Source organism: Sphaerodactylus townsendi, linkage group LG08 (assembly GCF_021028975.2).
Source record: "Sphaerodactylus townsendi isolate TG3544 linkage group LG08, MPM_Stown_v2.3, whole genome shotgun sequence".
Classification (NCBI taxonomy): Eukaryota; Metazoa; Chordata; class Lepidosauria; order Squamata; family Sphaerodactylidae; genus Sphaerodactylus; species Sphaerodactylus townsendi.
The window spans coordinates 88,567,446-88,680,884 of NC_059432.1; the positions used below are offsets into that span (position 1 = coordinate 88,567,446).

At 41.5% G+C, this 113,439-nt stretch overlaps 2 protein-coding genes across 5 annotated transcripts; one reads left to right on the forward strand and one right to left on the reverse strand.

Annotated features, from left to right (window-relative positions):
• Window positions 1-12,929: 12,929 nt before the first annotated feature.
• Window positions 12,930-73,148, forward strand: ARHGEF26 (Rho guanine nucleotide exchange factor 26). 4 transcript variants are annotated; one of them, XM_048506567.1, is made up of 16 exons: window positions 12,930-13,159; window positions 14,939-16,043; window positions 19,836-19,875; window positions 22,921-23,066; window positions 28,710-28,766; window positions 33,012-33,172; window positions 43,384-43,536; window positions 44,755-44,884; window positions 48,179-48,253; window positions 49,991-50,080; window positions 53,582-53,736; window positions 60,794-61,003; window positions 68,980-69,047; window positions 69,989-70,093; window positions 70,570-72,236; window positions 72,368-73,148. In XM_048506567.1, exons 2-15 carry the CDS (start codon window positions 14,988-14,990, stop codon window positions 70,710-70,712), a joined length of 2,589 nt encoding a protein of 862 aa, XP_048362524.1. In that variant the 5' UTR covers window positions 12,930-13,159; window positions 14,939-14,987; the 3' UTR covers window positions 70,713-72,236; window positions 72,368-73,148. The 4 variants fall into 4 exon arrangements, with proteins under 4 accessions (XP_048362524.1, XP_048362522.1, XP_048362525.1 ...); XM_048506565.1 differs by having other exon boundaries at window positions 14,944-16,043; XM_048506568.1 differs by having other exon boundaries at window positions 14,944-16,043; window positions 70,570-72,219; window positions 72,374-73,148.
• A 6,893-nt stretch (window positions 73,149-80,041) lies between these two features.
• On the reverse strand, window positions 80,042-108,488 carry DHX36 (DEAH-box helicase 36). Its single transcript, XM_048506051.1, has 25 exons — window positions 108,193-108,488; window positions 105,400-105,518; window positions 104,094-104,310; window positions 102,953-102,991; window positions 101,476-101,646; window positions 101,284-101,363; window positions 100,176-100,250; window positions 99,839-100,005; window positions 98,902-98,983; window positions 97,902-98,042; window positions 97,385-97,487; window positions 95,094-95,181; window positions 93,677-93,732; window positions 93,233-93,297; window positions 91,549-91,692; window positions 90,236-90,353; window positions 89,070-89,168; window positions 86,929-87,102; window positions 86,572-86,658; window positions 85,662-85,745; window positions 85,377-85,476; window positions 85,198-85,288; window positions 83,989-84,109; window positions 82,384-82,536; window positions 80,042-81,114 (listed from the first exon to the last, which is right to left on the reverse strand). The coding sequence occupies exons 1-25, from the start codon at window positions 108,412-108,414 to the stop codon at window positions 80,929-80,931; spliced, it is 2,982 nt and encodes a 993-aa protein (XP_048362008.1). The 5' UTR covers window positions 108,415-108,488; the 3' UTR covers window positions 80,042-80,928.
• Window positions 108,489-113,439: the final 4,951 nt, after the last annotated feature.

Consider the following 113,439-nt stretch of genomic DNA (forward strand, 5'->3'; position numbering starts at 1 on the left):
TGCTTGCCACAGGCACTTCACCATCACAGTGTATTTAAAGCCAAGCCAAGCCAAGCCTGGAAAATGTTTAACAGAATCTTTGCAGCTCAATCAAAAGCTGACAGGGAGGCAGGGACAGTGCCGCTTGAGCACTTCTCCGGCCTCTCCAAAGGGCTTCCCTGTGGAGTAGGAAGCCCCTGAGGGTACAATAGAGATATGCCACGAAAATCGCAGCTTATCTCCTCCAGTTGCCCTGGCATTGTGAGGGGGGGGGCTCTAAATGCCAACTCAGATCAGTCCCATCGCCAGAATGCCTTTGGAATGCCAGCATAGCTCTGAGTCACATGAGCATGCCAAGGTGGGGGGAGAGAGCTGGGTGCTGCAGCCAGGCATCTCAAAGCCCCTTTGTAGCTGAGTGTCCCAGGACCCTGCACACCGAGGGATTAGAAACTGATGCTATCTTTTGGGGACATTGGCACTATTAAAAAAACGTTGGCACTATTCCCAGGGGATTCAATAAAATAAACGAGAGGTAACATGAAAATTTTTTTTGCTATAGTTTATTTTTGTTATATTTTGTTATATTTTGTTTTGTTAGACTGGTTATATTGAACAAAGAACTTTGACCCAAATGCATTGGCACTTTATTACTGAATAAATAAAGATATGATCTCTAGCATCTTTACTCTGCCAAAAAGACCAATCAGTAGGATCTGCATCAAATCATACCTGAACGCTCCCTTGAAGCTAAATGAACCAAACTCAGGCTATTGTGCTTTGGTCACATTGTGAAAAGACTCACTAGAAAACACAATCATGCTAGGAAAAGTTGAAGACAGCAGGAAAAGAGGAAGCTCCAAGATGAGATGGATTGATTCAACAAAGGAAGCCACAGCCCTCAATTTGTAAGGCCTGAGCAAGGTTGTTAACAATAGGATGTTTGGGAGATCTTTAATTCATAATTATCATAAATTGAAAATTACTTGATGGCACTTGACACACACACATTCAGCATCCTTGTGGAAGTATATGACTGCAAATATGTAAGAACAGAAAGAAATGTCACCAACCCTGAAAATGAGACTTTAAAAAGTAGCCCTTCTTTTTTTAATGTAACTTCCTAATATGGGAAGGATAGGAAAGAGAAAGAACAATATTGCTCAATGATAGTGGGTTTTTTTAAGCTGTATATTGATCAATGTATGTAGGCCAGGTCTGTGTACAGTGGAACCTCGGTTATCGACGACATCGGTTTTCATTGATTTCGTTTTTTGTCGATCGTTGCAAGCCATTTTTTTGTCTCAGTTTTCATCAGTTGCCTCAGATTTTGTTGGTGTGCCAACAAAATTCACTGCGATTTTTGCATAAATTTGCTGCGTCGTTTGCATTGCTCCTGCACCGATTGCGTAGCCTCAGTTTTCATCAGTTTCGGTTTTTGTCGGGTGTTCCCGAACGGATTACCAATGAAAACCAAGGTTCCACTGTATTTTTTATGTGGAGAAATTCCATTGAGTTCAATGTGATAAACTCCTATAAACAGAGGTGGAGCGAGGGGAAACTCTGCCCAGGGCGCACTCGCACTGCGCCCCTGCCGCACTGCCGCCTGCCCTGGAACACCCCCGAATTCCCTCTCCATCCCCCCTCCACGACCTGGCCATGCCTCCACTGTGTCTCCACCCAGGGCGTCATGCCCCACCATGCCTCATTGGCGCTACACCTCTGCCTATAAAAGTGTGTGTAATCCTAGTGACCGCACTTCTTTTCATCTTGGCAAGCAAAGCTGCTGAAATCTGTGTCAAAAATTGTAACCTGTTACATATCTGCGCTGCTGCCAGCAGTGGAATGGTGCCAAGATGGCTTGGAGATGTGTCAAAGACTGACTGTTGTCTTGACTGGATTGCATGTCATATTCCATATGAGTAAAGAGAAAGATGTACAGATGCAAATTGGCATCTACAAGCAGCTAGAAAAGTAACACGCAGCACAATCCAGAGGAGGGGGCAATGTGGCTCCACGAACTGGTGCCAGGCCATGCCAGCAAATTCGCCCACTCCACTGGCATAAGTGGCACCTACGCCAATGAGGAGAGCCAACATGGAAGTGTGTGGGTGCTGTGAAACTCCACAGTGCCTGATCTGGAAGAGCCTGCCACCTGAAGAGCTCTGGTGGCCTAAAGGAGGATGCCAGCAAAGCTGGGAGTGGTCTAAGGGCATTCCTTGGGGTAAAGCCACCAGGCTTTTAGCTCCCAGCACAGGCCTCCAATTTACACCATCCAACAGAGTGGTATATGTCTGTTTTCACCTATGGGGACTTTTTGGGAGGCTGGGGATTCTCTGGTTTTTGCTGCCTTCCCACGCTGCCAGGAAGCCCTCTGGAGGCAGCATGGCAGCACAGCAGCAGCACTTTCTCCAACTGCCACGGCCACTCAATTGAACTGTTAAACTTCTTTCTGGTACTGCCCCCCTTGGGCAGTTTGTAAGCAGGGAAATTGGGTGAGATTGAGAGAAAAAGTTGGCTGGATCCAGCCCTCTTACTGCTACTCTGAACTGGCTCATAACACTTTCCCTCCTGTTTACAAATGCAACAAGACAGCTGACTATTTATTTGCGGGTTTGGAAGGTTAAGTAATTTGTGTGTGTATAGTGTTGCCATAATGTTACAGTATATTATCTTCTTGTTAAGATAACAAAGTGCATTTTAAAAAAACACACAACTCCAGTCATTGTTTGAGTGAGCTTTAAACAGTCTTGGATCAATTCCAAAAACACAACTTAAGTACTTCCTATTATAATAATATTCTGGGCATGATACCGATGTTTATTAGCTTTGAATTGCTTTCAATCCCACTATATTATAAATTCTTTTAATAGACTCCCTACAAAAGGCATTCCCGATGCTCTTAAACAAACTTTCAGTTTTGGATGTGCTGTGAAAATGTCTATGGCCTCACTCGCTGTGTAAAGAATTATTTCCTTTTGTTCATGCTGAATCTACTACCTATCAGCTTCACTGAATGCCCTCAAGTTCTACAATTTTGAGAGAGGGTGCAAAATATATGTTTGTTTGTCAACTCTGTCCATGTTGTGCATAATTATATGTTTCCCATTAATTGTCTCTTTTCTAAACTGAAAAGTCCCAGACTCTTCAGCCTCTCCTCATAAGGAAGATGCTCCAACTCTCAATGATGTTTCAGTCCTTCTCCTCTGTACTTCTGTGCTGTTCTTTTTTGAGCTGCAGTAATCAGAATTGAACACAATATTCCAAATGAGGATGCACCATAGGATGCAAGGGAAGGGGAGTGAGGGGAGGGGAGTGAGTGAGGGGTGGCATGCAAGGGATGGGAGGGAAGGGGAGGGGGTCCGGCATCTGGACATGGACCACCCACCCTAGTAGAGAGAGGGGGAAAGAGAGGAGTGGCATGCAAGGGAAGGGGAGGGTGGGAGGAGAGTGAGTGAGGGGTGGCATGCAAGGGATGGGAGGGAAGGGGAGGGGGTCCGGCATCTGGACATGGACCACCCACCCTAGTAGAGGGAGGGGGAAAGAGAGAGGTGGCATGCAAGTGAAGGGGAGGGAGGGAGGAGAGTGAGTGAGGGGTGACATGCAAGGGGGGGAGGAAGGGGAGGGGGCATTATACAGGGGCATTATAACACATAATACAGGGGCATTATAATATTGACTGCTTTCTTTTTAGACTCTTTCTTAACAATCTCCTCCCACCAATGCAATCATTCTCTCCACTGGCGTGTCTGCCCTATGTGCCAGCAGGTTGGCAAACATGCTGGCATGGGCCCATCCGCTGCTTCCACAACTTCTTCCCCTCACCCCAGATTGGGCTGCTCACCTCAGCAAATTCAGATTCCATTGAAGTTGGGGGGATTTTGTCCCAGCATGCATCACTGTCCACTTACTAACACTGAAATTCATTTACCACATTGTCATCTATTTGTCATCCATTTGTGGAAATCCGCCTGGAGATCTTCATAGAGTTTCTTGGTTTTCACCATCTTGAATAATTATGTGTCATCTGCAAACTTGGCCACTACACTATTCATCCCTCATTCCAGATAATGTTAAATAGCACCAGCCACAATTCTTAAACAGTTCTGAATGAGTGCTGTGCTCATAGTTTTACTGAAAATGCTAAATATCTTCTTATTTTATTTCATGCATGCCTGTAAGCTCAAATGGTATTCTTTTAGGAAACCTTTTTTTTTAAAAAACCAGTTTTTTTGTTTGCATAGCATGGAAAAATAAAGCTTTTCAGGGTAAAACGGTTCTTTTTGTCCACCATTTTCTGCCACTTTAACTTGATTCTCCATGCCGCCTGCCATTTTCTGATTCTTTCCCACATTGCCATTGCAATTGGCATTGTGGCTGGGTGCCATTTCAGCAATTGAAGTATAAGAACTCAGTTATGCCTGCTGATTACTGCAACGTGTTGTTTTCCCTTTTTAAAATGTTCTGTAAGGTATCTTGGAAGTAATTAAGTTTCAAAGCTTAGAAGACTGGACATGAGAATCAGCATGGATTTTCATAGTGAGTCTTCGTAGCTTTGAAGGTACCTCACTGAATTGTTTTGAAAAGGGGAAAACAACACCTTGCCATAATTGGAAGGCACAACTGAGTTTATTGGTGTACTTCAATCACTGGAATGGCACCCAGTCTCAATGCCAGTGGAGGAAATGTCTGTGGGAAAGAATCAGAAAATGGAGGGTAGCATGGTGAATCAAACTGAAACAGCCGAAAATGGCAAATGCAAGCAGCTGAGAAAATGAAAGTGAAAGCTTTACGTATGGGTGGGAAAAATGAAATGTTTCCTGTTCTCCATACAAAAAGCAGGAAATGTTTTTTAAAAAGACTTTGGGGGAAAGTTGGTAGTTTAGTATTTTCAGAATAACTCATTTTGAGCACAAATAAAATGATTTCCAAACATTTTTTTGGGAAAACTGTGTAAAACTTCACTCCAAAATGCTTTTTGCCCCTTCCTGAAAACATTTTGTGCTGTGAATTGATGGACGGACGGACGGACGGACGGACAGAAGGTCTCTTGGCATTTCTGTGCATATCAAACTTAGTTTTATCATAAATAGAAGGATGGATATAAAGCAATCAAGAAATATGTGGTAGTGTTTTCATTTGTATGAAGCTTTTCAACTATACTTTTCTGAATACTTCAACAAAGAGATAGGGGATTCTTTTGAGACTTTAATTTAATTTGTATTTTTGCCTCTTAGGAAACAGCATCCTACATATTCAACCTGCAGTTGCTTGTGCCAAACTTGCCCAAAGCAAACTTGGGAGAGGATAAAGGGGTGGACTGGAGGTGATTCATGTCCATGCTCTATTGAAATTTGTGAAGTAGAACTGGAGTTTCTAAAGAAACTCATTCCAGTTGGTTTCTAACTGGCACATTTTTCATTTCCCAGAAAATCTTATGTATTGAATTACTGTTGAATTACTATTGCACACTGTAGACTGAGCTGGCTGTGGTCCCAAATTTCTGTGTGGAAGCTTTTATTGTGTGAGTTTGTTTTCAAGCTCAGATTCATGGCAAAGCAAGCTCACTTGTCACAGGTAATGAAAGCGGAGAACCCTTTAGCCAGGTACAAGGAAATTGGTGTCGAGTGCACCAAAGGATTTGGTTAGGTTGCACTTTTTAAAAAGCTGTTTCCTTTAACCTCAGTTTCAGAAACTGATGACCTAGATATTTCAGAATGAATTTAGGTGGCAAGAAACAAGAAGGTGCAAGCCAAGATTAACAATAATAAGCAGAAAGAATGTGCTACACATTCTGAAATAACGTCCTTGCGATGAAAACTCACCAATGAAACTGAATGCCACATTCAGATAAAGGAAGTTGATTGATACTCTTCCAGAGCTTAAAGGGAACCCAATTATGTCATTCTAACTTTTTCTTAGATTATGTTTTACATGTACAGTGTAACTTTTTAGGGTCTCTTCACACACTGCCATTTTTAGGTCTACACCTAAACATGTAAAGTGTGATTACAAAAAAACTCAGGTTGGCCAGTGTGGCATACAGGCGAAAGTACTGGCATAAAATATGGTTGTCTGTCCCTGTACATTCAATAGTAAACTTATTTTTTTTGCATTGTAATGTGTGATTTAAAAAAAAAAGGCCGAAGCTCTGATCACCCTAAAACCACTGCATCAGAATCTGTGACCCATGTGGTGTAGTGGTTAGAGTATCAGAGTAGGATCTAGGAAACCCAGGTTCTATCCACTTTCTACCATGAAGCATTTGAGTGACCTCCCTCAGCCTAGCAAGCTTCTATGACAGAGTTGGGATTCAAACTTGATTCTGCCAGAATTCAGGGGTAGGGAACCTGTGGCTCTCCAGATGTTCAGGAACTACAATTCCCATCAGCCCCTGCCAGCATGGCCAATTGGCCATGCTGATAGGGGCTGATGGGAATTGTAGTTCCTGAACATCTGGAGCCGCAGGTTCCCTACCCCTGTGCCAGATTCTACTGTGCCATTCTAAGCACTGCACTGGTTCATCATCATCTCTCTCAGCCCAGTATAACTCACAGTGCACTTAAGAGGATAAAATGAAAAAGGAAAGAATTATGAGTGCCACACTGACATACTTGGAAGAAAATTGGGAAAGAAAATGTCATAGAGACTGGTCATCTTTTTTACCACCTAATCAGCACCCTTTTGCACTTCCTCTGCCCCCAACCTGGTGTCTTAAAATACTGAGAAGGGAAAGGAGGCAAGTGTCAGCCAGACACACGAATGTTCAGAAAATGTAACACAATGTTCAGCTAGATTCAAGTCCTCTAGCAGTTTAGAGACCAACAAGACTTTCTGGGTACACACTTTCAAGAATCAAAGTTCCTTTGTCAGGTGAGTAGGAATGGAAATCTCTGAGTCATTAGATCCCAATCTGAAAGTGGAAGTTGCAAAGAAAGGAGTGCAGATGTAGAGGTAAAATGCAAAATGTAATCAGTTTGATTACAGTAGAAGAGAGATGTTAAGGAAGGCAGAAAATTAGCATCTGTCGTGAGATAAGAATCCTACTCCCTATTCAGCGGAGGCGGGGGTCTATTGTTCTAAATATATGAATGAACTCAGCAATCTCACATTGTAGTATTCCCTTGAAGCTTCTCTGTTTGGGGATAGTCACTCTTAGATCAGCGATGGAATGTTCTAGAACACTAACATGTGAATCTAGGTATTGTCGAAGACTTTCATGGCCGTAATCACTGGGGTGTTGTGTGGTTTCCGGGCTGTATGGCCGTGTTCTAGTAGCATTATCTCCTGACGTTTTGCCTGCATCTGTGGCATGATCCTCTGAAGATGCCAGTCACAGATGCAGGCGAAACGTCAGGAGAAAATGCTACTAGAACACAGCCATACAGCCCGGAAACCACACAACACCCCATGTGAATTTAGGTTTTGTACTACAGACTAACATGGCAACTGTCCCGCAACTAAATGCAAGATGTGCTGATCTTCCAACTCATCCAAGAGATCTCTTTACTCAACTCTTTTGAGTTGTGGTGATATTCATATGGATGCTCCCCCACAGTCACTCCAAAAATTCCCTCTTAAGCCAGAGAAAAATGGTGGTAACTTTTCTCCAGAGTAAGTTGAGAAGCCCTAGAACAGTGGTGGCGAACCTTTGGCACTCCAGATGTTGTGGACTACAATTACCCTTATCAATAAGCTCTCGCCAGCATGTATTAATTGGCCATGCTGGCAGAGGCTGATGGGAATTGTAGTCCACAACATCTGGAGTGCCAAAGGTTCACCACCACGGCCCTAGAAACACCACAAATCATGCTCAGAATGAGCATGACATCAGGTGGACATTCCCTTTTAATCCAGGAGTGTCCTGCTGTCCACGAAAGGGGAGAAAAAAATCACCCTGTGGAAACAGAGTACTCCTAGAAATTACATGGCCTTAATCTCTCTGCTGAGGAGGACAGGATTCAGTCCACAATATGAAGTTACCCATGCAAAGGAATCCACAGTATAAACACAGTCAAAGACAATTTGGCAAACCTTTTCTAGCAATTATGCTACATCTTTGCCAATAGATTATCTAGCGCTGTGAGAAGACCAGGAAGCTTGGCACACCGCAGCAGGCAGTAAGAATGAAGCTGATTTCAGTTGTTTTGAGATTGGCAGCGAAAGTGGCATGGAAAGAATTTTTATAGTCTGTGTGCCCTATATTAAAAGTGGCAGTCGGAAAGCAAACCGAACAGAACTAAGTGAGATACTGGAGTTGTTAGTGGTAAGTACGTAAATTAGTGGCTACATAAATGTGACTTCAGGAAATTGGAACAGTGTATCTGGATAGAGAAGAGAGTAGTTAAGTGTCCTCTGGAAAAATCATCTGAACCATTTCCCCATCACTTGAGAACCCTTTTGCTTCAAGTTTTTTCACAAATGGACTTGAGATTTCATGCCAGCGCAGTCATATGAACTAGCTTTACAAGTATCTTTGGTGCCTATGTGGGTTTGTTATGTTTTTTTATCAGTGTTTGATTCATTCCTTACTGCTTCTATTGTTGGAGCTTTTTATAGTGGTTCTACTCAAGTGACTGAACGCAAATGGCTGAGGAAATGCTCCCAGGTGTAATTGCTACTGCCCTGACCTGAATAGCCCAGACTATCTTGATCTTGGAAGGGGGTAAAAACTAAGGAGAGTTGACCTTGGTCAGTATTTATGGATGAAAAACCACCAAGGAATATTAGGCTCTTTAATTAGAAGATTGGAATAATCCCTACCTTACATCATTTGCAGGTGTGTTTTTTTAAAATTGAAATATGTGTATCTTGGTGTTTTGCTCCAGGACAAACCCTAGTGACAGATGCATTTACAGTAATAATAATAATAATAATAATAATAATAATAATAATAATAATAATAGTCATCTTTTCTTGGCATAGATAAAAATACAAAGGTTAGAAGAATGAGATAAAATAAATAAATTATATTCGGATGTTATGTCAGGATTGTTAGTTAAAAGATAGTTGGACAGAGCCTGGATCAAATCTGCTGGGCCTGTGCCAAAAATTTTGCTACGTCCAATTTACAGTAATCAAACAGCAAGCACACAAACAGCACTCCATGCTATTCATAATGCCACCTCAAATACATAATGCGTATGTAAATGCATGTGCATTGCCAAACACATCTTTCTTTCAGACATTTCAGCACTTTATATGGACAGAGAGAGTTAAACACATTCATGGAAGATATGCCCCATGATAGTGAGTAAAAGGAACTTCATTATTCACAGGCAGTAAACCTCTGGAACCAAGTTCTAAGAGCCAAGATTGGGAGAGAGCTTTATCCACTATGCCCTTGTTGTTGGTTGGTCATTATGTGAAAGGGGATGCTGAACTAGAGGGTTCACTGGTGTAATCCAGCAGGATTATTATAGGTTTAAAGAAAGAAAGAAAGAAAGAAAGAAAGAAAGAAAGAAAGAAAGAAAGAAAGAAAGAAAGAAAGAAAGAAAGAAAGAAAGAAAGAAAGAAAGAAAGAAAGAAAGAAAGAAATGTTAGTAGTAGATGGAGTGCTAGAAAGTGCTGTCAAGCCACAGCTGACTTATGGCAATTAAGTAGGGTTTTAAAGGCAAGAGATGTTCATTGTCTGCCTCTGTGTAGCAATCCTGGAATGGCTTGGGAACCTCTGATCCAAGTACTAACCGGGGCCAACCCTGCTTAGCTTCTGAGATCTGATAAGACTGGGCTGGCCTGACCAATGCATAGCAGGGCTACTAGCAGATAGACAGGGGAAAGAAACGCCTTTTGGGAAATACGGCAATATTTTCTTTGTTTCAGCTACCCCCACAATTAGTTCTCCGGTTGTGCCATTAAAGGTTATATGTATGTATGTAATTAGTTCTCTAAGTTTCTAAGATAAACATAATATCCTTTTGGTATTTTTTAAAAAAATCAAACCCTGATATGGTCTGTTCTTGTGTCTTGGGCTGGAAAAATCAACAGGCAAATCTTTTCACAGTATGAAGATACGAATTTTCACCTGTTCATGTTTGCGTACCAACATTGTTGTCAAAGGTACAGCAGAGAAAGGGTATGGTAAAATGTAAGTTGCCAGAACTTTTACAGCAAAGGTTTGTAATGCCCTTAAAAGCTGAATGGGAGGGAAGGCAGCTTGGTGTAGCTTAATCACATCAGGATTGGTACTTTCATGGCAGACCACCAAAAAAGACTCTACAGAGCAAGGCAGTGACAGGCCACGTCTGCTTCTCACTTCCCTTAAAAAGCCCCTGTCTGGGATCGCTATAGGGAAGCCGAGACTAGACAGCACATGTGTACATATGTTAAAGCTGCATGACACACAGAAATTCAACCCTTGAGGATTTTTCCATCATGAAGATGCAAATACGGCAATTTTTTGCTTTGGAACTTCTGAATTTTGTGCATCTGTTAAAGACCTATGGGTATTATGAAAGGGTCAGAGACAGGAAACTATATTTGATGCTCTGAAGCCTGCAGCTTTGAGATAGAGTAAGTTTGGATGGCTTTTAGGGAACATGTGTTAAACAGAAGTCTCTTGATCATTGTGTTTATTATCTAGATTATGTTTTCTTGTCTTGAAGTTACACTGTGTACTGAGGCTTTATGAAAATTACGAAATCCTCAAAGCCACAGTCCTTTGCACTTATGTAATTTACAAAGATTGCCAATTTTGCTTCTGTTTATTTCAGTTGCTATTATTACTGAAGAGTTATTTTCCTTAGCATTTGTCCCAAATTTCATTGTGAATTCTGAACAGTAACAGGAACCAGACATAGTAGACATAGGTTGAGCATCATAGATTAGAATCATCACTTTTAGACAGTAACAATAGAGATTTTGAAAAGCTTTCTTCTCTACTGTCTTTGGAGACTGAAAAATTGATTATTTGCCCTGACTTGGGTGCTGTTGGAAAGCACGTTTCCCCCTCTTCCTACATACATACAGCAACATGATACTTCTCTTCACCTTCCAGTTTTTCCCCATTTTTCCTGCTATCTTTCTCAAACCTGCTTTGCTGTGATCTTTTGGAAAAGATAACAGCAAAGCCAGGGTAGCACTAATATGGCCAGGAAAGTCTGGATCTTCCCAGTGTAACCTACATTACTGTCATTTTCTTTGTTACAATCCCTGAAGTCCAGCCTACATTATTATCATTTTCTTTGTCACAATCCCAGCAAAGGAGGCAGAGGTGGGATCCAGCAGGTTCTCACAGGTTCCTGAGAGTAGGTTACTAATTATTTGTGTGTGCCAAGAGGGGGTTACTAATTGGTGATTTTGCCACGTGATTTTTGCCTCAGTTACGCCCCTCCTCTCAGCAGTAGCGTGCAGAACTTGAAGCAATCTAGCAGGAGGTGCACCGGCGTGCGTGGCAGCCTGCGCCTGCATGCATTTGTTTCCCGCCCAAGGACCGGCGCAGTGGCTGCGTCCTTGCCACAGCCCCACCCAGGAATGCCCCACCCCCGGAATGCCCTGTCTAGCTCCATTGGCGCTATGTCACAGTTTGAATCCCACCACCATGGGAACCTGTTACTAAAATTTTTGGATCCCACCACTGAAAGGAGGGCTTTAAAAGAAAAACGGACAACTGATACATCATTCGACTGTTGTAACATTTTAATAATCTGTTTATCTGAAAGCCAGTGTAGTATAGTGGTTAAGAGTGGTGGATTCTAATCTGGAGAGTATGCAATGAAGCTGATGGGCAGTAGATTCACGAAGGACAAAAGGAAATGTTTCTTTACACAGTGAGTGATTAAAATGTGGGATTTGCTGCCAGAGAATGTGGTGATGGCCAGACATGGACATTAAAAGAGGATTAGACAAATTAATGGAGGATATGTCTATCAGTGGCTACTAACCATGCAGCCTAAAGGGAACCTCAAGGTTCAGAGGAACACCTTGGCCTCTACTGCCAACTGGTTGGCCACTGTAAAGGATTCAATGGTGTTGATGGTGAGGTAACCTTGAGTGCATTCCACAGCCCGGGCGATGGGCCAGATGCATCGGCGGAGACTTTATCTCTGCGCGGGAGATGAAGCCTCTGTTCCCATGGGAAGCGGGAAGGGGGGATGGGGTGACTGGTATTATAACCTGTGCTTCTGGCGGGAAGTGTCATTCCTGCCACTGCGTGTACTTGAGCTTTCTAAGATGTCTTAATAAATGGACTTTTACTCCCAAAGCCTTTTATTTCTGCGTCTATGGAATTCCTTACACCACTATGTGAGATAGGATGCAGGACTAAGTGGACCACTTAGTGATCCAGCAAAACAGTGGCAGATCTACATTTTGATGTAGTGGGTGTGGCTATTTAATCATCCTGAAGGTCCTGATCCAGTTGAAAACCCCTGTCATAACTGTCTTAAAAGGGCCACTCACTTGATTTCTGGCTAAGTATGAATATATCACACACACAAGTGGGAAAGCGGTAATTATTCTCCATTGCTTGTATAAACAATTGAGGGGGGATCCAAATATATTAATTAAACGACAGATGGGTGGAATTTGTTCTGTAAAGCTGCAAGTCTGATGCACGTTCACTTGAACTGAAAACCAACTGAATCAAAGAATGTACTAAGAGCCCTACAAGAACAGAATCGCTGGCCCATGATTTGGTGCAACACGTGTGGTGATTTTCAAAGCGAAAAGACCTGGCCGCGTTGATCCCACTCCCGACAGACGCCAGGCAAGCTGGGGACTCATCAGCGGTCCGCGGCAGAAGCGGATCTTTGCACGTGCGAAACGCCCCCTTTCCCGCGCGTTCCCGCACCCGTCCCGTCCAATCTCCGTCATCCAAAAGCGAAGCCCGGGCAGTCACGGCCACGCTGTCAGGCCAGGGACCCGCAGGGCGGCAGCCTCTCCTTGCGCGGGACTTAGGGGCGGCGCTTGGGCTCGGCGGAGGCGGCGCTAGGAGACCGAGGCCAGCGCAGCGCCGGACGCGGGGATTCGCGGAGGAGCCGCGAAGAGAGGTCCAGGGGCGACCGGGCGCCGTTACTCGCGAGGAGCCCCAACAGCGAGCGGGTGCGCCGTCGGGCGTGTCGCAGACCCGATTCTGGGGCCAGGAGCGCGCGGGAAACTACAGGTGGGGACGCCCCGAGCCGCCCTGCGGAGGCGCACGGCCAAGAGGCTGCCTTGACCCCTTTCTGCGCCCCGCTGCAATGAGGTGATTGGGGAGGAACCAGTGGGGGCTGCTTGGGAGGAAGGAGACTGAGGCGGGCGGCTTGGGGGTTCCTGCCTTTTGGTGAAACCTTGGAAGTTTGCCTTCGAGGGCAGTGAGGGTTACCTGGCGGAGGGCGGCGGGACTTTTTGCAACTCCTTCCTCCGCCTCGGGGGATCGGAGTCAGGGTGGGCATTCCTCTGCATCCCCCGCCCTCGAGCAAACCTGAATAGCTACAGAGAAAGGCCAAGAGAATGCTAATAAGGGGGGAACAATGAGAGAGTTGCCCGGTTATTGGCTGGGCATGGGGAGAGACGTGGGAATTGCAAGGGAGGAGTTCAGCCAAGGAAGAAAAATCCCCCCTGCCCCCTTCCCCCGAGGCTTTAAATGGATAACAGTAATTTGAAAAACAAAACAAAAAACCCCTCTCAGATAGGCTGTCATAGTACAGTTAAGGCGTAACAGATCTGAACCCCCCACTCCCATCCTCCAGGGCTTTATTATCTTTATGATGAGGATGACTTCTAGAAGAGGAGGCCTGGGGCTGGGAAGCCCCTGATCAGCAAACTTTTTTGGCGTGGTATGAGACAGTTTTACTGGACAGCTGGTGGAAGTAGATTCTCGACTCTGAAAATTGGCACCATCATAAATGTGTGACTGTTAAAAACACAGATAGATGCTGCCATGTCATCTGTGTCAGGGTTGTTTATCTGGGATCCCAGGAAATGGATTTCTTAAGTTCAGTGTTCTCAGGGGGACTTTGGACTTGCGGTTCCTGGAAGAGAAAGTGTGGCAGATTGTTTTTGAAACGGAAGAATGTGGAAAGCTTGTGATATGTGATATGACATGGCTATGTTCAAACAAGCAGACAAACAAAAACCCCACAGAAATCATGGGGGATGCAGGAAAGCCCTTGGTTGCGTGTATTTAAAGTGGTTCCTTGGGCCCTCATTTTGTTCCCAAAAGCAAATAATTCATTCACACCTTGCTTTAGTTGGAAACTGTTGGTGCACCTGGAAATGCGCTGAAAATATGTGTTGTTGGTATGGGTGCTGAGTGTCATCATATGTTAAAAGTCCAGATTTTTCAGTGTGGACAAATGGGCACAGTGGGATATGTATGCAGGGGGAAGATTTGTAACAGATTACATGATTGGTTGTAATTAACCTCATTGCACTCAGAATTAATATATCCTTCCGCACATGCAGAATAATGTACTTTCAATCCACTTTCAATGCACTTTGAAGCTGGATTTTACTGTGCGGAATAGCAAAATCCACTTGCAAACAATTGTGAAAGCGGAATGAATGTGCATTATTCTGCATGTGCAGAAGGGGCCTCTGTGTTGCAATAACAGTAGATAATACAAAGAATGCCTCACCTGTCTGTTGAAAAGTGTTGTGTTACTGGCACATACTCTTTCACCAGCTGAAGTTGATCCAGTCAAAAAAACACCTACCTGTATTGTCTCTCTTTTTCTGAGGCAGCCTTGGCAGCAGCCTTGTACTCTGAATTGTTCTTGGCAATTTTTTTCTTCTGTTATTTAATAGTTCTTAAAATATAACATTAAAAAATAACCCAAAAAGTTTCATGTTCTTTACGGTCACTGTGCACCCAGTCGATTTGAATTGTATTGGTTTTGTGGGGATAAGGACCAATCCTAAACAGGTCTGTTCCATTTTATTGAGGAAAGAGTATTTAGGATTGTAATATTAAATTTTCAGATTGTGAATTGCTTCTGAGTGATTTTTTTAAAAAACTTGCTCTTGTCTTCTTGTTGAAAAGGACAGATCGCATTCGTGTCTCAATGTTGGGTTGACTTCAGCACTTGGTTATGGATGGGCAAAATGAAGTGGATGTTTCTAACAATAACGTCACACCATTGTGGAGAAGGAGGACAGCACACCAAGTCAATATGCATGCAAAAAGCAAACCAAGACCCCAGCCCTACCAGAACTCAAGTGGGGTTCTCTTCACGGATTTCCCTGTGGAAGACAGGGATATGTTTACTTTAACTCAGTCTACTGAAAGAATACTTACTTCTCAGGGCAACAAAACTGTTGAGAAGAGTTCTTTGCATTTCAGCTGCAGCCTCAGTTCAGTGGCAAATGGGAAGGTTCGATTTCCAGAGAACAAATCTCTCTCCCCTAGGCTTTCTGACAGGATGTCCCAAGTCCTGCAAATGGTTTCAAACAATTCTATAAATCATACAGCTAGTGGTTCTATAAATTCAACTGGTAGCAAACTGGTTCATTCACCGAGGGTTGCTGATCAGTCATCGCTTAGCGAGAAGGAACAAACTGTTTCCACATCGAGTCTTGGATTTGCTCCCACAGAAAACGGGCGTTTACCAGACAACAGCACAAGCACTGCCTCAGTGTTTCAGCCAAGCCAGCCCCCTAAAACTCCAGAGAAGGCACCTGTTCACTTATCTCCTTCTTCTGAACAGCAGCGTCTACCTCATCAAAGTCTGCCATTGAACGAGAATGAGCTCTCAGAAGTCCAACCTGTGGTTTTGAGTACAAATAGTCCTGCTGCGTTGAAAGTGGGAAAGCAACAGATCATCCCTAAGAGTTTGGCTTCTGGAATAAAAGTAACCAACAAATACAGTGGCCAAAATGGGGAGCCAAACCGGAGGGCTCTTAAGGTTCGCAGCATGGTGGAGAATGTTAATGCGCCTTTGGTAAATGGTGGAGAAGCAGAAGGTGATGTGGACAGCCCAGGGATTCTGAGGCGTGGTTTGAGGTCCACTTCATATCGGCGAGCTGTTGTGAGTGGTGTTGAATTTGATAGTGCGGCCAACTTTAAGAAGAAAAACAGAATGTCCCAGCCAGTGCTGAAAGTAGTGGTTGAAGACAAGGAAAAATTTTCTAGTTTAGGAAGAATAAAAGTGAGTAAAAATTCTATTACTTTACCAACATAAACGCTGAATTTCTTAATTGTATAGTACAGTCTCATGAGATGGGCTAGGCAGAGATACTGACTTGCTCAAAGCCATCCCATGAGCTACCTGCCAAAGTAGTGATTCATACTTCAAGTGTGCGGTTTTGTTTGGTGTGATGAATGCTGACAAGTGAAAAAGGAAGGTGCACATCTAAAAGCACATACTAGACATAAAGGTGGAGACAAAGAAGTTTGGAAGTGTGCTCTTTGTGCAGAAGTACCTTTTTTCTATCTGATGGGTGTTCACACCTGTACTCTGGAGGAAGATGATGGAGGAGTTAGATGATGCCTCACCCTCACTGGCTCTGGCATGGTGATAGAGGAAATTCAGTTCAGCTCAGCTAGGAAATGATTCAGGAGAGTCAGGGTCAGAGGTGACTCGATCTGCCCAGGGCGCTTTCTCTGTCCCTTTGGGAATGGAACATGTTTATGAAAATGTAAGAGGAGAGATGTTAGTGGCTCTGGAATAGCGGTAGAGTGGATAGAAATAACCAGTATATGGCTGGATTGTGCTATGTTTTTACTCATAACGGCTGCCTGCTCCCCCACCCCACCCCATGTGTGGGTTTCTTTCAGATATGGTATATCGCCACCAGAGGTTTATGGGGGAAAATGGTGTCCGGGGACAACACCTGCCCACATGCCCCCACCCCCTGTGCTTGGGGGCAGGGCTCGGGGGTGGCTCGGATGGCCACCACAGCGGCAGGCTGACTCCTGGGCTGGCCTGCTGTTGCAGTGCCCATCGGAGCCCCCCGCCTCCCTGCAGGCCGCCTCCTGCCCTTCCCAGACTCTGGGGTGGGCAGAAGCCGGCATGAAAGGAGGTGGGGAGCAGGGCGCTGTGGCTGGTGGCCCAGATAGTGGCCTGCCGCCACAGTGCCCTTCCAAGCCACCCCTGATCCCCGCCCCCAAGGGTCTGGGGAGGGAAAGAGGTGCCACAGCAGCAGACTGGCTCCTGGCAGCAGGCCAGCTCTGTCTTTAGGTGCCTCCTGCGTGCCAACCCAGCTCTTCTGAGCCGTGTAGAGGTGGGGGCGATTTTGCGCCCCTTCTGTTGCACCTGGGGTCATTTGACACACACCCTTCCCTGTGGGCGATATGCCCCTGATTGCCACCAAATAGGAAACACATCTTAGTTTTTCCATTTTTCTGTGTTCCTTTTGGCCAACTAGAATCTGAAGGCTTTAATGCCCTAATTTGCTGCAATGATAGCAGCTTGGGAATGGAGAAGTCTGAGTCAAACTTTTACTTTTGCCCTTTTTTGGAAATAGTTTGGTGTTTTTTTTGTAAACCTTTTCCTTGAATTACAGTGTAAACTCAGATATGTTAGGACATCAGTTCCTTGGCCATTGATATTCACTGTCATTTGATTTTTGAAAATCTTATTATAAAAATGGATGGATTATGCATTCCTTTTCCCATGTCTGCCATTCAGATTGCAAAACTAGTAGGAACTCCTATTCAAAACTCACTATAGCTTCTTTGACATTCATTTTCAAATAGTAATAATATGCATCTTGTCTTATGCATTCACATGGTTTACATGCCTTCTAGATAAACCATGAATTGACCACAGCACACCAGCCCTTCGTGTTGCTGGAAATTTATATATAGTCCTTTCCAAAAGCATTATTTGTTAAACATCTTTATATCTTGATGTGAACTTTTTTTGTGGAATTATCAGTTTTAAATCAAATGACTGTACTTTTTGGAGTTCTTGTGTGCTGGATTGGAATTGGAAAGCATGTGTCTTCAGAAGGCAGCAGCCTTTCTTCCAGTATTGGGTAGAAAAATTATTTCTGTGCTTTGTGCACATCCAGTGTGGATCCCAGAAGATAGACTGGCCAGGCCTAGCAGGGGACGGATATCTTAACTGGGAACAAGGAGAGGTGCATCTCTGTCCTTTCAAAACAGAGCATCTCTTTCAAAACCACCCATTAGGCAAACCTCCCAAAAGACAAATTAAAAACTAATGATAGTTTTTTGCTTGTTGCTGTATATCTTTGCCTTGTCAGGTTTATTAACTGCATTCGGTTCGCCACAGTCCCTCTAGTTTGTGAACAAAGGAAACCAATGTTTCCCAAATGATTTTCCACCCACAAAATAAATGAGCTGCTGCAAAGGTGAGGTCTTTGTAAATGTAGCAAACATGACCTTTGCATGTCAGTCATCCTCAGGTAAGGGCAGCGAAGAACAGTGAGATATATAAACAGGATTTCTAGTCATTGTCTTGTGGCAATGCTTTTGCTAAAATGTAATTTCATTTTAAATCTTGAATTTATGAGTAATTTTAAGGGCACTAGCCCAATCCTATCTGTTTATTCTAAAGTAAGCTCCATTAGCCGTGTCCTAGATGGCCCAAGCTAGCCCAGTCTCATCGAATCTTGTAAGCTAAGCAGAGTTAGCTCCGGTTTTTACTTAAATGGAAAACCACCAAAGAAGTCTACAGTTGCTCCACAGAGGCAGGCAATGGCAAACCACTTCTGTTCACCTCTAGCCTTGAAAATGACAAACCACTTCTGTTCACCTCTAGCCATAAGTTGGCCAAGACTTGGCATTACTCCCCCCCCCCCACCACCACGATCTACAGTGTTCAGTAGTACTTACTCCCAGGTCATTAGAATTGTGTTCTTGATATATCTGTTATCAAGACAGAAGCAATAGAATTAAAAGTCTACAAAATTGTTTGAAACAGCCTAACAAATGTGAGTAATTTTGATGCATTCCAGGACTTGAATGGTTTTAATCATGGTGGGTTAAAAGCTCTTCAGGGTATGTTGAAATTGCATGTTCCATTGAGTTAGCCATGTTGGTCTGTTGCAACAGTAAGAAGGATTCCTGTTGCACCTGTAAAAGACAAGACAGAGGCAGGCAGCCTTTTAGCACACGGACCAAACAGCATCTGCCAGACCATCTAGAGAAGAGTTGCTTTTTTATACTCCGCTCTTCTGTACCAAAATGAGTCTCAAAGCAGCTTACAATCACCTTGTTGGGTTATTGCCAAAGGTTGCCTGCCACATGGACAAACAGATTTATGGAAACATTAAGTTGTCATAGGTTACAACCCACTAGACCAAAATGTATGGTAAAGACTAAAGATATTAGCTGTTGCAGCCTCCTAATACATATAGCAAAATAGACTGTCATGTGATTTTTTTCTCCCCATGATAGTTTTCTTTGCTTTACCCTTAGCATTAACTTGTATCAGCAAACTGTTGTATGTAAATGACCCGACTTAAACAGTTGAGAATCCGCTGCTCCAGATTAAGCTCTGTACAGGAAACAGAAGACAAGTCTGGCTTGTTTCTTATATGAATGCTTTGAGCTCTAAATATGATTCCAGACTAATGAAATCACTCGCATGTTACTGAACTCTGTTGAAATGAACTGTTCTCTCCCCCCTCCCTTTGAAAGAATTTATTCGTAAATAAAATGCACCCTGTGATTTAATCTGATGGGCATGTGCAAGTCCTTTATTTGCATAGCTGCTCCATTAATTTCAATAAAGGGAGCAGGTTGATGTGTGCATACTTTCTGAGTCTGGAAGACTCTGACCGGGCTGGATTTTTAGTAGAGTTAGAACTCCACTGAGGAGGCAGCTGCTAGTTTTGATCAGCTTGTTATCAAATCTTTATTAAGACTTGAGTCTTAGATTATGAAATGTTGTTTTCTTGATGATGTCACTTTCTGTTCCTTCTTATTTTGACTGGTGCCTTCCTTTTTCTCTCTCCTCATACGATCTTAGAAGAAAATGCTGAAAGGACAAGGGACGTTTGATGGCGAAGGTAAGAACTAGTTTTTGGATTGTGTTTTGTGATACTCGCAAAGAAAAGATGGCAGAAGAAAACGAAAGCAAATGAGTTGTACAATGCAGGCAAACTCTTGCACTGAGGTAGAGTTCATTGTTTCATTGCAAAAAAAATATTTCAGTTTAAGCTTGTAGGAGCAGGACTGAAGAAATCTGTTACGGGTCTATGTAAACCAACAGTTCCGAATACTTTCTTAGTATTGAGTCAAATTATGATTGTTTGTCAAATTTATAGAAATATATACATGTTTGGATATGCCAGATTGCATTATGTATTTATCTGTAATCTGTATCTGGTTGGGCTTATTTTCAAAGTACTAAACTCCAATATAGGTTATGTCCTCTTCTGGGCTCCCTACAGCTGCAGATATATTTATGTCTGCGAGCAAGATGGAAAGCTGGATCCTCTGTCTTTTGTTTCCATGGTGGCATCAGAAAGTGTAAAAATCTGTGTTTTGCTTTGCAGTTATTTTGCAGATGATGAAGTATGTAATGGTTGGGCTCTAGACAGTGCAGTCTTAAGCAGAATTGCACCCTTCTAAGCTCATTGAAGTCAGTTGAATTAGAAATGTTTGCTTTCTTATGGCCCCATCCAAAGGGGGACTGAATCCACCCATGGAAGTGGTACATGGCTGTGCCGGTGGAGAAATGGACTGCTGACATGCTATTGCTGTGGCCCTTCCTGGCATTGGGACACAGTGCAGGATGCAGTGCCAGTATCCCAGCGCCCCTACTGCTGCCAGCGTAGTGGAGGTGGGCCAGGTGTGTGGTCAGGGGAGGAGCCGACAAGTCCTGTCCATTCGTAGTGTTACACCAATGGCCAGGACTTGAAACTTAAAGACACCCCTTTGGGTGGAAAAAGTCTATCGAGCCCAATGGGGATTTTTTGGTAGCTGGAAGGCTTTTACGCTTTTGAAGCTTCCCCATGCCACCTGGAAGCCACTTTGGGAATGGCAGGGGCATAGCTGCAGTGCTGTGGCTGGCCATTTGTATTTGTAATTCAACTTATACCCCGCCCTATCCCTGAATGGGTCAGGGTGGCTAACAACATAATAAAAACAATATACGTTATAACAGAATAAATACAGTAAAATGCATTAACTGAAAAATAAGAATCAAATATTACATGGCGACTTACACACTTCAAACCTAACAATTTGCTAATAACAATAACAGCAGCACTACATCAATACATATTAATACTAACTCCATACTATCAATACATTTACAATAATGGATGGGCCCGCCCAGCTTTTAAGAGAAGATTTTTGGGGAGGAGATAATGTAGTTTATCTAGTTCTGTTGACTTTTGTAAGATAGCAATGACTTATGCAGTGCAAAGGTAGAAACGGTGCTACCGTCTAGCCCTTGTTCACAGAAAAATGTGAGTCTGAGGAGATAAGGCAGAATAGAAATGTTATAAATAAATTTTAATGCTATTTATTGCTTATATCAATAGAGTTTTTAAAATTGATGATACTTTTGTTAGCTGCTCTGGATCTTGATCTGGATTCAGTGAAAAGCTGCTTTGGACCCTCTTTGGTGAAAGGCCTAAGCCACATATTTGCTGTCATGCGCATGTAAAGGTCATGTGCATGCTTGTTTCCCTATTTATTTCATTCCATGTGTTCTGTATGCATTCCTTAGCATTTTGTAGAGCTGCTCATCATTTAATGGGAAAGGTCAGGTGAGGAAAAGTTTCATTGTGTATATAGGATTACTGGATTGAAGTGCTGAAAAAAAAGACGGAAGCAGTTTCCATTGTCCAGGGAAAGACAGTGCCTTCTCCACTGAGAAATAACTCTGCTTCTTTGGCCTTGTAGAATAGTGTGCTGGATCCTGGAAAGCATCCATTCTACTAACTGTGGGTCTTTCCTCCTCACAGGAAGACCTCTGGTGAAACAGAGCCTCTTTTAGCAATGGAGCATTCTTTGCACTGAAGGAATCACTACCATTAGTAGAATAGATTTATGGTATCCAGCCATAATACTTCAATCCTTTAAAAATAAAACCCAAAAGCTGCTTTGAATTTATGATCAAAATAAATAAAATCAGATAAACAGCAATATATGCTGGTTTAGCTGAATAAATTATTTCGTGTTTGTCTTTTTAGGAATTGAGAATTTTAATAAAGAATTCTAATTCTATAGCATGGGACTTTATTCTGATGATTTTCATGTATAAGAACACTGTCTCTATTTTATGTTACTGTGGTTTTGCAGGATATTAGTACAAGATTATCTGATTCCTGAATAATTAACTTTCCTTTATTAGGGTAATGTGTGCAGCACAGCATCATCATCATCATTAATTCATTCCTATACTATTTCTATACCACCTGTAGCCAAAGCTCTACGGATGGTTTACAACAAGCATAAAACAATCAAAATACAACAAATGTCAGTTAATATCTTTCAGAGTTTTTAAATTTTAAAGTTTAATATTTTTAAAAAATATATTAAGCTAATAAAAGCCATAGAACACATACATAAAAAGAAACATCATAAGCCAAGAAAGGGTAGATTCCCCTGGTTTATGTAGATTATGAAACTGAAAATATATTTGCTTATTTTGTAGGATTTATTGTTTCCCAGTAGTCACACAGAAGGGGAAGGACATTGCCCCTCAAAAAAACTTTAGTGACCTTTGGCTACATATTGTTTGCTATATTTTTATCTTCATAAGGACTAAAAACTTTTTAAAAATGCTGATTCAAGATGTAATTTTGTACTTGCTTGGAATGTACACTACAGTTTTTGGTTAAAATGAAGTCTTTCACTCTACCACTTTTTACACGCTCAAGTTGAAGGAAAATAAAATTGTTTCTCATTTTCTTTCTTCCACAAAGAACACAGGCTATATTGAGACTTGATGGAAGGCATCTTTTTTAGTGGTACAGTGATCCATTGTTACTGTAATATCCATCATGCTGTTGTATGTCCTAAACAAGTCTTTGTCCACTGAGAATATTTATAATGTTGTTATTTCTATACGACTGAAAATATTTTTCATGATATTGTAGAAAATGCTGTGTTGTATCAGAACTACAAAGAAAAAGCCCTAGATATAGATTCCGATGAAGAGGCAGAATCAAAAGAACAGAAGTCAGATGAAAAGATAGTTATTCACTACAAACCTCTGAGACCAACATGGAGTCAGTTGTCTGTGGTAAGTGCCATAAAGTAATATAGCCCAAAACCAATTTGGAATGCAGCCGTGCCTGTAAGCAAGTCTCTTATCTGCTAGTGTCCTTTTCAACTTGAAATTTCATGGCCTTTCATTTGCCCTCCAACTGCCTCCCAGGGTGAAATGTTTATGGACATGCAGATAATCTTCAGAGCTGCCAAATTTACATTGTTGACCTGGTTTGATTCATGCAAACAAGTTAACTGCATTACCTTCAGGGGCCATCACTTTTCAAATTCTTAAACTTTTTTTCAGTAAAGGGGTCATGAAGAGAAATTTTTATTTTAAAAAATCATAAAAATGGAGGAGATGAATAGCATTCCCGGGAATGTGCACTTCATTCTCCTCTCCTTTGTTTTCTAACCGGCTCTCTTCCTGGCACTTTCTGTTACATGTGCATGAATGAAACCATGCTTCATACAAATGGGTGTACCCTAATAAGCCACAGATTTGTAGCCAAGGTTTGAAGGTGACGTGTGAAACCCTTTTTTGTTTAATGATGACTGAAGTTTCTTATGCCATCTTCCTATGCTAAATGCTCTCAGCTGTTTAAGCTCAAGGTGGTTTAAAGAGGACATCATTCCCACATGATATCCCCTTCCTAACGTCATCCGAGAAGCATAGGCCCCTTCCGCACACGCAAAATAATGCGTTTTCAAACCACTTTCACAACTGTTTGTAAGTGGATTTTGCTATTCCACACAGCTTCAAAGAGCACAGAAAGCAGTTTGATAGAAAGTGACCATGTAGAAACAGCAACTATATTACTCAAGACATGCAAGAGTCGACCCAATATGATACAATAACATTTGTAAGATTCTTTGGTTCTGCTGAAGTTGGCTTACAGATAGTTAAGCGAATATCAAAGAGGTCAAGGTTCTATTTTTTTGATTGCATAATAAAGCCAGTTATGTATACAAGTACAATTTAATTAAAGATGTAAGAAGATTGTAATTGGTTGCCTATATTTAATGTTAACTCTTGCCGGTATCTTTTCATACTAATTTTTAAAATTATGATAGCGAGCGAAAGTGAAAGAACCATCTCTTCCCCTCCAGAAGCAAGATATGTTAGCATATTATTTATCTAATGAACCACATTTACAAAATTATGGCTTGATAGCCATAACATTATAACAATTTCAATTAGAATGAAGTTTAGGAAAAACATCTCTATTTCTGTGAGAATTTTGTGGGTCTGTTTGAGGCTATTCAGTGAGAAACAAGCAGAAACCTGCAAGGACTTGCAGGGTCATCTCATTTTCCCTTCCCTGAAAACCCCTGCTACCTCTTGACATTTCCTGCCTCCTGCATTCACACCCACGTGCCAACCTACCTTTACCTATATAGGAAAGCTACCCCCCATCTTCAGCTTTCCTCCTTTCCCGTTCTTGGCAGCCTCTACCAGGGAAACTGTGTCTTAGTTGGATGGTGACAGTCACCAGGCCAGTCCCAGTTATACAGTGGGAACCTGCAAGGACTTGTGAGGGTACTTGTTTTTCCTCTGTATCACCTTTATCATTACCACACAGAGGCCCTTTCTGCAAGGGCCAATAACAGTGCCCTAGGGACAGCAAAAATGCCGTCCCTAGGGAGCTGTTCGCATGGGGGGCACAGGTGCATCGCAGCAGCGCCGCCCTCGCTCCCCCCAGCGGCGCGAAGCAGCTGTTTCCCAACATTGCTCCCCAAGCGTGGTTTTCTGGAAACAGCGGCTGGAAGGCGCCATCCCCCCCTTTCCCGAATGACTTACCTTCTCTGTGACCTTCTGGCACGTCGCCCAGGCCTGGGGACATGCCCCCCTGCCCTGCGACTCCAGAGCTGTCACACAGGGCAGGGGGGCGTGTCCCCTGGCCTAGGCAACACGCCAGAGGGTCGCAGGGAAGGTACGTCATTCGGGCAACGGCGCAGCGCTGTGCCGTCTTCCCTGCCCCTACTGGGACCGTTCGTGCGAACAGTCCTGGGGGGGTTCTTCGGCATTGTATACGCCGATGCACCCCCAAGCGTGGCCGTGCAGAAACGGCCTAAGTGGAGTGGGAGCAGCCATAAGAAGGAAGTGGAGTTGGATCAGATAACATAGGCAGGACAGGGATCTAGCGAGGTGGACCATGGAGGGAATTGATCCAACTTGCGGGGAGGGGGGCTACAGGAAGAGGAAGTAAACATTTCTTCCTCCCCAGTAGCCCTTTCAGGTCCACAGTTTTTGACAACACTAATACAGAAGCACAAAAGAAAGTGGAAAATGAGCTGTGTTTTCTCCCCTTTCTGCCCTCTTGTGCTTTGCATTGAGGTTCTATCTTGATCCCTTCCATTATGAAAAGGAGATGCAGTGAAAATGGCCCTGGACTGGAGACTACAAATCAAGGGCCATAAAATAGTTGGACCGTTTCTTCACAAATGTTTGGATAAACTGGCTGTCAAGTACAGTTTGGATCTGAGAGAAATGTTAGGTAAACAGCCTACACGTCCTAAGCCAGACAAAAAGGCAGCGGACTTAAAACTGTACCACTGAATGTGCAGCGTTATCTGTCTAGTTTTAGATTAATTAGCCTAAGGTCTGAACACATGCAGGCCCATTTAGACAACGCTAGTCTTTTGAGACTGTTTTTGAAGTGGAGGTGATGCAGTTTTTGAGCCTGGATAGAAAAAGAAAAGTTGCTGGCTGAATGCTAAAGTCGACAAAGAGTCCAGATGGCTTTTGGCAGTAAGAAGACTGCCTAAGTGAAATAAATATTCTGGCTTTTTATCATAGGATGTAGTGGGGAAAAAAGTAGAGCACTAAAATCTCCATCAATGTCTGTATCTTTCTATACAAAATGAAGTTAAGTTAGGAAGTAGTAAGGAGATAGGATACCGTGGTATTCTTATTTTAGTAAGCGCACATTTTAAAAAACAAATTCTAAAAAGAAATGATGTATATTCTAGAAGAATTTTGTTTAGTTAGGAGGTGGCAGTAATCACAGTTCTGCTCAGTCTCAGGGATTAATGTATAGCAGTTTCTAGTTTGAACCCTGATCTTAAATGTTTGATAAGCTTATCTGTCTGAAATAATGCAAGGATGCAAAAAATAACATGCTTTGGAACATTGTATTGGTGCAATGGTCAAAGTATGTTAGATTATAAATTGTCACAGTTCACTCCTATAGGCAAGGACCTTGTCAAAGGCTGACTAAGGTTACTTATTACTGTTGATGTTGTAGTGAATGTTGTTCACCGCCCGGAGCCCTTCGGGGATCGGGCGGTATACAAATTAAATAAATAATAATAATAATAATAATAATAATAATAATAATAATAATAATAATAATAATAATAATTACTAGTGGGGCCCAGCCACGCGTTGCTGTGGCTTATTGTGGTGAAATGGGAAAGGAACAGTAGGAGCAAATCAATTGCAGAGGCCAGCAGTACGTGCTCATGGAAATGCGCAGGCTGATACTGTTGATGTCATTGATGTGTGTGACCACATCCTCACTCACTTCTGTTCCCTTGCATGGCACCCCTCCCCATACCTCCCTCCCCTTTCCCTTTGCTGGAGTGGGTGGGTCATATCCAGATGCTGGCCCCTCTCCCTCCCTTCCCTTGCATGCCACCCCTCACTCTCTCCCCTCCCTAACTTCTCTTCCCTTGCATGCCTCCCCCTCCGTCTCTTCTCTCTCCCACCCTCTCTTCCCTTGCATGCCACCCCTCACCCTCACTCTGTTCCATTTCCCTCTGCTAGGGTGGGTGGGTCATATCCAGATGCTGGGCCCGCTCCCTCCCCTCCCTTGCATGCCACCCCTCACTCTCTGTCCCTTCCCTCACTTTTCTTCCTTTGCATTCCTCCCCCCATCCCTTCCTTCTCCCTCCGCTGAATGTGTGTGAGAGTAGGTGTGTTGTGTGGTAGCAGTGGGTGAGGCACAGAGACTGAAAGGTACCTGCGTGTGAGGGGGGGAACCCCACCTGACGTCTCACATGGCAACGTGTGTATGTGTTTCACGTCGACTCAAGTTATTGCCTATGTACTATTTGCACTGCTCATATCTGGCCATCTGAACGAACATTCTAAAAGCACGAACATTCTAAGGGTGACAGTTACACACAGGCAGCTGCATGGCCTGGTGCACCAGGAAAAAGATGTTTTACCTGGCTCAGGTGTGTTGTCTGACAGTGGGAGGTACATAAGAACACAGTCGGGGGAATGAGTAAGTGTCTGTGAAATTTTCAGAGTGTTTGGGCCAGCAGGTGCGCAGTTATTCTCGAAGCAACATTTATATATATATAGGTAGAGTTTTCCCCACTGCACTTGGTGCGAGTTACTTTTGAGTAAATGTAGACTTGATCCACTGGAGTGTTTCTGTGGACAGAAGGATCTTCACATACGAAGTGTGACTTTTTCAACTCTGGCTACAGCCTGAAATGCCCCCTGAAATGCTACCGCTTGGGGAGAGGAAACTTCCAATGGGGAGAGGAAACTTCCAACATCAGTGTTTTGGGAAGCATTTGGGGCTGAAGTGGGAGGGGGAAGGCAAGAAAGTCACTCTTTGAGAGTGAGCATCCTTCCATCCAGAGCAGGGGTCTGCAGCCTGCGGCATGCTGGAAGGGGCTGATGGGAATTGTAGTTCCTGAACATCTGGAGAGCCGCAGGTTGCAGACCCATGATCCAGAGAAACATCCCAATTCAGCGGAGACGTAGTTAGGGTAGTGTTTCTCAGTATCTTGAAAATACAGAACTAGTAGAATTAGTTATTTTTTACTTTATTAAAAGTTTGCCTTTGTTTGGATCCTAGCCATCTTCTTAAGCTGGGTTCTTCTGCTCTAATGTTTAAGTTAGCATGACACCAACTTTTACTGGCATTGAAAATTAAAACCTATAGAATATTGCATTTAACTTCATGTATACTCATAGCTATTGAGAGAACCATAGCTACCTCCACAGTTGTTTGCAGGTGCTGATCACTTAAGACAGTGGTTCTCAACCTGGGGGTCATGACCCCTTTGGGTCGCCTAAGACCATCGGAAAATGGTCTTTTTATATTTTATATATACCAATTGTATGATTGGGGGTCACCACAACTTGAGGAGCTGTATTAAAGGATCCCGGCATTAAGAAGGTTGAGAACCACTGGCTTAAGAGGTAATGTACTGTCTCCTTGGTGGCACAGCATACCCCCCCCCCCCTTTTAAGCAGTGGCTTAATAAATGTTTCTCTCTGGGGTGCATAAAACATACAATGTTGCAACACATGTTCTGTGGTTCTCAGTGATCAAGAGCACAGTCTTTCAATATGGGGTTTGTGTGAGTACCTGCATCAGAGGATAGCAGTAGGGAGGATGTTGACGCAAACCAACATAAAGGCTCATCGGCACTGAGGAGACATTAGATGGGAAAAGTAAGAAGGGAGGGTTCCATAAGCAGGAGTTATTCTGAGACTCAGCGGCAAGTAAACCCTGCATGTAATTATTTTCTTGGGGTTCTGGTAATGTTAACAAGGTTTCAGGGGGCTGCTACGCTTAAAATGCCACCAAATTTGATAACAACCAATTTGTAGCTGTCTATTAGAATAGATAAATGGTTATTTGTATACTCTTCAGGGGGGGGGGAGTTTATTTTAAATAAAAATATATTCAGCACAAATCATTTCTTTCAGGTGAAGAGGAATAGTTTATCTCAGACAATCAGCCAAGAAGAAAGAAAAAGACAAGAGGTATTTGAATGAACTAAGCACATAATCATGAATTAGCACAATGGTTTAATATGCATTCAGCCTGAAGGTCAGCTTTATAGTTTCCTATTCCATTTCCTGTCCACTATATTATGGTCCACTATTTTTTCCACACTTCCTGGAGATATGAAACACGTTAAAATCTAAGTTGCTGAGGGATATGTCAACACGTTTGTATCTGGTATGCAAAAAGTATCTAATGATCAGAAGACCAGATAAAAAGGATGAGCTGGCTTAATTTGAGTTTTTCCCACATCACACAAATGCTTGAAAGTGTGGTATGCATAAAAACATCTTACACACAACCCCACCCTATTCCTGCAGTTCAAAATATTTTCTTCTGAACTAGTTTTGTGACTGCCATTCTCACATTCCGTTCTGTACACATTTTCAGATAGTAAAAGGATGTCTTCTGCTTTCTAAAATATAACATGAGGAGTGACCCTAAAAATCTCCTGTTTTCTCCTCCTCAACTCTCTCCTCTGTTCTGTAGAGGCCTCTGCTGAAGTGTGGTTGAATATGGAAAATCTCCTCCACCTATTTTGGCTTGAACAACACCTGAAGAGACCTTCCCCTCAGATCAATCAGTCCAGCTAATTCAGTGAAAGAGCATAAGGAAGGACCTAAAGATCCTTTCGTGAGTGTAAGTCATCAGATTTTTAAGTCAAATATAATCAGTGTTAAAGAACCCATGGAGACTCTGTAGCTGACAGAGAAGAGCCAGAACTTGGGGCAGTTCTTCTCAGCTGCAGTTCAAGCCAAAAGGAGAGGATCCTGCCAGAGGAGTAAGACAAAGAGTGAATGGTTCGCTGAAGTAGGGTGGTGCATAAGTTCAGGTTGCAAACAGTTAATTCCTGCTTTGAATGATCCTTAGCATTGAAAGCCCCTTCAGTGAAAACAGAAAACTCCCATAATTCTTCACTTGGAAGTCAGAAATGGTTCTGCCTTCCCAGTATTACCTCTTGTAGTTCCCACCTGTTCTCCTCACATTCAGTTGGGAAAGGGATAGCCCAGCTGGATAGGAGGTGTACATGACATGTGGCTTAGGATGAAAAAAAACAATGATAGTAGCTTTAGATGGAGAGAGTCTGGAAGAATTTGTGAGGAGGGATGTTGGGAACAGGCTGGCTGCTGAGAGTATCCTGGAAGGATATGGGTCTTGGGATATTTCTCTGTAAACCCTTCCTTATCTCTAGCTGGAGAACACAGAATAAGTACCAGAGGGAAATGAGAACAGTCTCCTATAGTATACCTGGAAAATATCTCCAACGTTATATTTCATAAAGAATGAACAATAACAGTAGTGTTTGGGATTAGTAAGTGCCACTTCACTTGTCCTGTTTTGTATGCCAGTAAAGGCTTGTTGTATTTGAGTGCCATTTCACTTGCAAGAGTGGACTGTTTTATGGCATAAAGGACATAATTATTAAGTGGGAATTAATAAGTATAGTTTATCACTTCAGCATTCCCAGTGGTGTGCTAAGCTGAGGAGAACTAAATAGACTGGCCTAAATATTAGGAGCATTTTTTTATGCTTCAAACGACTATCAAATTAAATGCACCTGAATCTCTCGGTGCCATATGCAAAGCTTCAGTACACATTTGGTCTCTAAAGAGTTCTACAGTGCATTCATAAGCTATCAAGCTTTAGACATCTGTCTGCATTGATGCCATGCAAATTAAATATAATTCTACTTCACACTGTTGCTCATGGGTTGTCACTTATCTTCACTAAGAAATAGTAATTGGTAAATATGTTCCCATTGTCCATCCCTGATTAGTCTCATTAGATTCTATAGTAATCTCTTTCTTGTTTTGTTTATTTTCAGCTGATCAAGTATTCTGAGAGCTGTTAACAGCTTATTTTCATTTCAGAGTAGATATAAGTGGCCAACCCATATTTCATTTTGACTGTCAAACTGGCATGCCTAGTCTTGATTTTCTCAGCTGGGAAGGAATCAATGAAGGCTCTCATCAGAACTGGGAACAAAGAATCTTTAAATAGTGTAGTGAAGACCAGGGCTTGGATGTCCTTTCTCTGAACAAAAAGAACAGATTGAAACAAATTACTCACGGAACTCTGCAACTCTATTTAGTCAAATCCTTTCCTCATGATTGCAGCCAAGGGGGCAAGAGTAGCAGAAATTTGAAGGCAAGAAGGTTTGTGGGAAACTAGCATCTTAGTGTTAAGACATCTTCCATCCCCTCCAGTCATTTATACAAAGAGGAACAATTTCCTTTCCTTGTCTTTGCTTCCGAAATGTTAATAATAGCAGTTTTTATCCAGTTTATGAGTGCAGTGTAATATATCTATTGCAGCTAAAATTACTAACCTGACACTATCATCCTTTGGTCACATCATGAGAAGACAAAACACAGTGTGTCATCATCTGCATTAGGCTGGCACAACTTTGAAAGAGGCAGCAGCAAGCAGATTGGGTGCTTACACCGTCTGAGAGGGCAAACACATTGGTGCAACCCCATGTCACCTCCTGTGCCCATCCCCCCCCCCATATGGATTGGGTTGCCCGAGAGCAATCATGTTTCTCCTTAATTTCCTTTTCTCCAAACCAAACATTTCCACATTCCTCAGCCTTTCCTTGTAGAGCTTGGTCTCCAAGCCCCTGATCATCCTCACCAGTCTCCTCTGCACCGGCTCCATTTTGTCCACATTCTTTTTGAAGTGAGACCATCAGAACTGTACACAATACTCCAGATGAGGCCTGACCAATACAGTATACAGCATGACTATGACACTTTGCTATTTGGATGTCATGCCTCTGTTGATATATCCTAAGATCACATTAGCTTTTTTTGTTGCTGCATCACACTGGCTGCTCATATTTAACTTAATGTACATCCGTACCCCAAGATCTTGTTCACATACACTGCTATCCCCCATCCAGTATGCATGTTCCTCATTTTTGTTACCCGGGTGTAGAACATAATACTTATTTTTGTTGAATTGCATCTTGTTCATATCTGCCCACTTTTCCAGTGGTAGCTTGCTACTTGAATCGCCTCTCACTATCAAGTACCCTAGCACCGCTTATGAACCGAGTAAAGAAAAAAAAAAGCAGAGAAGGAGGATGATAGGCTGTACAATGTAGGATTTGGCAGGCGTGGGTTTGTGTGGGTGGCTATATGTGCATTCTGGAGACGTATCCTTTTCCATTTAAGCCAGCTGACCTTTTCTAAAACATCTGGGACAACTACTTTCCATTGCATTCAAGGAGCTAAATCTTTCACTGTCAAGAAATTCTTGTGTCCCTAGAGAGTTTTTTCATTACTTGGGAGTTTGTTTATACAAGGTTTTCCAACAAACCCAATGGATTTCTGCCTTTTTTAAAAAATACTTTCATATTCTTTATGATAATGCTGTAGACTTTTCCTAGACTCCCATAAAGGGACACATTTTTTAGAGATATCACCTTTTTAAATATTTCCCAACACTGGAACAAACAACCATTTTTCATTTTTACAGCCGCTTAAATATGGAATGTTCCTTAAAATTCTTACCGGTTATATTCTCACCACACACATCTGAGACAGATTAGACTGCAGCCAGCCTGCAGTCACCCAACTGACTTCATGCCCTTTAGAAACTGGTTTCTGACATCCAAATCCCTGCACTGGCAAATGTGCCTATAGCAGTGGTGGCGAACCTTTGGCACTCCAGATGTTATGGACTACAATTCCATAACATCTGGAGTGCCAAAGGTTCGCCACCACGGGCCTATAGTGAACCAGGCAATATGAGTCAAACTCATGAATTATTTAATTACAAAAAATACTTCAAACACTTGGCCATGGCTCAGTGCAGTTTTGATGTGTATGGGTGCTAATTTTAAACATCTGCATCAGTCTTGCACTTTTTTTTTACCAAGGAACACTCTAAATCTGGAATGTGTGACATGGCCATGAAGTGGTGTGCCTTTTATGCACCCTAGTAAATACCTGGATAGGAGACTTTCTGGAAATCCTGTGTATACTTCCTTAAATTCCATGACGGAAAATGGTGGCATATAAATGAAATCATTAAAAAGTTCTGGAAACTTTGAATGCTCTTTAATAGAGCAGTCCCAGAACTCTATTCTGGGACTCTAACAGGTGCTTTCAAACTAGAATGTATTTTTCTGATGTCTGTTATGAATAGATGTTACTAGGATATAATTTGCTGCCTAAAGCCAAAACAATTGACTTCAGTGCATCTTTCTCACCATGCAGGCTATATTTGAAGTAATATCTTCAGAACATTCATACTTGCTCAGCCTGGATATTCTGATCCAGATGTTTAAAAACTCTAAAGAACTCAGTTCTACAATGACCAAAACAGAAAGCCATCACCTTTTTTCCAATATTGCTGACGTCTGTGAAGCGAGTAAGAAGTAAGTGTCAAAACAGAGATATTGTTTTTTCTTTTCTATGAAACCAACTGATTCATTTATGATAAATCTAATTTTAGTATAAGAGAAGAATGAACATTCTTTGTAAAGAAACATTATCTTTTGTGATAGCAACGGAGTTAGTGAACTGTAATCTGTAACATCAAGATCCACTTATCAGTTGAGTGTGCATAGGGAAAACATTCCCTGCTGTTCTTTCATATCTATACTCTCACCATCTCTTTTTGGTCAAATTATTTGAATTTCAGAGTTTTAATGACTTGACAGAGTAGAGTGGGAGGGCTGAATGGTGACAGGAAATGCTTGAGATATTCCCATTCCTGGTGGGGGGGGGGTCAAAGATATTCCATTCCTGGTGGGGTGGGGGGCAAAGGAAGAAAATGGGTCACAAGCTCGGGTGGGGGCAAGGTTGGCTCTATGGGTAGATGCTGCATCCTCATAGGAAAGGATCAAGTCCTCTGGGTGCAGGTGGAGCCTTGTTTACTGTTGTGATACTACCAAGCAAATAATACTGAAGTGTTTTTAAACTGTTTGTCTCATCAGCAGTGGGAGCTGCTACAGTGGAAACAGAAGGCAAAGTTCCAGATGATGCTGTGGTTTTTTTCCTCCTGTCACTATGAGCCTTTGTTTGCCATCTTCTAATCAGTTTTGTGCTTTTAAGTCTTGTGGATATCAGTGGAACTTATGCATGCTTAACTGAATGGTGGATTACAGTTGAAACAAAAAAAATGCAATTCTTAAAAATGTAATTTATATATTTTAATGGCCAATTCTTCTAGCCATGTTTTTAATCAGAAAAAAATGCCTTAAAAGAGTGCTGTCATAGATAATTTTTTAAAAAATTCAGTTCCATAAACAATTGAATTACTAATGTGTTGTTACAAATGATTAGGTTTTTAAAACAGTTTCCTGTCGACTGATAATGTAACACAACTTTTAAAGCTTTGACTGATTTCTTTAAGTAAAGCATTTCTGGTTTGAAATGTCCATATCTCTTCTGGGTCTAAACTAAACAAGTAGTCTCTTTCAATTTCTTAGAGATCTGTGGGAACAAAGTGCACCCAAATGAAACCCATGTTGTTAATTATTCAGTTGTAGCTGAAAACTGGTAATTGTGAAATTTTTATATTTTCCGATGTTCGTCTTTCAAAACAAGTTTGGGGAATAGTTTGTTCATTCTTCACATTGTGTTTTGTACCAGATATTTCCTTGTGTGTGTTGCTCTTCATGTAGTTTTGAAATATTTCTTGGACTGTGTTACAGAATTGGGAGAGACAGTGTTGGGTAGTGGTTAAGAGTGGCAGATTCTAATCTGGAGAAGTGGGTTCAATTCCCCACTCGTCCAGATAAAGCCAGTCACAGTTCTCTCAGAACTCTCTCAGACCACATAGAAGCAGGCAATGGCAAGCCACCTTCAAAAATCTCTTCCTTTGAAAATTAGCTGTGACTCGGCTGCACTTTCCAAAAACCACTACAGCCAGTCTTATTAGTATACAAATTTATTTATAGTATAAATCTCTCTTTTTCCATGCAACCAGTGGGGCGAATCTGAAGTGCCGTGGATACTTTGACCTTTATCTTTGTCCTCTATATTGGCATAAAGGTTCCAAAGCCAAGTTTACAGGGGTGGTGTTGGTATGGCATAAATATACTGATCTGTCTCTAAGTTACTTTGGCATAAAAACTTCATTTCTTTGAACTTCCAAAATGGCTTTAGGACTGAACCTAAAACAAAGTTTCTTTAGGTCTATTAAATTGTAATAATAAATTGTACCCTTCGGGGGTAGGGCGGTCTATTAAATTGAATAATAATAATAATAATAATAATAATAATAATAATAATAATAATAACAACAACAACAACAACAACAACAACAACAACAATAATAATAATAATAATAAATTATTATTAATTTATAATATGATAGAAAGAGAGGCAATTACATTTTTTCTTAACTTCGAGAGCTTATGTTACTTGAAAATAATGGGATAAATTGGACATCTCTGTTTACTTTGCCTTTTTGTATTCATTGTATCAAATTAATTTTCTGCTTTCATATGAGATTAAGAAATTGTAGTCCAAGCACAAAACATTTACTCCAGGGTATCCTTTAATGCCTTAAATAGAGTAAAAGAATTGCAAGCATGGCTCTAGGGTTGTTCTCTTGCCAGATACTCTTATAGGGAAGCAGCTTTCAAAATCTCCTTTACAAACAGAATAGTATAATTCATCTGGCAATTACTCTGGCAGATTGCCATCACAATGAATACGTTTTGTCATTTGTAGTTCTTGTGGCATTTTTTTCTTTTGGATCATCTCTTTCTTGGTTTTTACCCCAGAAGATACTAACTCTTGCCTGCTCTTTCCTAGTCACCGGTCAGCTCTGTTTGTTCCTTTTTCTTTAAGAACTTTTAGGAGGTAACTAAATATGGTATTTTATTTAAATTGACTTTACCAAAATAGATATGAATAAAACAAGAATTAACCAAATGGATACAGTTCCTCGAAGGACTATAATTTCATGCATTACTTTGATTTTTAAAATTAATATATTACTTTGAATTAAATGTATTGTGTGATTGAATTAATTTATCTAATAATGTATTACTTTTGATTTTTTCATTATCACGATATTGAAGTATAATACAAGTTTATATAAAAATGATATATCAACTTTGATCTTTATTACAGTTTTCTTCACAGTCTCTACTGTTCCCTTTATAGAAATACACCCCCTTCAGGACTTTTACACTGTCAGTCATCCGCACTGGGGCTGTTTTTGCCAAAGAACAGAATTCTGCTATACCAGCATAGAAGCCCAGGTCAAAATAGCCTTGCTCCTTTGCAAGCACTTTTGCAGGATAGAAAAGTCAAGAGAACCTGATACGGGTCTCTTACATAATGTGTAATTAGAGATTTAACGCTTATTATCGTGAACCTGGTTAAATTGATTGTTAACCTCAAGTGAGTTTCATTGGTATGCAGAGCTTTTAATCTTGGACTCTGTGAATATGGTCCAACCTTCTGGCCACTGGGAGATCCAAGACTGTGTTCAACTTTTGAAAAGAAATTCTTCAAAAGTAGTTGCAAATGAAGAAGTGGTTTTCAAATGAATTTCCAACTTTGGCTGCTGTTCAGAGTCCCTTTGAATGCATGAAAAGGGTTGTACTACACACTAAGGCTTTCTCATCGTTCTTTGTGTATTGGATTCTGCTTTTAATGTTCCACCAAGTATCAGAGGTGGCTAAAATGGCATTTGGCTACATCTGGAAAAGCTGGATTTCAAATTCCTGTGTGCCTAGTGCTTTCCACATATCCCCCTGGCTTAGTCAAGTATCTGCATCTACAGAGGGAGGGAAGATTTTGCTTGAAGTATTTGCAGAAAAATAAATTCCACGTGGCTGATTCCAGTGCTCATACCAAGCAAGCATTTTCACTTTTAAGCCATACAGTGTTCCTCGTCTTTTTCTTTCTACTTCATCAGTGGTGAGGCCCAGATTCTTTGGGCTCCCATTTTGTTTGCAGTTAAATTTCATTGATTTAAGACATCTGCAACCCTCAGTCCATTGCCTCAGTCAGTAGGCCTTGTTTAGTGAGGATCTATTTTCCTCATGGCACTTTTGAATGTTTCTATCACCACAGTATTACAAAAAGTGAAGGAGAGAGAATTGGTTGCTGTGGTGTTCTCGTGATTAACAATACAATGTACTAACTGGTCAGAACAAACCCTGGTTTATGTTTTGTAAAATCACATTTGCGTTCCAATCTGCAAGGTCAGTGTAAAATATCACAATAGTGCTGATATAATGTTGGTCTGATTTTATTAATCAGAGCTTCTTGTAATATACAAAGTACTTTGCAGTCTTTTATCTGCCCTCACGATGACTCTGTGATGAGAGCTTCTTTTTTTGTTCCAGGCTTACTGGTAGGGAATTCAGGTTGTACAGGATAAAGTTATTCAGTGTCACCTGGTAAATTTTTTCCTTTTAACAAATAAAGGCTGGATAAATGTGGGAATTAAATCCCACACTCAGCTGTACAGATATTGAACGTTACATGAGAAGTACTGCATGTGTGTACAGGGCAGGAGCAAGGGAGAACTACGTCGGGGACAAGAGTGCATCCTGCCATGCCCACCCCCGCTGCGGAATGCCCCCTCCATGCCCCCGCACAAGTGCACGCCTGGTGGGTTGTGCACCCCCCGTCCCCTTGGTGCTACGCCACTGTGCATGTATTAAAAAAAATCAAGTGTACACAGTTGCCCTGTACATATAAAACTGCCTTTGTGTATAGGGGATGTGCTCACAAGCTAGCAATGAAATAGAGGTGGGAACAGCCTGTTTGTGCCCCCTCTCCCTCTGTACAGACAGCAAGCAGACTGGATCACGTGTACAGGAGTAGATTATATATATGTTGACTGTGACTTGTGAACAGGATAACTGAAGTTATCCACGATCAGTTGAATCCAGGGTTGATCTAGAATTGAACGCAGGTCCTATGGTGTAGACTGGCATTCTGCAGTACTGCAAGCCAGGCTCTGCCCATGACCTGAATTGTCTCAGCGTTCCATTCTTCTGAGGTTGGTAAAATGAGTACTTAGCTTGCTGGGAGTAAAGTTTTGTTGAGTGGGGAAGGCAATGGTAAACCACTCTGTAAACCTTCTGCACATTCAGAATAATCCACTTTGAACCTACTTTCACAATTGTTTGCAAGTGGATTTTGCTATTTTGCACACCAACTGCAAAGTGCATTGAAAGTGGATTGAAAGTGCATTATTCTGCATGTGCGGAAGGGGCCAAAGTTTATCTAGTAAATGTTATGATTGTATGTCACCCATGGAACAGTAATGTCCCAGCACTGGCACAGGGAATTGTCTCTACCTTTACAGTTATGCTTACTTAGATCAAAATTAGTGAATTTTGTGATTCATGAGATTATTCTGACGAGAATTTGATATTTATTTATTGAGCAAAAAAGAATATCAAGCTGATAGTAGCAGCAGATGAAGTGGGGAAACCTCTGCTAGTTGGCTAACAGCAGCTATGATTTAGCTGCGTTTTTCTCCTTTGCTCATAGGTGCTTAAAACCTTGGTGTGCACAAAAGGTATTTCTGGTGTGTGGGGGGGGGGGAGGGGGAAAGACCCTGGTAGCTGGCTAGCAGCACCTGAATAAGCTCTGGCTGAGCTGGTTTTTCTTCTACTACTAAGTGGTTACAGCCTGGGTGTGCTCAAAGGCACACAACAAAGGGCTTTTGGTCTTTGGATTTTAGCCGACAGTTGGAGGAAAGAACAAGTAGCAGAGAGAAGAGGGAAAGACCTGCTCTTGACTCATTACCTTGCTGTTTCTTGGTTTCTACTGTATAGCCCCACTGGGTCCCCTTTGGGGAGAAAGTGGGATATAAATATTTAAATATAAATAAATATTATTGGCAGATAGTACCTAATCCGGATATTGATATTTTGATCATTATTGGATTGAATCCAGACATTTTTCCCCAGTTAATCTCATCTAATTTTCCACCTCACTGACACCCTGCCCCACATGGCTGTTGTCCATGTGGTTGCCATGATGCTTAGCATCACCTTTTGGGTGGCCAAGGGGGATTGTCTTCTCTTTTTTTCGACAGTGGAAAACCTTGCTGGATCAAACTCAATATTTTGGCATTTTAACTTTAGAATGATCACAGTGGGTAGCCGAGTAAGTCTGTCTGCAGCAGTAGAAAAGAGCAAGTGTCCAGTAGTACCTTGGACTTACAAAATTTCTGGCAGGGTATGACCTCTCGTGAGTCATAGCTCACTTCTTCATATACAGCAAGAGTGTGAGTTCATCTGTCCTTAGAAAAGAGTGAATTGAGACACCTGATAGCAATAGCAGTACCAGGTAAAAGACAATAGCAGATGTGATTGGATTAGGATGTGATATGGAGAGGGTTGTAGGCATGGAGAAATTGGCATTGGTAATGAGACAGGAATCCCAGATTTTTTTTTCAGTCCCTTAGATAATCCTTTTGTAAGTACAAGGTTATTTTAATATGGCATGGGTTCACATTTGATTCTTCTATCTGCCATGAAGTGATACAGTACAGTAATGAATTCTGTAACTTGACTAAAACAGTTACACTCTTCTTTGAAGGATGTGCCTGTTTAGGATTGCACCATTTGTCATTTAAACTTCTGTTTACCTTTTTTAGTAGAAACTTGCTGTACAGGATTACATTTTATTTGTTATCTGGAGTAAACAGAACAGTTACCTCATTGTGCTTTATCAGTTTTCCTCTGTACAGCTACAGCACAGAGCTAGAGAACGACTATTTTCTTCTTTAAATTGGCAGGAATTTGTTCTGCTGTATACAATCTACAAAGTTATTTTTGTCAACAAAAATGCTGATACTGGTAGCAAGCAAATTGTAAGGAAAGCTTTTTCACACTAGGAGTCATAGGGAGATAACACAGCTTAAATTAATTATTATGGTTAGCCAAGAAATATGCAGGATTTTTTTTAAAAGACCCCCTGCCTCCCCCTCAAACTGTTGGTCACATAAACTGCCCCATGCTATTTTGGTAACAGAGCAGTATGCGTCAGTATACTTATACCTAAATGCAAGATTGCCAGCTTTCTTCATAATCTCCAACTTTACCAGCCTAGAATTCCAATTGATGATGTCTTTAAGTTCTCAGAATTGAGAACCCTGATTGAAGTGACTAGAGAGAAGCATTCATCATCCTCATCACAGAAACTTTATTATCATTTGCTACAAACACTAAACAATCGATAAACAGAAGCATTCCTTTACTTTTCATGGATATTTCCCTGGTGGATATTTCCCTGGTCTGGAACACTGTGAAAAGACTACATGGATTATATGAACTTTTTCAGTGGAACAACTCATCAAAGATGAAAACATCACGGTGAAAACCGAGTTTCTGAGACATCAGCATGCTGGAATTTCAGGATTCTGACCCAGTTATCTTTTGCTAAGGACTGATGGTCAGTTTCAAAATCTCTGGTAGAGCTCACAAAGTCCTCATTTCATTTGCTGCAATGTATTGCTGTGAGAATTACTTTCCTAAAGCAGTCACCATTCAAACAAAAAAGAAAAGAACTTGACGTTCTAACCAGAGGCGTAGCAAGAGGTAAAAGTGCCCAGTGCACTGGTGCGTCCTCCACCCGTGCCCCGCCCCAGAATGCCCCCACCATGCCCCCAGAACGCCTTCGCCACACCCCCACATGGGTGCGTGCCCGGTGTGTCCTGCCCCTGTCCCCTTGGAGCTACGCCTCTGGTTCTAACTCCTACTGTAGTAGACCAAAAATATACTTACTTTTCTAGAAAATCTGATGGCTTTAGCATTATTTTTCCTGAAGCTTAGTGCAAACTGAATTCAACGTTCTTGCTTTAGAAAGAAATGGAAGCATATTTTATTTTTAGAGTAATTCTCTCTTTTAGAAAAGTTTTTAAATTCTTTGAAATGTCAGCTTTATGCAGTTTCAGCTACCTTCCAGTAAGTACACCTGTGGAAGTAATTTTGGCTTAATTTTCTGAAGTATGCCAGTTGATTAAAATGAGCACATACAGAAGCTCTCCCTCCTCTACTGAGTTAGGTAAATGAAGCTACAAGTGTAAAAAAGATATATTGACAGGAATCATTATGTTTTATCAAAATCTTTTCACTGAGGATTCGAACTAGAATATGGTACACAACAGGAAATAAAAAGCTGTTTCTCTGTTTTGTTATTTAAAAAATGTTTAGGTTTGTATGTTAATTTTGAAATTTAGCATAATATCAAATAAAAATGAATAAGTATTTGTTTGCATTTGTAAGCATTCATGAGTTTATATATCAATGTCAAATAAAATATGCAATTCATTAGTGATAATCAACATTTGTGATGGAGTACAGTGTGTGAAACCTTGCCAGGGTTGCTTGTGTTGACTGATTTTTTGGGGGGTTTATGTTTTGTTTTGTTTGCATAGCTGTTTCTCAGATTTCATATGTTTCAGTTTTATAAAATGCATTTGCCTCTATCCAGCAAGGGAACTCATAGTGCAAAAATAATTTTTCATGTAGCATTCTGTGGATTGTTGTTCTTGAGTTTAACTTTTAAAGAAACAGTAATTTTTGATACTTCTGTAAAGCGTCTTGATCCCAAATTAATGATGAGTACATATAGAGAAAGCAGAGACTATGTTGTTCTTCATGGATAGCTTGTATAACTGAACTCCTGGCTTGTGACCTTATGTATTTCTTTTTTTTTAATCTCTCAGTCCTGAAAGAACTCTCAATTTATCTTATAAACAAACAAAAAAGATGCTCAAACAGGTTTCTGGAGAACCAGTTTATACATTTTCTAAATCAATAAGTAATGCACATCTAAAATACAGCTTAAGTTAGGTTTATAGATTATCACCCAACTTTATTAATCATAGCAGCTAAACAAAAAAAAAAAAGATCGGTTTAGTTAGGAGGAAAATTAAGTTTTGACAAACTTCCGACATTTCACATAGAGTAAGAAAGAATGGGGGCAGGGGTTGTTGTTTTTTTGTTTACCCCACTGTAATGTAACAATGATGACTCCCAAGCCTTAGCTATCTTCAAAATACCTAAAGTCTCTGGTGGACTCCCTTTCTAACCAGCAGACCTAACCTTTTTCCCACCAAAATCCAACAACTTTCAACTCTTGTCAGTTGGCCAGCAGTTAAACTGCCAAACGCCTCTTTTTTCTTTTCAACAGTCTAATCTGCCATTCAAAAGTGATTGGCTGAGGCTCCTGGAAGGTGGAACTTGAAACCTGTCTGTCACAATAACCCCTTGAAATTCTTGCTTGACTCGCCCACATTTTGAGTGACTGAAACAGAGATTACAGTTCCTTTATGGTTCACCTATTAATTCCAAATATTGTGAACAAGCTTTCAGAGAACAGTTCTTTACCAGGCATAGGTACATAAAGCTAAAAATAGGAGCGTTCATGTGCCTGGATTAATCATTACCTAACTAGTTAAAACATCTGTTTACAAAAGAGCAGACACAACCACATGGTTAAACTGGACCAGGCTGTTGAATATCATTTAAATTTTCTTTGTTAAATAAAATGGCATATGCCAATTATAGAAAGCTAGCAGCTTATCTTTCCTCAAATATCACCCTATAAAGAACAATTATCAAGGCACTACCATGCAGGAACTTAAATATATTACTTTCAAATGTCGCTATGTATCAGTTAAGGGAAAACATGGTGTGGAGACTGGTGCTGTTGGTCATCCCATCCACAAATTGGCATTCAGCTGTGGCTCCACGGCCACTCCCGGCTGCTGCTCCCAGAGAGGCTTCCAGCCACATGGGGAAGCTTGCAATGAGAAAACAGCTCCCTGCCACCTAGCAACTTTTAGGGGGCTCCTCAGACCTGTGCCACTGTTTTAGGTGGCTTAAGTCTGAATGAAACACTGACAGTGCAACAGGGTTTACTTATCATTGTTTAGTTATAAAGCCAGTTTATAGCCTCTTAAAAATAAACCATGGTTCCTTATTGTTTGAAAACCAGTTCGACCAGGTGTGTTGAACTCTTTTGTTACGAGGGCCAAATATGACATAAATGTGACTTGGTTGGGCTGGGCCCTGGGGAGAGTGGCTGCCTTGGCTGGAGAGCCTCAACAGGCTTGTCAGCCCAGATCAGAACTGGGTGTGTGTTTGGCTGCCTCTGCTGGCCACAGCAGGCTCACCAGTCCGGATTGGCACTGGGGAGGCGGTTGGTACTGGGCAGATCGCTGCTTCAGCTTGTGAGCCTGCAGTAGCCTCACCAGCCTAGATCAGTACTGGAGGAAATGGTCAGCACCTGGGAGAGGGATGGTATCTGCCTCAAATGGTGAGCCCACAGTGAACTCATCAGCTCATATTGGCATGGGGGTTGGCTCGCCAAACCAGATTGGGAGTGGGTGGGCAGATCGGGAGCTGGGGTGGGTGCCAGGACTGGGGAGCCCACAGTGGGCTCGCCGGCTGTGATCAGGAGTGTGTGTGTGTGTGTGTGTGAGTGTGTGTGTGTGTGTGTGTGTGCGCGCGCGCGCCTCAGCTGGCTCACATTCCCGATAGGCCCTTTCAAAGGACCAGATCCTCCCCGCCCCAGGGCCGCATGTTTACTTATTTATTTTATTTAGTAAATTTAGTAAAAAAAGTATGTTTTGTGAATTTGTTCTCTTCAGATTCTTCAAAGAGCTTGAAGCCAGACATCAGAATAACATCTTCATAGAAGATATTAGCGACATTGTGGAAAAGCATACTTCATCAACTTTTGATCCTTATATAACATATTGCTCGAATGAAGTCTATCAACAGCGAACACTTCAGAAACTACTGTAAGTACCGTAATAGAAACTACAGGTGTTTATATTTCAGCATTATTATCAGAACTGCAAGCAATAGAAATTGTTGATCTATCACAGTGGTGGCGAACCTATGGCACGCGTGCCAGAAGTGGCACTCAGAGCCCTCTCTGTGGGCATGCTCGCACAGAGTTCGTCATTTGGGGGGTGGAAAATCACACACACACACCCACACACATATAGGCTGGCCTGGGCCACTGGGCACGACTTGTTCAAAGTGTTGCATGGTTGCTTCACCAAGTTTATTCCTAACCCACGCCTCGGAGCCAACCATTTTTTCTAAACGAAAACCTCAGTATTCAGGTTAAATTGCCGTGTTGGCACTTTGCAATACATAAGTGGGTTTTGGGTTGCTATTTGGGCACTCGGTCTCAAAAAGGTTTGCCATCACTGATCTATCAGCTATCAGCTAACTTGGGGAAAGGTGTTCAGTCACCGCTGACTTATATAGTCGCTTTCTAAAAATCTAATTGGAGTAAAAATAGATAGACACTGCAGTGATAGTAACATATGCAATAACTTTGGGGGATTCCAATAGTCACATGCTAACAACAGATTGTTTGATAGGAGTAGGTAAAACCAAGGACTCTTGCACCCACCAGAGGGTGGTAAATGATAATGGGATTCAAGTGGAAATAATTCAAGGGTACAGACAGTAATAAACAAATTAACATATGGAACTGAGAGGAAGCATGAGCATGCTGTTTTGACCTCTGTGCATTCCCCAGCTCATAAGCACAGTGCCTATAAGCAGAAGAGAAGCATTGTCACTGATCAGAGAGAAGGAGCTATCATGGACTGCAGTTCTTTCTTTGTGTTTGCTTCCCTTTTTATAGCTTGTTTGTTTCCCCTCTCTGGGAAAGGCAACTCTGCGGAAGTAGGGGCTGTTGAAAAAGGTATTCCTTCGCATTATTGTGACACACACTTCATTCGATCACATTTGCAGAAAAAGAGAGAATACAGAGGCTATAGAGTGAAAGCTTACGTCCGATGAAGTGTTGTTTGTATGGACAATCTCCTGGTAAAACCCTGAAAACGTTAGCAAATTTGGTTATATTACAGTGGTATTATATTGTGGACTTTGAATACCATAAAACTGAACCTACTTTCCCAGATTCATAGCTGATTTTCAAACTAATGCTGCCTATTTTTTTTAAAAAAACCTACTTTTATTGTTTTGTTTTTGATCAGAGCTATAAATCCAGCCTTCAAGGAAGTTCTGTCACGGATTGAGTCCCAAGAAGAATGCAGGAATTTGCCTATGATTTCTTTCCTAATCCTCCCGATGCAAAGGGTTACACGACTTCCACTGTTGATGGATGTAAGGATAGCATGTTTTAAAAACTGTAATAGTTGTTAAATGCGTAGGTGTCAAACTCGCAGCCCTCCAGAGGTTATGGACTACAGTTCCCATCATCATGCTGGCAGGGGAGGTGGGAACTGTAGTCCAAAACATCTGGAGGGCTGCGAGTTTGACACCTGAATCTGTGTTATAAACCATTCTGTCGTAGGCATCGTCCATGTCTCTTTTCTTTAGTCAGACAAATCTGTAGGAATGCTTTGGGGGGGGGGTGACAGTAGGACATCCACAAGCACATCAAATTGTGCATACTGATTTAGAAGGTTTGCAGTTTGCTGAACTCATGTGTGGGGTTTGAGGCAGCCTCATTGTCCTTGGGGTTCCAATCATTGGTGAGATTCAAATAATTTAACAACTGGTTGTTTATAAGCCCCTTTTTAACAACCGGTTCTGCGGAAATGGTGTGAACCTGCTGAATCCCACCACTGGTTCCAATCATTGTTATTCCTGTGTTTTTCCCAAAGATTTGAGTTTTCTTCTTCTGTATTTGGAGCTAGTTTCTTGTATCTGTGTTATGGGTATCATATATTGTCCATCAAATGATGCTCAATAATAATAATAATTATGGCTGAGAGTAGAATGATTATAATATAAGTGTGAACCAAAATGAGAGACTGGGTATTATTGGCCCTGAAAGGTACTAACAGACTAGTCAAAATTATTCCAGTTATCACATTTTAAAATCATTTTCCAATTTCCACTGTTTGAAGTCTCACTTTGGTTATAACTAGAAGCATTAATTCTCTTTTACATTCTTTGGGAGATGTATTAATTTGAGAAACTAATTGAAATCAGAAGGTGTTACATGTAATATTGGGCTGAATCCTGTTGGATTTGTCTACGGATGATAATGTTTTTCTCCTAGGAATGCCATTTGTGGCTTGGAAAATTCCTGGAGATTTGAGAGTGGACCGTAGGAGGAACTAGTACCATAGGGGAAGTACCTCAGCAGCGTATAATGCCATATCTTTGGTTTGGAAATCTGACGTAATTCCAGGAGATTGGAAATTTTATTTCCTTTGGTGGAAGAGCCTCTCACTCATGAAAAAGACTCCTTGTCCTTGTGGAAAGTGATAACCGTTATCCAAACAGATCCATGGGATCCAAACCGTATTATTTAAGACTGTGGCCATTCTTTATATACTTTTCCCACTAATAAATTGCTGCAGGTCAGAGACTCCACCTTCATTTTGTCAGAGAACGAATTTCTGTCTTAGATCCAAAATACTACAAACGCAGTGACATTTGCAGAACTGATGTTTGCAGAACTTAGTCTCTTTTTTCACTGCAGCCCCCCGTGCCTCTGAAAAGATATTTTGAGGGCCAGGATAATGTCAGCAGTGGCAGGGCCTATAGCAGTGGTGGTGAACCTTTGGCACTCCAGATGTTATGAACTACAATTCCCATCAGCCCCTGCCAGCATGGGCAATTGGGGCTGATGGGAATTGTAGTCCATAACATCTGGAGTGCCAGAGGTTCGCCACCACAGGCCTATAGCGTAGGAGGCTTAGTGCAAAGGCGCGAGAATGAAGAACTCCATTTCTGCTTATTCCCTCTTTCACAACCCATGCCCTTCCCAGGAAGGTTTTGGGTGGAGGTATATAGCTTTGCAATAGAATGAGCATAGTTCCATTGGCAAAATCTGCTCTATTTGCAGCTGTTTCGGTCTAAGGTAGTGCTTGCTCCCCTGGGATGAGAATGTAGGGGGCAGGAAGGATGCTCTTTAAAAAAAATAATACTCTGACTCCTTTTTTATTGTATAACTCTATCTATACTATTCAAATTTGTCAGTCTATAAGAAAAAAAAACAAGCTGAAAATGAAGGGTATGTTCAAGCCAAGTATGGATTGTGATCTAATTCTTTATGCTGTCTTTTGCTGTGGGGGAGATTCTTGCACCTTGAATTCTCTGTTGAACTAAGTGACAAGTGAAAATTTCTTTTGGATTCTGGTCTCTGCTGCTCTTCTTACTATGATTTTCAGTAATGTAACTTTTACACATTGGAAGCATTTTACAGACTTTGTCTTTTGGACATTAAGCTCTTTACATAGGTAGATTATTATTTCTATTTAATAAAAAGAGAATCTAGACTGAGATGAGATGGGGGTATCTCTGGACCACCCAATGAGTTTCCTGGGACATAGATTTAAATTTCTTTTCTGTAGAACTCTGTATGCTAGCTGGGTCATTTTATTAAGACCTTTCGTTTTCAGTACTGAATTTTATTACAATCAGACTGTATAAACATCATTTTACCAGAGAATGGATTTATTGTGTTTTGGCTACCTACAAAAGGTATTCTACATCCTCAGATAATCAGATGTTAGTTTTAGTACTGCTTTGTTTTCATAGTTTGCTTATATTAAAAAGTCTATAAAATGTTGACGTAATGATCAGCCTCTTTTGTTAAACTTTTGTGGCGTTTCTGAAAAAAGAAGATACTTCAGTTGCATCTTCTGTTTCTCTAGACACATCTAATAAGTTCATGGGCATCCCAATCATGAGGAGGGTAAGGGAATCGGTGCGTTACTTGCCAGTGCAAGTAACGAGTGTGCCAGCAGAGGGGGCAAAGAGGGTAGTGGGCAGGCATTGCGCAGCTCGGTGGCGGTCAACCTGCAGGTAGGCTGAGGCCTCAGAGCTGCACCAGTCTAAACATGGTTGTCGACGTACGCTGGGGGCATTCCAGGGCACAGCCTTTGGACTTGCACTACCCTAAGTCCATTTTGGGCTATGTTTGTTTTTTTTTGAGGTGGCTGGGATTCCCCAGGTACTTGCTGCCTCGCTGCACCACCTGGAAGCCTTCAGGAGATGGCATGGCAGCAGTGCTGCCCCTGGTTGTCTGAACTCTGTGGATTGGGCTGTAAGGCCTTCAATTAGTTAAAATAATTATCGAACTCTGTAAGGTTACTTTCTTCTTAGACATAGGATGGCAGCTGTTTTGAAATGGAAAAGAATGCAAGTGGTAATGACAAGAAGCAAATATTTAATTATAACTGAAAAAGGATCTAGGGAGTCTTCCTTATAATAATAGAGCAAAAGCTTTTTTTTTCCACATCTAGAACTGATGCCAGGCATTGAGCTATCACTTGGATGAAGGATTACTTCATGTTTCTTTGGTACTCTTGGGGATAGTATAGTTTCTATCCACATACAGCAGAATTTTCTAGCTTTTATGTTTGTTCACATTCACAAGGTCTTTCAGTGCAACCACCATCAAAAGTGTTCATCTCTGAATAAGCTAACTCTTTGTTTCAGACTATTTGCCAAAAGACACCTAAAGATTCACCAAAACATGAAGTTAGCAAGCGGGCACTAAAAGAAGTAAGCAAGGTATGTTCCATTCCTCTGTTTAAAATGAGGACATTTTTGTTGTCCAAAATGTTTATAAAGCTTTGGTGATAAGCCTGCAACCTGTGCATACGTACTCAGAAGCAAAGATCACCATGGGTTCTAATAGCTACTAGTATTGCATAAAGCAGTTATATTCAGACTTTTAGTCATTAAGCAAAGAAAAACTTCTACATCAGTTGAGTGTTTCTTGGACTAAGATTAGAGAAATCCTGGGTTCAAATTCTTGCTCAGCTCACTTTTGTACTAGGTCTCTTTCTTAAAAATCTGCTGTCATGAAACTGATGCTAAACATGTCCTTCTTTATCTATGGAAACTTAGCATGTAGGAGATAAACCTCCCCTCTTCTTTTGCCTAAAATTCTTCATGAAGCATAGGTATTATTTCTCCATTCATAACAAAAAAAGGGAAAAAGAAATGAATGCAGGCGATTCTGCATTCGAAATATTTATGCCTTCTTTGTTAAACACAGACAGTGCCTGTGACATCAGACACTTCACACCATTCTTATGCACATGGGGATAATGTCAGTTTTACTCTTAGAACTGTAAGAGACAGAAAAACCCTAAGAGCTAAATCTGTTTTTCCTCCCATGATAATTATTTGGTGGCTGGCTTAAATGCTGATGTTGCAATATTACATTATTCTGCCGACACTGCTGGAGCTCCTTGTGAGAACAGATTGATGTGTACAGTATTCTAACTGGGAAAGCGGCTAAAATGGATTGGGGGGGGAGGGGGGGAGAGAACCGGCATTTCCTCTAACAAGTACTTGTGCAGATGTCACTAAGTGATCTCTGATAAGTATGGCTTTTGTTCTTGCCTCATAAAAATGCTTCTGATGCCTTGCTAACAGTTTGCCAAATGGTTCCTAGGCAAAAGATACCCCTAGGGCCTTTTTTAAAAAGTCTTTATCTCCATCTTCTCCAAATTCCTTATTACTTGTTCTGAATTCATTGGCCTCATGTGGAAGAAAATAGCTTACTGTATCTCCTATGCACAAAATTGCTGAAAATAGAAATTGCTAACATTCTGCTTTTTGTCTCAGTAACCCCAGGTGAACTTTTCCCAGAAAAGCAGAAAGACATTTGTAATGTTTTCTCTTTACTCGCCTTCATCTAGAGCAGTTTTAAAACAATATGGCACATTCCAGACAAAGGGTTGGATGCACATCATAGACCCAAAGATGCCATCATGTCATGGCTTAGTTTGAAATAGGGTTGTGACTCATTAATTCACTATCTACTCTGAATTCAGATGATCCCATATTCAATCTCTGATGTGTCCAGTAGTAGCTGATCAGTAGTAGCTGATAGGAGAGACTCCTCCTGCCCATGACTCTGAAAAGCCACTGTGCTTCAGAGTGAACCAGGAATTCCCAACCTTGTTGAATCTGTGAGTGCTTTTAGGTTACTGAAAATGAATAGTGGACTTCCCCAGTTCAAAAAAATTAACTTTACCTATCTAAAAGAAAACCTACCCATGATTATTACTATGGCTTGTTACTTAGGAATTGGATGTTGTTTAAAAGGAAAATATCATGAGAAGGGAGTTAATGAGCTGCTCTTGCTCTGTAAATCTACAGCTACATTCCATCCATCTTTAAGCCCCCTTCTTATTGTTAAGAATTTATGAAAAATATCTGTGTCAAAAAGAGCAACAAAAAGTTTGCAATTCTAAACAGAAATATATCGGATAACTAAAATATCTTCTTTCCTAGTTGGTTCGCCTCTGCAATGAAGGTGCTCGGAAGATGGAAAGGACAGAAATGATGTACACTATTAATTCCCAGCTGGAATTCAAGATCAAGGTACAATATTTTCTTCACGTAGCTTCAATTTATAAATTTTAAGAGTCTTTGCCAAAATAAACACAATTTATTACGTGGGGATAAGTGGGTTTTTATACAATTTCTTTAAAAAGGCTAAACAAGTTCATAACTCAAAAGTAGTTGGTGTGTGTGTGTGTGTGTGTGTGTGTGTGTGTGTGTGTTTATTTAAAGACTGAAATCACTAATTGTTACTTATATTGCACCCTGCCTGAAATATTATGAGGTGACATATATGGTAGGGCTACCCCATTATTTTACCTCATGAAAATCTCATGAGATTTTAGTCTAAAAGGAGGGGACAGTTGGACCAAGTTTATCCAATGAGCTTCATTACCCAAGGCCAGCACCTTAATTTCTATCCTAAACTCATTTTGTAGACATTTTACCCAGGCAGTGAGATAGTAAGGCTTCAAAATCTATTCTATTCTATTCTGTTTTATTATATAAAGTAATGTAATTTAGTATTAAACTCCTTTTCCTTCCTGTTGCTTCTTGCTTCTCCAAAGGTTGTCAGACTTTGAATTCTTCCTACTCTCTTTCCTATCTAAAGCTGGAGGTGGTAATTTGTTTATACTTTCTCAGAGTTAATATTCAGGTTCAGTGGTGATCAGTGTCTAGCATGACTGGTAGAGCAGAAGGCAGCCAAAGCAAATTTACTTTGATTTTGTCCTGGTCACTTGCTACTCTAAGAACAATCAAGCTCTTAGTAGTACATTTTTAACAGATAACAAATCAATGCATTTAAGGAGAGTCTGTTACCTTAGTTCAGTCAGTTTATTTACTGTCATATTTGGCTGTCTTAAGTGGAAAATTGGGTGGCCTCTAGCTCCTTTTCCAATTACCTTATCCTCTGTTAAGGTTCATTCCAATGAGTGCAGACGTAGGACTAGACTAGCACTGTGGGCAACCCCCTCCCCCATACCTGAGCACAAAAAGATAAATACCTCCAAATTTTTTTATTTTGGTAAAGGTAATCCCCTATGCAAGTGCCTAGTCATTACTGGTGATGTCACATAACATGTTTACTAGGTATGCTATGTTAACAGGGTGATTTGCCATTGCCTTCCCCAGTCATTTACACTTTACTCCACAGCAAGCTGGACATTCAAAAACAAACTGTTTTAATTTACCTACTTCACATTAAAATTATGCAACTTGGGTGGGTTACAGATTGCTCTCTATTGAGCATTTTGAGATGTGGACTGATGGTGTTCCTCCCCCCCCCCCTTTCTTAACTACCTCATGTAAGGTGAAGTTAGTCCAACTTCCTTTCCAGTTTGCAAACAGTTCAACTGTAAATCTGGAATATCTTTAATCTACTGTTATTCTATGGACAGCACTGAGCATGTCTTCAAACATGGTATTTTTCAGGAAAGTCTCTCATGTTTTCAACTCCTGCTTCATATAGTTCCTGGCCACTGTGAGAAGACAGTCAAGCATATATTTTGAACTGTCTTTGAAGAATCTCTCAATACTGTAGAGATGAAGTTCCATGGCAGAATTGACTGGAACAACCAGGTTCACTTGGCCTCTGGACACTCCTGGAGTTACCAAATCCTCAGTGTCATCATGGCCATAAAATACCAGTCCAAATGCGCCACAGTGTAGTATTTAGTTAACATATATACCTGTTATTCCCCACTGTATGCAATAGCCTGTGTCCACTTGTTGTTGCCAGTTGTCCATGTGACTTACACATCCGCACCACATTTTTTAATCTTTTAAACATGAAGTTGCTTCATGTCACTTACTCCAATCAGTAAAAGTGGGAGGCGGGGTAGGACCCTTTTTAGAATTGTTTTGGTCTTTGAGAGCGAACTCATTAAGACCATGACCAGCAACAATCAACTGACGACTTAATACCCTGAGAGTTCCATGTCTCAACCAGGTCTAGCTGCCAACAGTTGTTCAACAGCAGTCACCACACAAAAGCCAGTGTGGTGTAATGTTTATAGTTTCTGTTTGGGATCTGGAAGTCCCAGGTTCTAATCTCCATTCTGTCATGAAAGCTCACTGGGTGACCTGGGGCCAGTTACACATTCTCAGCCTAACTTACCTCACGGGGTTGTTGTGATGATAAAATGAAGGAGAGGAGAATGCTGTGTGGAGGAAGATGGAAGATAAACAATAAATATAACTGGAGACGAAGGGCTCATTAAATGTATGTTGCTTGGTAGATGTGAAGGAGATAAATAACATGGAAAGGAGATGGTATGGGGTTTGCCAGGAGAAGGGAAAGATGAAATGATGGGGCAGGGAAAAAGGAGATGCCCTTGCAAGTCCCTGCAGGTTTCTCATTGCACAACTGGACTTGGCTCAACCAGTATCATGCAACTTAGAGTTTTCTCAGGGACAGGCTGCCCGGGGGAGGGAAGGAAGGAAAGCTGAAGACAGGGTCAGATAAATATGGTTGGCTAGTGGGTGAGAAGGACACCAATTGCCTTCACATGCACCACTATCAAAGGCCCCTTCTGCACATGCAAAATAATTCATTTTCAAACCACTTTCACAACTGTTTTCAAGTGGATTTTGCCATTCCGCACAGCTTCAAAGAGCATTGAAAACAGTTTGAAAGTGCATTATTCTGCATGTGCGGAATGAGCCAATGTGAGGTGCAAAGCAATGGATGATCTAATGCCAGTTGCTGTTAACCTACAACAATAGCTTGTACCTCTGCAGATGCCACTCAGCTTGCCTGGTTGTGGGGCTTTTTAAACTCCCTGGTCTATTCTTGAACACAGAGCAGCATAATACACTCAGTAGCCCTCCTCTGGCCCAAATTTTGGCAGACCGTTATGTTCAGATTAATAGTTTCTATTTTGGGAAATAATAATAAAGGTACTTCATGCTGATGCAGTGAAAGAGGCATGCAGAACAGAATGCACTGCAATTCACTTGGCCGTTGGCAAGATTGGGAGGCCCTGTTCTGTGCATTCTCAAAGCTTGAATAGCTCGCTGATGCTGAAATGAGTTAGATATGTGTACTAATGTACTATTCAGGGTAATAGCCAGTGAATCTTTACTACACTGTCTTCATTCAGCCAAAAAGGAATAGAAGGAATTAAAAGATGTTGTTGGAGGGTTATCTGGTACAGATAGCTCTCTTAAGCTAAGCCAGTAGATGTCTGGTCAGTATCTGGATGCAAGGCCACCTGGGAATATAAGCCACACAGAATTCCAGAATGGCAAAAAAGTGGAATGTAAAGTAATCATTGTTTTGGCAGTATTAATTCAAAATAATGGATTTCATAGAAGTAATGGTTTGTACCCCAACTTTGCATCACTGAAAACAGTCCATTGAAATCATCAGTACTATACATGGTTATTCTCAAAATGTCCATAAATGTGCATTTTCAGTTTCACTTTGATTCTTTTATGTAGCATATAATTGAAAAGTTGAGAATCAAAATACCAATTTTTCTCCAAGGAAATTTGATTGAGTCCATGAAGAAATTAAACTGCAATTTTCTTACTTTGTAGCCTTTTCCATTGGTATCTTCTTCCCGGTGGCTAGTAAAACGGGGTGAATTGACAGCATATGTGGAGGACACTGGGATTTTCTCTAAAAGGACTTCCAAGCAACAGGTGTACTTTTTCCTCTTTAATGATGTCCTCATTATCACTAAGAAGAAAAGGTAAGTACTTCATGTGTGCTAAGAGCCGTTAAGTCGCTTCCATCTCCCATGGTCTACTCCAGAGCCTTCTGGATTTTTCCTGTTTTGTCTAGATACTGGTTTCCTTTGGAGCCCTGGGTGGTATCATTATTATTAGACTTTGAACCAGAAATAACCCATTCTGTTGCACAAGATCTGACAATAGTGATCTCCCTAAAAAGTTGTTAAATGATATTATTTTGATGATTATGAGACATTACATAGGTAACAAGCTAACTGCACAAAGAAGACAAAGACAAAAGATTATAGGGTCAGGCCTAGACCACATACTGTTTATACAGTGTGATTGTCAAATGACTCCTTCTTAAAATATGCCATGGAGGGGAAAATTACATACAAAGTATATAAGAATATGTCCTTTGGATGGCACATGGGAAAAAAGTCTAAATAGGTAATTTTATTTCATTACTAACACAGTAAATATAAACACACACACCTTAGTCACTGTCACAAGTATAAAAACGCAATTATGTTCTTCCTGAACATTCCTTCTATGAAATCCATTATTCTTAATTGACATCCTGCTGTTAAATGCCAGGCCTATCAGAAAAGAAAATCAGCATCCAAGATTTAATCCTGGATCATAGGGCAGACCTGGCATGAATTATTCAGCCTTAACTGGGGAAAAGGGTTAACCTCTCTCTTTGGGGTACTCAGTGATATATCACCATAGATTTGGCAGGCAAGGAGGTGGGGTTGCTGTAGTCCCCAAGTATTCTATCCACCTAGCAAAATGTCCCATCCAGGACAATTCTGGTTTTGAGGCCGTGTACCTAATGCTGGAACAGAGAAACAATACTGGAATTCTGTTGGTGTACCACCAGATCATTGACCAACAGTCTCTCTGCCTGAGTTGACAGGTGGTCCCAGAGATGGAGTTGAGGACCCCTAGGCTAGTTGTTCTGGAGGACTTCAACCTTTCCTCCTCCTCCTCCAATCTTTTCTCCTCAAGAATCAGCTAAGAGTTGTTCAACAGTGGAATCAACTACCTAGAGTGGTAGTGAGCTCCCCCTCACTGGCAGTCTTTAAGCAGCAGATAGATAAACACATGTCTGGTATGCTCCAGGCTGATCCTGTGTTGGTCTAGATGACCTGTATGGCCCCCTTCCAATTCTATGATTCTAAAGGTATTTAGAAGTCACTGGAAGGATTTTGACACACACTGTTTTTTTTAAATAGAAATGAATTTGAACAGGCTCATTTTTTAAAATTTCAAGAAAATGTGTTGTTTTACATCTTCTAAAATGACTTCACAGACTTGTGCTTTCCTGCTGTCTTTTAAAATGTTTGTCTGTTTAGTCAGACCAGCCATTTACCTGTAGATGTGAGCAAAACCATTGAGGACCAATTAGGTAGTCAATCCAAAATTAATTCCGTCTAAAATTGCTAATGTGTGTAAAATTCTCCAGTTAACATTTTCTGTACATGTAAAAAAGCATTTGAAAATGTTTCACATACCAAAGGTGTCATTAAAAGAATTACCGTACATGCAACACATACATTGAGCAATCAAGCTGAAAGGCATCTAAGCAATGAGATTTATTCAGGTTTAGCTATAATAAGCTATAAGTAGGATAAAGCATAATAAATCTCAGAGCACGAGGCATACCCTGATGGGTCTTTATGCTTTAGTTGTTATGAACATTGATTGAATACATTGTTAGTTGTTCTGGAACCTGTGCTTTTGGTCTTGCATTTCATGTGATGTTATAATTGTATAACTTAATTTGTTTATGCTATCAGATCTAGGCTTCAGATCATCAGTGGACTATAATACAAATCAGTTATTTGATTTGGCTTGAATGTTTAATACTGGATATTGTTCTTCTACTTTTTCAAGTAATTAACTTATCTTTAATGTGTCCTTGTGGTTAAAGTACATGACATTTTAGGATTCCTTTCCAAAGATAAGTACGTTATATGTGGTTTTGAGGAATTCTCTCAGGGCTTTTCAGGCTTTGAAAAAAATTCAATCCTCTATAGATAGTACAGGGCATAAAAAAAACTGAACATGGTAGTTGAATAAAGGTAGCAGAGCATGTTTGAATTAATGAGAGAGTTTAATACCAAGATAAATCATAGCTCTGAAACCATTTGGATGTCAGATTTCTTCTTTTGAATTTACACGAAAGAGAGAAAGCCCTCAGGCATGCATCAACTCATATACTTTGTTGTGTGTGGAAAGGTAAATGCCTGAGATACAGCCTGTCTCACCTCAATATGGGAAAAAATGAACACCCAGCTCTGGAGACTCTGCATTTGTATGAACGTGAGATACCCCCAGAATAGTGTATGATTAAGCCCAACTGAGGATCAAGCAAGATCTTTTATTCAAAAAATATAGGTTCTCCCAATTTGAGCATTTACTTATAATGAGAATAACTGGAGAGAGGGGAAAAGTTCACGACTGCCTAAACTCTCCCTGAGGAAAATCTCAGAGAGAGAAAGTAAGATTCATACAAATTCTGCATTAAGCTGCAGAAAATAAAGTGTGTTTTTGAAAGTTACTCTCTTCATACATTTTTAATAGCGAATTCATGAGGTGATTTCATATACTATATTTTGTGTGCAGTACCCAGGATAAATAACCGATGTCAACATCTGTCAGGTACTAAACATCATTTTCCTGGTTCATGCTCTGTAAAAACTTTTAATGAGAAAGAATGACTGAATTTTATTGTGGTAACCTCCGTCTTAAAAAGACAGAATAAAGAAATAGTGCTATCTCCAATATAGTTGACGGATAGGGAATTCTGGGCTGCCATCACAGTCACTTATCTTTTCCTTGAAGAACTTCCTTGAAGAACTTCCATCTGCATCCACTGGGCTGTTTTAGAGAAAGATGAAAGCATAGCTAGCTTTAAAATAGGACTAGACCAATTCATGAGGAGGAGATCTATCAATGGCTACTAGCCAGGGTGACTAAACACAACCTCCATATTCACAGGTAGTAAACCATCAGCATTAGCAAAAGGGCCAAGCCTCTAAGCCCTGGGTTAGTTGTCTCTGCAGGGCACACTTGGTCACTGTGTGAAACAGGATTATGGTGAACCACCAATCTAATCCAGAAGGGCTTTTCATATGCTGATGTGACGCAAAGTGCTGTCAAGTCATATCTGACTGATGGTGACTCCATAAAGTTTTCATGGCAAGAGACGTTCTGAGGTAGTTTGCCATTGCCTGCCTTTTCTGTGAGCTAAGAGAGTGCTGAGAGAATTTTAATTAGCCCAGGGTCACCCAGTAGGCTTCACATGCAGAAGCGTAGCTGGGCCAAACTGTGCCCGGTGCGCATTCTGCATTTTCTGCCCCCCCGCACCTCCCTCCCCCCTTTCCACACTTACCTTAGTTCCTTTCCTTGTTCAAAACTTTTTCAGGCTGCAAAAGGCCTGTTCGCAGTAAAAATGGCCTGATGGGAACTATACTTCCCAGGAGACCTTGTGAGCCCCAAGGTCTCCTGGGAACTGTGGTTCCTCAGGCTGTTTTTACTGCGAACAGGCCTTTTGCAACCTGAAAAAGTTTTGAACAAGGAAAGGAACAAAGGTAAGTGTGGAAAGGGGGGTGGGGGGGGCGCCGCGGGAGGAAGGGGAGGGGCCTGGGGTGATTTTTTGCACCCCCCAGGCATTCGCCCGGTGCACACCGCACCCCCCTGTCCCCTTGTAGCTCCGCGACTGTTCACATGGAATCCACTGCTCTTAACCACTGAACCAGGCTGGCTCTCATAGCATATTTAAGGGGAGGAAATGTGCTAAACTGTCCATGGCTACTGTCCTCAGGCAACCCCCCCCCCCCCCCCCCCCCGGCTAGTAAACTTTGTTCATCCTCACCTGCACATCAACTGTGCTGAGAGGTGTCAAGCCTCATCTCCTTTCCTTCATGTATTGCTCAGACGATTAAGAATTGGATGATACTGCTCAGCGCCAAGCATTGTTATATAACAAACAATGGTCTGTTGCAGGATCATGCATTAGTTTATTCTGTTACACAGACTGAAAGAGGCTTTCAAAGTAAAACGTACTACACTTTGAAAAAGATCTGCAACCCAACAAGCTGCCACGCACCCTTGAAGCTGCTGAGAAGTCACAGTCATTCTATGCCAATATTGGATCCACCCCCATAGTTCATAAAGGCCCACAGCCTTAAGCCAAAGGGCTGGGATCCAAAAGCTTATGCCATGCCTGGGCTCATCTGAAGAAGAAGAGGGGTAAATGCTTAGCCCAGGTCTTATCCAGCTGCACTTCCCACCCTCTTGTATGTTAACAAAAGTCAACCAGATGGAAAAGAAGTAATAGGAATTTACCCAGTAATACGTATTTACCCAGTTGAAGCTTCTAATGAAAGAGAAGAGCAAATGATCCATAGAGAAGCTATGTTGCAAGCTCTGTTGCATACCATATACCTGTACAATCCTATAATTATCCCCCTGTGGGCTACAAAAATAAGACTTCTACCCTAAAGTTTAATATATCTTCTTTGATCTTCTCCACTGTATTTCCCCCCCCCACCCCTTATACACATACCCACATGTTGTTTCTTTTAAAACAATAGTGCTTCAGGCTGCTCTAAAACTTCTGTAATCACAGTACTGATACAGGTCAAAGTGGTTCGCATACATTTCAAGAAGACCTCAGCATACTTATTAAGGTTGTGATTATGAAATATTCTTACTTCATGTTCTGCAGTTCCCTGAGGATACCCCTAAAATTCTGCCTGTTCCTAATGACTTGTCAGCCCCTGAGATAATCCTTGAAGTGGAATGCAGCTGGACCTCTTAACTGAGAAGCCAGCCAAAGGTCAAGTAATACTTTGGAATGCTACCTGTCCACAGCTGGGGCTGCATTCACCAGGAAGAAATTCAAAATAGTTAAGCCTTTGGGTTCTTAATTAAACAATTTAAGTGACTAAGGCATCAGTTTAAATAATTACTGTATGACTTCTGTGGAACTCAGAGCCAAAAGTAATTTTAAAACAAAAATTTGTAGTTAAGATTTTGTTTCAGTTGAAGCAAATCTTTGCATTTTAATGATGCAAGAATACCATCACAAATGGGAGAAAAAATAAATAGGAAAAATATGTTTATACAAAGAAGAAAAAAAGGTCTCACTATATTCTGTGGCATCTGGTGATTTGTGCAAACAGAAACTGAAATGCAAGAAGTAGAACAAAAGTAAATCCCTTCTTTCTGTACTTTATAATGAAGTTGTTTTCTTTAAAAACTTGTTCTTGCGTATCCATTTTCACATAACATCTTCTAGCTGTCTTCTCTAGTGAAACACCCATAATAGTGCATATTTTTTGGCATTGATCATATACAGATTGTATGTACTGTAAATAAATAAATCCCTCCTTGAAAAGTTGGTTCTCTCATTCCGGATCAGCAAAACTCTGGCATTCATTGCTTTACAGACTCCAGGAAATTGACTATTTAAGTAAAATGTCTCTCTAATTTTTATTTAAGTTATAATTTCCCTTCCTTTTTTGTTGGAATGTGCAATCAAGCTGAGCTTTTATAGACTGCTGAAGTTTGATTGGTAATTTTTATAGTTTTGGACACCACACACCCACAGAGAGTAAGACTCAGTGAGTGTTCAAGTAGAATCTCAGAGACGGGCATCCCCCTCCAAGAGGTCATGTGCCTGACCATAGTACGGTGACTGTGCCGGGCCATCCCCCCCCCCCACACACACACACACAAAGAGGCTTCCTGGTGGTGTGGGGAGCCTGGAAAGACGAAAAAGTCTCCCTGCCTCCGAGAAGTCCCCATTGGCCGTATTGGACTTGTGACACCCTTTTTGGTGCCAAAAGTCTAAGGCCTTGTCAGCATCTCCCCCTGGGATGGCCCTGCTACGTTGGCTGGGGAGGGCCTTGACAGCTGCATGTCACTGACATTGCTTTTCCACCAGGGAAGTGTCCCGGGAAGGACAAATCCACGTGTGGCTGCGCACCACTCCCAGATTCACACAGGCAGATTCACACAGGCAGATTCACACACCCTTTGATGGGACTCTTAGGTTCCGATCCTTGCTCTGCCATGCTGTGCTAGTTACTCAGTCTCAACCAAGATTGTTGTGAGGACAGAGTGCTGGAGAGTAGAATGATACATGCCACTGAATTCCTCGCAGGAAGAGCAGGATAAAAATATGCTAGATAAAATAAAGGGTAGTTTTATAATGGAGGGAAATGTAGAAATCCTTGCATGTGTTTTCCAGGCTCCCCACACCACCATTTTAACTTCTAGGGGCAGTTCAGGTTTGATTTGATCTGGAGTCCACTTCCATATGTTGTTAATACTGTTTAATTAACACCATTAAAATTGTTCTCGTTCATTTTCATATTTAAAGAAATTTCTTGTAATGTCTTCTATCCTTCCAGGTTCCTTTTTCAGGCTCCTTAAACTTTACAGTGTATTGTTTTCACCATTTTAATTTTAACACCCTAATTTGCTTTTTTTAAAATAAAAAAAACCAAATCAAATCTAGCACTATCAACGATTGGATGGATCTTCTGTTCCCTGGTGCAGTTGCAGAGCATTGATTCAGTTTTAATGACAGGACTTGGCAGATTCAGCTCCCTGGAAAAGCAAACTAAGAAAGAATGTTGCTTCTAACTGGAATAGGAATTATGCTTGTGTGTTGGAAAGATTGATAAAATAATCACAGGGCAACCCCTGCTGGCCATTTGTTCTTTGCTTGGCATCAGACTAGCCTCATCTCTTCCTTTAAATGGAACAAAAGTAGGGTTCTCAGATCATCAAAAGAACATCAGAGACATGTAAACTGCATCACTGAATGGGATTCTATGGGACTCAAAGATTACCTTCATTTGTCTCATTGACAAGCGAATGCTTTGTAAACATTCTGTATTTTCCCCTTCTTTGCAGAAAGGGAAATGTCTGAATAATTATGTGCAATAGAATGTTCTCAGAGACTGGCTGCACTGCGAGATCTGACTCCCAATGCATTTAGTGGTGATTTATCTCTAAGCAATTGTCTGCCTTCCCTCCCTGTCTTTGTTTTTGCAGTGAAGAGAGCTATAATGTCACAGACTATTCCTTAAGGGATCAGCTGTTAGTTGAACAGTGTGACAGTGAAGAGCTGAATTCCTCTCCTGCAAAAAACAGCACAACTATGCTTTACTCCCGACAGACTTCGGCAAATCACCTCTTTAGATTAACTGTCCTAAGTAACCACGCAGGAGAGAAAATTGAACTACTACTGGGAACTGAAACTCAGTAAGTAAATAACACATTTTTCTCAATCTGCTTTTCTCATCCGGACTTCACTTCTCTGTTGGAGAAAAACAGACAGTTTCCCAGTTTCTACTGTCTGTTATGCATTCAAATAAAACAGTGAAATGGTCCTCCTTTTCAATGAGCCAAGAAACATTTCACAATGAAGAACAATCTCTTATTCCTCCCGGGAATGCCAAATGTTGTAAAGCAGCTGTTGGTAATGAACCGATCAAGTGTAGTCATTAATAGCCTGATTTTGACTTGCAGGTTACATATGTTGCCACCACTGTTTATTTAATTCAGAGTTCTCAGAATTTGTTTCAAGGAGACCCCTGATGTCAATAATATGACAGGAACAGTAAAGCAGAAAAAAATTGTTACTGTTAAATTGTATTTGGTGATAGGGGAGTAGCCAAGCTAGGGAAACTTTTTTTCCCAGTACAATGTTGGAATGTGTTGTTATTGTATTATTGTATTGTATTATTTGTCTTGTGAAGTGGCTCTGTCTGGGCCATACCTCTAGGTAGCACATGGTTTCCTCCATTTAACTAAGAGACAGCAATAAGATCAAATTTACCCAGTAAGCATCGTGGTTGGGCAGAATCTTCTTTGCAAATCTTCCTTGCTCAGATCTGACAGCCTTATTATGTGGTAAAAATAGCATACCCATTGTTTTTCAAAATCTAGGCATTTTGCCATCTTACCATATTGGAGACCGATTGCAAGAATGTTTTACCACATGAATACTATGGATAAAGACTCTTCAAAATGTGACTCTTCGAAATGGTTGTCTGAATCCACTCTTTCATATTTTGAACAACTTCCTGGGTTTTCTGCTCAACAGTAGAACAGAACTTTCCTGCCTCTTCCCCTCCTACTGCAGCCCAGAGCTTTCCCTGAAATTCTACTCTTAAGAGTACAGAAATGTCGAGAGAGGCAAACTGGGTCTGCAGGAGGAAGGAGGAATTGGTAGAAATTATGTCTTCCCTTCTGTTAGCAGAAAATTTGGCCAGGACCCCACAAACGATCAGTGAGAAAAAGAAGCAGGCCCTGGGATACTCTGGTGAGGTGTTTGCAAAGGCAGAAGAGGTGACAAGACTGAGGAGGTGATCCAGATTGTTAGCCACCGTCTTGTACAGTTTTTACTGTAGTCTGCAATAACTCTGATCTGGAGGAACCGGGTTTGATTCCCAGCTCTGCCGCTTGAGTTGTGGAGGCTTATCTGGGGAATTCAGATTAGCCTGTACACTCCCACACATGCCAGCTGGGTGACCTTGGGCTAGTCACAGCTTCTCAGAGCTCTCTCAGCTCCACCTACCTCACAGGGTGTTTGTTGTGAGGGGGAAAGGGCAAGGAGATTGTAAGCCCCTTTGAGTCTCCTACAGGAGAGAAAGGGGAGATATCAATAAAAAAACCTATTCAGTGGTTAGTGGCAGCTGTTCATTATCTTTGTGCATATTTATAATAATTTAATTTGTATTCTTTAGTATGGATAAGATCAAACATTTGGGAGATATAATACTGGGCTGCTTAGAGAGAGGTGAACCTAACCATTAGGGAGAAAGTGAAGAGAAATACCACAATAATTTTGCTCCGTGGTTTGGTCCCACATCTTATCCTATGAGTAATATGTGGATGGTTAAAAGGGTTAGAAGAGAGAGACCTACAGGTTTTTGTTACTTCAGTAGGAAAAAGTTTGACTTCAGTGGCATCTTTAAGATCAACAAAGTTTTCTCCTCAGCATAAGCATGCTCATGAAAGCCCATACCAAGAATAAAACTCCACGGGCCTTAAAGGTGCCACTGGAGTCAAACTTTTTTTTCTACTGCTTCAAATGAACATGGCAACTCACCTGAATTTGTTATTTCAGTAACATTTAAATTCATATATTTGAAAAAATATTGTATGCTAATAGTTCATGTGAAATCTGTTCTAGAGATTAATGCCTCATGCTAATTTAATTGATCATAGATCTCATGAGAAATTGTCACACAGTGAGGTTAACTGATCATTATATATTTGTGTGAATAGTCTGGTATGAAACTTCAGAGCTCAGTTTTGGCTGATACCTGTTTTCAAAAAGAAGAGTTTTGGATTTATACCCCACCTTTCTTTCCTGTAAGGAGACTCAAGGTGGCTTCCAAATCCTTTCCCTTCCTCTCCCCACAACAGACACCTTGTAAGGTAGGTGGGCTGAGAGAGTTCCAAAGAACTGTGAGTAGCCCAAAGTCACCCAGCATGAATGTAGGAGTGCGGAAACAAACTGGTTCACCAGATAAGCCTCCGCCATTCCGGTGGAGGAATGGGGAATCAAACCCAGTTCTCCAGATTAGAATCCACCTGCTCTTAACCACTACATCACGCTGGCTCTCAGTGAAACTTTACCTGGTACAAAATCTGGATTTTGGTCAGCTGTATTTATTTTTGGTATTAAAAGAGATACCATGTCTCTGTCAATATTCCTGCAAAGTCTGCAGCAGTGGGCAGGCTAGAGCTAGACTAAAGACTGTGGGGGGCCACAAACTCTCCCCCCTTCCTTTTAGGCTTTTAAAGGGCTTTGTCTCCTTCCCTGGCTGAGGCAAGCTGTAGCATTACAGCAGGGAAAGGGAAGATCAGGGTCACAGGCTGTCCTGGCATGATTTTTGTCATCCTTATGCATTTGTACAGATGGGGCAGCCAAAAAGGGGGAAGAATGGGGAGCACGTTTTGTGTGTGGATATTCTGTTGCCCTGGTGGGAACACATTTTCACACACTCTGTAGATACAGACTACGAAAAACACAGGAGCTTTGCGACTTCTCTGTTAGAGGGAGAGGGCTTGCCTTACCTCATGATACCCCATTTTCTGCAGTGATCAGGATTCCATATGGTCACTCAGCTCGTTAAAGCAACATGACAGAACATGGGAGAGGGATGGGAGAGGAAAAGCAAGACAGTGTATCTTCCACATCCCAAATTTCTGTAGCAAGGTCAGGAAAAATAACGCCTTCCTTCCTCCTGTAGTTTCTATATAGTTTGCCTCCCCTTTGATTAGCCATAGCAGCAGCAGAACTATGCTTCTAGCAGTTACTGCAGGAATCCAACTTGTAGGATATATACAAACTTTCCTTTCCTCTTCAGTATCTTCCTCCCTTTTTGTTCGGCTTTTATGGGAGACAGCATTCCAGCAATGTTTCTCGTAAAAACCCAGAAGAAAATATACCCATCCTTTCTTCCATAGAAGGAAGGAAAGAAAGATGGATCATTCCTCACACACTTGAGGCTCCATATGTCTCATCCAGAAGTTCAGTTCAAGGGCAAACTGTCCTTCTGGAGTTGTCTACATGTGTCCCGGGGGGATTCATTGAAGAATTGGGTCATTGGCAACTCCAAATAACAGCTTGGCTAGTAAACATAACCTGGATGGCCCAGACGAGTCTAATTTTTGTCATATCTCAGAAGCTAAGCAGTGTCAGCCCTGGTTAGTACTTGAATGGAAGAAGGAGGAGGAGGAGTAGTTTGGATTTATATCCCCCCTTTCTCTCCTGTAGGAGACTCAAAGGGGCTTACAATCTCCTTGCCCTTCCCCCCTCACAACAAACACCCTGTGAGGTAGGTGGGCTGAGAAAGCTCCAAAAAGCTGTGACTAGCCCAAGGTCACCCAGCTGGCGTGTGTGGGTGTGCTTATGCAGAGGAAGGCAATGGCAAACCACCTTTGTTAGTCTCTTGTCATAAATCATTTGCAACCTGAAGCTACTTCTTTTCACAAACAAATAACAGAACTATAATCTAGGGACTGCTGATTGAAGCACTTTTTTCTTTTCAGTCTGTAAATTCATGAATTGCATCTACATGATGAATGGCATATATACATCTCAGTTAGAAAAAGGGGAGTTCTTTGGCTTGGCCACTTTGAAGTGACAAATTATTTTTTCATAAACTTTGCTCTTGCTCTAGCTACATTTTGCAGTCTGCAGTGATGGAGTTTGTCTGTAATTTGCCTAGCAAAATGTTCCGCATTCTGTAACATTTATTTGACAGAACCTATTCATGCACAATCTTCTCTGTGGCAGCTTGTGTGACCGGTTCTGTATTTCTGTCTTGCTCCATAGAGAGATTCCTCGTGGTAGTACACAGGCTCGCTTTATGCTATAACACTGGCTTCTGTGCTGACAAAATAGCTAATATGCTTTGGATTGATTGATGGTCTGGGGCTAAGTTGTGAGCGATATATTCTTCTGAAGCTCATGTCCAAGACAGCGTGCTATGAAGCCTTGAAGACTGTGTAGTAAAATTCTTTGTAGCTAGGGAAACAACTGAAATGCTGAAGGGTAAGTGTCAGTCTTGTTTTGCTGGACCAGTTTCAGGAGCTGGGCTGTGTTAAAGAACAGCAACAAGAAACACTTTGTTCTCTCTGGAGTAAATCCCAATGTGAGAGAGAATTCCTTGCCTTGAGTTGCCATTAACATCTAAGCAAAATTCTGCAAAGCTCTAAAACGGCATCAGTCACCATAGAAACTAGAGAGCTGAAGGGGTTTATCTGTACAATGGGCCACATTGCATCTTGACCGGGAAGTTTTACAGGGATTTTTTTCCCCATCAAAACTGAAAATTTCCTGAAACTTTTGAACAGTTCCTACTGAATAGTTTTGGATTCAACCACTGAACTGCCACACCAGTTTAATAAACATCATAATGTAGCCGGTGAATTAAACCAATTTCAAAATTCATTACCAGTGGTCCCAGAAAACCCCTATTATAGCTGTCCATTCTTTGAAATGTCCAAGTACTGGATATGCTCCCAGCAGCTGGCAGTTGTAATCTGTAATGCTTGATTCACATTGATACTGCTCACAGCTTTTAAGCCAGGACAGAAGGAATAAGTGAGAGAGTGAATGAATTTGTTCTGTCTTTCCCATCCTACTATAAGGTGGGGAAAGTGCTTTAAATGTTGCTGAGATATGTGTTTCACAAGGTGCACATCTCAGAATCTAACAGGCTAAAAGGCATGGATGAAATCCCAGTTTTGTTACTCTCATTGTATTCTGCCCAAATTGGTTTAATTCAGTTTCCTTTTTTTATTTTTTTGGTTCCATTTTTTTCATACTGAAGCTCTGATAATACAATTTTGAGAAATTTGCTGGATTTGTGCTACTTTTTCTGATCTTGAAGATGAACCTTCAAACTTCTTACATGTGCCAGTTAAAATGTAATTGGGATTTCAGGTTTTAAAGAGAAGCTATAACCTTTTCCTGAAATGTATTTTTTCCTTTTGCATAACTATGTGAATATGTGAGAAGGTCTTTGACAAAAGTCATACAGAAGAACATATTTGACTGAAATATGCTTTGTATAGTTCTGGGACATCATAATTACAGGCTTCAATCTATTCATTTAAAAATGGTTGTAGCCTATTTATTTGAATAGTTCAGAGTCAGATTGTTCTTCACCCCTTTGCCAGCTATTGTAACTTTACTTTTTTTTTTTGTCAAAAGCGTTCCCTTAACTATGTATCGCTTCTATGGGCTTGGTTGTAATTGGAGCACCATTAAGTTTCTGTTAAATGGTTTCCCAGAATATAGTTCTCTATGTAACTATCAGTCCAATCCAGTGTGTGTGTGGGGGTGGGAGGGGCTGAAAGGATTTGGGGAGGTGGTAGGACCCTACACCAGCAGAAATGCCCTCCCTGGGATACTTACCCTGTCAGAGGGGCAAATTCACTGGTGGACCACTGCCACACTTCCCAGGATGCTCTGACACAACACTGAGTCCCACACCAGCACCACCACAGACCCTGCCAGCATAACGGAGCATTCTGGAGTCATAGCTGAGGACAAAGCCAACGTTAGGGGTTGTATGTACACACATACTCATACCCTTACTTGTGTGTGTGCAAAGTGCCATCAAATTGCAGCTGACTTACGGCAATCCCAGATAAGATCTTTCAAAGCAAGTAAGAAGCAAAGATGGCTTGCCATCGCCTTTCTCTGCAGAGCCTTTCTTGGTGGTCTCCCTGTTTAGCTTCTGAGATGTGATGAGGTTGGTCTATCACAGGGGTTGGCAACCTTTAACACCCAAAGAGCCATTTGGACCTGTTTTCCATGGAAAAGAAAACACTTGGAGCCGCAAATACTTTTTGACATTTAAAATGAAGATAACACTGTGTGTGTGTGTGTGTGTGTGTGTGTGTGTGTGTGTGTGTGTGTGTGTGTGTGTGTGTGTGTGTGTGTGTGTGTTTTCCATGGAAAAGAAAACACTTGGAGCCGCAAATACTTTTTGACATTTAAAATGAAGATAACACTGTGTGTGTGTGTGTGTGCGCGCACGCGCGTGTGTGTGTGTAACCTTTACGCTTTGTATAAACAATTATAGCGTGTGATGAAATCCATGAAGTTCAACATCACCGTCATCAGCCAACCAGGCAGCTGGGACAGAAAAGCCGGAAGTGGCTTGGGATAGCTGTCTCGGGCTGTGCCTCTCTAGGAACGGGGACTCTTTCCAATTAACCCTTAGGGTGACTCTCCAAAGGAGGCTGAGAGGACCCAAGTCACACGGAGCCACAGTACAAGGACGAAAGAGCCGCAGTTGCAGACCCCTGGTTTATACCATGCCATCTTCTCTCCCACTTACTTGCTTATCAAACCTAAATTTATTTTATGGCTTGAAGAATAGCCTTTCTTATGAATACTGAAAATAAAATGATGCTTTGAAGCATAGTTATGAAATTATAAAGAATTGTGAATATATATCAAATGCCAGGTGAAGACTGCAAAAAGAAAGCTGTAAACTTCTATGTGCTACTCCTATGTGCTACTTAACCATCACAATATGAGAAGCAGGAAGACGGAAAATTGAAAATAGAAATCATTTATTTTGTAGCAAACAAAAATGATTTTTAATTTGGCCTTAGAAGTAGTTTTTATACAGTCATTAGCAAATATTAGCAGACTTTGATACTGTGTTAAGTAGCAACTATGATTCACGCTTGCTACTGTAAAGGGCTTTATGCTTGCTGAAGTTGTTTTTTAAAGTTGCAGTATGGTGTTGCAGACGGAGAACTCACTGTATCTGATGAACCACATTTCCACTTATCCACGCATAACACTAGCAACAAAATATTACTTAGGTATGTTCAAGTTCCCATGTCACTGTGCTGACCGAATGCGGGCACCTTGGTTAAATCAGAGGTTGTCTGCTCCTTGCAAACATTGATTCTAAACTGCAATTAAGATTTAGAATCCCACATTGTAAGACATAAGCAGACTCCAGTTCCTCTGAAGAGAACTCTGGGGCATTATACCCCACAGGCCCTGCCCCCCCGCCCCGCCCCATTTTTCATTCCAGAGTTGGCAACTCTACCATGAACTTACTGAATGCCTGGGGCAAGTCACCATCTAATTGCCTTAAATTGTCTGTACTGATCTGTGAATGGTTGAATGAAAGCCTGTCAGAATGGCAGAGAAAGGGACACACTCATAGGTCAGCAGTGTTGAATACTCCTGAGATGCCTTGTATGTGTTTGAAGGGCCATCAAGCCCAGCAAGGGGTGTTGACAACAAGGGAGGAACAAAGCTAGTTTGCCGTTGCCGCCTTCTTCAGAGTTTCTCCTTTAAGTACCGACCCTGCTTAGTTTCCGAGATCTGACGAGATCAGGCGGTACCATCCCAAGAGGTGCCTTAGGTGTTACAGGAAAGCATTGATCTTAAATTAAACTATAACCTCACCACTGTCAAAAAAAAGTTGATCTGAGAGGATTGAGCATGCTCATTGCTCTCAGAATGTTGCAGGTCAGTAAAATGGCAGAATAGGGAAAGGGGCCTGCTGAAGGCCTAAGAGCTTCTGGTATCTTGGAAGGTAAGTGAAATCACGATGGAAAACAGCAGTTCTTCGTAGACTTTCAGGGGTTGTGAAGTCATAGGACATCACCAGATAAACATTTTATTTATCTAAAAAAATCTGAGCCCTGGAGCATAATCCACTTTTCTCTTCCTCCTTCAGAAATGAGCGCGCTCGCTGGATTACCGCACTTGGACAGTGTAGTGATAGACATGCCATGGATAGGACAAGTAAGTTGAAAACATGAACTTTGATGTGAAATACAAATAGATAGCCACTTTTCATCTCCGTGGGGGAGAAAAGTGGTATAATTAAATTAAAATAAAGTGGTCTTTTGGTGTATATGTCTAACAAATGCTGAATGCTTGAATTTTCCCTTTCAGTGTTTGGTGTATATATGTGAGGGAGTGAGTGTGTGATAGAACTGAATTGGAAAAAAACACACTAAACGATCTGAAATGTTGCTGGTAAACCATTTTCCAGAGTTTTCTTGAAATAATCGCTATTTTGTTTCAATCAGATTGGTTCAATTACCTCTTTAAAACTTGTATAAGCCAGCCTTTCTTCCAGAAAACTGGAACCCAATGCGGGCAACAATAAAATCAGTACACCATTAAAAACATCAAAATGATCATTAAAAAGAAGGAATAATATGTTAGAAAAGGTTGCTATGCTTATTTTTGTGTGTGTGTGCATCATGTAAAATTTCAAGTGCAATTCCTGATTGCCCGCTGCAGCTTTTTCGGGCATGGGAGGATGACTGGTTTACAAAGCTATGCACACATTGTTACTGTTTGGCAAATGATCATCTGTATTTGCAGTCTGCCTCTTTCTAAACCATTCCTGCTCAGTGGGTGCGGAGATGAAGCTCTGTTCCAAAGCCCTATATCCAGAGACAATTACATCTAATTCTCATTAAAATCAATTGGATGTAAACCCTCCCCCACCGCACAAGCTTAATTTTCCATATCGTAAATGCAGCTTCTGTATTTTGAATGTGTGAAGCAGACATCACAGATTGCCTGCCACAGAACATTCCCTCTAATCAAGTCAGCTAATTACCAGAAAGCCAAGAAGAGGCTTGTCATATGTTGTCTCTCACTTAAAGGGAATTTGCAAACTCACCCCTTCGATTCACCATGAGAGTCCATAACTATTTTTTGCTTCTCAGCCCTGACACAGGTAGAGATCATCAGATCGTATACTGCCAAACAGTCAGATGAACTCTCTCTCCAAGCTGCTGATGTGGTTCTAGTCTACCAAAAAGTGAATGATGGTGAGTGAGTTTTGTTGCTGTAGAAAAAAAAGCAGGACTTTCTCTGTGTTGGTGCCCCACTTGTGCAACACGGACAATAGTCCGTTATACTGTTCGTTGTATTTTATCTTGCATTTTTTCCCCACTCTTGTAATTCCATTTTTTGGACAGGTGATAGATTCAGAACAAATAGAATTGGTCTTCACAGAAGACTGGAATTGCTGTCAAGATGTGGTTATGGCTATTGACTTTAGTAGCTTCAAAAGGGGATCATGTATGCAGTCTTAGAGAATAAGCTTTATCTCCAGTTACTTCCTGCATAGCAAAATGGAACCTCCAGTGTACTTCTGAATTCCATCTCCTGGCAGCACAATAATCAGAAAAGATACTATTGGCTTTATGCCTTGCTTGTTTGGCTTTCTGGAAGTGTTTGTGTGGCTGTCGTGGGAAACAGGGATGGATCTTGGAACTGATCCACACTTCTTTATTCATTGCAGATTGGTATGAAGGAGAGCGATTGCGTGACGGGGAGAGAGGCTGGTTTCCAGCAGAATGTGCCAAGGAGATCACATGTCAAGCCACAATTGACAAGAACGTGGAAAGGATGGGACGTTTGTTGGGCCTTGAAACAAATGTTTAGACCCTCATGGCCTTACCTTTGCTCTAGGATTTGCACTTCTTCACCTGTGTGGTTCCTTGGACTGCTTCAGGTGGCTACTTTATAAGGTGTAGCACGTGAAAAAAGGTCACACGTACAAGCAATTATCTGGAGTGGAAGCAGCTCAGGGCGACTGCATGCAAATAGGAATCAACCAACATTCTCTGAATCAATAGGACGTTCCTTTGTTTTACAAATGAACACTTAATTAAAAACTACTTAGATTTTATATAAATTCCTGATTGAGTGATCACTCAAGCTGATAGAGTGATCACTCAAGTGGATTAGCCATTTTTAATCTTAATTGAGGTACAGCACCTTTGTTTTAGAAAGTAGATTTAAGGTCCATTCATTTCATTTGCTATTTTACTTGGGTATTAGACCCCTTTCAATCCAGCAAGGCAGTTCCGTGTGAAAAAGTAGACTTCCATGCACACCACTGATGTGAGTCTGAGTTGAGTCAGATGGTTGAAGCATCTCTTGATGTACAATTGGAGTTGGTGTATGGCCAAGAAAACAGGCCATTGAGCATTAGTTATAAACCAGCCTCATTAAAATCAGTGAGACTGAAACGTACCGCTAACAGCCCCAATCCAAGGGTAGGGGGACAGCTCTTTAGAGCCAGCTCGATCTGGTGCCAAAGCATATGCCCACCCTGCTAGCACATTTGGCAAATGCCCTGGCAGGGTGGGCAACGTGGGAGGCAGGTGAGTGCTGCCAGCACAGTCCCCAGCCCAGAAGGGTAGCTGGCATTTTGCCCTGCGTAGGTGTCCAATCAAAAGGGTGGCATGTGTCCATTCAGCCCTATGGAGGGCTTTCAGTCAGCCAGAGAGGTGCTGGCTGAAAGCCTTCTGGAGGTGGCAGGGCAGCATTGTAGCCTCATCTCTGGATGGGGCAGCTTATGTTTAACTTTAATTTCAGTAGAACGTACAGGTAATTTTCATTGGATTGGTCATGGAGTTAGCGTAACCCTTACATTTGCGACTCTTGCATTTCCTCTCTAATGTATTTATACTTTGCAGAATGTTTATTGGTAGCTTTCCACTACCTGCTTCAGTCACTTTCCCCTTAAACCTGCCATTGCCAAAGCAGGATAGCTGTGTCCTTTTTTCAAATAATAGAGAACAGCAGCAGAGGTAAAACAAAACAGGTGGCCTAAATTGACAATGCTTAACCAGCCAGTCAGCAGTAGACACAGTGTTCAGAACCAGCAACAACCACCAGCTGTTAGTTTTTTAATTATGCTCAGCACCATTCAGGGCTAAGAAACGGATTGCTAGATCCTAGCTTCAGAGACGGTATCCTTCATTACCTCACCACAAAGCAGATTTGTTCAACACTTCAGGGTCTAAATTGGCTAGATAAAAAACCTTGGAGTTAATGCTGTTCTGTTTCCTCTTCCTGATGTAGCATTTAGTTGAACAGGTTGCTATGATGTGATCACATGGTGCTTCGGCCACTCCCACCTGGCATCATTGGCTGATACAAGGTAGCAAAGAGAGTATAGTGCAGGGGTCTGCAACCTGCGGCTCTCCAGATGTTCATAAACTACAAATCCAATCAGCCCCTGCCAGCATGGCCAATTGGCCATTCTGGCGGGGGCTAATGGGAATTGTAGTCCATGAACATCTGGAGAGCTGCAGGTTGCAGATCCCTGGTTTAGTAGAAGAGGGGAGAAAGTGATTTACTGCTTTGGATCCTTGTGGGGAAAAGCAGGGAAATCTTTCTGAAAATCTCATTAACATGTTTATATTTACTAGACCAGGGGCAGGGGCGGAACTGCCACGGCCTCCATGCCCTTGCCATACCCCCGCAGGGGCATGTGCCCGGTGCATTGTGCACACACACACCCGGCCCCCTTGGTGCTATGCCACTGACCAGGGATGTCCTACCCTGGTGCTTCAGATGTTTGTGGACTACAATTCCCATCAGCCCCTGCTGGCTATTGGTCATCCCAGCAAGGGCTGATGGGAATTGTAGTCCCTGAATATCTGAAGCGCCAGAGTTGGACACCCCTGCACCAAACAATAGGAAGAACATAGATGACATGTGAAACAGCAGCTGCTCTGTGTTGTCCATAACATGTTGTTAAACCTTCAGTCTTATAGTGTGTGAACAAACTGCCGTCAACTCGCAGGTGACTATTCCTTGGTAGTCTCCCACCCAAATCATACCAGCCTTGACCTTGCTTAGCTTCTGACAAGCTCAGACTAGCCTGGCCCATCCAGGTTAGTTTTACAACAAGAACTTAAAAACTATCCATTTTAGATCAGTATGTAAGATCTCCCAGGGAGCAAAACAGACGTGGAAAAAATTCTGACTTCATATCTATATCCTTGAAAATTTTGCCAGAATTTCCCCCCTCAACCTAAAATAAAAATAAAAATGGAAAAATTATAAGATTGTTGTACATGGGAGTAAACATGGAGCAGCAGTGGCATAGTGGTTAAGGGCAGGTGCACTCTAATCTGGAGAACTGGGTTTGATTCCCTGCTCTGCCACTTGAGCTGTGGAGGCTTATCTGGGGAACTAGATTAACCTGTGCACTCCAACACATGCCAGCTGGGGGACCTTGGGCTAGTCACAGCTCTAAGGAGCTCTCTCAGCCCCACCCACCTCACAAGGTGTTTGTGGTGGGGGGAAGGGAAAGGAGATTGTAAGCCCCTTTGAGTCTCCTGCTGGAGAGAAAGGGGGGATATAAATCCAAGCTCTTCTCTTCTTCTAATATATCTGTCAGTTCTTAATTGTTCCAGCATGGGAGACTGCCCTCCTGTGAGCTGCTCTGGAGCAGTCCAGGTATTGACGGTGAATACTGAGCCTTCAACAAAGTAGTTATGCTGTTGACCATATGAGATTGCATTCCAACAAAGAATTAGGCAGTTAAGCTGTTTGAACCCACCATAGAAAGAGTTGGTTGCTCTTTCAGCTGAAATCAACAGGACTTTAATCAGATAAGGAGGCCAATATGCCTTCAAGTGTAATTTTCCATCAGCTGAGGACTATTGATTCTTACTTAGCAGAGTACCTTGGAATCTTGTCTGCCTGGAATAAGAGCCTGGATGTGCTTGTGTGGTCTGTGAACGTCTCATTACAAATCTCCATGTTGGAGTTTACAGGCATCTATTTGTCAAATCACACTGTAAATAGGAATTAATCTGTAATTGCATTTGTAATTAATTTATAAATAGCAGTTAATTTGCAACTTGTTATTTTTTTTGTAAATAGAAATCTATGTTCAACATCATGTATTATAAATGCACCTTTGTCCTATTTTGGTACTGTTTATCTCTTAACAGGAATTACAAAAAACAGATTCTAGGAAAACAAGATACGATTTTTAAAAAAAACTTCTGCTATTCTTTCACTTGGGTAGAAATCACATATTGTAATATCTATGTATAACAGAATTAGGCAGTGAATGTTTGTGTAGTGGTAAATCTGCACTCCCATCTCTACCAAAGCATATATTGGTTACATTGCTGGAATCATTGCCATGAGATACATTTCTAAGCAGGCAGAGAGAAATGTGTAAGTTTTGCAATGCTGTGGAATAAATCCAAACTGTTACACATGGATTTCAAGTGATGCTGTAGTTGTCTGCTGATTTAGAATGTAATGCATGCCTATAAACATCATCATATGTAAATACATCTTCTTCCATCTAAACAATAATTGCTTAGATTGTGTTTGTTAGCCGTGCTGAAATTACTGCACATTTACTGTTGTACTTGTTAGGGGGAGAGCCCTCCCTTACGACAGCAACTATTAAAAGGGTAAAATCACCTTGGCTGCATTCTTTTGACCCAACAATACAGCCATAATGCCTATGTATTAGTGCAGGATTGAGAAATACAGCTAGCAGTTTTAAGTACTATCCCCGAAAAATATGCGAGTGGGAAAAGGAATTTCCTATCAATCTTCATGTTCCTAAAACCCTGTAAGGGCCTGACAATCTTGATAAAAGACTATTTTAATTATGTCGATGCCTCAGTGCATTTAATTAGCAGTATTTTGGCTTAATAAAAACTACATTCTTCTGCATAGTGGCAGGTATTAGCACAATAAAACTTATTTTTTAAAAGGTATTAAAACACTTTTTTCCCCTCCAGCATTTTCTTTAATTGATATGAGTCAAACTGTTTCTAATGCAAGACAGAAGTTAAAGTATAGATGGTCAGATCAGAATGACTAAGTTCACACACTCATCTGGAGAATTCAACAGCGACAAATGATCAAGTTCAGGTGCCTTTCATCCATCTCTGCGGAACCTGATCCAGATATATGCAGACTTTTAGGTGTGATCTGTTCTGGTCCTTTTCTCTCTCTTCACACCCCCACAACTGTAATTTTGAAAAATACTTGGTCCTGAATTATTCTAAATCCAAAGTCTTAGTTTTCTCAAACTCGTGGCGCCTTCTCAAATGGCCTCTCAACAAACGCTGTTTGGAGCAAGTTAAAACTTTCAAATATTTAGGCCTTAACTACCATCATAAGGCCGACTGGACACAACATAGGAATAGAGCGATAGCACTGAGTAAAACCACCAGCAACACTATCCTTCGTTTCTTCTACATTACAACAAGGGACGTATATTCCAGCGACTTTAAAAGATCTTTAACACCAAAATCTGTCAACAGCTATTTTATGGTATGCCATTATGGATTCAAGCATGGAACATCGAAATTGAGCGAATTCACTCTATGTTCCTATACAGAATTTTTGGAATCCCCCATTCTGTGCCCTGTGCTGTTTTGTGCTTAGAAGCAGGCCAGCATTTGATGGAAACCAGAGCTTGGTGTCTCACCTTCAAATTTTGGCTACAAATTTGCTATAGCAATGAGGATTCTAGCTTTACTTCTCATGCTCTCACCTTCCTTCATTCAACGGGCTGGTGGGCTCATTTGAACGGCAAACTACAAGATTTGGATTTGCCACTGGACTCTGCTTATGCTAAGTGCTAATGAGATATTTTGTAAAGGAAAACATAGACTTTTTGAGCAGGAATCACAGAGACTGATGGCCCAAGCGAATAAAGTTTGCTCCCCTATCCATCTGGGCACCTTCCCTTGATCCTCCCTCTTAACTGACCCCAAACTGTGACAAGCTGTTTCTCTGGCTAGTTGCTTTCATCAGAAAATTCAGCAGAGAGAATCATTGCAGCCACTGATAGAACTTGCAGTTGCACCCTTGGATTGGAGGAAACCGTCCACCACGTCCTTCACCACTGCCCTTTTTACGACTCTGTGCAGAAAAACTTACTTGAACCCCTTTTGTCTGGCCTAGACAGCATTGTGGATGCTGCCAAAACTCTGTTTTTGTTAGATAGCAACTCTGCCTCAGTACCGGAACCTATGGCCAGGTCGTTACCACATGTTCCCAATTTTTCACTAAACAAAACTTTTAATCCTTTCTTTTTTAAAGATTGTTATTTAATTATCTTAATTTTTATATTCTTCAAGCCTATTGCCTATTATATATTGTTAAATGCCATTAAAGGTTTCAATTCAAGAAGCAACTAGGGAGTTGCTCCCAAAGTATATTTGCTTTGTTCCAGCTAGTTCTCCCACCATATGGCGGCAAGCAAAGCAGAAATATTCTGCTCCTACCAGGAACGGTTTTATTGCTTTTGAATCTCCCTTTCCCCACTTGCTTGTATCACAGCACTACAGATTTAGACTTGCCTTGAATTGTAGTCCTCCGGTTACTTCCTGGTGAGCGATCTGTGCACAGATGACGGCAGCATCCCCTGTGGATGTTCCTTGGTAGGCTCAGTGATTTCAGCATCACCTGAGAATGCTGGTCTCCCACATTTTGTTAGATGTTTTTCTACCCCTCTGTACACCAACACTGCAGCTGTCTTTCAGCAAGCAGATAAAATAAGAGTGCCAAAAGTTCTATTAACCCAAAGTTAATGGGGGAGAGGAAAAAAGGCCACCCTTATCCCTTTGGTATCAGATTTTAAGTCCTGCCTTCTGACACATGGACAGAGAAGTTAATTTAATCCTGGCAGCCTGTCACCAGACCAGAATAGGGCTAAGTCCAGTTTTCCCATCTGATCTAGCACGCTACTGTGCTGTAATCTTGTTGGCAGGTAGTAACTGGTAAAAGTGTACGGTCAAAGCAGTACAATCCATCTGACACACTTGGCTTCCCTAGTAAGGAACTGGCTGGAGCAATAAAGCAAAAGTAATGCAGAGTGACTGATTTTTAGTTTTACAGGTTCAATTACAAACCTGCTTATTCACATAGCAAAAAGTTATTACAATTCACATCCCCCTTTCGCACTGGTTAGGCCAGTTAGTTTCTAGCAGAGGTTAATCTCTACATTAGAACAACTATCATGGTTCACCATGTATGGCCCATAATATTCTTTAGAGAGCCAACTTCAGCCTCACAAATGAGTCTTCACAAACCCCCTTTATGATCCCAGCTATGAATGCAAATGGAAGTCAGTTGCAACACATCAAAAGCCTGTACAGGAAACACTCATTCCTAGGGATTTTACAACTAATGTATTATACTCTTTCCCACTAAAAGATTAAAGTTGAATTGTATATCGATCTGTTACCACCTCCTGGACCTTCTTTGTTGTAGAATGCTCTGCTTGGGTTCTAGTGCTTACCCTGTTCTGCCGCCAACCCCCAGTTCAAACACATTTTTTTTAAACTTGCTGTTATGAGTTTTTAGTTAATCAGGATTAGCCGAGGGAGATGCACACAAAGTTATGCTGCATTTTTCCTGCCACCCCCTCACACCTTAGAACTCTTACTTTCCTTCTTGTAGCACCCGCTATTTTATGTTCAGCTTCAGGCTGTGAATGGCTGTGCTGCTGCCATTTTCTCAATTTTGTGAGGACGCTTCTTGCCTGGCGTCCCAAGAACTGCACCTCCTGCACGCCACTGCTTCTTTGCCCTGTAGCTGGGCAAAGAAGAAACGCCAATCAACCTCAAGGTTTCTGCCACACATTTCTCTATGCTTATGCTCAGATGATCTTCTCGAATGCATGACTAAACATTCAGGATAAGTTGCTGAATCTGACTTCTAATTGTCTGCCCTCTGCAATTAGTTTGGAAGTTCACTTCAGAGGAAGTTCAGGAAGTTATAATGCTCATAGTCATTCGGGACTATTTTCTACTATGGAAGCACACTACTTTCTCTTCATCCACACCACTACTGACTGCACTTCGATCTTTTGGTGGAGGAGTATAGCATGGCAGCAGAACTTACTTGTTGTCTACAAGAAGCTGTTAGGGTTTTTTAAAAACAATTGCACCTACCGTATATACTCACGTATAAGTCGAGTTTTTCAGCCCTTTTTTTAGGCTGAAAAAGCCTCCCTCGACTTATATGCGGGTCATACTCTGGGAAATACGGTAATTCTATTCCATTGTTCTCTATGACTTAAGCTCTGTTTGTGTAACCCAGAGTCCATTAGGGGGAGCTAAAGAGCTCAGATTTTCCATATAAGGAAGAAGGCTCCATTTCCTCCAAGGAAGAATAGGCTTCATAACTGCTAACAGGCCTCAACTTCACAGAGTTCGGTTATGAACTGTATTTACATATTTCAGGTATGAGAATGTTTGTATTAATTGTTGAGAAGGGGATATTGTGTTTATATTGATTGACTATTAGTTTGTATTTTGGTTTTGGACACAGCTAGAGAGAACCACAGGACTGAGACCCTGCTGGTCTGTTTTGCATAGCAGGCCAGAACTATTATTGTTTCTGTATTGGTTTGCCATATTTCATTGTTATACTGCACACTACTGTTTATGAAACAGAAAACAGATTTATAGTTTCTTTTGTTGTAAGTCTGGCAGAGGTGGGATCCAGCAGGTTCTCACCAGTTCCCGAGAGTGGGTTACTAATTATTTGTGTGTGCCGAGAGGGGGTTACTAATTGGGTCTGCTTTTCCGTTAGGAATTCCATTAGGTCCAAAAATCATAAAGTCCAGTTGTTTCCTATGTGGCTGGTTAGTGAAGATAGAAAACGGGATAATTCTCCCTGTTGGGCTATTTTTAAAACATGTTTTAGAAATATGGTAAAGTTCCTTGTTTAAGGAAAGTATCCTTTTGATTTCTAGAAACAAAATTAAGTATTTGAAAGTATTAAGTATTTGACAGGCAGTCAATTAGAGGAGAAGTAGTTGCTTCTGTTGGCAGTAGACGATAGGACTTGCTATAATGAGTTTAAATTATGGACAGAAAGATACCAGCTGGAAATTAGGAATTTTTTTTTTTTACAGTAAGAGTTTTTTTACAGTAACAGAGAAATTATTAATGCCCCGTCCCGGAATGCCCGGCCATGCCCCTGTCGTGCCCTGCTCAGCCCCATTGGCGCTACGCCACTGTTTGAATCCCACCACCATGGGAACCTGTTACTAAAATTTTTGGATCCCACCACTGAAGTCTGGTGAATGTTAAGGGTCACAAGGTGGGATCACACTGTCAAAGACTTGAACTCCTTTAACATGCCTGATAATATCCCTCTTAAAATCTGATTTGGGTTACACTTGGACATACAGATGAGGAGGAGGAATCAAGTTTTGAAGGATTTTAACTCTTGGGTTTTAGCTTGGTTGCTGATTGAGCTAAGGTTTTTGTACTTTTAAAGTTACTGTTGATACCTCTTTTCCACTTACAGAGCTAGTTTACTGTTTTTCTTTGAAATAAATATTCAAAACCATTTAACCTACTGATGCCTCAATTATTGTAATTTTATTGGTATTTATTTTTGAAATTTACCAGAAGCTGCTGTATTTCCCACCATCGACTTATACATGAGTCAATAAGTTTTCCCAGTTTTTTGTGGTAGAATTAGGTGCCTCGACTTATACGCGGGTCGACTTATATGCGAGTATATACGGTATGTTCTTTTACACCCAGACACACTAAATTTACTAGACTTTAGAATGATAATGAAAACTGATTCAAGGAAAGAAAAAATGGTTTATGAAAAGGGCTTATGTCTCTCTTGACCCAAGGAGTTAGGCACTTACTAGTTGACTGGACAAGTTTAAGACATACGCTCCCTACTTTGTCTTATGCTCAGCAGCAATTTTTCATTATTCAAATATGAGTTGCCAGCTCCAGATGATTTAGGAGCCTCCTGTGCCCTTAAATAGCTGTGCCCCAGCAAGTTTAAATGGACCCCCTCCCCACAATGATCTGAGAAACTGCTCTTGCCAAATATGTTTTGCGTGTACCTGAAACAGCAGAAATTCCCAACAGACACTCAGCCATTGCAGTAAGTCACAAATGCAGTTATGAACTAATCTTGGCAATAATGGTCCATACAAAAAAAAAAAGGAGTACTGCTCCACAGGTATTTAGTAAGTACATATTTTACAAGTGAACTCAGGGGAGGGGGTCAATTTAATATACATAAGAACAAATTCTGAACACCTCCCCCCACCCCCCACCCCCCACCCAAAATGAAAGAGACTGCAAACTTTGTTTCTCAGCCCCGATCCAAATCTGTGTTTTTCAGCAGGGAGAGGCATCAAGTTCTTACCTCCATTAATTGTGTTAAAAAAATACAGAGGGACTTACATTCTGAACAAATATGCATGTCTATTCCTAAACAGATAATTAGCAGGATTTAGATAGGGATTCTACAGATGCGCATGTGATTCTCCAGCATATGACCTCTAGGAGAGGTTTACTCAAATATCTAGAAAGATCTCAATACTGACCTGTCTCAGCAACAGTCTTCCGACAACAATTTTTTTAAAATAGAAAAAATGTCTTGCGCATATCAGTCCTTGGATTTCTTTGGGAAGTTCAGGAGTCAGTATGGTTCTTTTTTTTTACAACACATGACCACTTCCAGTCGTTTCTGCACTTTAAAAAGTGAACATCGCGCCGCAGGTAAGTCTAAACTGCAGAACAACATCAAAAATGTTTTCTGTTCATTTTCAATTTTATCCAGTTTTTTTTGCTTGAAAAAAGTTTACAGTCCTTAACGAGCACCATAGAGACATGACAATACAATACATCAAACTGCGTAACACGAGGCGAAGCTATTTTATACAATACATTTTATACGTGGCATGCCATACACGTGTAGCCATTCTGAACTAGCGCAAACTACCTACACAGCCTATTCACTACGTGTGACATTTCAAGATGCTCCAAGATAAACTTAAAAAAAAAAGATCTGGTAGGGCTGTCATTTCTTCAGCAGCAAACGAACACTGTTAGCTGAATTGTTCGTTCTGGAAACGGGGGGCAAAGTTTCTGGCTGTTTCATTCTCTTGGGTTGTGATTAAGTCTATAATGGCTGTCAGCACTGCAGTGTCCCTTGCTTCCGTATTGTTCCAGTCCACAGGGTGTGGGTTTTCTATTTTCTCTTGCAGAAGGTCATCCAATTCTCTCTTCAAATCCTGCAGATAAAAAACGATGGCGTTTGGGAAAGAACTAACAAAGCAAGTTTTGACATTTATTCTACTTTTCCACAGTAGTGTCAAAACTTCAATTTTCTACTTGGAAATAAGAGTGACCTAGTTTTCTTTTCTTTCTTTCTTTTAATCCTGTGCCCAATTAAGTATCAGTTTCTAAAAGATACTGGGGAAAAAAATTAGCTGGTTATATATAGTTCGCTGCCAAGCCAAACTTAACAAGGTTTAGGAACAGCTTTCTCTGTTAAGTCCTTCAAAAACGTGCTGTGTATATATGCACTCTGAAAGCAGTAATTTATTTTGATCTTTCCCTGAAAGCATTTCCAAAACGTTAATATTTTAGAAGGACCCCATTTCAAGCAGAACGCTTTCTTGCAATTTGACTTATTCTTACAAAGAAACTGCTGATCAGTGTCACTTTTCAAACATGCCAAAACCCAATCTAGCTTGCAGCTTGGATCCAAGAAAGCATTTTTGTTGACAAAAGGAGCAACAATTGGGAGGGGAGGGGAGGATTTTGGGGCCACGGCAGCAGGGGAATGAGAAAGGCTTGTTCCAAGAGCTGGAATCCTTTTATTTGTGGAAACGCTCTGCTGGATGCAAAGGAGCACTTCTACATTGTAATGAGTGATTAAAAGGTGGGATTCACTGCCCAGAGATTTAGTGACAGTCACAGGCATAGAAGGTTATAGAAGGTTAGATTAATGGAAGTCTATCAGTGGCTACTAGCCCTGTTGACTAAAGGGAACCTCCACGTTCAAAGGCAGTAAGCCTCTGAATACCAGTGCCAGGAGACAACATCTGGGGAGGGCCTCAGCCTCCATGTCCTGCAGTTGGGACTTCTTGTGGTCACCGTGTGAGACAACATGCTGGACTAGATGGATAACTTGTCTGATCCAGCAGGGATCTTATGTTCCTAATAACACTGTTAACAGACTAAGAAAAATAGCAATCTCTAAGTGTTCAGATGCGTGAAACAATGTTTCAAACAGAATAAAACAAGAGGAACTTCAATTTAGCAAACAGAAGACAATTATGAACTGTACATCTCACTTTTCTACGTCACACCATTTTATTTTATTTTATTTATGCCAGGCTCAGGGCAGCTTCCAACAACATACATCACAATATATAAATATATAGTATAAATTTTTAAAAAACCTAAAGTTTAAATATACATTTAAAAACTACAGCCTTGGACTTCATGCTTTAGTTTCCAACCTGGATAAAAAAATGGGGTAGCAGCACACTCACCTTCACTAACTGGGCTATTCGTGCTGGAGACTGGAAGACGATCCATTCATCCACCGCAATCGTATCCTGATCTTTATCCTTCTGGATAGAAATATCTCCTCCAAAGAACAGCAAAGAGTACGGAGAGACTTCTGTGCAATCATACAGGTATATCTGTAATAAGGAATGCATTCAGCACAACAGAAGAATGCAAATAGATTCAAAATGGAGCACCAGAATAGTTTCAGAGTTAAAGTTAAAATAATTTGAACATGTCTATTTAACCAAAATGTTAATGTGATGGCAGTTTTAGAGATCCTTATGAAACCAAGATGATCGACCTTCCGGGACACCTTTAAGCACTATCTCAAGAGCAACAGTTGAGCAGGTATGACACAAATTCTTGTATGCCCTCGCCCATACCTGCCTTGCAAAATACCTGCCTCATGCCCTTTCTAAAGGGATTAAGAGAAAACAATGCTCCTGCTTCTGAAAACTTCCCATCTCCAGCTCTACTCTTGTTATGTCACTGAAACAAAGAACTTGCTAGTGTGTTTGTTCCTAGTGTCCCTGCCAGCACAGGGCTAATCTTAAATTACTTCCTCTGACTAACCTCTCTCTCAAGACCACCTAATTCCCCAACTCTAAAAGGGACAGACCAGTTCAGGTAACATTTGAACCCCCTCCTCTCTCATTTACATTGTCATTGTTTTACAACTGTAATTTAATCAGCTCCCTTCCCCCTTCTGGCCATTCCCAGCTTAACCACTTAAGCCAAGCACTCAACCCATTTGACTAATTTCCCAATACTTAAGTTTTATGTCTCTCTCTTGTCTTTCCCCAGAAAGACAAGCCTCTCCTTTGTCCAAGGAATTGAAGATTCTCTTAGTATGGCCAGAGGGTCCAACCTTCCCTATAAAATAGCCCCTCTCCCAGCACCCAGTTCGTCTGAGTCTGCCGTTGGATTCAGTTGTGCTGTGTGCTTTCTACCCTGCCCCCTTGGAGCCCACTGCAGATTGCTGGACCCAAAGTCACTTCAGGATCTGGAAAGTATTACCCCAAAGAAATACCTCAATTCCTTCACTCTTCCCAACCCCTAAACACTGCTTATATCCTAGAACCATGTATATGTTCTGCTGCTTTCATTAATGTGTGCTTTTATGTTTATTATTTTTCCTTCAATAAAATTGTTAAACTTTATCTCATGCTCCTGCGGATTTCTTGCAAAAGCTGACTTTGGTATGCACAGGTAACAAAGTTTCCGAGCCTGCCCAACCTTTTGCTAAGCCAAGAGTCTGCTTTCGCTAATTCCCCAACTCTAAAAGGGACAGACCAGTTCAGGTAACATTTGAACCCCCTCCTCTCTCAGCCTAAATTTATTTTGCAAGGTTGGTTTTTGGAATAAAGTGGCAGAGTACCAATTCCATCCCCCTGCAATCCATGAAAGGGCAGCAGGACAAAGATGTGAGAAGGACCGAGATAGCTGCAGTTATTGAGGCTGACTGTGGAAATCAGGCCCAAGAATTTAAACACTGCATCAGCAGAACAAAATGCAGCAGTCACGTCATGAGAAAAATCCTGAAGTTTACACACATTTATACATGAACTAAAATGATATTCACTTACACTGCTTGTTCTCATTTTCAAGTGATACACAAGCCAGTTGTAATGAAACTCTCCCTCTTCAACGTTCACAGATTTAGGATGAATGTTGACTGTTCCATCAGGTTTGGTGGAAACTTTGACCCTTAAACACATAGAGTTGTATTTTCAGATGCAACCTAGACAAGTGTTTTTTTGGATATGATTTTTTTTTATCTCACATCAGTCATCTTCAATTCTGCATAATTACAACCAGCATGAAACAGTAGACCACAATTCAGGTATTAGATTATTTCGACAAGAATAAAAAAAATCAGTGGAAGTGATAACATTTTAAGCATTTCCTCTTTTGAACACTTGACATTTTCCCCCACTAAAAATCAGAGCATAAAGCTAATTGTACATGTATAATAAACGCTTGCCAAAGATGCACTCAAACCCCCATTGAAATCTTTCCAGAATGAAAGCATTGAGATCACTGTGATGTTTAAAGGTACATTTACAGCTCCATCTGGTGGCAAAACTACACTATTGCATCTTAAGTCCAATGGTGAAAAATTTAGAGTGACTTATTATAGCATTAGTTTTTGTTACAAAAAGAATCACTGTTTTCCAGTGCAGCATTCTGAGTTTTCAGACATAAAGGCCACCCAGCAGGAATGTAGGAATGGGGAAATAAATCTAGTTCACCAGGTAAGAATCTGCCACGCAGGTGGAGGAGTGGGGAATCAAACCTGGTTCTCCAGATTAGAATCCACTTGCTCTTAACCACTACCCCATGCTGGCTCCGTAATACAGTTAATAATTTTTTAAAAGGAGAGGGAGAACAGAGGGGAGAACAGGTGTGCTGTCGCCACCATAGGTTAATGTGGGCAAATTTCCTTGCTGCATCTCTTCCAGTCACAGAGTATTCAGACTTCTAAGGTGACCCACACAAAAATTATCTAACTATAAGGATCAAACTTTAGCTTTCATTCTGTTACACTGCACTTTGATGTTAATGTGTGAATGGCACAAATACTTAACTGGGGAAGCAGCCCTCTTGTTAACTCGTTTGATTCCCATGAATGAACCTGTGCCATGTCAGAAGAAATATACTCCTGAACTGTTGGCTCAATACAAGAACATCTCTCCACCACCCGGAACCCCCATCCTTCAAATTTGATAATGTAAATTTGCATATTTATATTTAAAAATTAAGAAATCCAAGAGTGAAACTGGGAAAGGCCTTACATTTTCCTTTTTTTGCTGTGATTTGCCCGGATCTTTGCAACCTTTGGATATAAACCAGCGCATATAACAGCTTTGAGTAACTTTTCATTGTCTGCAGAACAGAGTAAGGTCAAGTGAGATAGAATTCACCAAAGGAAAATTAAAGTACACCCACTGGACTATTCCCCTTCTACAGTTACCTGAGTTAATGTTGGATTTGGAATCCTTGGGGCTTCTGCTATTCACAAACCCAGCAGCAAGGAGATGTTCTGCAAACTGCCCTTTCATGTTACGAAGCATCTAAACAGCAATCCAAATCAACCAATAATAAGCTCTGGCATAGTACGTTCAACAATTTCTTTTTCTTGCTTTTCAGTGTAATTCTAAGTAGAGTTGTAAACTTCTAAATCTACTGAGGCCAATAGGCTTCAGAAGGACACAACCAAGCCCAGGAGAGCACTGCTAAATACAAATAATTGTATTACCTGCAATGTATTCGAAGAAAGAAAATATTCCCAGCAATAATCTTTTTCACATCTGAAGCCACGGCGCTGGGCTTCTTCCCAACCCTGAAGAGAAGAGATGTTCAGTATAGATCTTGTTCAATACTTTAGATCTGTCAGCAACACTGGGATCAATGAGATTTTGAAAACATTCTTCTCAGGTTCTTGTTAAATCGAATGCTTGGGAGCAGGAAGAACTAGCAAGCATTATACAAGGCACAAAAGAAGTCCAGTGCAAATTCATATTTGAATACAACAGCTATTTCCTTCCAAAATTATACAATAGTTTAACAATGGACAAAAGTAAAAACACGATAAAAGCGGGATAGGGATATAATTTGGGGGGGATTAATGGGATGGGTAATAAAGCACCCCAAAATATTTAAATGAGAATATATGGAGGAGAACAGAAAAGGACGAAGAACAGAAAAACAGAGCTACAGTGAACTGACTTCAGTGGACTTAGAAGGGTTATAATTCTGCTTGGGTCTGTACCGCTAACTGTTGCCATTTCATTCTTCCAGCTGGTATAACCAATAAGCTCCAGAACTGTATTGAACCAGTTCCAAAAGCAAGAGTGAAAAGGCACTTCATGTCTCGGGGACGATGTGATTAAAACCACACCTGCATACTATACCTGTATAATATACATCACAGCAGAAAAGAATACAATCACACTTGCAAGAAAAGTAATGACAAAGTCCGCCCACGTAAGCAATTAAACTGGAACAAGCAGCATCCAGCAGGTGCCAGGTAAATAGAGTTGGCTGACATATAGCATCTGAAGTGTCTGCCAGCTGTTGTTATTTTGCAACCGACAGACTGTTTTTTTTAAAGCCACTTATGTCTCCATTGTGAGTTGGCCACAGGTTGTCAATCAGAGCGTACCTACCTGGAAAGCATTCACAACCGTCAGATGGTCACTTTTGGTATTTTTTGATAGTTCCTTTCTTCTTGCATCTGCTACTTTTTCCTTACCCTTTGGATGAAAGAAGCAACTGTCAGGCAATGACCTGCAAACCCCCCCCCCCCATTTTTAAAGTAAAACTGAATAGGCAACAATACAACAAATTACAAGTATTTCAAGTTTGATTGATCTACCACGACACTAAACACACACACACACACTCAGGATAGGAAAACTTTGACAAGCCTGGACTTTGGCCACTCACCGACTCTGACCTCTTTCAGAATAAAAAGTATTCTGTATTTTATTTTTTCCCCCAAACTTTCTCTACTGATACTTTACCAGAGGGATGACAAATGGGTCCTTGAAGCTCAGGCTGGCTGCAATAGTGAGAACAGGATCTAAGCAACAGAATAAGGCTCCAAAGAGAATCATTTTCCCGATGTGGGGCTCCACTGGTAACCGTGCCAAATGAACTCCAAGGGGAGTCAATTCTTCTTGTCTACTCAAGGCATTCTGTTGGAAAGAAGGAATGAATCGGGACCAATAAAAATTGAGTGATGCCAGGATCTATATAACTTCTTGTGAAGCAACAGGAAGTAAAAGTTGCAAAGCAAACTCATACCTTGCTTTAAACTGTAATATTAATGATATGTACAAAAGTAAGCTGTATTTACATGCATAATTATGTTCACATATCCAACTTTCTGCAACTATGCTCAAATATACTGTGTTACATGCTGCCCCTACAACAAATTCTTTTTAAATGTCTTCGCCTGTCCAGTCTCAACTTCCCACTACTCACATCTGTTTTAAATCTTGCATTGTGTGTTGTGTAAGTTAAGTGTTGTCAAGTCACTTCCGAATCACAGCGATCCTAAGAATCAAAACCCTCCAGAATATCCTATCATTAACTGCCTTGCTCAGGTCTTGCAAAGTGAGGGCCATGGCTTCTTCAATCCATCTCATGTTGGGTCGGTTACTTTTCCTGTTTCCTTCAACCTTTCCTAGCATTATTGTCTTTTCCAGTCACTCTTGTCTTCTCGTTATGTGACCAAGGTATGATAGCCTCAATTCACTTATTTTAGCATCTAGGGCAAGTTCAAGTTTGATTTGATCTAGAAACCACTTATTTATTTGTTGTTGTTGTTTTGGCAGTCCACAGTATCCTTAAACCTCTCCTCCAATACCACATTTCAAAGGAATCTACTTACTTCCTGTCAGTTTTCTTCACTGTCCAGTTTTCACACCCATACATAGCATAGGAACATTGTGGCATGAATAAACTTGGTCTTGGTTGTCAGAGACACATCTCATATTAATCTTCACTAAACCCATCATTCCCTAATGCCTGTTGCTGCTTCTAAATACCACCTCAACTAGGGCCAAGGCTTTTTCTGTCCCGGTCTCAGCCTGGTGGAATGCTCTGTTGAATGAGACCAGGACCCTGCGGGACCTATCCCAATTCCAGAGGGCCTGTAAGGCAGAGACTACAGCTGAGGACAACAATGGATGTCTAGCTGGCTGGGCTCCCTCCATCTTGCCACCCCTCTTTTTTTCATCTTTAAATTGGGGGGGATGGTGTATTAGCCTACCCTTGATTTGTTTTTATATTATTTATATTTATTTAGTAATTCAACTTGTTATACTGCCCATGGCGATCCTAAGGGCTCTGGACAGTGTACAATATTATTGAAAACACTTTAAAAACTTCAATAAACACAACACATTTAAAATAATAATCTACACAAAATTACAAAAAAAATAGAGTAACGTACAGAACCATAAAAAAGACATCTTCATGAGCTTTATAATTTGTATTTTATGATTTTATATAAACTGGATTTTATCTATATTGTTAGCTGCTCTGAGCCTACTCCAGCAGGAAGAGGGGGATATTATATCAAACAACAATACATACTCAGAGTAGCACGGAGAATTCATAAACATAAGTTGGTAGTAGACCTGTTTCTTGGTAAGACTGAAGGTGGGAGCTCACATGATTGAATGTTCCTTTATACAGAAAAAAACAACCCTCTACGCAGTAATAGATGCCAGGAAGAAATAGTTTCTACATCTAAAACAGTGGTATGTAAAGACTAAATTAGTCTAACTTACTGGAAGACCATACCACTACAGACATACTTGTCGCTATTTGCAAGAGTTATACCCACGGATACAAGCATGTTAAAAATACCCAGTTCTGCACATGAAGGCATATGATCAATTTCACAATGATCCATGAGTAAACCAAGAACTTCTGCTCCAATTCTTGGAGAGGGGCAGGATCAAGACTTTACATAGATCTGTTTGTGCTACAGGGTTTCCGGTAGTAATTAAACAATATGAAATGGTGTATTCAGCTGCAAAAGCAGTAACATTTCGTTGTTTGGTTTTTCAGTGGGAACTGCAAGGTATTATGGCCTAAACATTCTGAATCCTGCACAAGTTTAGAATACCATGTGGACTAAATAGAAACTTACCAGCTGCATGAGATGATCTATAGACAGCCACACAGCATCCCGAGATGGTGGGTCCATGAGTTTACTCAGAAAGTGAGCAATTCCTCCAAGCTTTAAAATCTGGAACATTACATGCACACAGACATTATAACATAGTGCACTAATGGTTACCTCCAAATTAGTTACAACAGCATTGTACGCAATTCCATACATTTCTTTCCAAGAGCCATTTTTATATGAGTAAATAATTTTTCAAATAAAGCTCCCCCCACCCCCCGACACACATGCAGAATAATGCACGTTGCAGCTGGATTTTACTGTGCAGAATAGTAAAATCCACTTGCAAACAATTGTGAAAGTCGACTGAAAGTGCATTATGTGCGGAAGGGGCATGAGTCTGTAAGTTCTACACGAAAGCGGGGATCCTGAAGTCAGAAATAAAACCACACTGGCAAAGGCCTAAAGAACTATTATGTTAGTTCCCACAATGCTTTAGATATCTGCATTAGAATAATCACTCTCCCCAGCCAGCATGGACTGATTTCGAAACCAAGCGAAATCTGACCAAAGGAAATGGGAAAGAAATCAAATTCCATTGGGATAATGAAAAGGCTCTGGTGAAAATAAGCAGCTTTATGATCTCAGACTCAACTAGGTACCTCCAAGTTCATAAAGACTCAACTATCTGGTAAAAACAACAACCCTGCATGTAGTTTTTAATGTTATGAGCCAGCGGAAGTGACAGAAAGCCCCAACGAGATGGCATAAGTCAGAAATACCAGAGCAGTGGCAATATCATTTAAACAACAAAAACTGCTTTGGAACTCAGAGAATCTACCAATTCTTGAACACCAAGCAGTGCTTCAAAGGTCATTTCAGATTCAGCACCACTGCAACAAAACTTTGCTTGCCACATGTGGAATGGTATCCTGCTAAATAGCCATAAGTACCAAGTTATAATTGAAAGAAAGCAGTGGTCCAATCTAAAGAGAAGCTCCACTTTCTGTTTCTAGCTAGCCAGGGCAGTGAAATCATCTGCGCTTTAGAGGTTTCATATGACCATGTAGCTACTAATGTGTATTTAACACGGACTGCAACCACTTCAGTTAATTCTGAATGTTGATGTTAAATACAAAATCCTTAAAGAGATCAAAGAGCTTTGCTACACTCCAATACCAGATTATCACCTTGATTTGTAAACAGAGTTCCTCCAACGGTGTCCTCAAAATTTCTGGCAACTGATAATCATCCAGCAGGCTGGCACGCAGACCATTGTACAAATGATAGCAGTGTCCTGGCTGGACTCTGCAAAGAGACAGGAAACACTTATGAAGTTACTGCCTTGGAGAGTGGTGGAGTCTCCTTCTTTGGAGGCTTTTAAACAGAGGCTGGATGAACATATGTCGGGGGTGCTTTGATTGTGTGTTGCTGCCTGGCAGGGGGTTGGAGTTGATGGGCCTTGTGGTCTCTTCCAACTCTTTGATTCTATGATTCTACTAGCAGTAAAGGCCATTTTAAATTAAAATAAAATGGGCTCCCCCACCAGCCTCCACCGCAGCGTCAACAGGACCCATCCAAGGCTGCAGCTCCATGTCCTTGTTTGCTGTTTGGGGCAGGGGGAGGGTGCAATGGGGAGGCTTGGCGTGGGGGAAGGTTGCCATGGGGAGGCTTAGGGCAGGGGGAAAGTGCAATGGGCAGGATTGGGGCAGGGAGGTATGGGTAGCAAACCACCACTTCCCTGGCAGCCTGACTTGTTTTTTGGAGTGGCAGGAAGGTGCAGTGGGGAGGCTTGGTCATTGGAGTCAGCAGGAGGGAAAATGTGGAGGAAAATGTGGGAGACAGCGCTGGTTCTGCAGAAGTGTCAAGCACAGGGAGGCAGAGAAGCCAGGGAGAGCAAGAGGGTCTCTCAGCAGCTCTGTCTGTTTCCCCCATGGGTCCAGATGCCTCGGCTGCTTGCCTTCTCTCCCTCCTCAACATCAATTTCCCATGGCAGAGCTCCAGCTTGCCCAGCTGCTGCCTCTCACCGGCTGCCCCTCCCCCCCCCCCGGCCTCTATTTCCCGTGGCAGTGGTGAGTTTTTAAAGTGTGACAGCGAAGCCTCAATCAATGGGCGCGCAGAACAATTCCTGTGTGTGCCCATTGGTTGAGGGTTCATCATTGTGATATAAGTGAATTATATAGGTAAGGATTTGTTTATCTGACCTCCTTACATGCTTTGTAATGATGGCTTGTAATGTTTATGTCATCCTTCTTATAAACAAGCAATATACTCACTTTACTTTATTTAAAACAAGAATCTTTTTGGGATTAAGGCAAGAGAATGACAGGTTTAAAGACCTGCCCTAATACAGATTGTTCACATGATTAACTTGTATGGGGGAGAGGTCGGAGGGAGATAAGGAGCTCAGGGTCTTGGAAGTACATCTAGAGGTATTTTAGCATTTTCAATTTCCTGCCTGCACAACTCTTACCGAATTTTCAGGGGCAGACACCACTCTTACCTTCCTGCTCTGCCTTTCCTTTGCTTGGCATTTGCTTTACTGACCCACTCAGCAGCCATCGTACTAATGTTGTTCTGTGTATCAAAGTGAGTTTCCTTTATCTTTCCGCCATCTATCACGTATACCACATCATCAATGGTGATGCTACAAAGTTGGGAAGCAAAGAGAGACGATTAGGTCCTCTAACTTCATCCACAGACATCATTAGCATTGCAGAGTCAGATTTAAGACAACAATTGCCTGTTCTAACTGGGAGGTTACACAATGCTAACAACTCTTCATTGCTTCATTGTGCCACTTAAAAAATGAACATGCACTTGTCAAATGGGAAAAAACCTATAAAACATCAAGCAAAAAGGTAGCCTGTTCAAACAGTAGCCAGAACATTTCCATTGAGCAAACATCAAAAAGCTAATATTCTAATCAAAAGACAAGTTTACACTAATAGAGAGGTTGAGATCCAAGCCCTCCCCGCCGCCCCCCCCCCCCCAACTTAAGGGACATTCACCAGCAGAATGGAACTTTTGTGCCGTCTTTGGCGGGGTGGGGGATGTTGTCCTCTGCTAGTTTGGCTTTTGACTACTCGTAGGTGGGCAGAAGGGGCCAGATCTGACTGCTGGTGCTTAGGCTTGATATGTATGTGCAAAACTGGTTGCTGCTCATAGTCTTAAATGTTGCTTTGATGGAGTATGTTTTCCTTATTTCATATAAATATGCTTAAGACATAGTATAAGTCTGGAGCTCTAAGCATGATACTTAACTAGAAGCAAACTCCATGTAGTTTAATTCAAAGATGATTTTTCCACCAGAGGGAAAATTGTATGAGATTTGTTTTTCTGTTTCCCACTCTCTCTCCAATCCTTCCTCTTTTTGAGAGGGTTTGTTGACTCTCAGGAGCAATATTTCAGGGAAGTCTCCTCACAGAGACAGGAACAAAAGTTCCAATCTGCTGGTGAATGTCCCTTAAGTTAGTAAGGGGGAGAGGTGGACTTGGATCCAAACCACTCTCTAGCATTAGTGTAAGCTTGTCTTTTGATTAGAATTTTAGCTTTTTGATGTTTGCTCAATGGAAATGTTCCAGCTACAATTTGAACAGCCTACCTTTTTGCTTGATGTTTTATAGTTTTTTCCATAAAGTTTGCTTCTAGTTGGGTGTCATGCTTAGAGCTCCAGACTCATACTATGTCTTAAGAATATTTATATGAAATGAGGAAAACATACTCCATCAAAGCAACATTTAAGGCTATGAACAGCAACCAGTTTTGCACATACATATCAAGCCTAAGCACCAGCAGTCAGATCTGGCCCCTTCTGCCCACTTACGAGTAGTCAAAAGCCAAACTAGCAGAGGACAACAACTCCCCCCCACCCAAGACGGCCTGGACTATTTAACTCCTTATTCACCTTAAGAACAAAGTGCAAAGGGGAAAAAAAGGAAATGTTAAACATTCCTTTTACAGACCACAAGTTAAGGCTTAAATTAATGAAGAGTACAGCTATATTTGCATAGCCATTCCAAATTAACTGATCAGACAGAATCTTCACTGAATGCCTTTCCCTTTAATTATTCCTTCCACTGTAAACAAGCATGAAAATACTAGAAATTTATACATCTTCATACAATACTCTGATTTCACCAACAAGCTAACTCCAACTACTGCTAGAGGCATAAACAAAAATTTACCTGGTTTCAGCAATATTAGTAGCTATTACAATTTTACGAACTCCATAGGGGGTCCTTTTAAAAACCTATAGAGGAAACAAGTATACACAAAGAAAAGAGAATTAATGTTCTAGGAAACTGCAGTCATTTCTTAAAATCAGTTTGTCTGATTTGAATGTTGTCAGCTCAACATACAAACAGAGACATCATTTAATTTCATCCCAGGTCAACTGAGCATCACCAGACATCCAAATCTTTGTATTAAGTTTATTAATAAAAGCTATTTAGGATGTCAACAGCAGCAGAACTGAAGTTCAAAGAAAGGAAATTTTTCAACTGTCTTTCCTGTGATTGTTCACAAGTCAACAGCTTGTACCAAAGATTTAGGATACAGGACACAAAAGGGGTTTTTTTAATCATATGCAAACATGCACTAAAATTATTACAGCCAGTTGTAACACTTACCTGGGTCTGATTAACAGTAGGCATTAATGAATGCAAAGGAATGATAAGGAACCTATCTGAAAATGAAAACATCTATGTAAAATTCAGCAACAAATAAAACTGAAAACTAGAGACTTGAAGAATAAAAGAAAGTATAATTCGACAAGACAGCTATGACAAGCCTTTTAGCTATCAATTACTATTGTTTGCACAACCACAAACAGTCATAATCGTCTCTGAATAGCGTATAAGGAAAAAAATACTTATCCACTTTTGTACACAAGTTACTTAATCTCAAGTATTCCTTAGAGGGAAAACATTTTTTTTAAAAAATAATTAGAAGCAATTGAAATATTTTTAATACATTTAAATATATAGGTAGCTTCTGTCTTTACTTACTGTACCTTGGATGCACCCAATTACAGTTATCTGTTCCCCAAAATTACCAGATATCTGTTCCCCTGTACTATCATACAGCTATTATGTGTACATGTAAAGGGCTGTCAAGTCGTAGCCAAATTAGGGCAGTCTTGTGGGTTTGCCATTAGCTGCTTCTGCATAGAAACCCTGGGATTCTTTGGTGGTTTCCCATCCAAATACTCACCAAGGCTGATGCTGTTTTGTGTCTGGAATCTGATGAATCTGGCTAGCCGGAGCTTTCCAGGTCAGGGCAGATATTATGTATCTGGTTAATAAGTTAGGAGCTGGTTTTGTACATCTGATGGACACCAAAATTAACTACCTATGATATCCAGCACAACTCCACAGTGCTTGTGATAGACAAATCTATATGCAGTTTCAAGCACCGAGTTAGCTGTCATGATTGACAGAGCAGAGGCAGAAGCCTGCAGGCATGTGCTTACTCTGAGCCTTTCCTGTGCAATATACGAAGCCCATTTACAGGTGACAATTCTCATGCTGGATGCTTTTTAACAGCCAGCTTACTCCAGGTAAGCATTTGCCAGCTGACACTCTGACTAACATTCCAGATGGTATCACTGAATGTCACATACAGGTCACTCTTAGTGAGCAACTGTGGCACAGTTCCAGCCAAACACCATCTCAACACTTGAAAGACACAAAAAAATCATGCATGCTAAATGACTAGCAGGACTCCATGGAGAGGAGGAAATGGTCTTCTAGGACATTAAAAGGGAAGTATAAAAGGCTTGGCTGTGTGGATTTAGTTGCTGCTGAGATCTATTGAAAGCAAACAGTTCCAATTAAGAATGTAGCAGTCATTTTTAAACAAGATCTTATCGGTCAGCAAATCTGTACGAGCTTCAGACGTGAAGCACATTCAGCAAATCTGTACGAGCTTCAGACGTGAAGCCAACCCACGACGCCATGGTAGAGAAAAGATGGCTCCTCAAGCAAAAACAACTGAGACTGTACCACACTGAGCTTCCAAAATGATGATCATAGAAAGAAAATTTACCTGATTTAAACATAACTTGAGACATCAGAAGGTCATGTAGAGTGCTGATGTTGTCCCAGCCAGGCAAAAATACTAGTATTGCACCATCCTGCATGGATACAGGAATTGACAGAAAGAAAAATCAAACAAACTTGAATGCCTACTCACAAATACACAAGCTATTTTGCTAAGTTTAGGGGAGGGGGGTTCAGTCACCATCTGTTATTGTTATTGTTCCCTATTTATTGTATTTTATGAGTAACTGATTCTATTGTTTTATCTTTTGTTGTTCACAGTCCTGAGCCCCTACGGGAAAGGGAGATTTATAAATTTATCAAAATTTAATTTAATGAAATAAGTTTATATGTTGGCATTTACAAAAATTCTTTTTATAGAAACAGGAGAAATTCCTTTATTGTCTTCACAGTTTGCCAAACAAAAAAAAAAACCCCCACAGGGGGAAAATTTATTTATTTATTTATAATCAAATTTATATACCGCCCCTCCCCCGAAGGGCTCTGTTATTTATTTATTTAATTTTTAGACCCTGCTCCCCCAGGGCAGTTAACAACATGATAATTGTATCATAAAACCAGTACAATAACTAAAATGGTCTAGTGCTATTGTTTACAGCTTAAAAAAACAAATAAAAACAATGTGGTGACAGTTTACTAAAAATGTCCATTTCATTGATTTCACTTCCCATAGTGTGTACCCTGGTCATGGATGTTTTTCATTAAAAAAACCCAGCAACAAACAGAAGTCTGTCCTGCCCTTAAAAGGAAAAACAGCCACTCAGCTGAGCCTATGGGAGCACAGCTCCAGTATCCAATTACGGGGGGGGGGGGGGGGGGAATGTTGGGAGGGAGGCCTGTCTCTGGTAATTAGCAGACCTGGTACCATTTAGTTTGACTCTTGGGAAAGGATAGGCTGGTGTGGACGAAAGGATCCAACCTAGTGGCTAGCCAGTGAAAGCCTGTTTTCACTTGCAAGCATTAAAGAGAATTCAAACCACATTCTGAGGGCATAACTGGCTTACATTGATGTGCCTCAGCCAGATTTCTCCTTTGACTCCCTAAACAACGGTGCTGCTGCTGATCTGCTCTTTAAAAACAACCTATACATAAATAAATGTCCTTTCCATACAACTCCAGCTTCAGTGATCTCCAATGTTCTACTTAGCTTGCCACAAAACTCATGAGACGGAAGTGAATCTATCCCAAGAACATCTTGTAACTGAAGAGAAGGTTAACAGTTCAAATCAAAACTGGTTCCCCAAAATTGTAAGAGGCTGTGTGGGTCCCCTCAGTTGTTAGCAAAGTTCTGGCACAACACATCTGTAAGGTTTGCTACACTGCTGTGACTTTTGCACACAATAACATTTGTGGCTTTTTATGCTTCTGCATCAATGGAGTATCAACTAATACAAATCCACTCCTAAATATCTAATGTCATCTAGCCAGAACATCATTGTTTGTAAAACTGTGATGGTTCGGCAGTCCTGGTGATAAACTGACCATTTCTTTGATAGTAGCGAAATCACGGTAATGTGAAGGCCACAGATCTCTTCTATCATTAAACTAGAATTCAGCGCCTTTATGATAATGCAACACTACTTTCTAGAATAAACCACTCAGCTGTTTCATACACGTGTATGGGTGAATGTACAAAAGATTGTTGAAGACTTTCATGGCTAGAATCACTGGGGTGTTGTGGGGTTCCCGGGTTGCATGATCGTGTTCCAGTAGCATTTTCTCCAGAAGTTTCACCTGCATCTGTGGCTGGCATCCTCTGAAGATGCCAGCCACAGACACAGGCAAAACATCAGGAGAAAATGCTACTGGAGCACGGCCATACAGCCCGGAAAACCCCCCAAACCCCATACAAAAGATTGTTTCCACTAAGCTTATTAAGTTTTGTTGACTTTACAGGTTTTAGCATTTTTAATTACCAAACGGCCTATCTTACCAAGAGAAGGCCATGTTGACATAGCCCCAGTTATTTCATCTATCTCTTTGAAAACTACTTGTGTCAGGGCTAGAAAAATCTCAGCAGCATAACTGACTACAGAACTATTTTGGAAGATATTTTCCTTCACCAGTCCTGCCGTACAGAAGCTTTTCAGCAGCTGATTACCGTAGGCATGCTCCAGCCAAAGACCACTAAGCTGAATGGCCAGATTAAGCACACGCTTAAATCACTCCTACTAAAATAAGTATGGCTGAAAGTGACCCACTTTGGCTGGATGGCACCCACCTTCGTAAGGAACAAAGAATTAAAAATCAAGGTCTACAAACCAAATTCAAACTCACCTCTTCCTCAAGAGAAATATATCTGATCAGTGCAGCAATCAAGTCAAGGTCAACCTTATCGTCATCCATCATTCCCAGTGCCTCAATTGTACTTTCTGAATATCTAAAAACCATGCATCGAGCAGAATCATCATTCAATCCTGTGCAAAACTGAATTTTACTAAACGTCACGTTTTTATTCAAATTGTGGGGGAAGAACAAAATTAAAAATACTGGCACAGCTATTTTAAAGTTGCAATCAAGTTATCAGACGATAGTGATAAAATACAAGAGCGAAACAGGCAAGATGGGATCTCATGCATCTTTGAAGCACAGTGAAAAAGCTCATACTTTAACACAAAGAAACTGCTGTTCCCGTACACTGCCGCAATCTTTTCCAGCACCATGCATATCTGAGTAGCTGTTTCATTCTAATAAATATCACAAAAATTTGCATGACTAGTATGCACACAGAGCATGACTAGTATGCACACAGGAATACAGGAAATGAAGCTAGACAAGTGAACAATGAAAGTACCTTCCTGCCAGTTGCTTTAAATAATCAGGCCATTGCTCACGATAGAGTTCTTCTTTTTCCTCCTTTTCTCGCCTGCTTATGTGTCCTTGCATGAATCTCCTTTTCCAGTGGGGTCTGTGATCAGCATTTTCTGGAATGTATCTTCAAACACAAATAGAGGTGTGAGTAACAAGGAAGGCCAGAAATAAATTGAGAGTCTGATATTTGCAATTGGGGCCTTCCTGTGACGTTTATTCTTATTTTGCACTTGCCATTTTTCCAGAATCTGCCACATGTTCCACAAAAAAGAAACATTTTTATTTACTTTATTTTAATAGGCTTTTATACCGCCCCATCCCCAAAGGGCTCTGGGCGGTGTACAGCATATAAAATAATAATATAAAACAGTTAAACATTTAAAAGCAGCGATAAAACTAGAAATTTAGTTTACACAGTCTCAATGAACAGAGATATAATTAATATGTGGTTGGCGCCCGGTATTCCAAATTTAAAATTCCCTCTCCCCTGGAAAGGGAGGCATGGCGAGTCTCGTTAGATGGTATGTGGCCCCTGAATGTCCAGGGCCACAGGAGGAGGAGGAAGGAGGAGGGGCACCATTAAGGCTGGCTGGTTCTACTCCAAGGCCTGTAGGAACTGCTCCAGATCTTACACAGGCCATTACCTACTACAGGCCAGAAGAGGGTTTTCCCTGAGTGAGAAAGAATAGCAGCTTTAAGCAGGATGGGTAAAACTTAGATGGGAAAAATATCAGGGAAACAAAGTGGTATCAATCAGCACCTGTCCAAAATCACAGCCCCAAATAAATCTTCCCACACACAGACTATGGCTATTTTCAACTAAAAATGCTGGAAGGGATTTAATCAACTGGTTAACAGAGTTTCCCCTTCATGTTAGCTATACCCTCTTAAATTAGTAAAACTAGTGGTTAACCCAAACATACAAAATAAAAAAGATTATCAGTACATCACAAAAACATTATTGGGGCAGATTTCATACTAACCGTAGTTTTTCAATTACATCTTCTAAAAGGTATTCCTCGACAGGGTAGGTGAAACCAGGAATATGGATGATAGGACAATGATCTGTCAAGCAAGAAAAAAAATTACAGGCATCAAAGCCATTTATTGTATTTTAGTATGTTGCAGTGCACTTGTACAAGAGCACATAATATAAAGCAACAGGAGAACATAATAACCAGAATGCAGCTTTTATGTTTTACTACAACAGTAAAACACACTCACATACCCTATAAAATAAACCAAGCTGGTTTAGAAGTAAAAGTAGATACTCATTCATATTTAACCAGCTTGGGGAGAGGAAGGAAAACAAGGTTAACACAAACGCCACAATTTTTCTTTGATCAGAAGATCGCTGCAAGCTACCATCCCACATATGGACCTATTTAGATGTGACTGTATCCTGTTGCAAGAACCTTTAGAGCAGTGGTTCTCAACCTGTGGGTCACGACCCCTTTGGGGGTCGAACAACCCTTTCACAGGAGTCGCCTAAGACTCTCTGCATCAGCGTTCACCATCTGTAAAATGGATAAATGTTAGGGTTGGGGGTCACTACAACATGAAGAACTGTATTAAAGGGTCGCGGCATTGGGAAGGTTGAGAACCACTGCTTTAGAGGCTGAGCAGTAGTATTCATGTGGAGGTGGTGTTTGGATTGTAATCCTCCCCGTGAATGCAAGATCAAAGATGTTCTACTATAGTCTTCTGCTATCGTTCCACTATAATATATTGGTCCTATGGGCAAGTGCTGGCATTTCAATGTGTGTGCAGTCGGGTGTGTGTGTGTGTGTGTCTGTCAAAACACTCTAGATTGATTTATGGGAAATGAATCTACTTCCTTTTACTTGATTAATACTAAAAATATAATATGCATTGCAAAATAAAGGCTCTCAAATATTAACCAATAGGAGTTTTACATACCAAAATATTCTGAAAACTTCTCAGCGTTCAGCGTTGCACTCATTAATATTACTTTGAGGTCTAGCCGTACACTTAGGAGATCTTTAATAACTGTCATTAAAACATCTGATTGAAGATTTCTCTCATGGATTTCATCAAGGATTACATGACTAACACTGGACAGCTGCCTGTAACAAATACAAATTGCAGAGCTGACAACCCCCATGCTTGTTACAGAGTGAGAAATAAATGGCAATGAATGAGCATAACAGATACAACCATCATCACTAGCTAATTCACAAAAGAAGCCCTTGCAGAAAGGCATTTGTTAGCTTCATTTGAAGCCAAAGACACTCACTTGTCTGACTGGAGCCACTGTAAGACAATTCCAGTTGTGCAGTACAAAATTGAACCTTGTCTCCTTGGTAACCGGCTGAAAGAGATCCATTAAGAATACTTCAGTTCCTTTTGACAGCATTTGAAAAATGACTGAAAAGCCAGAAAGAAGGCGCATACTTTAAAGTGTTATAATGCAGCAGTACCACTCATTTGCTGAGGATCACGCAACCTGTGGGCGGATGTGCAGAATGAAGATTAAGGTGAGCTACCAGAACAGGACATGATTGATGGTGATCCTTTTATGCTTGTCAGAACTCTTTACTGTTCTGTTCTACAAGTCCCTGCTCATGCAAACTGACCATGTAAATTTCAATGAGGCAATCTTGGTTATTCACTTCTTATGCATACATGCTGATTTCAGTGCTACGTAAGTGAAGCTTCACCAGATTTCAGCTTTATCAAAATAAATCAGGAATAAGCATGACAAGTATGCAATACAGTCTCAGTTCTTAAGAATGTTATGAAAGGAAACTAAAAACACCTATAAAAGGGGCATGAAAGGGAGGTTCTGTGCAGTTTATGAGCGGCCACTCACATAAGATAATGACCAAGCGAGCATGACTCCATTACAAATAGGCTGGTTAAGTTGTTTTACAGCTGCTTATATCCTATGGCCCCATCCAATAAGAATCCACGCAACAGTCACATGTTTTATTACTATTTTCACCCTAAAAGAACACCCACCAAAATTATAAGGCTGTGCCAGTACACAGACCAGATCCCTGGCTAAGAATCAGCACAACACAATGATGTAACCTTGTTGCAGAATCATACATTCAAGGCTGTACGGTATAACATATACAGGGATAACATAAATATATCTTACTGTCAATACATCAGTGGGTTGTCCTATTTAAAAGACCTAAACAGATTATTGAGTTGGAAAGGGGATGTAGGTACGGACCTACTTATCTATGACATATAGCAAAGGGGTTACTAAATATTGTTCAGAGATAATTCACCCTTCATTTAAATTTCCCCTTGGTGCATGAAAGCTACTAAAAAAGTAATTTGTGGTCGCTTCTTGGCCTTTTGGATAAGATCAAGTGTAAAAAAGTGATCTGTACCTTTCAAGACGAATCTGATATCCAGTGCTCTTTCCGTTACCGCACACTTCGGCCCTCTCTGCTGCAACTCTCTCTGCTACCTTAACGTTTAAAAAAACCACAAAATCTTTCAGATCTTCATATCTGTTTGTGAGCAGGGTTGTCATTTTATTGCAGGATGAACATTCAGAGGAAAAACTCACAGATACTTACAGAGATAGCACTGATCCTCCTCGGCTGAGTGCACACAATTCTGCAGAAAGACCCCTTGCCTCTTTCGATATAGTCATCCAGAATAAACTGAGTAACTTGGGTTGTCTTCCCACAACCAGTCTCACCACTTATAACAGTTACCTGACTACTGTTTATAAGGCTCACAAGTTCCTGTTTTAGACAGAAAAAGGTGGGAGTATGCAGACATATTTTTATACATCCATCCTCTCACAGTTGCAAATATAAAATACCTGCAACCACTCCCCAAACCCCAATTCAACTGATATCTATACTTGTTTCAGGGTTGCCTGTGATAGATGCCAATTTTCACATTCCAGTTCATACTTGAGCACTACCTATGCCAGAAAGAGCCTAATTAAGCCCATTTCTACCCTCCATCTCCAGAAGTGGACCACAAGACAAAAGCAGTAGTTGCATAGAGTTAAGAGTGGACTTGCTAACCTTCTTCCTACTATAAGTCTTTTAAGAGCCCAATATTTGTGCCTGGTCAAGAACCTAGATGCAGAGATTAGTTCTTGTGACTTCTCACAAGAACGATGCCATAAATGCTGAAGGAGTCTTCAAGATATTCCCACCTACTACTATACTAAAAAGGGGCTGGAGGGAACAGCCATTTAAGATAGGGGTATTGAACTCACTTGTTACAAGGGTTGGATATGACATAAATGTGACTTGATCAGACCGGGACGGGGTACTGCCTTGGCTGGCAACCCCCCCAGCATGCTCGCCAGCCCAGATTGGCACTGAGGAAGGAACAGCACTGGGGGGGGGGGGGGCTGCGGCAGCTGGTGAGCCTACAGCAGACTTGCTAGCCCAGATTGCCCGGGGGTTGGATTGCTAGGACAGACTGGGAGCAGAGTGGGGTAGGTGCCTGGACATAGAAGGGTACACTGTGGAATGGGCAGGGAGCTACCTCAGCTGGCTCACAGGTCTGATAAAGCTCTCTCAAGGGGTCAGATCTGGCCCCCAGGCCACATGATTGACACCCTTGATCTAAGCCATTGTAAAGACCCTACCAAGCAATGTTTCTATGAACACAGAAATCTCACAAGCCAATTGCGGAAACAACAGAACACTGCACTTTGGCTGCTGGCTCTGCATGGAGAACATGAAAGCTCAGCAGGGGAAAGAAATGCTGATATTCTTGTTGGATTGGTTAGTTTTATTTATATCATGACATTTACGCATGAGCTTCAATTCATTGTAGTCTTTAAGTTAAATTGATGCAAAAATGGTATGTTAATGTCATAAGCAGATGAGCATATTATCTATTACTAGGTAATAGGTTTTTTATAAAAAAAATCTAAATTCAGTGCTATTCTACTCCTTTCCTACCTTCATACTAATAGTCTGTCCTACAGCTTTAAGAAGTTTCCTTCCAAATCTTAGTATTCATTTGAACTTAGGTTTGGTCACCTTAAAGACTAAAGTATATCATTTCATAATACATATGTACCTTTCTCATCCCATAAGAAGGCAGTTTTTCACGAAATCTCTGCAAAGAAAAATAAAAGGTCAGTAAAACTAAAGGATCTGATGGAACAAATAAAAAATCTGGTAATACCCAAGTTTAATATGGCTTGAACCACATTTACTAGTACTACTCTGTGACCTTTAAGCAGCAAACTAATATAATTTTACACTACATATGCAGCTAAGTCTGATAACTATACCCTGGTATATACACTGAGAACCACCTGATATTTTCTGAGCCAATATGATCACTCAAAAATTAATGCTTTCTTTTTCCTTTAAGGGAAAATCTGTTTAAAAGTAGGGGAGGAATTAGCATTGCTGTGAGTCTTTAGCCCCTACAAACAGTGCCATCCAAAGGAGGGGGCAAAACCATTGAGGAGGAAGCATGACCTCTGCACTGGCATAAATATCATTTGGGCTGGTGTAAATGCCACTTGTGTTGGCATAAGGAGCACTTACACCAACACTGGGGAGCCACACAACAGCACAACACCCAGACGCCACTGCAGCACCAGTACACCTCCTGCACATGAGCCCGTCAGCACCAAACAGGGCGTTCCCAGGGGCAGAGCCTTTCAGGTCAGGAACACCCCCATTTGCCCAAGCACACTTTCACCAGCAAAATCAGGGGCATAGTCCATTGTGCTGCCAAGGCCACATGCAGGGGGAAAGGGGCTACACTGCTTCTTGCTTGCTGGCCGCAGCACATCAATCCTCTTAGGAGGCAGCATAGTCATCCGACTGGTCACAACTACCCCTCCGAGGACTGCACTATAAGCCCCTTGTTGAGAAGTAGCTTTTAGTACACCCCTGTGCTTCTTCCTTGCGAGTTCCTCCTTGCACTGCAGTAGGAACAAACACGTTCTAAATGGCTGATTGGTACAGAAAGACCTTGTGAGCCACCCAGATGACTGGCCTATCCACTGCACTGAGGAACCCAGTCACAAGTCACTATAATTCTGTTTAAAATGCCACATGAAGAAACACATATGCTGTCTACTAATGATTCCCCCATATAGTATAGTTATTTTAAACTCCTAAACAATTAAAAAATATTAATATATTTGTGCAAGTTCAAAAATCAGTAAAATAGCCGTATGCTCTGAAAACATAAGAGATACCTGCATTTCAATATATCTGGAATCAGATTTCTTCTTTTCAAGTTCTTCTTTAAGGTGCTCATCCAAACCAACATCTGGCCTATTTTCTTCTAAGAGATATTCTGAATCTCGATCTAGGAACGTTCTCTCCAAGATACGCCTTGGTTTCTCAGGTGCCTTCTCCACAACAGGTTTCTCCACAACTGGCTTTGGTTTTGCAGGAACCTCTTTCGCGTACCTACAACCATTTTTATTCATCACACATCTGCTAACTCTTAGAAGTATACCCTTTGGTTCTGCAGATGAATTGCATATTTATGATTCTGGGTTACAATTCGTTACCCAGCCACATCTATTCATGATTAACTGATGTCAACAGAACATGCAAATAATTAGGTGGCAAATTGCTGCCCTGCTTGCCTGTGCTTTCTTCTCCCCTTCCCCAGGTTGCCCGTTAGACTGAAACAAGCTACAGAGACAGCACCATGACAACTGTGCACATTTTGCCTTCTCTCTACATTAGATGGACCCTGATAGAACAGAAAGAGACCACCACCAGTTCAGTCACCATATCACCATCTGGAATAATGCTGCTTTGGTAGCATAAAACACAGAAACAGCAGTTTAGGATTCGGCTGCTTACCTGGAGGAAAATTACCAAGCTGAGTATGCAACTGCTCAGTTCAACTTCATTACAGTTATGTCCAGGATCCCCCTTCTTCATTTCTAATTTAAAAACCCTATCAATCAAATCAGCAATCAAATAAATCTTAGTCGCTGGACACATGCCGATCAGAAGAAGAAGAAGAGTTTGGATTTATATCCCCCTTTCTCTTCTGTAGGAGACTCAAAGGGGCTGACAATCTCCTTGCCCTTCCCCCCTCAAAACTAACACCCTGTGAGGTGGGTGGGGCTGAGAGAGCTCTGCAGAGCTGTGACTAGCCCAAGGTCACCCAGCTGGCGTGTGTGGGAGTGCACAGGCTAATCTGAATTCCCCAGATAAGCCTCCACAGCTCAAGCAGCAGAGTGGGGAATCAAACCCGGTTCCTCCAGATTAGAATGCACCTGCTCTTAGCCACTGCTCTTAGCCACTACGCCACTGCTGCTCCTGTTTTGCCAATCAGCCTGTTTTGCCAACTTCCATTTTTGTGTATGCTGTTTCAGAAGAGTAAGATGCTGTCTACTACATGGACACAACGCATTTCATAACTTTCCATACGCTGTAGAAACTTTCACCATTGCATAAAGCAAATTTACTTCAGACCCAAATTCTTCTCTGCCAGTTCGCTTAAGAATAACTGCAGCTGAGGCAAAAAGCCGTACTCACTCTTCCTCATCAGACCACCACGACATAGCTTCTTGTTCTTTTTCATTCTTGCTCTGGACATTGTTGAGCAACTGCACAATCTTCTCTTCTCTACGCTCGTCCATACGTACCACAGCTCTCTAGTAGATGGAAGAAAGACACATTTTGTTCAAGGAAACGTTAAAAGGACAGCATGCTCAGGGGTCCAAGCCATATGAATGATCGGTGCAACATGAAGCGTGGAAGTAGTTAAGCTGAGTATTCTCATACATACATTCTCATTATTCAGGAAAAGACGAAAAGTGCACTTCTTCAAAACAGCCTTGAGGATCTACCTACACAAGCCGCTTAATTGGTATTGTTCTATTAGTTAATACCGCTTAACTGGTATTGTTCTATTAGTTAATACCACTTAACTGGTATTGTTCTATTAGTTTTGTATGACTCTTTGTGTTCCTTAAGGAGCTGCGTGGAGTGGTGGTTAAGTGCTTGCACTGCCACTCAGGAGTTCGAGTCCCCTGGGGGTCAGATATCCTGGCAGCTGGCTCATGGTCAACTCAGCCATCCATCCATCCATCCATCTATTCCTTGGTCGGTAAATGAGTACCTAGCTCATAGCTAGGGGGCAAAGAATAGCCGGGTAAAGCAATGGCAAACTACCCCACAAAAAATGGCTTGCCTATGAAATCACTGCTCGCAGTAGTACCCCAGGGTCAGACACGACTGAAGGAATATGCTGCCACAGGAGGTGGTGATGGCCACTAACCTGGATAGCTTTAAAAAGGGCTTGGACAGATTTATGGAGGAGAAGTCAATCTATGGCTACCAATCTTGATCCTCCTTGATCTCAGATTGCAAATGCCTTAGCAGACCAGGTGCTCAGGAGCAGCAGCAGCAGGCCATTGCTTTCACATCCTGCATGTGAGCTCCCAGAGGCACCTGGTGGGCCACTGCGAGTAGCAGAATGCTAGACTAGATGGACTCTGGTCTGATCCAGCAGGCTAGTTCTTATGTTCTTAAGGGGAAACTTTACCCTGTGTTCCTTATAATTTTCGTAAACTAAATATAAAAAATTACAAAACTCAGGAAAAAGTCTGGAGCAAGCAGTAACATGACACACACTGGGAAAGCTCACCAAAACTCCTGAAATCATCACACAAGAACTAGATTAATGTAGTAACTACACAATTAACTTGACACGGGAAAGCCTAGAAATACCTATGCCAAATGCTGTGTTTCTGATAAAAGGTGTACAGTTCTTACCACAACATCAGGCATCGCTAGACTACATTTGGGCAGGCATTTTGAAACTGCACCTTACACTGAGAAAAGGTGAGAAAACATCGATTAAAAGGTTTACTGTTCAAGATGATGATAGATGGATGTGATTGTCAGCCTAACCCTTTGAGATGGAGTGTTGTGTCAGTTTTCACTAATCACACATTTGAAGTGTGGAGGCATGGCTCCAGAGTAGAACATTGTGCTTTAAGCACCAACACTCAATCCTCAGGACCTCCAGTTAAAAGAATCTGGTGATTTGAAAAGCTTCTACCTGAGAATAGTTGATAGTTCAAGAAACCATTATTGAACCACATGGTGGGATAAGAGCAATGGACTCTAATCTAGAGAATCCGGTTTGATTCCCCTTTCCTCCACAGGAGTGGCAGATTCTTATCTGGTGAACAGGATTTGTTTCAATGTATTGTTGAAGGCTTTCACGGTCGGATTCAACTGGTTCTGGTGGGTTTTCCGGGCTGTGTGGCCGTGGTCTGGTGGATTTTGTTCCTAACTTTTCGCCTGCATCTATGGCTGTACCCGCAATACAATACTATCAACCACATCTTTGCATAGCAAGTTCCACCCAAACACTTACTGATCGGTTCCCCACCCTGGGACATGGACAATATATACCCCAAACATTTCCTTCTCTCTGGACACAGTGTGGAACAGACTTCCCTCTGTGATACACCTCTGAAGATGCCAGCCACAGATGCAGGTGAAACATTAGGAACAAGATCCACCAGACCACAGCCACACAATCCGGAAAACCCACCAGAACCAGGATTTGTTTCCTTGTTCCCACACATGAAGACTGCTTAGTGACCTTGGGCTAATCACAATTCTCTCAGAACTCTCACTCAGCCACACCTACCACACAAGGTGCCTGTTGTGGGGAGAGGAAGGCAAAGGAGGTTGTAAGCCCCTTTGAGACTCCTTACAGGACAGAAAAGCAATTCAATAGATAATAGCCTGACGCAACATGAAGTAGCTTCATGTGCCCACACCTGACCTCAAAGAGTCAGGTAATAAAACCAAACCAGAAAGAAAGAGAGACTGACTCCATCCAAAGGGAGTACGCCTTCATCAGGACAGGTGAATCAGCCAAGTACACTTATGAACCTACGGCTGTGTGTACCATTGCTCAAACTAAAATTGCACGTATTAGGGCGTTGTGGGTTTTCTGGGTTGTATGACCGTATTCTAGTAGCACTCTCTCCTGACGTTTCGCCTGCATCTGTGGCTGACATCATGGAGAAGATGCTACTGGAACATGGCATACAACCCAGAAAGCCCACAACACCCTAGTGATTCCGGCCGCGAAAGCCTTCGACAATACATTGCACTATTACTTCAACCAGGGTTGACGGCGGTGTCCCATCAAACCGTCAGAAACTCGGTTTTCGTGCCATGCAGCAGGAGGAATATTTCCTAGACAGGAAGCGACGGGGAGCCCGGTCAGACAGCGGGCTGGCCCAGCCTGTCAGGCGGAGGGAAGTGGCAAGAGGGCACATCTGGTTCTCCGGCCCGCCTCACCTGCTGCCGCTCGGCCTCTTTGCTCTTCTCGCCCTGCCTCCGCGCGTACCACAAGCCTATCTCGCGGCCCTTCAGGTGAGGAGGAGGCCGCCCACGGCCGCCTCTTCCTCCTCCTCCCCCGCCGCCACTACGGCCTGTGGAGAAGGAAGAAGAGGGCGATGACTGGGAAGAGCGAGGCCCGCCGCCGCCGCGGCTCCAGTCCCGACGGTGCTCGTAACTCATCCCGGCACTCGCTTCGGACGCCGCCGGTAAGGAAAGAGACGGAGCCGGTAAACACAAAGAGCGCCGGAAGCAAATCCGAAACTACGCCCAACCCGGCGAGGGCGGATTGGATCATTTCCGGTGCGCAGTGCAGGCGCAAAGGCGAGTTGGGGCGGAAGTGCTATGTTTGCTCTTTCTCGCTCGTCCGTCCCCCTCCCTCGCAGGAGGGGAAGGGACGGGGCCGGGGACCTCCAGCGTCTCTTCTTAGGAGGAGGGGCAGGATCGCAGGGACGACCGTTGCGCCCCCTGCCGTCGTTCCGGGAGGCTCCTTCGCCCTCGTGGTCTGGCAGTTGGCGCGTCCGCCCTCGGCGCCTCGGGTCCCGGGTTCTCAGCGCCCTTTCGTGGTTGACACTTTGCGGGGCTGTGCTGCTTCCCTCCAGTTGATGGGCCAAGTTGCCAAGTTCTGCATCAAGCAGGGTGTTCAAAACAAAAGGCGGAGAGGAGTGGGTGGCTGGGAAAAAAAGGATGTTTCAGACCACGAGTTTAAGGCACCTGCTCTGTCTCTTGGGTAGAATAACAAGCATGTTTGAGGAGCTTTAGATTGGAGTGTGGATCCTCTCGTCCCTGTCAGTCTAGTGTCCTGTAAATCTAGGCACTAAGCCCTGTTTTGTCCAATGGATTTAGTTTTGAAAAAGCTTCAGTGGTGTACCTAGGCAAACTGGAGCCCTGGGAAAAACCTGAGTTTGGTGTGTGCCCCCACCACCACCACCATGGGCGGCCACCCTCTCCCACTGTGACCAAACAATGATTTTTTTCCACCAGGTCGTTTCAAAGTCACCATCACATAATAGAACATGCCCCAACTCACAAATCTAAACACAGCAATGGGCCATGCCACACAGCAGAAATATTTTTTGAAAACATTTTCAAAATGCTTTCAAAATGTTTTATTACTACTATGAAAATGTTTTATGGTGTTGTATCCAGTCCCCCTAATTGGGGAAAAACAGCATCACTTTCAATGTTATTTAGACTGGGGACCCTAGATTCTCTCTTCAAGGTGGATTTAAAAGGAGAAAATGGGCTCCCTTTTAAACAAGTGATGCTGGAATCCACCCCCAAACAGCATTATTTTCAATGGTGTTTAAACTAGGGAGCCCAGATTCTCTTTTTAAATCCACCTTAAACAACATTGAAAGTGATGCTGTTTAGATTCTCCCTTTAAATCCATGCCAAAAGGGGTGGATTTAATAATAATAATAATCTTTATTAGGCATTGGGAGAATAAAAGAAAGAAAGAAAACAAGCATTGGCTGGAAGGGGGTGGATTTAAAAGGAAAATCTGGGGAAATTTATGGGGTGCCTGCTGTCAGGGGTGCAATTATTAAGATAGCAGCACCAAAATTTCAGAGTATCTTCGTGAGACTCTACTGATGATACCACCCAGGTTTGGTGAAGTTTGTCTCAGGGGGTCCAAAGTTATGGACCCTCAAAAGTGTAGCCCCCATCTCCTATTAGCTCCCATTGGAAAGCTTAATTTTGGACTCCCTAAACCAAACCTCACCAAACCTGGGTGATATCATCAGGAGAGTCACCCGAAAAATCCCTGAAATTTTCGTACTGCTTGCTAGCCTAAAAACTGCGCCCTCTGCAGGCCAAAAACAGAAAAACACTGACAATACAAAAATTCCACAAAAGAACCTGCAGTTTTTGCTCCCCCCACAAGGGGGCGCCCTGGGCAAGTGCCCACTTTGCCCAATGGGAGAACGTCTCTGAAAAGCATACATAAAATCGAGCTGCATATGGGCTTGGAAACTAAGGTTACTTGCATCTTCCCCATTATTATTATTATTATTGTTTTGTTTAATCTCACAGCTGGCAGTTTTTTAGCTGCTTGTTGGCTTTTCATTATGATTCGAGCTTCACCTAGAGGCCTAGGAACTTGTAATGTATTGGCATAGTATTCACGTGGATCCCTGCAGCCTTCTGAATCTGACAAGTTGATTTTGTCAATTTTGAAGATGTTTCAAATGCAGACCCAGTGATTTCGAAATGGCGCCCAGGGTCCCAGTTACCCCTGGGACGACCTCAGCTGGTTTGTGCCACAGTCACTGTATGTTGATTTTCAAATTGTGGCATTTAGCGACCTTCTCATGTTCTTTTTCATCGACCTTGCTGTCACCAGGTATTGCTATGTCGATGATGATCACTTTCTTATCGTCAATCACTGTGACGTCTGGTGTGTTATAAGCCAACACTTTGTCCGTTTGGATATTATTTATCATTAATAATAAGCATATCTGTACTGCCGCTCCAGAGTACTTGCTTGGGGCAATGTACAATAAATGAATAAATGATGGACCTATTAAGAAGTAATTATGGTACTTCATTTTATTCAGTGTAGTTTATTCAGTTTATTTAGTTTAGTTCAGAGTATAAATGCATGGAGCCAGCTGCAGAGCGTTTTAGATGCCCACCACTAGTCGGACTAGAACCCCACTTGATTCAGTTATCGTACTTTATTCCAAGAATTGGGAAGATAGGTTCACAACGTCTGTTATCACTCAGATCCCAGTTCTCAGCCGGCTTTTGCAACAATACCTGTTTGAAGAAAAAGCCCAGAGTTTGTTTGGAAGTCAATTCATTTTGAGTGTGTGTTTTATATATATGTGTGTGTTTAAACTACATTGAAAATGCTGGCGGGGGGGAGAATTAGGACTAATAAAAGGAAACACTTCTTCACTCAACGTGTGATTGGTGTTTGGAATATGCTGCCACAGGAGGATAGCTTTAAAAGGGGCTTGGACAGATTTATGGAGAAGTCGATCTCTGGCTACCAATCTTGATCCTCTTTGATCTGAGGTTGCAAATGCCTTAGCAGACCAGATGTTTGGGAAAAGCAGAAGGCCATTGCTTTCACCTCCTGCATGTGAGCTCCCAAAGGCACCCGGTGGGCCACTGCGAGTAGCAGAATGCTGGACTAGATGGACTCTGGTCTGATCCAGCTGGCTTGTTCTTATGTTCTTATGTTTATATGAGTTTAAAATTGTATTCTTTTAGCTCTAATTATTAATAAACACTATTCAGAAATAAGAGCACCAACATGGTGGTAGTGTTAAGGTGTTGGACTAGGACCTGGAAAACCCAGTTTCATATCTTCACTTACTTCATGGAAGCTTGTGGGGGGACTTTGGGCTAGTCATACACTCTGAGCCCTGACCCAGGCTAGTATTTTGTTGGGAGACTTCCAAAGAATACCAAGGTCAGGATGCAAAGGCAGGCAATGGCAAATCGCCTCCAAATATCTCTTTTCTTGAAAACCCTCTGTGACTTGACAGGGCAAACAAAACAATTTGGAAATAAGCTTCTCAGAGGGCAGTGTGATTTAATTGAAGGTAAAATTCCAAAGGATCGCAACAGAATTAACTGTACCTGGCATATTGAAATGAACAGGTTGGATCCCATGGAGCATTTCTGTTTGTGGAGCATGACTTCCTGTTCCTTTCCTGAAGCAGCCCAAAATGCCATTCCCAAGGCGACAAGAGGAACAGCAGCATCAATGGAGTGTTGACAAAATTCAGACTCCTCCATCTGTAGAACTCCTTCTCAGGATCCCAGCTGTTGTGCTAAGTAGGTCTGGAATCAACCTGAAATATGGTTGGGAGAGCTCCCCATCTGGAGACTGGCAGAGTTACAACTAATCTCCAGATCAGAGATCAGTTCCCCTGGAAAAAAAAAAGTTGCTTCAGAAGGTGGAATCTATAGTGTTATACCCCACTGAGGTTTCTCCTCTGTCTAAACCCCGCCCTTCCTAGGCTCTGCCCATAAATCTCCAGGAATTCACTAATCCAGAGATGGCAATCCTACTCTGTAAGGCTTAAGGGGCTGAGTAAATATTGGAGAGGTTTGGGCTACAGGCTGCAAGCCCTGTGCACATTTACTTTGCAGTAAGTACTCAGTTTGCAGTGCATGTAATTGGATTCCAAACTGGACAAGGCCTTCACAAATAAGATTAAAAACACTCCCTAGATGCTTACTTGTAACAGACATATAACCTATACTGTGCATCGATTACTATAAGCGATGCAGTATGTGGAATCTATCTGTTTAGAATTCTTGAATGTCTGACCAGAGGACTTTGTGAAACTCCTAGGCAAGAGTGAATGATGTGTGAGACACGATTAAAAAAAATGATTATCCCACAGTGGTATATCTCAAGCGGCTGCTCATAGCACACTACAAAGGCACAATCAATAGCTTCTTCCCAGCATCAGTGCACTCAGTGCCATGACCATTGGCATTCGCCTTATAAATGCATGCTGTTTGTAGACTGAAACATAATTCTTTGCCACATTATTGTGGCATTGCCTTGTGAATCCGCCTGACCAACGGCAGGGGGGTTAAAATCAATAGCTAATGTATGTCATGCTATAGATTTCTTTGTTGTTTTAAAATTATTTTTTTAAAAGATTACAAGAACACGTCAGAGCAGTTTTAAACTCTACATTAAGCATTCAAAGACGTTGTTAAATAAGTTTGAAAATTCTGTAATTAAAATGATGGACTTAGATAATTTGTTTTTATTTAGTAAATGTGGTCCTCAGCACATTTGATTACACTTCTGAGTTAAACAGCAGTATTATAGCGGTTAGAATGTCTGAGAAGAGCCTGATTTGAATGCCCCCTATGCCATAGAGACTTGCTAGGGGACCTTGGGCCAGTCATATGCCCTCACCCAAACCCACTCTACAGGGTTGTTGTGAGGATAAGATGGAGGAGAGGAAAACAGTGTAAACCATTCTTGGTCCCACCGGGTAGAAAAGCAGGAGAATATAAATGAAGTAAAAACCTGTAAATTGTTGGTTTATAAATATTCTAAAGCAGTGGTTCTCAACCTTCCTAATGCCACGACCCTTCAGGAGCAGCAGTGGCGTAGGAGGTTAAGAGCTCGTGTATCTAATCTGGAGGAACCGGGTTTGATTCCCAGCTCTGCCGCCTGAGCTGTGGAGGCTTATCTGGGGAATTCAGATTAGCCTGTGCACTCCC

Excerpts from the sequence above, each read along its gene's own strand:
- DHX36 (XM_048506051.1), bottom strand. The coding sequence starts at position 108,414 with ATGAGTTACGAGCACCGTCGGGACTGGAGCCGCGGCGGCGGCGGGCCT. Across the intron at positions 97,488-97,901 it reads TTAAAGCAACTGGCAGGAAG|ATATTCAGAAAGTACAATTG; the intron begins GTACTTTCATTG and ends CATGGTTTTTAG. Across the intron at positions 95,182-97,384 it reads ATATTTCTCTTGAGGAAGAG|GATGGTGCAATACTAGTATT; the intron begins GTGAGTTTGAAT and ends GTATCCATGCAG.
- ARHGEF26 (XM_048506567.1), top strand. The coding sequence starts at position 14,988 with ATGGATGGGCAAAATGAAGTGGATGTTTCTAACAATAACGTCACACCA. Across the intron at positions 16,044-19,835 it reads CTAGTTTAGGAAGAATAAAA|AAGAAAATGCTGAAAGGACA; the intron begins GTGAGTAAAAAT and ends ATACGATCTTAG. Across the intron at positions 33,173-43,383 it reads GTCTGTGAAGCGAGTAAGAA|ATTCTTCAAAGAGCTTGAAG; the intron begins GTAAGTGTCAAA and ends TGTTCTCTTCAG.